At 40.2% G+C, this 144,179-nt stretch overlaps 2 protein-coding genes across 4 annotated transcripts; one reads left to right on the top strand and one right to left on the bottom strand.

Moving 5' to 3' along the window:
* Nucleotides 1–56,436: 56,436 nt before the first annotated feature.
* On the top strand, nt 56,437–107,979 carry USP47 (ubiquitin specific peptidase 47). Of its 3 annotated transcripts, none has more exons than XM_082284482.1 (29): nt 56,497–56,665; nt 71,611–71,670; nt 74,719–74,922; nt 75,779–75,892; nt 77,023–77,161; nt 78,175–78,271; nt 78,764–78,909; nt 79,705–79,784; nt 80,596–80,745; nt 86,838–86,933; nt 87,024–87,176; nt 88,544–88,711; nt 90,478–90,609; nt 91,321–91,397; nt 91,713–91,768; nt 92,293–92,405; nt 93,293–93,397; nt 94,404–94,611; nt 95,015–95,130; nt 96,171–96,290; nt 97,517–98,300; nt 99,981–100,156; nt 100,316–100,396; nt 101,423–101,538; nt 102,246–102,364; nt 103,891–104,021; nt 105,361–105,408; nt 105,500–105,630; nt 106,603–107,979. In XM_082284482.1, the coding sequence occupies exons 1-29, from the start codon at nt 56,627–56,629 to the stop codon at nt 106,775–106,777; spliced, it is 4,134 nt and encodes a 1,377-aa protein (XP_082140608.1). In that variant the 5' UTR covers nt 56,497–56,626; the 3' UTR covers nt 106,778–107,979. The 3 variants fall into 3 exon arrangements, with proteins under 3 accessions (XP_082140606.1, XP_082140608.1, XP_082140607.1); XM_082284481.1 differs by having other exon boundaries at nt 75,776–75,892; XM_082284480.1 differs by lacking the exon at nt 71,611–71,670 and having other exon boundaries at nt 56,437–56,665.
* A 1,480-nt stretch (nt 107,980–109,459) lies between these two features.
* DKK3 (dickkopf WNT signaling pathway inhibitor 3) lies at nt 109,460–132,649 on the bottom strand (the record flags this gene model as incomplete). The annotated part of the gene is made up of 7 exons (XM_082283664.1): nt 109,460–110,097; nt 111,260–111,416; nt 113,503–113,647; nt 115,082–115,174; nt 130,143–130,226; nt 130,729–130,866; nt 132,479–132,649. 7 exons carry the CDS (start codon nt 132,647–132,649, stop codon nt 109,854–109,856), a joined length of 1,032 nt encoding a protein of 343 aa, XP_082139790.1. The 3' UTR covers nt 109,460–109,853.
* Nucleotides 132,650–144,179: the final 11,530 nt, after the last annotated feature.

Here is a 144,179-nt window from a genome sequence, read left to right as displayed (position 1 = left end):
AACACTGCACAATTATGTTGCCTTTAAATTTATCATCTTTACTGAGATTCTGAGCTCTCCTTAGACCTTATGACCACATTGTATATTTAGTTACCCCAGCAGCCTGCACAGTTGCAAAAGTAAAAATGTTCTTTCTTAAAAAGCTTCTTTCCCAGTTTTGGGAAATGTAATTTCTAAGTCCCAAGGAGGAAATACCCAAGATCCAAGAACACAGAGTTCTTACTGTCCATATATGTGAAGTCACCTTCAGTCTCTGCTTCAGGTTCACCATCCCTTTTGCCCATCCCCTGTGCTTCCTGTTACGTGTGCAATAACAAAGGTTTGGAAAGAAGCAGGCAAGGGTCTGCACTTTAATACCCTGGGAGGTTGGGTGGACAACTGTGTGTAGGAAGGACAGTCCCAACAGCCCCACAAAGGAATTGCTTTCCTTCCTGCATTACACACCCTCCCCACTCCTGCACACGCCACAGGCCTTTCATACACACCCACTTCTGTCTCCAGCCACCCTTCCAGCTGCTTTGCTGCCTCCTGCATAGGGGACACGTGCACTAAAATTCCTCTGCTGTCTGTCTGTGACCACCCAGCCCTTGCTCACCACAGCAGCTTTGAGTCCCTGGTGTAGTAGCCACAGGCACCTTGGGCCAATTCAAGTGGCTGGTAAACTCAGATTTCTCTTATTTCTCATATTTCTCCAGTTCTGATGGAGATCTTTTTCTCCAACAGTTTATCTACATGTTCAGTGATCTTAATCTTCATTGCCAGGTTTATCACCTCTTGAAGGATGCCAGTCAGACTCATGGTCCATCATTTCCAGCATCCTTTCTAGAGCCATTTCTATGGATGGGACAGACTTCAGCAATATTCTTGCTTTTCTCTTGTTGAAATAACTTTTACCTTTTTAAATTTTTTTTTCTTCCTCATCCTGTGCAAGGTGCTCCTCAAACTCTCTCTTAACCCTCCTAATGTCCTGGTTACGTTTGGTCTGCCACATGGAGTTTCGTGGTCTATTCTGAAGGACAAAATTCCCGTGACAAATGCCAGTCCTTCCTACATGGAAATCACCTTTAATTTTCTATTTAATCCTGAAGGGCTTTTGCTGGACCACTCTAATTTCTTTTCAAATTTCAGCACAGTTTGTCTTGAATGCTAATACAGGATTTCTCAGAAGTGTCTAGGCTACCTCTAGGCTTCTTGCTTTTTAGTCTGCTCCTTCCTTAATCCTTTTCCTTCCTTTTAACCATTTGCCATATTAGTATGCAGTTCCCTTTCTTTAAACTGAACACTTGTGTCCTGGATTTATTTGTTTAGTCTCTCCTGCTGCAGGGTTAAGCCTAATCATCCTGCAATTGCTATTAGATCGTCTCTCCCACATGCTTCTTGAGCTGGTCCTGTGCACCACTCAGGACCAAAGCCAGGACAGAGCTTTTCTGGGATTGTAGACTACTTGTTCTGGAAAGCAGCTCCAAAAATTGTATTTCTATATCCTGTCATAGGTGACGAGGCATTTATTCTGTTGGTAGCTGATACATCCCAATATTAATACCTGTCCTGACTTTGCAGGTGCTCTAAACTCTATCCTCTATCTAAATCCTGGCTGAGAGTAGGGGTAATTATACAATCATTACATTTTTATTATTACAGTAGGATACTTCCAACCAGAGGGATTTCAGACTGGGTTTTTTTTTTCCAACAACAATCATTTGTTTTGGTTACACTGTATTTTAGACTCCAAAACCGCTGCCAGCCCTCTGCATGCACATCCTGTTCTGTCAATTTGTATAAAGTTGATAGGCTGGGAACATCACATCCACCAATTGCTCCCTTCCTGCAAGGTCTCTGAGGTGCCTCTCTCATCGTATGAAGCCAAGCACCCTGGTTCTCCCCATTTCATTTTCCATGCTTCCAGCCCTGGCAAGGTTTGCCCTTGGTCTGTTGCCCCCCTCATTGGGCACATTGTCAGCTGACAGGGGAAGGAGCCTGATGTGCCTTCCCTACTCACTGCACTTGTGGTGCTTTCCTTGCAGCTCTTTAGACACGCCCTGAACATTATCCATGGGCATTTTGGGGATCACAGCCCTCTGACATCTGTGCTCCTCTACATCTGTCAGCTTCCTCACAGTTTATAGCACTTTCTTATGTTTTCAGGGCCACCAGCCTGGCTCTCTTCTAGCCAAGGTTTCAACCCTTCCTTCCTGTTCCCCGTCTTCTGAAATATTCCCCATTTCCTGATGTATGTCAATCTCTTATGCCAGTATATAAACTAAATAATTTCTAACTGAATATTATGTTAATTTCAGCTCATGAACAGCAACTGATCATCATCTTTTTAAGAACTTCGAGTCTATTACAGATTAGACTGCTACTAGAGCACAGAATTTCTAAAGTGTTGTTGTTTTATGAAAGGTTATTAACAGGCAGCTGCCAGATTATTAGGAGACATCTTATGCATCATATTTATCCAGGCAAGAACAGCATCAACACTGTAGTGCAATCTTCTCCCATGCAGTTCTACTTGTTTATTGTCATCATGACCAGGAGAAATTCCAACAGGGAAAAGGGATGGTAATGAGTTTCATGAAGCCTCATTCATGCCAAGCTGCTACAGATAATGATTCAGAGAGGGAGAAAAGGATATGGGGCAGCATCCAGAAGCTGGGGATGTTAAACCACCAGTGCCTGTTTGCAAAGTTCAGATAAAAAAACATTCCCTAGCACTTCAGCTTCACCTTGCAGGGCACCAAACTCACTCCAGCACGTGTGTACAGGGGGGAGTTCAGCTCTGCTCTGCACTGGGGCAGCCTCACCTCGACTCCTGGGGGCAGTTTTGGGTGCCACAGTATAGAAAAGACATCAATGTATTAGAGATGTCCGAAGGAGGCCATGAGGATGGTGAAGGGTCTGGAGGGGAAGCCTTGTGAGGAGAAGCTGAGGTCTCTGAGTTTGTTCAGCCTGGAGAAGAGAAGACTGAGGGGAGACCTCATTGTGGTCTTCAATATCCTCACAAAAGGAAGAGGAAGGACAGACACTGATCTCTTCACCAGTGACAGGACTTGAGGAAATAGTCTGAAGAGAAAAAAAGAGTATCCTATCCCAGAAATGGTTTGTTAAGAGCAGAGCAGATACATTTTAACCTGCTGTGCATTTGCATTCTCATTTGGACCCTAAATTCTGAACTCAGGCACGTTCAGCAGAGGGAAGCCTGTTAAGGTATAGCATCTACACAAAGGCAAGCAGTAATGACTGGTAGCCAGTAGCAAATTGACTTTAAAACAAAAATCCTATCCCTGCACCTCTTGAAAGAATTATCCCTCCTGTGGTGTACTAGTTTGAAAACAAACCAGTGGGAGGCACCACGTCTGAATAACAATTTAATGGGGAAATCAAAAAAATAAAGGCAGAAAACACTGGGTTAAACTGACAGTCAGGATACAACCTGACACCCTGTTAGTCAGGGTGGTGGTGGCAGTCCTCCTGAAGTGGTGGATGTGGTTCTGTTGAAGCAGTGATCCTGTAGAAAGGGGTTGCTCTTCCTCAGAAGGTCCAGTGGTGGCTGTGTAGCTCCTGTCCTCTGGAAATCCAGTGGGAAGGTTGTTTCTGGTGTTGGAATCTCAGATTATATCCACGATGGGATGCTTGGTTCCTCCCTCTGGGTGGAGCATCTCACAATGGGGTAATGAGTCATTAAGCAAGGCATTGATGGGCTCATTAACAGAAGATAGTCCAGAGGGAGGAGGCAAGGAAACACTGCCCCACCTGGTTTCAACAGCTCATGAGGTTGGTAACAGAATATCCTGCAACCCAGGACATATGGCTAGAACAGGCAAGTTGTTTTGCCTCTCTTCCTTTTGTTTTGTGGAGTTTTTCACCAAACCATGTACAGTGGCATATTTATGGTGTGAAACATATCTGGCAAAAATCATCTTTTCAACAGAAAGTACAGCATTCTAAAATGTCCAGGTACTTCCCAGAGCTGCTGTCACATGGTAACTGCCATGGGCTGGATGAACACTAGGAATGAATAAATTCATGATCCAGATCTGTAACATTTGTGGTTTTGAGTATGTGTTGCAATATAAAAAGGGTTTTCATAGCAGTCAGACAGAATCAATGAAAACAGGTAAGGCAGAGATGCAGAAAATGTTCTGAAAGAGGGGTCAGAGTTAATGGTCTCAGCTTCACGTCAGAGAAATGTCATAAAGCCTCCACCACACCTGCAGCTGGCACTGCTATAAACTGAGAACCAGAATGGGGAAAGGGTAAACAAAACATGGATTCTACTGTCTGGTGTGACAAGCACAATACTCCTCACAGGATTATGCCACAGATTCTATGACAACAATAAGAAGTAAGCTATTTATAACTTTGAAAAGAAGCCTTTGTCTTAGTGCCACAGTTTGCATTCATGGGCCAAGGACAAATTCAGAAAGATTTGCAAGTAGGTACCTCAGGTGTTTAAGGGATTGGGTGTGCTTTGTTTCATGTAGGAGCTGCAATGTGACAATGGCTGTGAAAAGTGGCCTTTTCCAGGATGGGAATGCCAGCAGTGCTGGGTGCACTGAGCAGTGCTGGATGTGAAGCCTGGAGCACAGGAAGAATGATCAGTTTTGAAGTGCTTGTTGTGCAGCAGGGAAACACTTACTGATCCAGAACATTAAAATAGTCATAGCCTGTGCCCCTTCCCTTCAAGCACCACACAAATTTAATAAAGAAGGAGCTTGGTGAGTCTGTCATTTCTCACTTTCTGTATGGCCTGCAGACAGCAGGTGCGCTTTGACATTAGCATCACACCCATCCATCAGAAAGGAAGGATTTCCTTGGATGTACACACATTGATTCAAAGAATGAAATTAATGTCTTAGACTTTAACAAGCTGGAAGTTTCAGTGCCGTCTTCAGTCCTTCACAATATCCATTTTATCCTCAATAAGCAACTCTCACTCTCTCAAAATTATGTCTGTCTACCCTGGTTTAGAGCTCTTGCATATCCCTCAAAATCCAAGCATGGTTTGCAAGCTGTCTGACCTGAAACTGTTAGTGGCATTAAGAACCACTGATATTCACTCCCCTGGGCATTTTCACATATTTCTTCCCAACATCTTTCTTTGCCCAGCCAAACACGATAGTTTTTTATCCACAGTGACACAATTTCCAGCAGCAAGACCCCATCACTTGCCCTTTGCCTTGGTCCCATCACCTTCTCTGTGTAAGCTCCCACATTCCCACAGCTGGGAGGTGACCTTAAGCCAATTAAACATCCAAATCTCTCAACTGATTTTTCAAATTTTTCATTACTCTGCACAGTATACATAGCACATAAGCTGAGGCCAGCACAAGGAAAGCAACAGAAATGAAGTAGTTGAGACTAAACTCTTTCAGCCCAGAGAAATTACAACAAAGACGTGGGACAGCATGGCCTAAATATTTAATGTCAGCAAATAATATATAAATTGAGGTCTTGTGATTGGACAATGTTAAGTTCTCACCTGTGGAAATGGTATCTCCAATAACATCAGGAAAGTAAAAGATCTTTGCCTTAGTAATAGAATAGATGGCAAAAGATGCAGCTCTTCACACACCGTGGTCTTCTGACAGTTTCACTGGTGATGTCTTTGCAAAGGCACAAGAGAATCTGGCAGATTTTTTAAATATAGTAGAATAGGGCTTCTTATGTTTGATATTCAGTGAAAAGGAACAATTATATTATTCACAGTGTACAGTCAGCTTAGGACAGACAGAGCAGTCGAGTGAAGAGGCAGAACAGAAGAGGGTTTAAAAACAACTCTCTCTAAAGATGCATTTTGATGTAGTGAAATGAGACACATTCAGAATTCATAATCATTGAATCACAGAATACTTTGTGCTGGAAGGGACCTTTAAAGCTCATCCAGCCTGACACCCCTGCAATGAGCAGGGACATCTTCAATTGGATCAGGTTGCTCAGAGCCCCATCCAACCTGGCCTTGAATGTTTCCAGGGATGGGGCATCCACCACCTCCCTGTGCCACCTGTGGCAGTGTTTCTCCACCCTCCTTGTTCAAAACTTCCCTTGTTCTGTCACTACAGGCCCTAATTAAAAGTCTGTCCCCATTGTCCTTATAAGCCCCCTTTAAGTACTGAAAGCTGCAATAAGGTCTCCCAAGAGCCTTCTCTTCTCCAGGCTGAACAACCCCAACCCTCTCAGCCTTTCCTCACAGAAGAGGTGCTCCAGCCCTCTGATCATTTTTGTGGCCCTCCTCTGGACCTACTCCAACAGGTCCATGTCTTTCCCGTGCTGAGGAGCTTGTCCAGCTCCCTCTGGATGGCATCCTGTCCCTCAGGTGTTCCAACTTCAGCTTGGTGTTGTCTCCACACCTGCTGAGGGTGCACTGGATCCCACTGGCTGTGTCCTTGGCAAAGACAGCAAACATACTGGTGCCAAAACAGACCCCTGTGGACACTTGTTGTCATTTATCTCCCTCTAGATGCACTCACCCAACCAATTCCTCCTCCCCTCAGCAGTCCATCCATCAAATCCCTATCTCTCCAATTGAGAGACAGAAGTCCAGAGAATCAATACTTCAGATATTTTGACACAGTACATATTGTTGTATTGTTCACAGCTGGCTACTTAAAGTTAGACAAAATTTTATTTACGTTTTATGTATTTTCAAGAGCACAGGGAATTCAGGCTATCCCTGAGAGAGTTTCTCTAAGTAAGGACAAGACTGAACCGGATCTGAAAGGCAAGCAAGGCTTCTTAACAAGTGTAGCAGAACAAAACATCACTTTATTGCACCCAGACTTGAGTTTTCCTCCTTGAGGTGCTTTTCTTCTCTTCCACCTTCCTCATTCATCAGTGTGTACATGCAGAATGCATCTTGAAACACCTAAATTTTTGTCAGAATCTGCTTTCATAATGCAAAGAGCAAACAGGCACCATCCCAGTGTCTTGAATGGCTCCCTAGACAAGGAAACTGCAGCTGCTAAGCTCAGTGCTCCAAGCAGCCTCACGTGCTTTACAACCCACAGTCCTGACACAGCCCAACCTGCCAGGAGGCCTGGAGATGGTCCTGCTTGCCCTCTGCAGTATCACAGCTGCCCTGCTGAGAACAGCACTCACCTGAAGATGCAGGTTTGTCTAATGCTGAACACCAGGAGAATGGCACAGGGAAATATTAGGGAAGAGAATTATATGTCAAATGCAAACAAAAGACCAACAACTAAGTCTCTCACTGCAAAAACAGGAAAATAATCATGCACATTATGTTCATTTGTTCCCTTCAGTGCTACTGCAGAAGTTACACAAAAGTTCTTACTAATTTTATTTAAATCCTATGTAGGCATGAAAGGATTCATCCTGGCATTATGATAAATGATGAAACGTAAAATTAGCATAAACTTACTCATATGAGAAACCCTGCTGACAGAGTACATGCTTCTTCATTTTATTTTTTCACATTCCCTCTTTCCAAGACACTCAGCCAGTTCTCCCATCAATTACACCCATACAAAAGAACAATAACTTCAATAAAGCTTGTATAAATTCATCATCCTAACAAAGAGGCAATATGTATTAATAAGCTGATTTTGACAAAACCACTAGCTCAGAATAATAAAATTTAACCCCAAACTTATCTATATTGCCTAAGGAGAAGACTACCAGTCTTCAAACAGATAGCACAGTGTGTATGATTCTTTCTACTTGACTGTGCAAAATCACTTGTGTTAACAGAAGGGATCTGGCTGTGGTTGTTCAGTTGAAGACAACAAAAAAGGATCTTTGTTCTGCTGTACCTGGGCAGTCCCCTGTTCGAAACCAAGCTCCAACAAGAACTCTGCTTTCACACCCTCTTTCTCAGACCCTGGCACTGTTCTGCAGCTCATAACTAAAGGCTGGAACTCTCCTGCATGGTACAGTGAACTCTACCTACAGGATCCAGGTAACCTCACTACTGTCTGGTGTAGGAGGGAAAAAAAGGTCTACCACTGCTTAAACCAATGGTCACATAATAGAGCAACTTATGCACCACAGACAGAAGTCTCAACACCATTCTGAAAATAATTGCCTTGACACTTTTGTTTCAGAAGTAAGCATGCACTCAAGGGAAGATGAGCAAATCCCAGAGTACAGCTGTCAGACAATTTAAACACTGGTAAAAATACTCTGTGTAGCTCCCCAAAATGTTTGTTTTCTGTTTTCTTTCCTTCTGGTAATTACAGTTTTAAAAGCCTAAGGTGGTCATTTTTTAGAAAAATGTCTTTTACATCTTGAACAATACTGCAGCTATTTTGTTATACAGCAATGTAAAAAAAAAAAACCAAGTTAAATATTGGATTAGCAAGTGACAGCTCTTCAAAAATATTCTCATTGAAGTTGCTCAGAGCACCAGAATCAGGTTTCATGCTTTAAAAATTAAGTTACAGGGAAAGCTTCCTCCCTCTTACCATATCCTTGAGGACCTTGTGAATGCTGTTGTGGGTGGCAGTGTGTTGGCAAAGCAAATGTCAGCAAACTGCCTCCCTTCACACAAGTGATTGATTTATCAGTTTAATAGAGCTGTAAATCGAGAAAAATGTTCCTCAAGCCTGAACAGTGAACCACAAGGAAATAATAGGCAACAAGCTGTGATGCAGAATTGAAAATATAAGTACTTGTGAAATACAGCATATGTTACATTTTCCTGTCAGCAGCCCATGGAAAATCTGACCACTCTGATTTCCAGCTGCAGTGACACTGCCCTTGGATTCTGGTGGCAGAGCCTTATAGCATTAATGTTGGATGCCCTTGCTGTCATCTGTAAAAACACCCACGTGGGTTTTATTACATTTTGGTCAATTTAAAACAGAAAGAAGCCAGTACAAAGGAGCTAAAAACAGCACTACAATCCACTAAACCAAGCAAGGAACCTCCAGCCATAAACCAAAACCAAAATTCTTTGCAATCACTTAGTGCTTCTATATTTACAAAGTTAAGGAAGTTTCTAATGTCTGTAATTGTTTGTAGAAGATGTAAAGTGCTGGCAATGTGTCTGATTCCCAAAAGATTCCTTAAGTACTTTTCTCACTCCATCTAGGTACAACACTGTTCTACCACCTGCCTTTTTTTTTTAATTTGCAAAACACTGTTTCTGGCACATCCTGCCATTTCTCTCTAGAATTTCTCCTTCCTTCTTCCCATTTTTACAAATTTAAGAGGATGTTTGCTAGTCACCTCTTTTGTACTGTGAAATGGAGAAAGCAAGCTGTGTTGGGAGAGGAGAGATGTTATCCAGCAGCCTGCAGCAGGATAACTGCCAGCTGCACACAGCCCTGAGCCTGGAAACATCTGTAGGGCAGGAAAGGTTTCCTCACCAGAAATTCAATTCTCACTCATGATTAATCATATGTTTGTAACACAAAAAGCAGTTTATAAGAAAAACCTCAAAACCTCAGCCATGACTTAAGTATCTGAGATTCTGTTTTTAAGAGGTATTAAAATTGGGTAATTGAAGCATTTTGAAGATAGAAGCTGAGGTGGGAAGAGTTCAATTTTAGACCAGCATTCTCTTCCAATTACCTGAAAACATTAATCTTGGTTTTGATGCATTTTTTTTCCTCCAGGTTTGCTTCAACACTGAGACAAATATGGGGTTTTTATTGCAAATAGCAGTAGGTTTTCATTCAAGAAGGTAGGGGCTGGATTTCAAGACAAAGACTGTTAAAAATAAGAACTTTTTTTTTTTTTGGTTGAAACTATTTCTGTTGTGTAAAAAGCTTAGTCTTTATTTGAGAACAAAAAGCATTTAGCTGAAAAATCTCCCATTGTTTCTAAGTCTGACACAACTGGAACAGCAGACATCTATTCCATCGTTCACTAAATACTGGCAAATGCAGCCAGCAAAAGACCAGATACTCTCAGAGATTCAGCAATGTCTCTGTAGGCCCTCAAATCCTTCCCAGGGAGCTGTGCCTTTGCAAACAACTCAGGCATTTCTGCAACCTTCTCTGCAGCCCAGGGGAAATAAAAAGACACCAATCACATGGGACTGGCCTCTAACACTGGTCTTTTGTTCTTCTGCCTGCTTATGTTTTAAAAGCAGCTCCCTGTACCTGTTGTGAGCGTCAGAGGCAGTGAGCCTCTGCCCCATCTCCTGCTGCAAGGCAGGACAAGGAGACAAAAAACCCCGGGGGAATGTTGTGAGGGGAAAGTGGCTTCCCCCTGCCAGCACATCCCATCCAACAGCTTGTTTGAATTCCACAGTGCCTTTTCCATCTTGGCCTTCATTAGCTTTGGCGTGTCCCCTGAACCCCTTGGAGGTCTTTAATACACTCAGCTGTGCCACTCAGCTGTGGCAACCTTTTCACTGGGATTCCAACCCCCTGTCCCTCCTACCACAATCTGCAGATATTTTTAGATGATATTTAATTAGAAGTCTGAGCTCTGTGCTCACCAGAAATACAAGTCAAATAATACTGATCTGCTTCACAGGAACTTCTTTTCACTACTGAACAAAATCAAACGCGAGAGCTTCCCAAGTCCCTGTTACACCCATGGAAGTCAGCAGCCTTCTGTAGTTAAAAGCAATCCAACATATTTCAGGGGTGATAAAGTGCTTCTTTCTTTCTTGTTCTGATAGTCTAGGAGCATATCCATGTGCAATATCTGCCTATTGGATTAAATGTTTAACATGCATTAAATATTACTGAAGGAGCAAACACTGCACTCTGGCACTTGCTGACTTTTCCTCAGTGTTTTTCTTGCCTTGCCTTTCTTTGTTAGAGTTCAATCAGCAGGCTGTACCCTCAGCCTTTCTTTTCTAGAAAATAATCAGCCAAAAATTAGTTTTTACACAGTGGAGATAAACAGGATCAACCTCAGTGAGAAGACTACATCCCATGAAATTAAACTTGCTTCAGGCTTTTAAGGTATTGTAGCAGCAAATTTTTAAGTGTTGGTAAAGCAAATGATCTGCCAAGCAGGGAGCTGCTGACACACAGGGCCACTTGGAAGCAGCATCTCAATGCAGCTTGTATTAAATTCCCTACTTTCTCAGATTTTTGTCTCAGGAGCACATTTTAAAGTAATTAGTTAATGAACTTGAACGGAAAGAGAAACCCAGGTAATTCTAGAATAATATTTACCATTAAATTTAGCATTTCTTCAGAAAAATGTAATTTTCCTGAATCGACTTACACCCTGGTTAGCTCATTACAGACTTAGAATCTCATTTTAGCTTGAAAAATCAAACTTACTGAGCCAAGCCAATAAATAATGCTGTTCCATACGGGCAATAAATAACCAATTTAGCTGCTTTCCAAATCCATTTACAAGTAATCATGCAGACATTAAGCAGCTTTATAACTGATACCTAATGGCTACATAATAATATATTTATTAGAGCTAATAATTCCTGTTCTGCTGGTAAATGGACGAGCATGGTTCATCACCATTGCTAATGGGCTCTTTATGAAGTGAGAGGGAGGCTGTCAGGGAGTGACTGGCACACCCCATGAACAAGGCTGCTTTCATGCACTCTGATTCCTGGAGAGTAATGCTCAGACACAGATGGCAGGTGCCTGTCATGTCATGTTGTGACAGATTCATTCTCCCAAGTTTTGTCTGAAGAGTGCAGTGACTGCAGCAGGCTGGAACATGGAGGAAACTGGAAACCTTAAAAAAAAAGAGTACAAAAATAAAGTATTTATCCATCTTGAAAACCCTTTATGCCGCTAGAAATGTGCAAAATTAGCTTTCAGCTGTCAATTAAAGCAATTCAGCTTGCTGTTACTATTGGCTAAGAAATTGTTTGTGTTCCAGCACTGACACCAAGCAGGAGAAAAGAGATTCTGAAACTCCCTTTGTGTTCCTCAGGCTGTGTTTCCCCCTAGACTCTGCAGAGGCTTAGTTAGCCCCAGCTCATACTTTGCTCCTCAGAACCCCTTTCCAAGCCCTGGGAAACAGCTGCAGCACAGTGCATTCCAGCTACAACCCCATCTCACCCTTAATCTATTATTTTTCCTACACTGCCATATGTTCCTCATGTCAGGGCTAGAATTAGGGCTGGTGTGGGCCATCACATGAGTTATCCTCCTCAGTCTTTGAAAAACGGCCAAGGGCAAAGATACATCTTAAGCTGTTTCCTCTCTCTAAGGTCCCTTTCAAACTGCTAGAGCCAGGGATTTTGCATACAAGTCTTTCTGTTTAATTTCTAGAGAATGTTCCTTGGTATTGATTGTGTCAAGATCTCATTTTCCCCTTACTGCTTCCTAAAACTCCCTAAAAATGCTAAAAAACTGCCCCCACTTAAGTTTCTCTTCATTTATCACGAAGTGAAATAAGCATTTTTAAAACAAAATTCACAGGCTTGTGGGCATTTGACTAATACATTGAATGTAAAGAATACAGATGGGAAGATGGATTTTTGCCTGCTATCCTCTGCTGTTTCAGCTGTGTGCACCCCAAGCAAAGCCTGTGACAGCCCTCCATGACATCAGTACATGACTGATACCCTGGTCCCAGGCTTGCTGAGCCACCAGCCTGAGAGCAAGAAAAATGACTCAGCATCCTCTGATGCCTCATGGAACCACCTCTGGTGACTGTGAAGGGAATGATCACAGTTTCTACTGACAAGGCATAGAGAAGATATGAGAAAGAAACAATCCTGCATCAGTGCCAATAGCAACAGAGATGGCTTGCTTAATCTGCCAGTAGCCTGGGGTAGGGAATGTCACTGAAAGCTCACCTTAATAACATTGCATTTGGAGGCAAAGCCCTGTCATTCAGCAGTCTCATTTATGGTGTCATATCTCTAATCTAACGCTGAAGAAAAGCTTTATTAAAAGTAACTGACAATATCATTCTCCTCCTTGTCACCATCCTAGCCTGAGTCCCTGCCTGTTACAAACACGCTGACATCATCTCACTTGGGACACCGTTTCCTAAGGAAGAAAACTGCACCAGTGCTGCCCACACCTCTCCTTCCCCTGACTGTCTCTGAGCAACGACTCATAAGAACAACAGCATCAAGCCAAAATGTAGAATTTAAGTCCTGTTTATCCATTGCTCAAATAACCCCCAGGGAGGGGCTATAGCTCAGGGGTTAGCTCAGGCTCGTACCCTCCCTGCACCCAGGCTGGGCTCTCTGGCTGTTGCCCAGATGGATTTTGATATGGAGCTGACCTATGTCCTCCTGTCCTCATTGGCTTGGGGCACAAATCTAAGAAATTCAGTGAAGAAAGATATCCTCGATATTCCTTCCTGCCTTGGGAAGGCAAGTAGGAGGAAATGTTCCCTGTCCCTTCTTTTTCCCAGATAAAAGAAAAATAGGATTTTGGCTTCACAGTCTTTACTAGTCAATGCCATTATGGATCAGGAAAGCAGCTTTCCTAGGGCAGGACATGGGTTTGCCCTCACTGCTCAAGCTAACCTGATTTTGAGCTGAGCATGGCACAACTGAGCTGGTTTTGGTGGGAGATCTGCCCAAGTGAAGAAGCTGTCTAAGCTAAAGTAGAATGAGGCCTTGGTTTACACATTCAATTTATTTGAAGCTACTTTTTAATTAACAGTGATTAAAAATTAACAGTGATTGAAATATCAGAAGCTTTTAAATAAAAAATACACTTACATTAGCAGTAATAAATATAGCTGACAGATGAACAAGGAAGAATATGAGCTGCATGGCAGACAAGGACCTCTCCAAGTCCAAAATTTCTGTGATGTGATAGTAAGATGGTGGTTTGTGACTAGCTCATATTTTAAATAAAAGACTCCCTTTTTGTTTTAAAGAACAGTGCTTCTTTAAAGGTGATTCCAGAGTCTCTCACCAGAAATGTGTTTCTTACGAGCTGAATTAATTTTTGCTGACCTTAACAAATAGCCATCAGTCACCCAAAACTTGTCCCCCAGAGAATCAAACAGCCAGCAAAACTTCACATAGCTCTAGAATTTATGTGTTTGAAGGATGCATTAAGTATTTCAAACAATTTCTAGGATGTTTTAGACCATAAACTCTGCTTTCAACTATCATAGATCATTGGCTCTGCTTTACAAGAAACATTGTTTTACAGGTTTATAACTTGCCTATAACAATGTGCTCCAGGCTAAAGCTCAGTAGAAAAAGGTCTCAGCTAAAGGGTAATTTTTTTTCATTACAACTTTTTCCTACTTTGTTTAGCTTTTAAGATTAGAGCTTCCTCCAAAACTCCCCTTTCACTGTAGAATTATCACCAATACTGGGGGTTGATTTATACTCTAAACTGCAGGGAAGGGAAAGGTATTCCATATTTAGAAAAAACACCACAAAACCATCAGCAAATGAACACCCCAAAAATGCTGGAATTAATTTACATGGTCAAGGTTTTAGGTTTTTAAGGTAATGTACTGGAACGCATTCTTAAAAGAGCTGTGACTTAGTGTGCACTTCAGAGCATACAAAAGGATGTAACATAATCAGTGTATTACCATTCCAGACTGTGACATCCATAACAGAGTGCTCCATCAATGCACCTCTGCATTGTTGACAGTTTGCAGTTCCTCAAGACCTGGAAAGCAACCAGCTAAAGCTGTTTGGTCTGTTCATTTCATCCAATGCAAAGTTTCGGGGTCATCCCAGTGAGCGCCGCTTGGGCAAGCTCAGAACTAATTTAACATTCTGAGAAGCAGGAGCCATTGAGCCTAATGATAATCAGTGACCAGGGCAAGCAAAGTTCAGCAACTTGAGCTCAGTTTCATATTCAATTATTTGGCTCATAAAAGCCAAACAGGTGTTAATGCCTAGGGAACTATAGCAATTATTAATATAAAATTATATGAAACTACCATAAAAAGACAACATTGGGATTTGTTGGGTTTTTTCCCTAGCAACTGCAGAAGGGATATCGTTGGGAAAAGTAGACATAAGCTTTTTCCCCAGTCTTGTACAGAGTGAGTGAAATTGCTGTATTTTTGCTCAGTTTCTGGACAAGATGAAGCACCACTGTTGGTTAGAGGGTACTACAGGGGAAGAACACTCAGTGGAGAACATTTGTGTCAGGGGCCCTGGGCAGCCCTAGCTCATACCCTGGTTATAACACCACATCCATATCCATTTACATGAGAGGCCTTTGGGGTTTACTGTTCTTTTACTGCCTGGTTGTTCTAGGCGTACAGGGTAGAGCTGCACTTCCTAGGAACATCAGAGATGTTGCTTCTACATTTAAGACACCCAAAGAAAACAATTCTGTTTCTAATGGTTATATAAATACTTCAAATACTGGAAGTACTTGGACTTTCTGCCCTAAAAGCCTTACAAGGTTATTTTATGCTTCTTTCAGAATCATGTGGTCACAGGTGCTACACGTACAAGCTGCTGTTTATATCCCCTACAGTAGTATTTCCCTGATGTTTACTACTGGCCCTGAAAGGCTTGGCAGCCCATCATACACCACCACCATGAGCTGGGGGTGTTCAGCCTGGAGAAGAACACACTCCAGGGAAACCTTGCAACACCTTCCAGTGCTAAAAGGGGCTACAAGGGAGCTGGAGGGGCACTTCTGAAAAGGGCAGGTAGTGGTAGAACTAGGAGGGATGGCTTCAAACTGAGAGGGCAGGGTTAGTTTGGATATTAGGAAGAAATTCTTCCCTGTGAGGGTGGTGAGGCACTGGCACAGGTTGTCCAGAGAAATTGCGGATGCCCCATTCCTGGAAGTATTCACGGCCAGGTTGGAGTGGGCTCTGAGCAATCTGGTCTACTGAAAAGTGTCCCTGCCCACAGCAGTGTGTTGGAACTAGATGAGATTTAAGGTCCCTTCCAACCCAAACCATTCCATGAAACAATTCTGTGATCATTTAAGTATTAGCTAGAGATACAGAACAGCAATATGTTCCCATGCATCAGTGACAGAGTACTTATGCCTTGTCGGATCAGCAATATTATGGAGACCATCGTGTACATCTAATTTTGCCCAGTACAGTCCAAAAAACCCACAATCAAAACAGAATATGCCACAAAATCCTGTGGATAGTGTGCTAATAAAAGACATAACTTTATTTAAAACTTTCTGCAGATTCATGTGATATTAACCTGCAAAACAGCACTGGTGATGCTCCTTTTACTTTTTATATAGCCATCAAGCTTTAAGTTAATAATTATTAAAATGAACATGTCAACTAAACCAATGTATTTATTGTCTATTAGTTGCTATCCACACATGAAGGACAACATGAAGAGGTCAACTTTGTCTTGAGGTGGTCAAGAATTATAGAAAAAATATTAGAAGTTGAAGACTACTGAAGTAAGGAAGAAGTTAGGATTTTCAGTGGCAATCCAACTTCACTCAGAAGAGTGAAATTCACTGGTGATTAAGCCTTGTTCTGCTTAGTGGGGAGGACATAATTCTAATCACTGGGATGAAGTCAAGCCAAAACAGCTCAGCCCCACCATGGGTGAGAAGCACTTATTTGATGGTCTGTCAGAGGGAGTTCTACAGAACCACTGCTCCCCCAACTGCAGGGCTGAGAGGATGAAGGTGCCCAGAGTGAAATACACCCTTTGTGCCTAATTCAATTTCTAAATCTCATCAGGAATGGGATACAAGCACAGGCTCTATTCGTACCACCGTGAGCTGAAACAGACACTAAAAGAAATGACTCATAGCAGAGACTCAAGGACCTGGGAGAGGTTGTAATACCGTACCTAATTTTGGAAACAGTTCATGATTTGTATCCTCTTTCAATGCCAATGGAAATAATGAAAGTTAATACCAGGTGCACCAGTGAGTCCTGGCAGTTCTGACCTTTAGGAGAGCGAACTTGGATTTACAGATGACAAGATTCATTGCAAGCACATCACACCACACTGAGCTGCTGACTTTCAGACTTGCTAAGATTTACTGTAATACCCCAGCCCATACACCAATATTTCAGCACCCACAGGAAGGGAAGTTATACTAGCAAATACCCTTGTCTGCAATTTTCACCAGTAATTCCTGAGACCTATCATGTTAACCAACTTGATGTAAACTTGTAATATTTTTCCTCATAGGACTCGTTAGCATTACACATTGCAAATCTAATACTGAGGCTTTTTCATTGCACACAAACATAGAAGAAATATGAACATAAGGCAAAAGTGGACCACCTGATTATAAAGTCCAGTGCAATTAAAGACTTCTGAAAAGCAAAATTAATTTAAGCACTAATTGAGGAACATGGTTTTTGGTGCTTCTTTTTGAAGGCACTTACCTAACTCACCTGTCCACATCTCTTGTAATTCTTCTTTCCTCATAAAAGTTAAAAATAAATCCTGGAGGCATTCCATTTGTGAGTTGAGACATCAGCTTTCACCACACACCTAAAGTGTATTTGTGTACCTGCAGGTGTACATAAAGCAAGCCTTCATTTAGGAATTAGTTATTATGTGCACATAGACATAGAGGATTCTGATTGACTTCTGCAATCAATATGAACAATAAATTAGCTCTGGGCTGGATAAGCAATGCAGCACATTGAACCAGACTTCTCTGAGGCAGTTTGAGAACTTTACCTCTCTCCATTCTATTTTAAAAGCTGTTGTTCTAGCTCTCCTAGCTTCATCTCTGGCCTTTCTGGGACCTGGAGATGGAGAGATGCTTCAATTTCTGGGATTTTGTTTTTCTTAGTCCCATAAAATACTGTGTTTTTCTTGACATGTGTGGACATGATGGAAAGAAGATAGATTACAAAAGAGAAATGACCCCTTTCTGCCTGCCCTCAAAACCCCTTTCAGGTTCCTGAAAACAAAACAGTTGGACAATTACACCCAAGTCAATACACTGTGCTGCTGTTCCTCTGTGTTTACCACGCATTTGATGCAGTAAATCCTGGCCACTGGCTCCTGACACCCACAGAGGTTAACTGAGAAGCCTTCCTTGCTTGCCTGTACACAGAATGTTTTTTCCAGCATTCGGTATCCAGAGAATCCTTCACTGCCTGTACTCTGTGATCCAATGGGAAGTTCTTCACACATTTCCTGAGTAGAGAGAAAACCCATTTCAGCAAAAAAAAAAAAAAAAAAAAGACTGTTTAAGTTTCAGTAGTGCAGTGCCACAGCAAAAAGTTTTTCTGCCTTCATAATATATCACTGTAATGTTTTATTTTCAGATCTCACCCAATGAGTTTTAAGATGTTAAGTACATTAAATTTTTAATTGAAAAGTAACTCAACTGCAATGTCGTAACTTGAAAAGTCCAGAAACCTTATGGAGTCCAGCCTGCATTCACTTACACTAAAAACTGAGCACTACCTGTTTCTATACATGTCTGAATTTGCCTCCAGCTACTCTCACACTTCTCTTTTCTTCCAGTTAGGTAAATTCACTCTCAGATTAAACCTGAAAGAAGTCCCAGAACAGCATGTAGCCTCTGAACTCCCAGGGCCAGGGGCCTCCCACTGCCTTTAACACCCTTTGAATCAGATCCTGGAAGAGCCTGTGTTCATAGATAACTTCATTTGCCACAGAGTGGCCCATAGGCCTCTAGAACCAAAGCTCCATTAAACAATCAAACCCCCCACCCCCAACTTAATTGTCACATTTATAAGGGATATGTTTTTTCATATATTAAGACCTTTAAAAATAATTCCTAAATTTCTTTTTTAAAGCCGATTTATATCACTTCCAATACTGAGTCAATATACATGTAACAATAACATACACTGGCTTTTAATCAACGAAATATTTAATAAGCATGGTCCTAACTTTATCCAAGAAGCCTGAAACTGTTTTAATGAATCAAATCTAGAATTAGTCTGAGCCAAACTTTATTCAAGGATTTACCATAATGATAGTGCTATGAACAATCTTTGGGTATATAAGATGCAGAAAAATTTTTGTTACCTTTAACTGATATTTGCCTGGTTTTGCGCTGTAAAAATATTCTCACAATGCCATGGCCCCTCAGCTCTAGAACAGTGAGGAAACATTCCTGTAACAATGCCTCCAGAAGGGAATGAATAATGCTCAGCATTTAATAACTTCCACCATTTAATAAATAATGGATAACACTTAATCCCAATTTGAATGCATGACAGAAAAATCTCATGGGAGCCCCAGTTTGATCCTGTTCTTTAAGGAGCAGAACCTGCTCCTTGGAGATGAGTTTGTTCCTTGATATGTCTCTCTGACTACAGGTGGCCAGGAATAGTCTCTGTACTAACTGTACTGTGCTGTTTGCACTCAGGTACAAAAATAACACTGCTTAGTCTAGGCCAGCATACAGCTCATTTGTATTTTACCTCAAATCAAGCCCATGAAAAATAAAGAATGCTGTTCTCACAAGCCACTCCACCTCCCTTTGTCTTGTTCCATGAGATCAGTTGGCAAGTAGAAGTTGCTACAAATATAGGCCACAGCACAACCTTATTTTCTCCCCTTCATAGTAACTTAGAGAAAAAAAAAGCAATGGCCCACAGAGGTCTTATTAATTTCCTTTATTGATTGAAACATAAGATACAAGGCGCCTCACAGAGGCCCCTGAGCCACACAACAAAGATGCAAGGACCAGCAATGAGAAACTCTAAGTAATGAAACAAAAGAAATTATGAAAAGTAAAGCTAAAGATCAATATGCTGTTTTTCTGAAAGACTGTGCTCAGCTTTAAAAACAGAGTCATTTGTGCTGAATGTTTAATTAGCTATAGATTGCTAAAGAAGGATTCCAGACCATCTGGAGTCTATTCTGTAAGTTGATCTGGAAACCTCTAGCTCAAAAATAGTCCCTGTGGGAAGGCACAAACATACATACCACAACCTCATCAGCAAGTTTCTGGAATATATTTTAGATAAAAATATGCCATCTTTATGTCCTGGGAAACGTGAGATGAAAAATAAAAGAACCCCAATACCAAAGTACTAGAAACAATTGGAGAAGCAAGGTATCATTTCTTAAAGGAGCAACAAGACAGAGGTTAATACCAAAAAGCCTGATGAGCAGCTTTAGCTTCTAAACATTAAAAGATGCAATTATTCAACAATGTTAGATAATCACCCAGATGACAAATATACACCTGCTTACAGGGAACTTAAAAATCTAGCAGAGGAGCAGGAGACCCCATTGCACTGGGAGGATAGGGAAACTGGAGCATCACACAGAAACTGAACAAAAGTTGTCTTAAAATAGAACTTGGAATGATGCCATAGTTAATAGCTATAAATACAGAACATGCTGATGTTTTAAACATGGTTTTTAAATACAGCTTTAACCAGAATGGAAAGGCAAGCCTTGACAAAGACTTCAGTCACCATCAGCAGTACAAAGAAAACTGAAATAATTCTAGACAGTGCCTAGTGAAACATTTTTATTTTGCTATTTAAATCAGGTTGGATCAGACCAAAAGGCTTCCTCCCTGTTTCTGTACCAAGAACAGAAAAATTAGCAGGTGTGTCTTGGAATGAGAAACCAGTCTATATACAATACTTGAATTACAGTCCAATGGTGCAGCATCTCCAAGGGCAAACAGCAAATAATGTTCTGGAGATAGCGGGAGAGGTCCTTACTAAGCAGTTGACAATCAGCCTGCATAACAGATCTTTGCCCCTAAGAATCAGAGCAAACCTTTCCAGAGTGTATTTCCTGGTTTTTAACAAAGATGGTATCCTAGGAATCTAAAGAATGGGACTAGAATCAGAATTTGGTTCCTTTTTGACATCGGGAAGGGTTTCCACAAAGAAAGTTCATTAAAAAGAAAAGCTATAGAATATGAACTGCCTGACTATTTAAAAAACAAGATGCAGTCTGGAAGTCATAAATGTATCTCCAAACTGGCCATGACTGAGCAATACAATCAGGGAGGAATTGCCAGAGGCAGTTCTAGGCAAACTTTCCATCCTCTCTTTCCCATCAAACACAGCCTGTGCTCACAGCATAAGATCCAGGTGTGGGGACATATTTTCCCATTCAGACAGGGACTCCATCTGGCTCTGCACATGGTGACAAAGAGTATGTCAAGCATGAAAAACATTTCCTGATAACCCCAGGTATGTTGTGAAGTACAAATGTGATATTTGGAGCTCTTCAAGAACTAGGAGAACTGCTTCTAGTGAAACCTCAAACAAAAATGTCAGGAAAACAAAAAAAAACCTACCAAAAAAAAAAAAAAAAAGGAGCCTTAGGTCATTGGCTTCATGACTCACTTTTGAATCTCGGGAGAAATGGTTTGATGATTTTAGAATTTATGCATCTCTCTATACATATTACCATTTTAGCAAGCTAAATTGATATAATCATATGGCTTAAAGCTAAAGTGGCACTAGCAAAACCTGCTAAGACAGTAAAATAGAAACCCCCAAACATTTATCTCAGACTGTTCCCAGACATTTTCTCCAGCCATATAATTTTTTTCTCTAAACATTTTTTAATAGATTTCCTGTGCTTACAATGGATCTGCTTTTGAAAAACCTCAGACTCTGCAAATACATGTTCTTTTCCAAAAGAAAGAAAAATAGACACCAAAACTCATCACCCAAGTAACAGAATGTAAAATGTAGATGCAAAAGTATGAGATAAACAATACTATTTCACTTGTTTACCCTCATCTCTCTAGTTTGTTTTTTCATTATACAAATCACAAACAAGCAAAGACACTGTGACAAATCCAGCAACTGGGAACAACTTCCAAACACCCCGTGCTCGGAAACAGTCAATCACTTGACAGAGACCAGGCATAGGATATTTACTTTTTATTCCTACCAGATGAAACTGAGCTTCTACCTAAAACTGTGTCCATGCTTAGGAAGCTGGGTGAAAATATCCCTGCTTTAAAAAGGTGAATGAAATTTACTGCTGCCACTTGTGAATTCAAACACTTAAAATCGTCCATTAAGGTGTATTTGAGCATACAAAAATGTCCTCAGCCTTCATTAGGTTCTATTAAATTTTATCTGTTTGCAAATGCATCTCTGTGGCTTCTGCAGCTCTGACATGCCCTGGAAGGGGTGGCAACACTCCCATGATCCAAGCTCACGCTCCCTTTTGCTGTAATAAAAACAATGGACAGGCAGCCACAAAATGCAGATATCATCCTGCCATAGCTTCCAGTGATTTAGAGCACAAGAACAAAGCTCTGGGAGCATCCTTACAGCTCAGAGTATCTCGGTACTTCTGTGATAAACTCTGAGCTACATTGGCAATGCAAAACTGCCAGGGGTTTCAGCTTCCTCTGCAGGACAGGCTGGATGTAACTTCTTACACACCGTGGGAGAGCCTCAAATAAACCAAGCTGTTTGAATCTGACCATTAAGAAAGAACATACAGATATTTCTAGGACATGGGCTTTGGAGGGAGAAGCTGCTCCCTTCAGCTGCAAGCATCCTGCAAACTAAGGTGCTTTTATAAAAAATGAAACGACAGTTGTTCTGTGCAATTATGTCCACACATGTCCTCAGCAGATGGCCAAGGCCTCTGTACTGGTTTAAACCTGCTACTGAATCCTCCCAGGTTCCCGTGATGGATGTGCATTCTTCCCTCTCCTTTGGCACGCTAATTTCATCACTCCCAGCAAAGGTTTTACTCAGCACTTATGGACGTGCCACAACTTGACAGCTATACAATTTACTCTCACTAACAGCAAAACAAAAGGCACTTATGTCCCATTATCCTTACCAAAGCCTGTCCTGGCCTAAGATTGTAGGAGCATTGACATTTCTATTTTGCTGCAGAGGAGCAAACTCAAAACTGACCATTTTTCCTTCTTCTCTTTTGTAAGGCAGCTGATGCAAACCAGCATTAATGACTGGTGCAGGGCATTTCCTCACAGACATCTCACACTGGTTTCTGTATGGCAAACAGCCCAAATCCTGAGTGGGACCTTTACAACTACACAGAAGCAGCAGAGAAAACCAGACCAAGTTCTTTGCACAACGTGATGATGTGGCTCAAAGTGTCAGTGGAGCAGCTCTCATTTTCATCAGCAGAAAAGGTAATCTTGTGCTTTTAGCCAGAGGACAGCTACAGGATTGTGTATTCAATGGACTAAATAATTCCAACAGTACTTCTGGTTCATTCTGTACTGAGAAGGACATTTTTGCAGGAGACATCTTCCCAAATCTACTATTCACCTGGATCACTGAGGCAAAGGTGCATTTCCATTTACTGTATAACAGCAGGTAGTGAATAATCCCCCTCTTCACTCACTAGGCTCACTGTATTTTGAAATAAATTAAAATGGAACTGTGAGAACCTATCAGTCTTATAAACAGGCTTTTTCCTGTTTCAATGATAGGTAGATGAAAAGTGCATTTATCCTGGGAAAATTTACTTCTCTCACTTAATCTTAGCAGTCTCTCAATACACTTTTTTTCTTTAAGATATGATCCAAACCCTACTAAACTTAATAGAAGAGGTTTTCATTGACCTCAGCAAGCTTTGAATCAGACCTATAAATTAGAGCCTGACCCCTTTCATAGAATTTATGATCTTTACAGCCTATCACTGCAAAATTAGGACATTGTGGACTCTGTGCTTTATGCACCTTAAAATAACTGCCAACAGATAGTGCAAACTGTGCAGTTCATTTAAGCATATCCTTGAACCCTGGTTATTTGTCTAATTTTACTCCAACTGACCCCTTGCCTCTGATTAAGCTTCCTTCATCACAGTCATTCTAGGCCACCTGTCTTGCTGTCAGGTTAGGAAGCTCAGGCATGAGAGAAAAGGAGGAACTGTTTGGCCATGTAATCTCATATTAATAATTTAAAATAGAGCTTTAGCAAGTTTTTCTTGTACCATATGAAAGGAAGTTTAAGATGAATGGTTATCAGCAGTCATCCTTGACTATTATAATATGGAGCATAGTTAATATTTAAAGAATATACACATCCATATGCAGAGAGAAAAAATGTTTGAAGTAGAACTGAATTTTTCCCTAACTCACTGCAGTTCATCCATAACCTCAATTTATGCCAGACTCAGTGATTCCATCCTCACTTCAAACTGAAGTGACCAGTCAAACATGACATACCAGCCCCTCAGCTTCACCATTCAAATACTGATTAAAGCAAATACCCCAACAGCAACTATTTTCTCAGAGTTAAAGTTCTTGCTTTATCATCAGTTTCTAAAGAACAGAAGTCTAAAGGAAAGAGACAAATCATTAGCCTGGAAGTTCAAACTATCAGGAGAAGAATGCTGCAATCCCAGGCTAGGTCCACCTTGAGCAGGAGCAGATGGTTCAGTACTCTAACCCTAGAATCCTAGAATATCCTGAGTTGGAAGGGACCCACAAGGATCATCAAATTCCAACTCCTGGCCCTGCACAGGACACCTCAAAAATCACCGTATGTGCATGAAAGCATTGTCCAAAGGCTTCTTGAGCTGTGTCAGGCTGGTGCTGTGACCACTGCCCTGAGGAGCCTGTTCCAGTGCCCAGCCACCCTCTGGGTGAAAAGCTTTCTCCTGATATCCAACCTAAACCTCCCCTAACACAGATTTATGCCCTTCCCTCAGGTCCTGTCACTTGTCACTACACTGAAAAGACCAATGCCGGCCCCTCCTCTTCCCCTTGTGAGGAAGCTGGAGGCAGCAATGAGGTCTCCCTTCAATCTCCTCCAGGCTGAACAGAACAAGTGCCTGCAGCTGTTCCTCCTATGGATTCCCCTCCAGACCCTTCACCATCCTCATGACCCTCCTTTGGACACTCTCTAACGGCTTCATGTCTTTTTTTTCTTGTGACACCCAAAACTGCCCCCAGCACTGGAGGTGAGGCCGCCCCAGCTCAGAGCAGAGCAGGACAATCCCTCCCTTGCCTGGACAATGATGCTGTGCCTGATGCCCCCAGGACAGGGGACACCCCTGTGCCCTCACATGACCCTGGCAGCCCTTTATGGGAAACAAGCTAACAAAACCAAAACAACCCCCCTGTGAATCACCTAGCTCAGCCTTTTCCCCTTTGCAGCTCCCTCTGGCAATAAGCAAATTCCTCTTCCACCTGCACCTCCCAGCTATAGGGTTCAGCGCCAAGAGAAAAGGTGTGTGGCTGAGGAAACACCATGTCCTGTTTACAGACAACCAGTCAGTGCCAGATGTCTGACTCCAAACTAGAAGAGAGAATGTTAAACCACATTCCAGTAACTCACAGGCAACTCTACAATGGAATATCCTTACTGAATAAAAGGATTACAGCCCATTGTCACAGCTGTAAAGACACTCAGAAAGAGGTGTTCTGATTTAGCAGCATTTTAAACACTCTGTATGGAGGCTTAAGTGAATCCGCAAACATCGAGGTGGTGAGAAAAAGGCAGCACACTCCTATCAGCATTTCTGCAGTTACAGAGATTGGTACATTAGCAGGAAGCCTGTGTGGCACTCATACTATATCCTCAGACAGTTTGGTAGCACTGTCATCCAACCAAGCTTTGTACCATTAATATCATGTCATTCTTGGGGGAAAATATGGACAAAATTTTTCAAAAGTCACAGCTACTGAAAGAGACAAAGAATAGTTAAGTATTTCTTATTTAAGAAGCTGTTTGACTGGTATATTTAATCAGTCACCCTATAGGATAAATTTCTATTTGGAAAATAAAATGCTTTACTGGACCCCAGTTGACACAATAAGAGAATTCAGGTTTTATTTATAGCTACTTGCAAATTACTGACAAATCAGGGTGACTTTGTTGTTCTTTGATACTCTGCTTCACCACAACTGCAGAGGTTTTCACTGTTTTGAACCTCAAAGTTTCCAGAGGGTTGCAGAGAGTTTCTGTATTGGAGGCTCCCTTTTGGTGCCTCTAGGTTTTCCACAATGTTTCCTAACAAATAGATCTGATTTTAATTAAGGGAGGTAAAGAAACAGACCAGATGCTCTATAGTTACACAGGTCCCTGGTCAAATCCTGTGTCAGAGGAAACCCAGTGGCAACAAAACTTTGGTTTAACGTTGAGCAGCGCACAAGCAGAGGGGGCAAAACACTCCTGGTTCACAGGGGTTTGTGATGCATTTTGATTCTCCTACATCTCCTTCAGGTAAAAATACACATTTACTAAAACTCAGGGGATACCCTGAATGAATCTTCTTTCAAATATGGTTTATTATGCCTACTCTTTTGTAAGGCTCTAGTTAAGAAAGTCAGAAGTGACCTAGAAGCTGATGCACCTATTTAGCACCTGAATAACTTGTGGTTAATTACAAATATATATATGAATAACACAAGCATTGTGATAAACTGATGTACTGCTGGAATTCACACAAAAGTAATTACTTAAAGCTTTCCTAGAAGTAGAACAAGAGCAGGAGAATGATCACATTGAACATAAATGTAGCCAAGTTTTCTAGGCAGTCTTGACAGCTGTCTACTAGTGGGGATTTACTGCAATGTATGTATGAAATTAATCCATAATTTAACATTTATGCTAGTTTACATCTGTTTACAAGTCCTACTTCCTATTTGATTGAGTAGCACAACCCTTTCTTCACATCAGCTGGGGACATCATTATTAACTGATAACAACCTCAATTTGCAAATTACTTAAATCTAATGGGGCTTTATTTCATTACCATACTGGCTGTAATTCCAGGTCAACATTCATTACTGACATAGTTCCATTTTAATGCAGACAACTATGCATTGCTGAGAAGTTATTTATAATATCCTAAATATTTTACTAGGAAAGAAATGCGCCCTTTTGCCTAGGAAAAAAGTAAGAAAAAACCCAACACCATTTTGTATTATGTAAAGAGATGAAAACCTGAATCAGGACTTCCTTGCCTACAATCATGTAGAACATACAATTAAAGAGCTGTGTGTCCAGACAAGGTTCTATACAGCAAGGACGTATTACTTCACTTACATATCTGCTTCCTCAGCTTATCAGGAGCATACTTAGCCAAAACACGTTCTTTTCTTCCCACTTTCAAGCCCTAAAGAGCCAATTACTGCAGCACGTTGTTAATCCATTCCCAAGCTGTGCCACACAAACATTTGAGTCAGAACTCATTTTTTCCACACTGCCACGGAGTGACCAGGCAAAAGGAGCACAGCACATCCTTCCACAGATCTGTCACAAATTCTGTGATTCACCAAGTCCAAGTGACACAATATCCTGTGTAAGGAGCAGAATGACATACAAATTGTTCCTGCATCTGGAAAGACAGCAGAAAATCCACCAACAATAAACCAAAACAGAACAGCTCCCTGAAGTTCACTACTATTTGCAACTCCAGTGCATTTACAGACTGGATAGCTGCCTTCAGGACTAACTTCTGTATTTCTCTTAGGGATTAAAGTCTGTGCCTTAACCGAGAATCTGAGATGTGTCCAGCTGTTTTCCAAATTGGATTTTTGTCTGTCAGCCTGCTTCCAGCCCTAGAACAGATCAACATTACAGTTCATTGCTTCCATTTTTTTTTTCTTCCCTTGTATGGACAGCTCCTGTTTTCTACCTTTAATTGCGTCTTTGTGGATTAAGGCTCTCCAGCTCAGATCCTGGTTCCTCTCTCCAAAAAGAGAAGCTCAAACCTTATCTGGTTAGTCTCTCCCACCCCAGTTATCTGAAAGCAAGAAGGCAGCAAATATAAATACAATGTGCATAAAAATCTGTTTCTAGCAGGCCCTTTTCCAAAAATTCTTTTAGGTAAGTAAAGCAAGTGGAGTCGCAGAAGTTTTTCTTATATGGGTCACTGCCCATGAACTATTAGGAAGTAACCCTTCCAAATTACTTTGAATGAGCCTTGGCAAACAGTCAGGAACACTCAAAAATCTCACGGAATGCCAGAGGCTCTTTTCCATTTCCTGTATTTGGTACATTTCACACCTTCCAGAGGATGCTTATTTAAGCATAAGACTTCACTTCAAACTGATTTATCAGGAGCCAGCCATTCAGAGACTGAGACTTTAGTCCCAGAATTCTGCAACCAACAAATTATAAGCCAGGAATACTGAACTAAATAATTCACTCAGTAACAGCGTTAACTTCAGCAAATGCACAAACCCACCAGAATCCAGAGAGGAATTGTTTGCAACTCACCATGGTAACAGTGCACCGAGGCCAGTTATCAAAATTCACCCTCCTCCACTAAATGACTTCTCCTGCAGGAATAAACAGAGTATCAACAACCCCTTCCCCAGCCCCCTTTTAATTCTAATACAGATGTCATTACCATACACTTTGGAAACAGTGTGTAGGTTGTTTGTGGTATTTTGTTGGGTTTTTGTTTAGCTGGGTTTGGTGGTTTTTTTTTTTTGGGGGGGGGGGGAAGGGGGTGTTGTTTGTTTGTTTGTTTGGTTTTGGTGGGGGGATTGTTTGTTGGGGTTTTTTGTTTAGTTGGTTGATTGGGTTTTTTTGGTTTTTTTCCTTTTTTTTTTTTAATTTAAAAATTTCTATTTCTGTACTTAAAACCCTGAAGAGCTCCTTGTGCAGCCCCTCTACAGATCATGAACAGGCCAAGCCTTCCCCCATTAATGCCAATAGAAGCCTTGCAATTGACTTTCAGGAGGAAGAGCAGTTTGTTGTTAAGTACAGTCATATTTGTTTCACCTTCACCCATCTTCACCTCTTAAAAGGTTTATATTTATGGGCAACAGTGTCTGCTCCTCTCACAGGGGTTTTGCAAATGCATAGCATTAACCTGTCATTTGATTTTCCACTTGAGCTGGTGTGCACAGTGAGGTAAAGAGCAGCACTGAGGTATGTTGATAATGACTCCCACAGATAAATCCATACATATTTTACATTGGAGTGTGACCCTTACAGGTCTGGCTCTTATTTTCCCACAAATGGTTGTTTGCACCTCGTTGGCTTCCTTCCAGGGGGTGACCAGGAAGTGCAAGGGAGGCTTACACAGGACACCCTCAACATTCTAATGGCCTCAGTATGGCTTCTGGATTTATGGCCAAACCATCCCATTAGTACACAGCTCCATTGTAATACAACTTTAAGTGTAATTATGTGAGACAAAGGCCATCCTTCAGCAAGGACAGCTGCACAGCATTAGCACTTTATTCTTACCTGATTCAGAGTATGATTTTTAGTTCATTTAGTTTGAAATAAGAAGCAAGAAAAACATCTGTGTCCCATCATAGTATGCACTACACATCTGCTATGCATTTTTCTGAGTCTTCTTGCTCTGAATCCTCATGTTATCTCCCAGCTTTACCTTATACTGTGGATGTAGTCATTTATTATAAAAGCATTTCTACACAACCCAATTTCTTTCTAATGTAACATCACAGATAAAAGCAATAAACAGGCTCAAGAATTGAATCCTTTTCTGCATCTCCACAGAGATTGCCACAAGCTGTGTATGTTCAAAATGTATTGCAGTGATGCAGTTGAAACACGTTTAAAGTAACACATCTATTCATTCTCAGGTATGGGGTTTCGGTACGTAAGTCAAATAATACCACTTCTCTGGTTCGCCAGGGAAATGGCTGAGAAATATCTGACTCCTTCCTGCCCATAATCCATCTCTTCTGATGGCACTGAAGGAAGCAACTTCTGTCTCCCTGTGCTCTCTCTCAGGTGGGCAACAGGTTTTCCACACTGATTTCTGTGTTCTCACACCCCACACCTGTGCACTCCCACAGGACGCAGGAATTTGGCCCCAAGCTTTTGTCAGTGCAGGTGTTAATTTATGCAACTGCTTCATGTACAAGTGGGCTCTTTCCTTTGGCTGCTCATCAGTTCCTCAGGTCCTGAGTATCCCTAGTTCCTTTCTTCCCTGCTGGTGCCCACCAATGGATCTGACCCACCTAATAGATATGTGATGTAAGAGTTTTCTCTTGCAAATGCATCACTGCTCTGAAGTGAGCAGTGTAGACACTGTGTAGCCATATTTCACATGAAGATGGCCCCTCTGGGCCACCTCCCTGCTCGCCAGTGACAGCAGTTATCTCCACACTCTGCCATCAGTCATATTTTTAGTTCCCTCCTTATATCTGACAGTCCTTTAGAGAGGAGCTTGCTACTCCTCAGATTCCAGGTACCCCTTTCAACAGCAATTACTCTGACTTAATTACAGAGAAATCATCTGATTACACCTGATCTGCAACATAGGTTCTTTCTGCTCATTTTGTCCTGTGTCCTCAGCCTGGAAACATACCAGTATTTATGCTTTTAGTGAACAAATCACTAAAGACCCCATTTTACTGAGCACCAGGTTCATATTCACTGGTGGTCAGCTGAGCCTCATCTTCTCACTTAAGTTTTGGAACTGAGACATTTTTGGTGCTGCACCACAGGTTCTCCTCAGGCTCCAGGTCACACATGGTGGCTGCAGGAAGCCAGAGCAGTGTTAGGATTTCATGTCATGCATGAATAAATCCACCCTTGTGTCCTGTTTCGAGCTGCATGACAGAGGTGGTCTCTCCTGCTCACACTCAGCACACACCCTGTGTGAGCACAGCTGCACATTAGAAGTTTGTCAGATCATACCATTTATGACTTTTATAAAGAGAATGAAAGCAAAGTATAAAAACAGAAATAGAACTGATGAATGGAGAGCACAAAAAATCATTGCTTTCCCCCATCTCTGCCTAAATTACACTGCACATGAAGGTAGCAACACTGGCAGAGCTGCTATTGCCCTATCAGTGTTCTGCCACCTCCTATCCAACACACAAATACCACCTTACACCTCCCAAAGTAACTCTGTACTGACAGATATCATTGACAAATTAATATGACTTCAAGTCATTCATCACCAATCACACAAACTCTGTTTTAACTAATGAGCCATTCTTATCAATTACGTAATGTTCACTGTCCTTAATGTTCAAACATCTCAATAGGAGCATATTTCAAAAGTAATTAATATTCAAGTAGCTCAAAGCTTTCACATTTGCATATTAATCTAAATCACATGGAAAGGTATTTGAAAGGCTGGGAGTGCTCTGATCTTGTTGAAAAATAAAAGTGTTAGAATTACTCGATTTTCAACACCTTTTGGGCAATGGTTCCAAGATCACAGATCCTCTTTATTTTTTTCCCCCCTGAAAACTCTAAATCATGGAGAGATCAGACTTTAAACAGTTTGATTCTACTACTGGTGCAGTCCTATGAACCAGATTGAGGGTGTACAGCCTACAGAGTTGCATAGCAAAGAAATAGTCTAAAATGATAGAGGTTTTCAAAGCAAAATTTTAAATACATTCAGGGTTAAAGCACAATATTGATTTTGTTGCTTGTGTGACTGTAGCAGAGACATTTCCTAGCAGAATTGGGGTGTAAATGATGGGATGGGACTACCCTGATCACCCTGAAGTCCTAAACTATGTAGTATTTGTTAAATTAAAACAGAAAAATCACACCCATGCTATCCACACATACATACAAAGCAGCTGAAATACACTCATAGCCTGTAATGTATATCTTTAGTATAAAGGATAGAAAAACCCTTCAGACATCCCACAGAAATAAAGAGCAAATATATTTAGCAGCACTACAGGTCTCATACTGCCAGGGAACCACAGTGAAGCAGTTGAACTAAGCTAAGCAAGTGAACTTTCCTCCATAAAACAGAAGAGCATGGAAAAATAAAGATCCCAACAGCCTCTGCCAGTGTAAACAAGGATGAGAGGGTGGGAGAGAATTCCTTACTCCCCTCAAATCTGGCCACTGCACGCCAGATGGCATTGCCAAGCATGGGTGGAAAACACAAACAGGATCATTAAGATTTCCCATAGGAATAACAGTATGGCATGTTCAGACTCCCATCTTTAGCTCCTAGCAAAGAAAAACAAATAAACAAACAAAACCCACAAAAACTGTAATGATGAAAAAAAAAGAACGCATGACAGAGAGACAGGGGAAAAAAATTCTTCGATCCTTCAGGTAATTAGTGGCAATCCTCAACTAAGATAATTGATTAAAACCAAAACTTTAACAACTCTTCCTAATCCACTTAAAATATGCAAGAACATCCTAGCCAGTCATATAACTCCTTCCTCGAATTTGTCAATATCCATTTTCAAATCCTGTGTTCTTTAGGCTTTTACTCTACTTCGAAGTTAATTTCATAACTTCAGTTGTCCTGTTTACAAATTCAGTAGCAGTGCTGAACTAGCCATGAAAACATTGCATAGAGCACAGAATCCCAGCTCTGTCATCCTTACTAATGACTTAGTTCAAGAACATTCAATAGCACAGAATAGTGGAAATCAGTAAGCTTCATTATCACTGTTTTTCAAATTAACAGGAGGCATTTCATTACTATCAAAAATTTCACACATGGCTTCCAAACACAAGATAACAGGACAAAAAATGTTATCTGGAAAAATGCTCTAAAAAGGGACCTCAGAAAGCACAAAATGTTATATAGGAAATATATGTAAGAGTTAAACAAAACTCCCCCCTTCCTCCTCAAGAACTTCACTGGTCACCTTTTTCAGACCTCAGTCCAACCCAAATAACCCCAAACTTGCTCATCATGTCTTCTTTACCACACCAGCCAGACACATCTATCAGCCTCTTCCCCTGAAGAGGTCAGTTTTATCTTAGTTTTTCATCCCCATTGTTTTATGCTAGCTTTATCCTCAGCTGTAATGTTGCTTCTCATTTCCTGTTCCCTAAATAAAAGAGAAAATTAGGTTCTCAGTGCACATCCCAAGTCCTATCTTCTTTCTTTCCTGCCAAAAATAACTCATTTCAGCGAGCCCGCTGGAATCATCACACTGCTCAGATTTAGCAAGGCTGTTTTTATAGCCTGTTTAAACAATGTATTTGATGGTGTCCCATCTGCAGCTGGTCTGAATCAAACCAGAAATACTCACACAATCTTTGTTAAGCTACTGTCTCCACAGCTAGAAACAAACTCTGTAATACACAGGGCATTTCCTTCAAAGCACCTCCCTGCTCATTTCAAACACTTAACAAATACCATCCTACTCAACTACAGTCAGACAACATTTGCAAAAGGCAAGGTTTGCCATGAAGGCAGAATGCAGTCTGCAAAGTCTTTGAAACAAGTTTCAAAGAACTAAGTTGAATTTTTGGTTCTACCACTGCATTTCTGGTCAGTTAGAAGGTGTATTTCTTCACCTGCAAAGGAACACATCAGAACATAGTTCAATGCCATCAAGCAGCATATTTCAGAACTGAACTAAGTAACATGGAAAACACATAGAAACTATCTCCAGAAGTGTTAAATTCTTAAAAAACTCCACTTTATATTCCATATAAATATCAAGTACCTTGTGTCAGGACCCTGCTAGTAACTCTTAACTCAGTACGTCAGCAATAAGACAGAATTTCACGTTATTATATGCAAATACTGTTGCAAAAGGTACTGGGGATTTCCTCCAGCAATCTCTGAGCTAATACCATCCAAACCTTTCACCACTGCATGTTACTCATGCAAGAGAAATCATAAATGTCTTCTAATACCAATTCATTTCTTAGCAAGGGACTAGCACGTTACAAAGATGGTTACAAGCCTACATTGTGTCTTGCACATAATGCTCTGCAGCAATGTCTCAGAACTGTGAAGTCAGTTTGTAAATGAGAGGTATCTGCTTACCCTGTGCTATTACACTGGAAGTTATTTCAGGTACTGGATGGTTTGGGGAGCTTTTAGTCTATCAGAAAAACACAGTTAAAGGCTTTAGGCTCACAGCAGCTGTTAGTGCTTGTTTTTAAAACACAGTCAAGGTTTCTGTTTCCCAGTTGATTGTTCTTCCAATCTTACCTCAAATATTCTCCACAAAACCTGCTGCCTGCTAACTTTTGCTGCTGGCAGTGCCATCAATACACATCGCTTGTACACGTCTCCCTTCCCCTCTGAGACTGGAATTACAAAAGCTCTTCCTGCATATGTAGCACAGCTCTGTGTCTTGCAGAGAAGTTTTCTGAGCCTACACCTCGTTTTAGTTTCAATAACTTTGAATAACATCTGACCACATAAGCTTGCTGTTGATAATGGTGGAAGCTAACACAGCCTTCCACACTCAGTGCAGGACACACACATCCTTTTCTCTTCTGGCTGCTCCTTCTACTGCAAACACTCCAAGTCAGTTCTGCTTTTCAGTGCACAGGGCTTTGAGAAGGAAACAAAGAAATAACTGCCCCCAGAAGATTGTAATGCACATTCTTTTTTTAGCCTACTTACATGAAGTGTTAGGATACTGTCAGGTGTTTTATCTCAATTTTGTTACCTGTGAGAAAATTCATGGTAAGTAACTTTCCCTGACAGGTATATTTATAATCTTGGATTTCTGTAACAGCCCAGCTATAAACAACAAAACCATTGCATTCAAAAGTGCAGCTCCTATTCCTGCTCCGAGCCTGCTGAGAGCCCTCCTGCAATTCCTTACTGTGTGGTTTGTACAGAGGCCTGCACACAATGGAACAAAATAATCTGCTCTTCCCCAGGACTGTATGGAGTCCTAAACAGCCTGTATAGATTAGGGAATGTTAAGACTTGTCCCAGTTAAGTTTACATTTTAAAGACTGAAAGCTTCTTAAATATCCAATCACATATTTTCATATATTCTGTCCACTCCTTCCATTACTTGGGATTCATGCAGACTCTTCACTCAGCCTTTCTCCTGGTTTCATTTTTATCTGCAAATCCTTTACAACTTTTAATTTACCTTCCTTTTTATTCTAAGACCCATCAGCTTCTTCTCCAGTACCTCCCAATTTACTGTAATTCATAATCTTTTATTTTCTTTCCTGCATCTTCTTCAACCATGCAACTGAATGTGTGCACCTACAACCTTTCACCCGTCAAGCATGATGAACTCTCAATAAATATTTAATATATAATTTTGCATAAAATACATCACTTGTAACCTTAAATGATGTCTGTTCTTACAGCTCTGATACAGCAAGGCATGTCCCATAAAGAAGTTGGTCTGTTAGCAAGGCTTAGAGCTGCTGTATCAAGTAACAGCTCACATTTCCTGAGAAGCTCTTCCACAGCCTACAAACCTCTGTTTTGCTTAATTCGTTATGAATTATTCCTGAATTAGCACCCCAAAGATCTGAGGACTTACAAAGAGAATTAACTTACATCATTTTCTACATTAACAGCTGAACATTTTACCTTAACACCCCTGCTTTTGGGCTTTATTTAATCCTCCCCCATCTGCAAAATGGTAGAATATTACCAAATTTCTTCTTTGCAGTACTGTGTAAAGCATGAAATTTATTTACTCTACTACTTTCCAGGCAATATAATAGACAATGCTTGGGACTCAGTAATATGTATTGTAGTTACCACATATATTACCACTTAAAAATTCATATACAGCAAATGGAACAGACACTAATCTCAAACATGCCAGTAGAAAATCTTTGCAAACAATAGCTTGTGTTTTTCTGGTATTTTTCAGCTTTACATTTATTCCACATCTGTTATAGCAGAAAGTGGAATCTGGCCCAAGGACTACTTCTAATAAAACCTTTGCTTTATTAGCACAAACAGTGTTATTCACAATACAACATATGTTCCTCTAACTACATTTTTGAGCAAAAGTATTAATGACATTTTGACCATATGTCTACTTACCCTTCTCAGAGTAAGCCTGGGGTCTTTTTGACACATTTGCATTATATAATGGTCAGAAACTTTTAATGAAAGTTGGGGATTTCAATATCTCTTATTTGCAGTAAAACAGGAGCCAAATGCAGACCCATCCAACAATTTTGACCAGTATTCAGCTACTCAAAAGCATTTTAATGAACATTCCAACATTATGTATGCTTTTGAAGAATCTATTTTCCAATGGTGCACCTTTATCAGGATATGAACCAAATATGAAATTTAAATGTTTATCTCTGTCTGTCCTTGTAATGCCAATATAAATCCTTAAAGCATGGAGAAGTAAAATGGGATGGGAGTTTGAAACAGAACATTTCATTGTTTCTGAGGGAGAAGTAAATTCTGTAATCTGGTCATTTTCAACAGTGTCTTTGCAAATTCTTTCATGACTGAAGGGAAGTATTGAAAAAGGAAATGTTCCCAATTATTTCTATGTTTCTTCTAATAATTTCTAGTCAATTATATGGTTTCAAGAGTCAAACAACTACCACGATATTCAATGGAAACTGCACACATGGATCATAATATGACCTTGGACTAGTATTATTCTAGCAATGAAAATAAATAGGCCATACTAAAAACAAGTATAAAGCCAAAATTCAGCATTTCCTTAAACCATCTGAGATCTGTATCATCCTTGTTACCTACTTTCCTATTCCATTCTCTGAGTAATCAGAGAGAGTAATGTTACCTCTCTTCTTTCTTTTAGTGCTTTGTATTTAGAATGTGAAGGTACTGACTTTCGAGTCCTTGAAAATGAAATCTATTTGTTTGTGGGTCAGGTAGGCATAAATGTTTCTGGAATTAACACACGTGATAAAAGCTGCATCATGAAAGTTTTGCTTTTGTCTTACAAGTGCTACTGTAATGGTTAGAAGCACCTCATTCCCCTCTGTCTTTCAAGTGTGCTTCCAAGCAGCCCTGAAAAACACAGTAAAAGCCAAACCCATTTTAAATGCTTTCTGAAAAAATGCATAGCTTAAACATGAACATTAAACACTTCTAGATTAAAGGACCACAAATAAAGGACCACAAAAGGATCACTGCTGATTAAACCAGTGAGACCCACTTATAACCAGAATTCTCATGCACTAGGAAGAGAAGAAATTAATTTCATGCAGCCTAGTAAAAAAATAGCTTCTGAATTTTAACAGTGTGGGTTGGATTTGAATGTGATCAATAGCACATTTCATCACCAATAACTTCAATTATTCCATTTCCTTAAACAATCTCTCCATTTTCTGCTAGAGGCTAGCCCTTGAATTATCCTCCTCTTTAAAGCAGAATGCTTTTCAATTTTCTTTGAAAGCCAGACTTATCCTACTGGCAGGATGAGTGAGGGAAGAGGCTCATGGAGAATATCACAGGCTTTGTGTGACCAGGAGGTTATGTTTGTGCTCTCTCTCTTTTTTAACCAAAGAGAGGTGGAATGATGGAGGTGTGCTGACCTGCAGCAGCCAAAACAACCTGCAGTGTTTGAACCTGCCTTTCTGAAGCTCTCACACACTGCTGTCTGTGTGTTCCAGTTCAGTTCTTACAACATCTCAGAATAGATGTGGAAGTGGAGGCACCAGGCTCTACGAATGAAGATATCAGGTGCATTTCTTCTGTTTCCTTAGAATCTACGCTGGGTAGGAAGGCAAGAGCAGAATTCAGCAATCATTATCACCCAAGGACCTGACTTCATTCTCCCAATATCATTTATATCCATGGCTTTCTTCCTTCAGCAATTTTAGAAAATGTGTACAAAGCCACAAAAGTAAACAATGCAAATATAAGTTTGTGTTTGGGAGGCTGTACTGTGAATTGCTGAAGATGAGAACTGCACCAATAAAAATCCCCAGGTTACATCAAAGAAGAAATTAAATACTCAGTTCATGCATTCCAGTTTGGTAAAGTTTAAATATAAGAATTTTGAAATCTCTGAACATTAAGTCCCACACCTTGAGCTGTTAGTAGAAAGTTATACTTGCAGACTAAACCTGCCTTAATCCTAGAAGTGCAAAAAAAGTGACCACTTGTCAGTAAAACCATATCTTAAGCATGTTGGATTTTGAAAAACTGAAAGAAAAAGAATTTTTTTTGTGCTCAGCATAAAAATTTTCAAGAAAATGAAAATACAAGACTTTAAATATTTTCATGTTAAATTATTATTGCACACCAGCCAATAATTCCATTAAACAATAACAGCAGCTACCCAGGATAGCAAAGTACATCTCCTTCATTACTGTAAGTATAAAAGAGATATTTCTCCAGGCAGTCATGAAAAATGCTTTTCTGATTTAAAAATGAAAATGGTCATATTAGCGGAATATCTGAAGAAAGTTATAAAACAACCATATGAATTAGAAAGTATTATTCTTCAGCTCACAACTCATGCTGTAAAATCAAAATCACAGGCAAAATGGTAATAAAACAAAAAAAAAATGTGTCTATATTCTTGGGAAGCTCAACTTCATCCAAAAACCACAGCGAGGATTCCAATATTTCCAAGCTTTTTATTCCTAGTGGGTAAGGCCAAATTGGTAAGACCTGTTTTTAGAATCAGAAATAAACTTGACGTAATTCCTTTAGAAGTTGATCAGTGCTGCCCTAAAATAAAATAAAGGTGTTGCCCAGAATTAACTGAAGGTCGATGCTTCCAATGGTTCAAACAGCAGCTCTTTCATCATTCCTGATTATTTATATAGGGGGCAAAAGACATTAAAAACCCCATTAAAACCCCCACTTTAATGACCTTTCTTTTCTGCTGTTTCTATCTCTTTACAGGACTTAACCTAAAATTCTGACTCAGCCATTAACTTCAGGGAGAGTGGGATCAAGCCTTGAATGAATAAAAACACTCACTGGACATGGAGGGAAATGTGTGAATCTGAAATTAAATTTCTGTATGGTATTTCTGCTTAGTGCATTTGGAACAACCCAATGCTGCTGCTGAAATCTCAGGAATGCAACTACAGTATTAACTAGAGTCACAATAATAATGACACCATTTCAGTACAATTCACAATTTCAATACAATTCATCATTTTCATCGTAAACATAGAAGCAATTGAATGAAACCCGTCCAGTCCCGTGCCTGATGCTGATATGTAAATTCAGATAACACAAATGAGCACAGCTATCAGAGTTTCTTTCACATACTGGATAAAATGGAAATACTCAAATGTCCAAGGCCTCCTGACTGGTGCAGGTGGTGGTATTCCCTGAAGTGATGCTGCCATCTTGTGAGAGAAAGGCTTAAATCCACGTTTTCATTCCAGAGATGTATCCACAGTGACGGAAGGTCTATGGGACACCCAGGTCAGGAACTGCCAGGGATGGGAGCTGGACACTTGCTCTCCCTCCACAAACCCAGCCCTTTGGACACAGAGTGGAGAGGATAAGCAATACTGCCCAGGAACTAAGAATTCTTCAAAGCAAGCTCACCTTGGGTGCCAGGAGAACACTCACAGTGCAGTAGTAAATTCAAAACTAAGGGAACTTGCATTTCAGGTGGAAATTAAAGCAAAGGATCCACAGGCAGTTCATGCTAAAAGTTGATGATCCACTTTCTTTCTTTTAAATTCCACTATGCAGCTGGTGCTTTGTGCTGCTAGACTGGAAAACCCAAGCAATTTAAAAAAAAAATGTATTTTCCACAGATATTACATCCATCCATCCGTCCTTGACATTAGGGATCAAGGGACAGAGTACAGCTAAAGGGAACAAAGTAATTTCTTGAGTTGTTGACCAAATAACAGACCATTGTCATTCTAATTCTAATATCTTACATTTTTCTAAATCTCTATATTCTACTCTCTGTACTCTCATTCAAGACAAGAACTAGGACCACCTACAGTTGGATTGAATTTAATACCATGAGCTAAAGAAACACTGACTGCTATTAAACCTAGAGTGAAATTTTCCAACAGTGCTTTTACAGCTGAAAGTGCCACTTCAAGTGTTGCAGACACTCAGCAGGAATCTATTTGGTAAAAGAAATAGAGTAGCTTTAATATGATCAAAATATTCTGACTTCATATTTGTGAATGGAATACTTAAATCTTCTATTTACATATTTATAATATATAATGCAGAAAATACAATATTACAATGTTTCATTTTTGAAAGTAATGCAAAAATCTCTAGTATTCTAATGACCATACACCACAGAGTCTATATGCACATTCAGTTTTCACATGGGGATACTGAGAAATGTCCTAAAATTAATTTTATTATCATGCCTAAAGATTTCCTATTGCTAGAAAAAAAAATTTAAAAATCACCTGCTCCTCCTGGCTGCAAAATCCATGTCTTCCTGCAAGCTCTTTACATCAGAAACAGCTTTACACCACTTAGGTTTAGAGTTGTAGCTATAAACAGACCTCTCTGCTCTCTGAATAGGCAAATTTGTTATGTTACAAGAGGTTATTTTAATAATCACTCACAGGTGTTACTGAAATGAATCTGTTACTTTGCAGCTGAAGCAGCTGGTGAGGAGACAGTGTTGACCATTGCTGCATACTGTTAGATTTTATTCTTGCTCTGTTGCAGTCTGTTACAGCTCTGGCTCTTCATTTATTCCTTGGGAGAAAAAGAGTATAAACCACCATCGTGCTCTGTCTTTGAATAACACAGCTATTTACACAAAAATAAAATGTTTTGGTATTTCTGAAGGAAAGGACTGCAGCCTCAATTATCAGACATTTTGGCACTTGCTAGTTGCAAACTGTGTGTAATGTAAGTATTAGCTTGCATCACCACCGCAGCATGCATTGCATGAGCCAAGAACACCTTTTCCTCTTTCCCTGCTCCTTCAAAAGGACTGGCAGAAGAGGGGAAGTTCTACCCTAGGCTTTCCAAAGCACAGTTCTTCACTGGGAAACTGTAAACCAGACAATCTGGCCCTATATAATTATAAAATCTTTTTGTTGTTTGAATTACCAGCCAGATCTGCCCTTTGTAATTACTTGGAAGTTCACTGAATCAACAGATACATTCTACCCCCTTCTCTGTAAAACACATTGCCTTCTATTCACTACAACAATGGCCTTCAAATTTATTTTTAATTCAATATACTTAGGGAGTCTGGAATCTCTAAACTCTATATTCAGTTATTTAATCTGAAACCACAGCCCAAAATAAACTGTGTTTAAGCAGAGATCTGAATATGTTGTACTTCTCCTCCAGCTGCAAAGCTGCTGTGGATTTGTAGGCAACAGCCTCTGAATCCTTTGATGCTCCACATCCCCATGTTAATTCCTGTAAATATTAGTGTTTCTGGCCTAAGAGAGGAGCAGGTAAGGGATGATGTGACCCACATTTACAGGCAAAACCCACTCGTATTTCCCGGTACTGGTTACTCAGCTGACAAATTGAGCTTTGTAATTTGCTGGAGTCTGAGAACTCTTTAAAAAATGGACTCAGGAGATGTACCTACTTCACTTGGAAAGCAACCTTACATTGCCAGCATTCAAATGCCCCTTCAAAGTTAAGGGGCTTTGGTTTTAATGGGATTTATCTCTATATCTCACCTCAGAACATCAATCTGCCCTCAGGTATTTTGCCTCTCCTACACATCTGAGCTTACTTTGCTGTCTTGAACCTCTTAAAAAAAAATGCATTAGAACTGTGGAATACAGAGGACATGTTTGCAAGGATGGTGTGTGCACACTGTTCTTCCTTCAAAACATGAAATGCCATAAAACCCATCCAACTGACCAAGTAAGAACATCCCCCAAGTCAGAAAATGCCCAGTGGGGGACTCAGTAACAGAGTCTGGGGGTCACTGTGTCCCCACACCACCTCTGCAGCCCTGGGTTCCTGGTCAGCCACACCCAGCAGCCTCCTACAAGGGCCAGGAACAGCTCTGACAATGTGGACAACCCAAATTCTGCTCCAAACAATTCCAGAAGTCTGGGCACCAGAACAAGAACCAAGAGGTCTGAATTGCTGAGCTTCCCTGAGCTTCCTACAAGAATTCCCATGTCAGAACAACATTTTCTTGGCAAGCAGTGAACATTCACAACTCTATTTGAAGTGCAAAGGGGCTGAAAAGACAGAGCTACTTCCAGAGTTACAAAATTCTACTTCAATTTTTTTTTTTCTTCAAAGCCTTTTCTTCCTTTCTTCTTTCGAAGGGGTGTCAGTCATGGCTACATGTTCATAGGGAAGATCTACAAAAGTATCTACAGACAGTTGAGCCAAGTATCCAACACACCTGCAGTGAGATGATCATTATCAGCATCTGAACCCATCATGAATATTCAGATTTTAACTGCCTGGGTCATATTCTAACTGGACTTCTTTATGCAAAAGTTCTGTCAGCAAAATGAAAGATCACTTTCTGAAACTGGAGGAGTTCTTACCAAAGAAATGTTTGGAATGAGAATATTTCTAAGCATTTTGTAATGCAATCAGCAACTTAAAATATCCATGTAACTTAAGATATAGCTCCCTGCTCAACCAAACCATGACTAAATATGAGACATCTTGTTCCATCTGATTCACAGAGTACATCTTGAGAATACTGTGATAAAAACTTTCTATACATCTATTATCTGATGTATTATACATGCTGAAACTATTTTTAGCTGTTTATACAAGTATGGTAAGGGATGCAGAATTCAAAGAATCTCCATGACAGATTCTGGAAAAAAAATTATTTCCTGAATCAACAGCTAGGATTCTGACCTATTCAGGGTACAGTTGGCCTCCCTCAAAAAATTAATTTAAAATACTAAGTGCTTCACCTTGCAGGTAGAGTTTAATGTATTGCAAACATCAATTAAAGAATGACTACTTACCTACACTGAGGTTTTAAAAGAGCTATTTTCTTTGATAATGTCCACAATTGTCAATGCTACACACAACCAAAATCACTGCTTAAAAGAACATTATTGTCCAAAATGAGATTTAAGAAAAGCAACAGACATTAAAGAAAACAAAATAAAAAGAAAAAAAAAGACAATTTTTTTAACCACTAGGCTGTTCAAACCAATAATTTCTAGAATAAATGACCTTCACTTGAACTATTCATCATACTTAAGCTTGCACTGAATATTAAACTACTTTCTCTTTATTCATTTCTTCTTTGGTTACCATTCCTGGCTGCAGTAATTATTTCTGCACAGCAAGTAAACACAACAATACACATGGTGAAATAATCACAGAGGAGCCAAAAGTTAATGAAACCTTTCACCAGAGAAGTAAAGGAAAAAAGAACCCCATATTACTTGGAATTTTGGGGACTGCAGGGTATCACTTGCAGAACTTCTCTGTAACAGCAGGAAACCTTCAGAAAGTGCAACCCATCCAGCAGGTCTGGAGACCAAACCATTGGTGCTGAGGTCTTTGCATCCACTGATTATAGGATTTGAAGAGACAGCTTGAGAAAGTGACAAGCAACAGTAAATAGTAATAACAACGAGATTTGCTCCAAAAGCACATTCCTGAGCTAAACAAAAACCTTGCATACTAAACATGCACCTTGCATATTTTTAAAATTTAGAAATCAGGTTGCAGGAATGGATGATTGAAGAAAATGTCTTTATAACACCCTTGTTCAGTGCCTTTATGTAACTGCTCTGTTGTTTATAATCCCGTGGTTCAGTCCCACCAGAACCAGGCTGTGAAAACACTTTGTGCACACTACACATAAATCAGCCCAACAAACAGGTGACTTGCCTCAGTGCTGTGAGTCCAACAGGCACACAAATCTGATTGAGCCCACAAAACCAGAGCTGTGGAACTGCACTCCCCATCAATCCTTCCTCTGGAACCCCATGCTGCCATCCCATCTATTCTCCCCATTGGAAAGCACACGCTCTCCCTTTCCCAGCAACGTTGGATCTGACAGATCTATAGAAACAGGAATATGAAACCACTGCATTTCACACAAATGCATTTCACACAAAGTGCATTCAATACCTTATTTCTTGAATATTCACTTGCACTTTCAACAGCACTAGAAGTCAATAAGGCACTTGTGTTTTCTAGAATATCTGAATAACCAGTTCTTCAGCGGGAAGCAAAGCACTCTGAGTGTTTCACTAAGACCTAGAAAAGAGAGGGCAAAGTTAAGAGAAGAGCAGCCTACCACTTCTGTTGGAGCTATGCCTTAAATATTTAAGAAGGTTACATCTGAAGGTTTAAAAAAGAATATATGGGTGGTGCAGATTGCTAGATGAAGGAGAAGGATCATGTTCCCTGCATACAAATGAAATACTGAATTTTAAATTAATATAGGGCTTTCTAGAAAATATACAAGTAGCACTAAAGAATTTCATTTAAGTAACTGCATTATTTAAATCAAAACCTAGTAGGAATTCTTTTGATGAAAAAGAAACGAATTTGCTATAAAAGATTAAAAAGACAAAATATTTTCATAACACATGTTATTTTTGGACTTATTTTTTTTAATAGCCAGAACACACAGCATTTCTTTGAGATACTCTAAACTCCTTTCAATTTAATAGACCCAAATCCAACATTCAGTTCAACCTTCTGCCTCTCTTTTTCTCCTTTCCCAACACAACCAACTGCACTAAAAGATTTGCTAGGTGTTCCTTAAAAATAAATACATTTTTAAAACAGTCTAAATATAACCTACAGTAAGTTCTTGTAGGACTTCAAAGATGCCCAAGATGAACACATGTCATGGTACCAGGGACAATTCCTACAGTATCAGGAAAGAACAGCACAAAGGTTTTTCTGTAATGCTGACAAAATCCTTCCCTATTTAGCTGACTGACCTTTCTTTCCAATTACAGAACCTAACATTAACATTGAAACATGGTTGTTGAGCTTGAGTAATGCAGCTAGAACCTAATTAAACTATTCCCAGCTCAGAAATTAGAAAAAAGTATATTCTTATAAGACATCTTAACTGGCTGATGTTGTACAATTGAGCACAGAGGTCTCTGGATGTTATTGCACACGAGGCTTAGGGAGAATACAGACCTCAGTAAGATAAATCAGGCATTCTTTATCTCTGCTAGAGGTGTAATAATTTCAATATAAGGGCACACTTCTTTAAAATGTGCTCACTACATTCTACTATACTGAAATAAATCAGCCTTAACAATTGCCAGTGAATCCATGTAAATACATTCATTTTGGTTTGCTCAGCAGTGGAACAACAAAGATGTTTTAGTCTTACTAAATTCCTGGTGGGTTTGGCTTTTTTTCCACCCTGTTTTCTGGCACTGGATTCATGTCTGGTGTTGGGGAAAACTCAGTATCTGAATCACTTTTGACTGTAAAGAAACAAGATTAATGAAGCAGTATCTGATCATGGTTTACACCTCATTACATACTTGTGACTTGGTGAAATCACGATTTTCCCTTTCCTGTGAAAATAGTACACCTGCAGGAAGATGTTTAGTTGATCCAAGTATTTACATATGCTTAGAAAATACGTGAAAATGTCACCAGTAGCTTTGAGTGAGGAAAGCACTCATTATCATCACTTCTTCTAATGCTGCAAGGCAAACTGAGGTCTGGTCACTGAGTCAGTCTGCAGATACTCCCCTGCTTAATGAAGAGGTGGCTGAGGCTGAAGAGCTGTGAATGGTCTCTGTTTGCATTGCTCACTCTCTTGCTAGGAATTTCTCTTCCCCATCTCACTGTCACGCTGCAGTGAGAAACCTGACTCTTCGCCACAGATTTCTCTGTTCAAAGAATCTTAAGAAAAATGTAAAATACCTCTACATCATAGGGGAAGGGAGAGGTAAGGACAGGGGGCAAAGGTTTCAACTTCTATGTGTGTCTGTTAAAGTTTGCTTCCTGAGCAATACTGGCAAAAACAACTTCTGGATTTAAAAAGCTCTGGTGTCTGATCAAAACTACCACATATTACCCAGTTTCCACGGTCTATGACAAGCTCCCTTATCCCATAGGCTTCCCTCGCTGAATTCAAGGCCCGAGCTCCAAGTTTCCATTCCCAGTCCTGTCAGGCTGGATGACAAAAGGGACACTGTACTGCTGCACAGCTGTTTATTCCAGTGGCACTGGCTCCCAGTAAACAACCAACAGAGCTGTCCTTATGCAATTTCCTGTTCTCCTCAAACCTCGCTCTAGTTCTACTGCCAGAACAGCTCCCAGCAGAGCCACAAAGCTCCTGGCTGCAAGGTGGCTCACACCTAGAGCTGCCTCTGTGATTCCATGCATTCGGCTCAGTTTTCTCAGCAACAAGACTGTTGTGGGAAAGAAAGAAGGCAGAGATGGATTGGTTCATTTAATATTAATGTTTTAGTGTTTTTATAAAAGATTTTTTAAATCAAACTTTCTCAATTATCACTGTACTGCAGTACCAGGAAGTAGCTTTATTGCTTTTGCCTTCTGTCCTACAAAAGCACCTGGGGAAATGTTTTGGTTCTTCCCAGAATGTCTTTGGGTGCAGAAACAAAAAAAAAAGCAGCCAGACAGTGTCATGCTTGTTCTTTTAAAGGTCTTTATTCCTTCTATGAGCAGCATCATGGTTATCCATGCATTTTCCCAGGCACACAGATTTTCTTTTATTTGTAGAGATTACATTTCATTTTCTCTTTTTCTCACTTTGTCTCTCATTATTTTCCAAACCTTTTGGATCCTTCACCTTGCCATGTCCTTTCCTGAGAAGTTCTTTATCATCATGCTAACCTTCAAATTTACATAACTTAAGCAAGTTTAGTTCCTTCTTCCAGGTTCAACTGGGAGAGCTTAGGAGAAGAGAGGAGTCTTGAAATTATGGTGAAAAAAATTTAGTATATACAGTAATTTGCAAAATTTGAAGTGTCACAAATTGCATCATGCATGGTAAAGACTAATGTTCACATGCATCTATGTCATGCTGTTCCCACACTTCCCACACTTGAAATTTCCATATTCTTTTCACGTGCTTTCTGACTATATGATCACTGAGCACAAAGAAACATTGCTAATATGCTGCTAGAGCATAGTATAAAAGTAGTCTCTCTGCAGACCCTAAGAGATGTGAATCTGTTCACATCAACCCTCTTAGCACAGTGATAGAGAAAGGTCTAATTGTACTCTCAAGAAAACTTTTAAGTTACTGGGTTTTTTAAGTTAAATTGAGGCATGTTATAAATTCGAAGAAGAAAGAACATCAAGCTGCAGTTAACATTTCACAAAAGGATTCTTGTATCTAACTTCTTCTAATGTACAGATACACCCAGTTTACAGTAGAAGACACTGGCTGGGTTTTGAAAACCACAAATTTCCATCTCTGGGTTCAAAATAGAAGCACTCAACAATACTCTAATTATCTCAGGATTTGCATACTTGATTCAAAACTAAGCTCAACTATTTCATCTGTGACAGTGTAGACTTAGATGTTTGCTAAATAGAAGTAAATGCAAATAAGTAAAGGCACTTCCCTTTTAGAAATGTAAGAAAATGCAAAATTGTTAATGAAATGTAAGTGGAGAGTTCTAAATCCTAAACCTCAGGTACTTCCAAGTTCAAAGTTGCAGCAACACTCAGATACACTGAACACCTCATGTATCTAAACAACAAAATACAGACTGCTCGGATGTACTGAAGCAAATGGTCAAGGGAACAACAGGACCAAACATAACCGTGCATTCAAAATCAAACTTTTCACACCTCAAGACTTCAGACAGATGAGGTGAGTACTGCAGAAGAAAGTGCCTTGGGTTTGTACTTCATATCTACCTCTTTAGTTCTGCCTGTGAATGTCCCCCAGGTATGATGGTTTTAACCACATTTCTTCACACTGCTTATTAGCACCAAACTAACTCTGTGCTTGAAACAACACCTCACCCAACTACTGTTTTACAGCACAACACTGCCCAGAAAAAAGGCATTATGCAGTCCAAGTGCACTGAGTGGCACCATTCTCAGTCACATGATGGATTTTAAATAGCCAGTGCAGCACTAGTAACTACTCTGAAATGTCCATAAATAATCACTTTCATTGGAGCTTTTAAAAAACTGCATGTCCACTTTATTTCTTAGTGCTTTCAGTTTTTCCCGTTCCTCAATTAAAAAGAAAAAAAATCAGCTAGTCACTTCATCCTGAGGTAGTGCCATGGTTTAAGCAGCCAAAAGACCAGAATCAGACTAGCAGTGAGGCTTTGAGAATTGTTTCTTATGCCACAAATTTATTTCCAAAAATAAAATCACAAAGGCATCTTCAAAACACCTTTGCATGAACATTATTTTTATTCATTCCAACATAGGAATTCTTGGTTTCATTACTTGTTTACTAAAAGCTGCCCTTTCAATTTTCAAGAGGCATTATAAAAGTGCTGTTACAGCCAAGGAACATACAAAAGGATTCCCCCTAAAGAACTGGTTAAATCTACTTTGGCTGTATAGAAATGTGGCAATCAAAGAGGATAAAACTCCTTGTATATGGCTGCAGGCAAGAACTACCATCCCAAGGCTGCCAAGAACATGGATGTTATTATGAGGCAGTCAGTTAAAGCTTCATTAACCTCTTCATGCCTGAAACATGTATACTACATTAGCGCCATCCTGGGTAAATTCAAATACATGAAAATAAAGAGTATGGGAATACAAAAAGCAGATTAACAGAAGACAAACTACAGTTTCAGCCTGTCTCTGAAGGAAGAGGCTGAGGGAATAGCATAAAATAAGGAAGAACAGACTGAGGAATGGTCAGGATAACAGCAGAAAATTTGCAGTTAGAAAAGTCTGTTATCATCATACTTTCAGTTTTCCTAGAATTCAGAGGTCAGAACAGACAAAAACCCTAAAAGTCAAATACAACTGCTTTGATTATCTTTGTTTATAACTTCTTAGGCAGTATGGACAATAAGCCTCTGATGATCTGAGGCTTGCATTTTCCCCATTTCAGAAACCCTCCTAGATTTAAAAAGGAGAAATCTGCCATACAGCCTGGATCTGGGATGCAGAGCAGGACAGGAGCTTAACTGTATATGCAAGTTTTCCTGTAGGTAGAAACAAACCTAGAACATCAACAAATTTATGGGTGGCTCTTATCCTAGTAGAGCACATTGCCATCAGCAACTCTGGAATTTGGTTTCCTGTAAGTATTTCCATTGCTGGTGGTATCAAAAGCACAGCTCTATGTGCCTGTAAGAATTTAAAATTGGTCTGGGCTGCTTAATATAAATCTTTTGTTCCCGTAAGGAACACAAACCCAGCATCTATGCAAAGGCACACATTTCCAGCACAAGGAAGGGCAGAGATTAATTCCATATGTAAAACACTGTGGTAAATCCTACAGTACCCAGCCTATGATTATATCTCTGAGCCTGGCATTGAGATCCTTCTAATTCATGCACTCCTGCATTCCATGGATGCACCCCACATTAGTAACCAGCCAACCCCAAACACCCCAAAGAGCCCTCTTACTTTAACAACTGTATACAAAAGAATGCTCTGCTGAAGAGTTAAGCCTCAGGAAAGGATTTGGATTCAGTCCAAATGATCTGGAATTTGTCTCTACCTATCTGGACACCTCTGGTGGATGTGCTTACATCTAACAGGCCCAATGAACAAGCCTGGTTTACATCACAGGTGAGACGTAAATGGGCATGCATCTAACTTAAAACAGCTGGTACAATTCATTGCAAAGAAGTAACAGTATTAAAAGAAATCTACTTCCCATACTAACAGCAAATAGAAGATTCAAATTAGCACAAATGTCTGCAGCCAAGCCCTCTAATCCAAATGCTGAAGAAACAACTGCTCTCCAGACACATCTATTCACAAAGGCAATAATGACAAGCAAGGACAGTAGTTACAATTTTTTTTTATTTTTTATCCCATGTTAATTCAGTTCAATCAACAGATAAATTCCAAACACTTAAAAGAAAAAGTCCATTAAAAAGAATTAAAATTGAGACACATGTGACCAAAATTATTGCTTTTAAAAACTACATTCTCTCAACACTCTTGAGTAGTGCTTTGCTCTACTCTTTCACTCGGAAGAGAGACTCCCAACACCACAGGATTACTTTATCAGTGTATCCCCCACACTCTGACAACTACTTACAGTCGGGTCTGAATACAAACCACAACAGCCAGGAGCCAGCAGCATTTCCTTATATATGACCCAAGCAACACAGGTGCCAGCTTGCTGAGATTTCAAAGGGCATTTTACCAACGTCAGGATACTCTGTACACAAGTCCCTGCCCTGACTGACTGGCGCTGTGTCCACACTGACATGTCCTGTGACAACATTCCCCCTGCCAGAGCTCCAGCGCTGGCAGCTGCTCTAGACTGGCAGCTGACATTTTAAATGCTACGTAAGACCTCTGGCAGCTCCCTTTGCTGCTGCCAAAAGTAAAGCTACATTAATTAATGCAAGAAAGAGCTCAGCAACCCCCACAGCAGAGTAGCCCTTAAAGCCCCAGAAGGCTGCAGATGTTTAGGACACAGCACATTGCAAAACAAGGACAAGGTTGAGCTCGGAGAACCATGGAGCCAGCAGCTGGTTTTAGACCAAGCCTCCCATCAGCACTGCACAGACTGCCTAAAAGCTGCTTTAGAAAGTCTCAGCACAGCCTGCTCTGAGCCCTGGCCCGAGGAATGACAGCAGATGAAGAGCAACTCCCCTCCCCTCAGCGATCCTGAACCAGCTATAAAATAACCAGGTCCAGCCCAGTACTCCTCAAAACACAAAGTTTCTCTCATCACCAGTGGAAGAAAATTATCTGAGAGGACAGAGCAAAGCAGAGAGTGGTGTCAAGCACCGAGAGTAAGCACCATTCAAGCAGAAATGAGGAGATGGTGCCAGCCCCCTCCTGCTTTCTAGCCTTGCCCAGTGAAGAGGCTGGCAGGTCTCCACGGCTGGGCACTGCAGAGGCCAAAGGCAGATCACATCACAGATCCTGCTGCAGCTACTGCCCTGGTACTCCATGCCATGAGACTTGAGACATTCAAAAGATGCCTTTTCTTCCCTCCTCTCAGTGAGGGGATGGGGTGGAGCCCAGGCAGCTTCGACCTACCTCTTTACACTGATTATCATGACACCTTACAAAGAAAAGGTGAAGAAAACATACTTAATCCAGGGGAAGGCCACCTAGGAAGTTAAATCTGGGAGGATGGAATGTTCTCTATGTGTTAGGGCATGCTGAGGATGGGAAACCACTTCCTGCTTGCCCAAAGAGCTGCAAGCAGCATAATTAGCACTCACTCAGAATACTGAACGTCACCAGGTGTAACCTGAAGGGTCACTGGGAACCCCTAATGCAAACCTGAACTATTAAACTCCCCAGGACCCAAGGGCAGCTATAAATACCTTGACTGTCCATCTGAGAGCTCCTGAATACTGAGGGCATACTGAATGCAGGCTACTCTTGCACATTATAGACTTGTTTACTGCTGCCTTTGTGCTCCCAGGCTGACTATGCAACAGCAATTCCTCACATGCAGGAAGTGTTAATTCAGTGTTTTTAAATACACGGGCCATGTCACTGCTGAGCTCTTTTGAAACTCTAAAGTAACTGAACCATGTTGGTGACTTAATGACTGTCATGGTATGCATTCAAGGCAACTCTGCTTCCTTCTTGCTTTCCCACAGGCAAGCCTTTCCTGTGTTGCTTTGCAAAGAGATTCCTTGCACCCCTGCCACCTCCCAGCCTTAGAGGGTTGGTTAACATGGGAGCCCACACGCCAGAAGGGATGCACACACTCCACCAGTTGCACATTTAAAAGGACAGCAGATTTCCAAGCTGCTGCACACATTTTAGATCCATCAGTGAGAGCCTGGCCACATGACCAAGCCAGCAAACTCCACGTGAGATTTGCTTGGAACTCACAAACTCTACAGGATACCAGCCCATATCTCCTTCCAACTCCCACCACACAAAGTGGAAGTTGGCCTGCTACCACACGTGTTACTTGCAGTGACACCAGGAAGGTTTTGACAAGTGCATCAAGAGGTCAAACACCCTGGAACTGTGTTTTGTTTAGGCTGCTAATGCCAGAAACTGCTCTGTAGTTGCAAGCACACAAAGCTGAAAACTGTAAGTCAAGCTGGTAAAAGAATTCAGTGTTAATAAAGGAATCCATGGTCCAGCAAAACTCTCTGCAGTATTTCTACTTCTCTTTAAAACTGTAATTTGAGCTCCAAACTCTTTTGGGAATTTATACATAAGATTAATGCCCTCATGGAAAAGAAAACTAACTTCCTAAGCTAGTATCTGAACACTCGGTATCTTGAAACTAGAGTAATAAGATAATCTTTAACAAAAATGTTAATGAATCTTGGCTGCTGATTTATAATTAATTAAAATAATCCCCTACTGGTTTTGATTAAAAAGATCTTGTCATGAAACACCATATCAGAGGAGAGAAAAGCACTTGCCTGTTCATAAAGATTATGGCAGAAAACACTGCTTAACTGCAGAACACAATGCTTTGCACTAAACCTAAGTAATTTTTTCCTTAATCTCATTTAGTTTATCTTCAGAGGGCAGCTTACCTAGCTGTTACAACCACAAGACCTGCTACACTGGCCCCTCTAAAACAAAAGAATATGTTTTCCATACTGTACCTCCCATTTAATGTTTCAATTTTCCACACCATTCTCAACTCTTTGAAATTAATTTTTTTACTTTCTAAAACTCTGCTTTGAAATACACTTCTTTAGAGAAGAAAGTCTATATGGGGGTTTTAAAATACATATAATAGAAAATAATTTTAAAATTTCTTATTTTTAAATTAGTATCTTGATTCCAGTGCTTAACACATTCAAGAAACAGTCTAAAAAAATAAAATATAAAAGCCTCTTAACAGGTGTAGAAGACTTCAAAATAATCACTGTTCTTTTTTTAAAGATCTTAATTTGCTCTTTAGCCTTTTATTGATTTGTTTCATACTTAAGGAGCTAAGATCAAAGATATTATCTAGAAAAAAGGACATTTAAAGATGCAGAATTCTGTAATTTTCTCCTTTTTACTTTTACTAAATCTATTTGTTCTTCCTTTTAGTTCTCCCCTCTTCTTCCCTCCATCCATATAAGGGCAGAATTTACAGATTTTTTTTTTTAACTTTCCTTGTTTAAAGTCTGGATGGTGCAGGTAGATTTTCAGAGAAAGGCTTCAAAACTTGCTGTGCCATTGGGGAAAAGTTACTTGAGGCTCAAACAGCAAAGTAACCAGCAGTGCAATGAACTGCTGGACTGTGATATCCTGAACTTTCACACATCTCCTTCAATCAGTACATGTGGAATTGCCAACGACTGAAAAGGGAAGAGGCCTTGAGCTGTGTCTTAAAGTGCTGACGAGCTCTGAATGAACACTGCATCAGCACTGGCTACATTGCCCCTGCTGGCAAACACAGAATGCCTGGGATATTTTCATGATTTGTCAGCAGCTTGTTGCCAAGGACTGCAAACTTCATGTTTAGGGGTTTTTGAGGGCTTGGTTTTGGGGTTTTTTTGGGTTTTTTTTTTAGTTGGTTGGTGCGAGGGGATTTTTTTGTGGTTTTGTTTGGTTGGGTGTTTTTAACAGGACAATACAGAAAAAAACTAGCACTACAATGTTGGCTCTACCTCTGAAAACAGGACATGGATCTCCCACCAACAGCCTATTTGAAAAATCAAAAGTTTCAGAGAAGACATCCCAAATCAATGGCATTAGTCTACACAATCCTCTTTCCACAGGCCTTGCATTTCAAACAGGTAGGATAATACTACTTTGGGAAAGACATCAGTTTATATGAAAGAGCTAGATGGCAGCACTCCATTTCATTCTTAGAGCTTTTTTCAAAACTTGTAAAATTATTTGTCAAATCTTGTGACAAGATTCAGTGACTTCTTACAGAGAAGGAGGAATGATTAGAGCACAACCTTTAAAGAGGTAACCCATTTCTACAGACTAATTTACAAGTGCATCATCCTTTAAAATAGAGATCTGCTATTTACTTCAGCACACTGTCATTGCATAACAATACTTCCATTAACCCAATGCATACATCAGCGTGACAAGCACTGTACTGACTGAAAACTGACACACTGCAGCTCTGGTGACTCTTCTTCAGGTGGAAACTCTGAGCAGGTTTGACAATTAACAGCCTAGCAAATTTACCTGTACCTGCAAATCCACCATCAATTGTAGTCTGAGATATGAATTTTTCTCCTTCACACTAATAACAAGTTACACCTGTGCTATGCTAAATCAGCCTTTAAATAAGGCCAGGATTCCCTTTATCAAAGTCAAATACTGAATATTCCTCTTTAAGAAGGCTCACATAAAGAGATTAAATACTGTAGCATCCACATATTACAAAAGCTCCTGAAGATTTAATTATTAACTAGAGATTATTACTCCATTAAAGATGTTTCATGCACACATGCTACACTGGATGTTTGCACAGTTTTAAAGGTTGGCAGGAGGATCTAACGAATTATTTCTTTAAAAAACAAACTCCTGATTCTTATCTAGTAGGTACATATTTGTGGTAGCTACCTCCTTATTCTAACACAACAATATATTTCAAATAAAGTCATTGAGTTCTGTAACTTTTTCCCTTGTTAAGCACAAATGGCAGCAAAAAAATAACCTGTAAGAACATAACATTTTAGAGAGCCAAAAGAGCTTTCCAAAGTAACATCTCTGAAAGCTTCTTATCTGCGAATTCTGGATTCCTTTCAACACAGAGGAAGAAGCCTCCAAGTCTGAGAGGTTATGTGGGATGTGTCCCCAAAGTGTGGGGGAGAGGGGAAGTTACAGCAGACCAGTCAGTCACATACCAACGTGCTTTGATGGTTGGATCCCCTATATTGGAAGCTTGGCTCTGTTCTGGCTCTTCAACTCAAGCACCTGCTCGCTAATCTCATGCATCTTGGGACACCACTGGACAACTGGAGATCACCAGGCAGCTGTGGTCCTCCAAATATCTACAAATGTCGACATCATTTTTCACTTCTTCTGCAATTATACCTTTTCTCACACCTAGATGCTTACAGAAGTCCCCCTCAAAAAAAAAAAAAACCCAACTAAATCCCAAACCTTTTAATGCAAAACACAGACGATAAGCATTAGTAAAACACCTCTTTTCAGAAAGCCACAAGTTCATTAATTTCATACTGCCTTTCCTATTAAAAACCCCACTATTTTAGGTATTTTTTTTCCTCTGATAGAGGGGTAGCTCTACACAACCCCATGCTTAACATAAAGTAACGTTAACAGCAAGGGACTCACAGGTTCCTGTCTCCATACTTGGTTTTATCATATTAAAGCTCAAAGGTCTAAGATGAGGGGCTTTCAGGTGCAACATATTTTAAACATCCAGGGCAAGAGCTCCTGTCCCAAAGAACCCTCTGACCTTTGCGAGATAAAAAACTTGAACCCAGAAGGTTATATCATGGAAAACAGGCTAGAAATATACTTAAAAACTGCTTTAAGTTTTTCAGTGAGACGATTTCTGTGCTTAATTCAAGGAGTAAAAAATTTTTTTAAAACCCTCAAAAATAAACAAAACACAACAAAAAACCCAAGCCAGAAACAGCATTTACCATAGCATATTTGAAGGATGAAAATAAACCACTGATGTTGTTTACAGAAATGACCATTCTGAAGCATTTTTAAAGCATTAATACACTATACTAATAGAAACACTAATAACATATCCTGATTGCAAAAGCTTCCACTTATCTCTGAGAAAGCAGATAAGAACCTGAGAAGTTACGTACTTTAAACATGAAAAGGGAGAAGAGATCATTCAATTTTATCAAATCTTCAATAGCCTCTAGTACAATGGGTTTCAAAAATTATCCCCAAACACAAAACTTCATGGACACAAAGCCAAAACCTATCCTCAGTACTTCATTTTTCCACAAGAGGACACTAAAATAGTAACAAAAATAGTTGTGCAGGAACCTACAGCTACCATACAGCGTCGTTCATTAGCCGAGTAAAAAGTTTTTCACTTACAAACTATTTTGCAGTGAAGTAGATATTAACTACTTTTCTTCTAATGTGCATTTTAGTCATTCTAGTGATTTGGCTTTTAGTGAGGCACAAAAACTAGATATATTTTAGCTTGCTGTGGGCAAAAATCAACAATTAAGCAATGCCACAGAAATAGCCTTGCACTCCGCTTGAAAATGAGCTATTAACCTCGGCTTTACAGCGAGCACACGCTAAACTTCATCGCATGACTTCAAGGAACAACTTCTGCGCACCCAAAAGGGCTCACATGGCAGCGAGACCAGGCTGCGCTTACGCACCCGCTCCAGCCTGGCACCAACAACGCAAAAGAGCGAGTGAAACACACGAAATAGCCTCCCGTGTCCCTGCAGCCCGGCCTCCGGGAAGGGCCGCCCGGGGAGCGGTGCGAGGGGACGGAGCCCGTGTGGCGGGCCTGGCGCTCCGAAGCGCCGCTCCGAGCACGCCCACGGCCGGGCCGGCTCCGGGGCCGCGCTGCCGAACAGCCGCGGCCGCTCCTACCGAGCTCCGAGCCGCACCTGCGGCGGTGGCCCGGGCGCGCTCCCCGCCCGCTCGCCTCCTGCCGCTCCATTCCCACGGCCTCAATTAGCTTAGAAAACACCCCTGAGATCATCCACTCCACCCCATGACCGAACACCAGCGCGGCACGTCCAGTCTTTCCCTAAACACCTCCGCAGACGGTGGCTCCACCGCCTCCCTGGGCAGCCCGTTCCATTTATTCACTCCCTGCTCCCCCGCGCCCGCCGCAGGCCCGGGCGCCCCACGCTGTTCCCCGGGGCAGGATAACGTGAGCGGGGAGCGGCGGCGGCCCAGCGCCACGGGCGGCTCCGTGCGCGGGGCGGCTCTGGCCCTGCCGCGGGCACAGGTTCCGCGCTGAGCCTCCGACACCGCCCCTCGTGCTCGGTCAACACCGCGCGGCTCGGCCGGGCCAGGCAGCGGCACCGGGCCCGGGTCGGGCTCCAGGACGCGCCGCGGCCGCGCCGACAGCGATGAGAGCTGCGGGACGCGGCGGGCCCGGGGTGGGGCGGCTCTCGCGAGAACCGCGCCGGCGGCCATTTTGCCATGGATTGGCGGCGGGGCGGGGCCGCGGCGCTGCCCGCGGGAGCGGAGGAGGTGGAAGAGGAGGAAGAGGAGGAGGACGAAGAAGAAGAGGAGGAGAAGGAGGAGGAGGAGGAGGAAGAAAAGGAAAAGAAGGGGGAGGATGAGCCGCGGGCGTCCCCCCGCCTCCCGCTGCTGCTGACGACGGCTCTCGGTTCAGCCTGCTGCGGGCTCCGCGCCGCGCCACCGGCCATGGTGCCCAGCGAGGAGAACCAGCTCGTCCCCAAAGAGGTGAGGTGGGAGGCGGAGGCGGCGGCCCCCGCGGCGGGCGAGAGGCCCGGGACGCCGGCGCCGACCGAGGAGGGGGTGGAGGAGGAGGCCCGGCCTGGCCTGGCTCGGCTCGGCTCTGCTCCGCTCCCTCCCTGCGCGGCCCGGCGGGCGGGGGCCCGTCTTTGTGCGGGGCTGGGGGTGATGATGGTGCGCGGGGGAAGGGGCTGGCCGGGGGAGGAGGAGGAGGCGGCCGGGGCCGAGCCCGGGCTGCGCAGGGCCCCGGGCTGCCCGAAGGCTGCACCTGTCCGTGCCGCGGCATGCGGGGAGCCGGCCTGCGCGGCGGCGGGGCCGGGCCGGGCCGCTCGGGTGTCACGGGGCTGGAGGCAGCGCGGCCGCTCACGCTGGCCAGCGGGGACTGCGGGCGAGGGGCAGATTGGGCAGCCGGCCCCGGCGGCCAGGCGGGTCTCGGCCGAGGGGCAGCGGCCGGGGCCGGGTGCGGGGCGGCTCCGCGCCTCCCGGAGCGCCGCAGAACGGGCGGCAGTGCTCGCGGTGGGTGCCGGAGGGAACGGGTTGAGCAGCGGGTTGTTTCCTTTATTCTGGGCCCCTCATCTCTCCCCTGCTGTAGTGAGAAGGGGGAAGGCTTGGTTTTGGCCATAGGCTAGAGATAAGTGCCCGAGTGAAGGAGGAAGGCGAAGCCTCTGTCCTGCAGCGATAGGCGAATGACACGTGTCAACTTGGAGCGATACTGTGCAGGGGAAGGAGTTCGAGTGATGGCATGAAATGTTTGGAAACAGCTACTGGTAGAGTAGTATCAGCAGAAACTTTGTTTCCTGAGCAGGTACACTTGCATATTTTGCCAACTTTTCTGATAGTTTTGTTCTGATAAATTACTCAAACCCTTCCCGTTGTTTTTCGTCAAACGTCAGTGTTTGTTACGTTTACCTGTTCCGTTTGCGTATTCTTACGGGAAGCTTTGTCAGGCAAGGGCTTCATTTTTGTGGAGCTTAGCGAAATGAGATGCTGATCCTTAAATGGTATTCTTGAGTAGATCTTGAAAGCAAATAACAACACTGAATATTAGAAACAATTTTTTGTGCAGGCAGTTGTACGTATAAGCACAGGATATATGTAGGACAACGGTAACTTTACCTTTTCTTTCCTTTCTTAAAATACTAAGGTTTAAAGGACTACATCTAATCTTTTTACAGGAAACTGAAATCTCCAGAAACTTTAAAAAGAGATGGAGTGTAGTAGCTAGTATGCTTAAATATCAGCTGTGAACCAAAATCTTCAAAAATATAAAATCAGAGATGGAAGGTAGAGTAGCCGATACACTTAAATATTTCATTTTAAAACCAAAGAAATATATAGATAAGGGAGAGTGGTAGGAGAAACATTGTGGCAGTAGCTGTGGTTAAGTGGAGTAGACAAGGCGGTTAATAAAAGCAGCTAGCCAAGGCCATGATTTTAGTTATATGTATTAATAGTATCCCCCTTGGCTTTAGAGTTGTATTCAGAATATACTTATGATTCAGATGTGTATTTTTAACTGACTCATTGGATGAGGATTTTGAATGCACTTTCATCTGTGGGGGGGAAGTATGGGCAGAGGAAGATGAATATATGTGATTATAGATATGGATATCTTAAACAAACAGTGTGAAATCTATAAACTTTGTACATTGATAATGCTAGCAGGAGTTGCTTTTTCTCAGCAAGTTTTTTCAGGTTCTTTATTGTGTCTCTATGCATTTTTAAAGTAAATGAAACTGAACAGAATATTAGTGAAATCAAATTGAGAAAGAAAACAGATGAACTACTTGTGTTAAGCCCATCTGGTTATATCTATATATGTATATATGTATGTGTTATAACAGAAGTTTATCTTCAACTTTTCCAGTGTTTTTCAGTATATCCTCATTTTTATTTTAGTGGTAGGGAGTTTTAATGAATGTTACACTGCAGCATTCCCATTAAGTCCTTTTGAGATTCATTAATAGTCCCATTGCAGAGAGCACTGAGTTATGGGTAAACAGAATTCTCCAGGTCTCTGAGTTCTCAACAGCCTGCTCCTAAATATTCCTATTATGCCCCTAACAGCAGTTGGAGGCAAAGCAGATCGTTTGGAGTTTCAGCTCTGCCCTTTAGGGATGGATAAAGGATCACAGTTCATGGGTTTTGGCCCTTCCCAGTGGGCTGGGTGGTATCACTTGTACAGCTCACTGTCTAGTGCTGCTTCAGAGGTTTAACCTGGGCTGTGAACCAGTATCTGCTGAGATGACTGCGCAACCAGATTTTCCTTGGCATTCCAGTGTAAAAGAACAAGAAGAAATGTAACGTTGTTTGCTTTAGGCTGGTTTAGGGAATGACTAATCATCCAAAGGAGTGGATGGGAAAAGGATTTTGGTTCTTGTCTACATGATGCCTTGGTAGATAAGTGGTAGGAGGTGTCTATAACACTACCAGCCTGTGTGTGCTGGAGTGGAAAGATGGGTATTAAGTTGATTATGAGTCTTCAGTTTGTGTTTGTCTCCATATTTTTGTATATGCTAACAGGAGCTCAGATTGCTGTTTTCAAAGTTAAATTGCTTGGATTTTTTTGGTTAGCTTTTGTAAGGAGTAAGATTATGTTTTCATAGATACAAAGTGGATACAAAGTTTCGTTGCTGCACTTCAAATATCTTTTATTAGTCTCTTGTGAAAAGTTTTCTTTTGTTCGTTCCATAGCTTCAGCTGCATTTCTGAAGTCCAGGTAATCGGTGCCTTGTTATTTTCTCTTGCTCATAACTTCGGGATAAAGTTCTTTTTCCTTTGGAAGAGATGTATTAAAGCAGTTTCTAATAAACCGGTGTAGGGATTTCGTTTTGCATAAAGATTTTTGCCTGGGCTATTCAGGCATTTACTAAGTTCATTATTGCATCCCTACTGCTGCCTAATGCTTTCCCAACTGTTCCTGTAAGAGTGTAACCAATAATTCCTTTGGGGGGGAGGGGGCAGTGAGAGACCCCGTTCACTGGATCTGGGGTGCAGTGTGAACTGGTCCCTGTTTCTTTTCCTTCTAATTCTCAATTACTTTGCTTTCTTCATCTAAAAGATGAAAAGATTCAATTTAGTTTTCTTTCATAGCCATTAAACAGAAGGCATTGAGTAAAATACAGCTCACTGCTGCACCCTGATAGCAAAATTTGAGCATATTCTTTAAAAATTGCTGTATTAGTAAGTGTAGATTTTTACCTCATTAGTCTAGTAAAGCAGTAACCCTGGGAAGGGAGGGTGAATAGTATGAGCAAGATAATTATGGAAATTAGAAGAAAATTATGCTATCAGAAGGGAAAACCTGTTTATAACTTTCAGTTTTTCTTACAGGAAAAGTTGACTTCAAACTTATTTTGGGAAAATCTACCTCAAACAGAAAATAATGAAATATTCTTTTCAACACAGTTGATGAGGGAGATGCTGGTGTGTGTTTATAAGTTTATAAGTGTTTAATATAAGTGAACTTTACAAAGACTTATCTTGAAAATCAAGATGTATCAGAACTTAGTGAGTATTGGTCAGAATATGAGAAGTATGTTCTGCTCTGAGATTTTTGAAGTGTTTGTGCTACTGATCAAGTAAATACTGTGCAGATCCTTTTTCAACATGTTTCAGCATGAACTATCCAAAGTACACCTGTCAGTATATATATACACACATATATACTTTGTACTTGCTGCTATTAAATCAAGCAAGGCGGTGTGAGTTCCCTCTCAGCTCACTAATGTGAGTCTTTTCATCCCCACACTAATGAGTCCATTTTAATCTTCTGCACTGAACAAATCAAATGTGTCTCTTGATGGATATCATTCTGACTTCCTCATTAGAAGAGCAGGAATCTGATTAAGATATTTTGCAATTCTGTTAAGTAAAGGGATGCTGTTCTTTTCTATGCTGATGACATCCTTGTTTTTTCCTTCCCATGTATTAAAGGATTCTGCAAGTGGTTACAGCTTGCATAATTTATCAGTTTTTCCTGCTTTCCTTCTCATGTGCTCCATTAGAAAACATAAAGGTATGATTGTGACAACTAGAGAAACTGACTAATTCATTGACAGAGAGAGTATTTTGGAAATCAAATTTAGGAAACAAACAGAAAATCCACATGGAATTCCACCAAGTAATTTGTTCCTTGCAGACGGACACTTTCTGAATGATGTTCACGTGGTTACTGAGTTTGGTGAATAAGGCTTAGGAGTAGAATTCAAGAGCTTTCCCTGCATTTTCCCAGCCAGTGGGCTTTCCAGTCACCATTTACTTTCCCTTGCTATCATCTGGGTATTTAATCTGCAGCGTAGAAAGATGATCAGGGTAAGGAACTATCAGCACCTCCAGATCATCTGATGAAATGTTTTTCCCTGAGAGGTACCAGCTGCCTGATGGGCAGTACTTGGTACTGGAGCCTCAGGCTGTAAATGCTGCTTGCTGAAGTTACTACTCAGTAGAATAATCTGACACCCAAATAACGAAATACTCTTTTTTTTCCTGCAGTAATACATCTTGAACATCACCACAAACAATAAATGCCATTTTCTCTACTGTTTTGTGCGTCACTGGTGATTAAAATTTCGGAATCAAAAGCATCAGTAGTAAAATTATAATCCTTGATTAATTTTTTTTGTGCAGCTGCACACTCTTTTCTCAGACCAGTAATGAACTTTTTCGTAAACTGTGGAGCAGTTACCAGGCGGCAGAGATTTGTCAGTGTTACATTCTGCACTCTTTTGAGCTCAGAGTATCAGTATACAACAAAAAAGTTTTCAGTGCTTTGTTCGTTGCCATTATGAAATAAAGCCCACAAATACTATTTTCTGTTCTTTTTAAAACTGATTGTGGTTATAATCAATGCAGCCTTGCATCATAGTTTTAAAATGTTAGTTGTCCAAACACAAATACTGATGAAAATTACTATTGTGCAGCCTCTTTTTGCTGATAGAATGTATTGATATCAATACAACATTAAAACTTGTGGTGATTTACTGAAATAAACCAGTACCTTGAATTTGTATTACCTTTGAATTACATGTTTTAGTCTTGTCAGAATTAAATGGGAGTGGGGTGGGGTATTATTTTAAACCTTTCCCCTCCTGTGCATTACAGTTGGTACTGTAATACACTATATGATGTACAAATGTTCATATATCCAGTCACAGCTTCACCCTTTTTGTTGTGTTTGAAAATATGTTAGGTTTTATGTAAGAAAATAAGGGTGAAAGTTATGTCTGAAGAAAATGGAGAGATTGAGTTACATGTACATATTCAGCCTTTTTATTCAGTTTGAAGAAGTTTTTCATTCCTTTGTGAACACTTAAAGCTGCCATTTTACAATTTGCCCTTTGAGATTTAATGTGGTGTACCTTCGGGTGAGCTGTCTATTTAGCATTTTGTTTTTTGTTTTTGTTTCAATTTCTTCTCTTGAATGAAATATTCTCAAAAGAATGCCACTAGTTACTGAAGAACTGATAATTGTGAATACTAGTAAGTCACAGAATTTTTTTGTGAAGTTCTGATAAAATAACAATGAACTTGACCACAGTTTCAGGCACTATGAAATGCCAGGTTTTTTATTTTCTTTGGTTTTTGCAATGTTTGGCATGTAGTCAGCTTGCAGTGAGCAAACGCTCTTGCACAGCATTGGCAGATGAAATAATTTCTAAAAAGGATGTTGTGCATGTTCTAAAAATACTAAGGGGTGAAATTGGTACAGATCACTTGATTCAATATAATTGTTGAGATTGTGATCACAAGGATGCTTTAGGTGCTTCTGAAAAATGGCAACAGATTATTTTTAGATTGGCATTTCTGTGAATAGCTTAGAGCTGGTTATCCTGCTGCAGTTCAGGTGTAGCTTCTCAATAAGCACATGTGATGAAAGCTGCCTCAGTAACATGAGCAAGTCTGCTTGAATTCCTGAGGATTGGTGAATGCTCTAGTTTTGAAGCTGTATGAGAAATATATTTGATATAGTGTGAAAGTTTTCAAGTAAATAATGTCTGAATGTGTAAGTAGCGTTTTCTGAAGAAGTTTGGCAGCATACTACAGGAGCTGAAGGAATGGAAGGCAGCCATGCTCATTGATTTGTGTAGGTATTGGGTTGAGACCAGTAACAGTGAAGGAAAAGAAAAAATAGCAGATACAGAAACTCTTAAGTAGTACCTGGTGTTTGTAAATAAAATGCTTTCATCAGTTCGTATATGGAAAAATTGTCTAAATCCTTTCTCACATACACATTGTCATCCTTTTTCCTTCCGTGGAGGCATTGCTCCAGAGTTCCATGTTCTCCCCTTTGTGGCAGTGGCAGCAGGCAGAGTTTCTGCCCAGGTGCTTCCATTCTGAACCGTACCCTTCATCCTGTGCAGAATTGCTAGAGAGCTGCACAAAGAATCCCTGCTAACAAGCCTCGCTATTCAGCTTCTATTTTTCCTTCCCCAGCAGCAGCTGGACAGCTTAAAATTTGAAAGTTGTTAAAGAACTAAAAACTACGCCTGTGGTCATGTTTTAATGTCTAAACTGTACAGGATTTTAATTTTTTAGCATAGATGTCTGTTGGTGATTTCGTAGGGAAGCAAACCTTCATTTCAGAATTGTCCGTGAAGAGAAAACTCTTCTGACTACTGGTTTTGCTCAGACTCTTAATTTGTTTTTATGCTAATGTTGTATTTGTAATTGAATCCAGCAGAAAGTTCTTTGGAATAGGAGCAGCATAGGAAAATGTTACCCTAAAATTCGTACTTGAAGAAATGGAGGGCAGGTCCATCCACTACTCCTGTGATTCTCCATAGGAAACAAATGTTGCAAGTACTGATTAACTTATGAAAGTGTAGTAAGTGTCTCGTGGTGTTCTCATATCCACCTTTTTCAGCTTTTTTGGGCTTTTTTTTTTGAAGGAAAAACAAGGAGCATGCTGATTAGGAAGGTAGAGACAAATTACAAGCAGGGAAAGCTGTATAAAGATGAGACTGTTTTAGATCTGAATGTGAAGGTTATTCTGTAATGAGTGTAGAGAGTCTGGCAGACAGTTTGCAAATGTAGAGAGCTTCATTGACATTTAATTCTCACAATTAGTGTAGTTACAAAACCTTCTGCAAGTTCAACAGCTTTGGGTCAGAGGAGGAAAGGAAATAGGATCAGCTGAAATTATAACCTTTAAGAGAGTGAAATACTCAAGATGTCCAGTGGTTAAGAGAAAACTACAGATTTTTAAACTAGTCTTTGTTACCCCTTAAGGAAACTTCGTTAGAGTTCTTGTGTGATCTGCAGGCATGACCAGGAAATATTTGCACTCTTTTGTTATTGATGGCTGCTTTGTTTGACTTTTTTTAAGGGAAGTAATTAATCTTGAATCACCTTAATTTACCATATTTAAAAGGCCATGAGGAGATAAGTGTAAGAAGACTGGTTCTTCAGGATGTCCTTAGTAAGGCATATTTAAAGTCTCTTAAAATAAGAAAAATACCTTCTGTAAAACTGAAAAGTGGATATTTTGGTCTCTAGTTCAGCTCTCCCCAGACATGTATCCCCTCACACTATATCTTTTTCTATAGTCTTTGGAACAACTTCCAGGCTTGAACTTATTTCTGGCCCCACCCCGGCTTTTTTTGCCTTTCCTATTCTTTTGTGTTTTTTACAAATGACCCAGTAATACACAACAGTAGGAACAAACTCTCAAAAGTAAACACTAGCCTCATAACACACTCTTTATTTCTGAGGCATAGGGTTATTTTTGGACACATTTAGAAAGTTAGAAGTATTAGACTTTGAAGTGTCTATGTATTATAAAAATAATTTGTCCCTATGCATTTTCTAGGAGTGACAGTTGACAGCTGGCATGCAGCTGGTTCAGTGAGGTGGCACTTTGGATTCTTTTTAACTAAATTTTGTTACTAAGGAAGTGTTTCTGAGAAGGTGCCTTTGAAAGTAAGAATAATCTACACGAGGCAGAGAAGAGAGTAAAACATACACCCCATTTTCTGAAGAGAACAAGATCACAGGGGCTCTGCTGCAGGACTGATTTTGTATCTCCTCTCTGAATCGGGTTATCCCCTGTAGGAAAGCATTTGTAGGGTTCACTTGGGCAGGGCCATGCGTGTCAGTATGGCCCACCTGCCTTTTGGGATCTGCAGCAGTTATCCTGTTCCTATAGCGGCTGTCAAGCACAGGGAGAGTGGCATGAGGGTGGAAGCAGTGGCATTGCCACAGCAGTGACACTTTTTGCTCTTCTAGGCCTTTCAGAATAGGAGGGGGAGTTACTCCTCTTGTCCTGTGAGCAGCACTGCCATTTATAGACTCATACCCTACCTAAGGATGGAGGGTCTCATTTCAGTCTCTTAGGATACCACAGAAAGTTGCAGTTATGTCCAGGTGGTGTTGGTATTTAGTGATGTAAGCGCTACTACATATAATACATGCATTTAAGATACTCCTATTACTCCTCTGCTGGTCCTGTTAACTCTCCTGAAAACCCCCCAACAAACCAGGGAGGGGGCAAAGGTTCAATAATTAGGAAAATGGTCAGAGTCAGGATATCTATTCCTGAATTTTGATGATATTTTATGCTTGTTATGAAGCAATTTTCTTCCTTACTTGTAAAGGGACAGAAGAACTCTAGTTTCACTGGCTTTAAAACGTTGTTGGATTTTGCCTGAAGTCTCCCCAGGTATAATGAAGAATTTGAAGGGTGGGGATAAAGTATGTTATTGAGGTACTCAAAAACCCAATACTTTAAAGTCAGTCAGATTTAAAATTAAATGATTGTGTCTAAAGGTTGTTAAGAATTTTTTTTGCTTCAGGAAACATTCCAACACAAGATATACCAAGTTAACAGCTGAAAATTACTCTGTTTAAGACCTCCTGGGATCTGTGTTTAAAAAAAGTGTATTCAGTTTGCTACAAGTGTGCTATAAAATACATCTTTGTAAGTGTGTTTTGGTTCAGGCATTTGTAACAGGATTCTAAGTGCACTGTTCTGTCAATTAACTCAGACTAGGCTGCAGCAAAGCACCTGTGTTGAGTAACACCTAAGTGCTCTGACAGGATTCGTTTAGTAAACTGTATTTTAAAAAGAAGTTGCTTCTTTCCTCTAAAATAAAGCCATATGTTAGTCTGAGACCACCTGCTCAATGCTCCCCTCATTCTGAATCACCCTGTAATCACCCTGTGTTTACTTCCTGGGGAGTGACCCTGCTCACCTGGCTGTACCAGGGAAGTTTGCCTCTAAAAAGAGCTTTGTTGGGCTTTAAAAAAACATGGAGCATGAGTAGCTCTGGTGAGGGTAGGAGGGGATCGTGGGTTGTAAGGACTCTCTGAGTCCGTGGTTAAAAATCACAGGGTAAAAAGAGGGGAAATGGTGGGAACAGGTGGAAATGGTATCCCGGTGCTCACTGGCTGTTCTCCCCTTATTTGCTGTCTATTGGAAAGATCTCTGACCTTCACATTTTCTGCAGAAAGCAGTGCTGTCAACATGTATCCAGTGTGGTGGTTAATGGATTGGACCTCTTGGAATAGGTGAAGGAATTCCTAAATTATGATTGTGGGTTCTCAAGGAGCTGATTTGTCATTCCTGAGAGAGAAAGTTGAAATAGGCTTCTGTTCAGTTGAACTGATGTTAATGTCTGAATGTTTCTATGTGATTATGTTTTAGAAGTGAAAGGTGCAGACCACTTTTGTGTCATTGAAGCTCCCAGATTTCACTTATCCTTGTAATTGTTGGAAACATGCATCCAGTCAGTTACACAGACCTGGAATGTGCATCCCAAAGTTTGCCCAGCAGTGACATGACAGGCAGTAGTCACTTGTGGGCACTTCATATGGGAGTCTTAAGTTGCTGAAGCTACATTAGATTTGAGAATTGCTGTCTTAGGCTTAATGATCCAAGTAATTCTGTGAGTATAAGCTTGATGTCTGCCGTTGCTGCTTGCTACTGATCTCCTTGACTTTCATCTATATTGCAGTGATTGGTGAGAATTATTTACGGGGTGTGGACATGTAGAATCTTCTCTAGTGGTGATCCTTTTAAGTCTCAATAGGCTGTTAACTTCACTTGGCAGTCAAACTTCACACAGTTGTTGGTTCAACTCTTGACCTGAAACTTGTGATTTTTACTTACTGTCTATTTTTAACTGTTGGAAATATTGGGATTTGGAAATATTGAGTAGAATCTGTATGAAGTTTGACCTTAGCTTTAGGTTTCACTTTCCATCTCTGAAAATAATTCTATAAAAATTAAGCAGGAGTTAAAATAGTGAATTGCTGCTATAGAATTTTAATTAACTCAGTGATTCAAGGCTGAAAAATAGCAAGCCACATCTAAATGCGGTGTTAAAACCACTGCAGTTCTACATTTGAATATTGTTGTGACAGATCTAGTAACACTCTACTTTTTTTGTTCCTGTACTTTCAACAAATACAGAACCTATATGGTCAAAGCAAATGTCTGTCTTGCAGATGGCACTAATAACAATGCTGCCTTTGTTGGTATGTACAGAAATACAGCTTGAATTGCTTCAGTGCAACAACGTGCTTTGTGCTCTGCAACTTGCAGGTGCAGATCTTTAATGGAAGAAAGATGAAATATTTTTTAGAAAGGTACATGGGGTGTAAATGCTTGTGTAGCACAGCCCTCTAGAAAGTCCACCCAGGTCAGACTTGTGTGCTGATTGCATGCTTGTATTGTAAAGAGTCTTTGGTAAGTCTGCTCTGATAGTCAGAAATCTTCCACATGCAGGTTTAACATCATCACCTTTCTAGGAATGGAAAAATGTCAAGGGCCATAGGATGGTTCGGGTTGGAAGGAACCTTAAAGATCATCTAGTTCCACCCCCCTGCTGTGGGTAGGGACACCTTCCACTAGATCAGTTGCTCAGAGCCCCATGCAGCCTGGCCGTGAATACTTCCAGGGATGGGGCATTCCACAACTTCCCTGCACAACATGTGCCAGTGCTTCAGCACCCTCACGATAAAGAATCTCTTCCATATATCTAATCTAAGTTTTCCCTTTCAGTGTGAACCCATTACTCCTTGTCTTATCACTACAGTTCCTGATGAGCAGTTGCTCTCTGGCTTCCTTGTAGGCCCTTCAGATACTGCTGCTATGAGGTCTCTGCTGCTATGAGGTTTCTCTTCTCTGGGCTGAACAGCCGCAACTCTGTCAGCCTGTCTTTGTAGGGCAGGTACCCCAGTCCCCCTGTCAGCTTCATGTGCCTGCTCTGGACTTGCTCCAACAGTTCCATGTCCTCCTTGTGCTGTGGGCTCCAGAAATGTACCCAGCACTTGGAGTGGGGACTCACAAGGGCAGAGTAGAGGAGCAGAATCCCTGCCCCTGACCTGCTGGTCACACTCTGCTTGATGCACCCCAGGATACATTTGGCTTTCTGGGCTGCCAGCTCACGCTGTGGGCTCACTTTAAGTTTTTCATCAACCATCACCCCCAAGTCCTTCTCCTCAGGCCTGCTCTCAATCACTTTCCTGCCCAGCCTGTAGGTGTTTGGCATTGTCCCAACTCAGGTGTAGAACCTTGCACTTCGCTTTGTTGAGCTTCGTGGAGGTCACACAGCCCCACCTCTCAAGCTGTCAGTGTCCCTCGGGATGGCATCTCTTCCATCCAGCATGTTGGCACCACCACCACACGGCTTACTGTCAACAGCAAACTTGCTGAGGGTGCTCTCCATCCCGCTGGATTCCCACCCTCAGCCAGATGGAGTGGCTTGGGATGAAAGTGTCAGTGTTTTCAATATTTTTTAAAATTGCAGTTAACAGTTGAAATTACAGTTTCAACTGTTGACCAAAATATTAGCCTGAGAAAACTTCTATGCTTAAATAATCATAGGATGATTCTGTTAATTGTAGCCTTAAGCAGCAGTCTGCATTTGTCTTTTAGGTGCTGATGCAGTTGGGGGTCTGCAACTTGTTTTTCTAAGCCACTGGTGTACTATGTCACACTTTGGCAAAGTAGCAGCATGGACCTTTGAGGACTTCTCCCAAGTACTGGATACATTGCTTGCTAGCTGAGTAGTTGCTCTTATTTCTTCTGAGGAAAAGGCAGTAAGGTATTTTTGCATTTGCCTGTGAGTACAGTGTGTATGTTAATTTGAAATCCTTGAACTGTGTAGTTAATATGCTTATTGATTTTTGTGAGGTGTAATAAATAATCGGCTTGGTGCATTCCAGAATAACTTTTATCAGGGTAAAATTAAGCAAGTTTATAGGATGACCTTTGGTCTTGTAATTGTACTTTAAAGACATTTCCATGCTGAGAGAAGATTTTTGTAAAATGCAGAATTGCACTAGTGGTTATTATAAAGTTTATTCAGTGTTGGAGTGAGTGCTTTAATTGACAAGTAGAGAATGCTGCATTTCAGAGATGGACACATCCGTGTGATTTCAACAAGGCCAGGTGCTGTATCCTGCACTTGGGTCACAACAACCCCATGTATTGCTACAGGCTTTGGGACCAGTGGCTGGAAAGCTGTCCAGTGGAAAAGGACCTGACTGACAGCAGCTGTAAGTGGCCAAGAAGGCCCATGACGTCCTGGTCTGGATAGGAATAGTGTGGCCAGCAGGAGCAGGGCAGTGACTGTCCCCCTCTACTGGGCACTGGTGAGGCCACACGTCAAGTGCTGTCTCCAGTTCTGGGCCCCTCAGTTCAGGAAGGACATTGAGGGGCTGGAGCGTGTCCAGAGAAGGGCAATGGAGCTGGGAGGGTCTAGGGAGTACATCCTATGAGGAGCAGCTGAGGGAGCTTGGGGTGTTTAGCCTGGAGAAAAGGAGTCTGTGTATTACAACTTAATTGACACTGTAACACTGCTCCTATGATAATTTAAATATTAAAATGGACTATTCTTTCTTAAGTTATTCTGTGAATGGTGTTTCCAAACTCAGTAATAATGTTGTTTTATACTGTAAAGGTGACTTTATATAAAATAAAAGTGATTTTACAACTTTCAATTATGACTTGTTAATTTTGTTTTCATATACTTTATCCCTCTCTACAACTGCCTGAAAGAGGGTGTAGCCAGGTGGGGATCGGCCTCTTCTTGCAGGAAGCAGGAAACAGGACAAGGGGATACAGCCTGAAGCTGCAATGGGGGAAGTTCAGGTTAGATATCAGGAGGAATTTCTTCACAGAAAGGATTGTTAATCATTGGAAGGGACTGCTCAGGGAGGTGGTGGAGTCCCCATCCCTGGAGGTGTTCAGGAAACAACTGGATGTGGCACTTAATGCCATGGTCTGGTTGACATGGTAATCATCAGTTAAAGGTTGGACTCGATGATCTAGGAGGTCTTTTCTAACCTAAATGGTTTCGTGATTCTGTGGCTTGTGATTTGTCTTGTCAGAGCAGCTGAAAGCTCTCTGTTACTTCTAAAATTTCTGAACATCATATAAACAGTATAATTTGTAAATCTGATTTGTTTGATTTGTTATGTGGAATTTGTTTAGTGAAGTAGCTCTTGAAAATCTTCCAGCAGTCCTTAACTGAAAAAACAAGAGCTGAGAAGCCAGCACAAGAACATTTTTGTAAGAGATGCAACCTGTAGATAGTTCTGTGCAGGTGATACCTGGAGCCTGTCCTCCCCTTCCACCCTCCACTGTGTGCACCAAGTCACATAGCACGCTACAGAATTACACATGCCCCTTGTGTACCAGACTTGGCTTGCCTGTCTGTGGAGAGAAGGAATTCAGGCTGAAGTCAAGGTTCTCTGGAGTCCCTGATTAGGAGGAAAACTGGAAGTCTTAATTAAATTTTTGACACAGGGCAATGTATTTGATAATGATAATATTACAAATCAGCAGTTTCAGATTTGTGGTTCTGGGACTCCATTAACCTTTGGGTCATTTTAACAAAATGTATGTGACTTTCAATTGAGAGCAGGTAAAACCAGTAAGCAGCAAAAGATTTAAATTGTGTGATTTAAATCTGAAATCTCTCAAATCTGAAATTACAAACTGGTATGTAAAGGAAACTGGTAGACACAGTCTTGACATACTAAAACTTCCAAACAGGATCTTCAGTTTTCAGTATGTGAAGAAAAACGTCTTGCCTTATGTGTCATTCTGCTGAGAAGTTAAATGCAGTAGTCTAATTTGGGCTGTTTTTGTAGGTCCTTTGGTGGGGCAAATAGGGCACGTCAGTAAAGATCATGTCAGTGGTTTTGGTTTTTATAATCTTCACTGAGGGCACAGTTGAAGAAATTTGGAAAAGAGCAGTGATATGAGCATCTTCATTCCCACTTCCTGTTTTTCCTTTCTGGAAAAATACACAGTGCACCACTTGAGAGTCAGAAACTGGTTAATTTGATGTTTAGTTAGAAAACAATTTTGTGCAGTTAATATTTGTTGTTGAATTTTTGATGGTAGGTAAGCGATACCAAGGCAGGCTTTACTTTAAGAGTGTTAGGAATAAAGCCAGTAACTTCATCTCTTTACTGCCTTCAGCTGCATACTTCAAAATGGGCTCATATTAATAAAACTTCCCTACAGGAAATAATTCAGGCATGAAAGAACAGTTTCATATGAAACTGGACAGCTTCATAATTTATAAATATAATAATAAACTGAATTACAGGGTTGTATGCTAATCCTACCTTTGAACCATTTGAGGTAAAACATTTACTTATGTCTGTGGTGTGTTTTAAAGATAATCAAGGGAAGTGTTAGTATGAATTTATATCTTGAATTATTGTTTACATTTTCTTATCCATTCACTTCTTTATGAAATGTAGTCTGTGTATTACAACTTAACTGACACTGTAACACTGCTCCTATGATAATTTAAATATTAAAATGGACTATTCTTTCTTAAGTTATTCTGTGAATGGTGTTTTCAAACTCAGTAATAATATTTTTTTATACTGTAAAGGTGACTTTATATAAAATAAAAGTAATTTTACAGCTTTCAATTATGACTTGTTAATTTTGTTTTCATATGCTGTAGGATATGTTTTGGAGTTGCAGACAGAGTATCTTTGCTGAAATGAAGAAGAAATTTTCACAGGTAGACAGATGAAATCAACTTTATAAAATGATAACCAAGAAACACAATAACAGCATGATGCTGTAGCTTCTGTTTATTTTAACATGAGCATGAGCTATTGACATTAAACACTCTGTGCATGTTCTTGAATACAAAGATGATGTCCAATTAAATTCAGTCTTAATGGTAGCTTCAAATTGGAGTATGTGCTTATATGATTTTACACTGGCGTGTGAGGCTTTGGCTCTCTCTCTGCATTAAAAAAAAGGAAATGTTTTGCTCTCAAAATGTATCAGATTATGTAATGGTTATAGTTAATTTTTGTGTTTCTGTTGTGGATTTGGTTTGATAACAGCCTGTCAGAATAGTTGAGGGATCTATCTCTGGCCAGTATTGCTTTTCACACTATTTTTGTAGTAAAGTCTCAAAACAAGGTGTTGCATTGTTGTCTCCTAGTTCAGCTGGTATGTGTGAATGCTCTCCATGCATAGAGTTGGGCTGAGGTTATTTTTGCTCTATCTATTTACTGCTAACAACTTGAAGCGGGTGGCAGTGTGAATGAATGACGGCTTAATACCCTTTGCTATACTAACCCTGAGTTAAACCAGTTCAGTCTGTCAGAATTACATCTGTGAACAAGGAGGAGAGGATTTGTGTGACGTGCAACTTCCACCAACCCAACCAGCAAATCTTCTGTAATCTTCTGTAATTTGTTCCCTTAGTGTTACTTCCATCCCTCAGATACTTTGTGTCTAATTATTTTCAGTAGCAACTCTAATGCAGGAGGCAGCAGGGAAAGTGGGAGTGGGAGGAGGGCAGTTTCAGAGGTGGTTATGTAAGGGCAGTAGCACAAGGAATGAAGTCTCCAGTGGAGAGCTGCTCATGATATGATCATACGCAGTGGCCCATCAAGTTATAGGATCAATATGAAATCAGTGTGGGGACAATTAAATCCAAATTAACTTCTGTTTTCCAAGATGAATCTGTATGAATAGTAGCAAATGCCTCTTAACCTCCCTGCGCTGTTCTATAGAGGAGGGTGGGCTTCCACTCAGAGCAAGCCTTTACCATTGCTGAGGGACCTGCATGTAAGTATAGGCTGATCTTACAAGTTTGTTGGGTCTTAGCTGCTGCTCATCTTCTTAAAAAAAAATCAAGAAAGACCACTGAACAAGCTTTACCTTCTCTTTCCTAACCACGCAGGGAAAGAGGGAAATTGCTTCTTCAGCAAAAAAGGAAAAAAAACAAAACAAAACAAAAAGATGCTGTGCTGGGAAATTTCAAGGAAAGAGCCCAGGAGAAGTAATCACTGGTGAAATTTAATTTTAGTCTACTTAAGTACAGCCCTGTGCATCTCTGTGGGTGCTGTAGATGAAAGTGAGGATATAATACGTCAAAATTAGTTTGACTTCCAAATTGTGTTTTCTTCTTAATGTGTGGTTAATGTTTCAAAAATAGTTTTGCATGTCTTCTTGGAAAGTAGTTGATAAATGTAAAATTCTCCCATAAAGATGAAATGTATGAAGATGAAGTGTTACAGATTTGCTGCAAATAGTGCCTTGAGTCTTTCTGAGCATGCAGTTAATGAAGGCTTCCACACAGGACATTACATTTGATAAACCTAAAGAAACTGGACTCCAAAGTCTTAAGAAAAATCATAGTCGAAAGCAAACTAACATCATACAGATTGGGTTGAGGGTGGTTTTATTGGCCTTTCTCTAACAACTTTTTTGTGACAATGATAGGAATAGATGCTGCAGTCAGCTAACATTTTATTCTATCCTTGCATGAACACTGCCAGCAGATCTTGGAATACTGTGTAATAAAGGCATGCAGCATCAGCTGCAATGTCCATGGTCCTTTTCAAAGGGTTTGGTGATGTAAGAGCTCTCAAAAGGGACCATACCACTCTGATAGAGCTCATATGTGTTGTGAGGCTGGTTGTGTAGAACTACAAGGGATTCTGAAGTTGTTCAGATCTTCTTAATAGTTCTGTATTCTCTAGAAGATGCTTGTGATGTGGCTGAGAGCTTTAGCAGGAACATAATTATTGCCATTTATTGTTCTTATCCACTGAGAATCACGATAGCACTGCATGTGTTTTTTTGCCTTTTTAGATGCCGTGGCTGTTAGCCATGGACTACAATTTGGGCACCCTGACAACACATTACTAATGCTTTCTGTGTGTTACAACTTGAAAAGGCTGAGTCCCTGAAGGACTAATTCCTTTTACTTACCTGATCCTTTCTTATGAGATGTGTATTTAAGTATCAGTTATTCCTTGCTGTTCTACAATTTTGGATAACCACGATAATTAATTGATTTTGCTTAGATCTTTTGCTGGGTTTTCAGTGTTGGAAAGATGCCACTTTTCTTGGCTTACCTGGGTCCAGAAAATTTTATTATTATTCCATTGCCACTTTCATTCAAGATCATTATTGTTCTGATTTTAGGTACATTGAAGTTTCTGTTTAAACTCTTTTTACTTTGTCCAGTAGCCATTTGTCAATGCTAATTTTCTTGCTTTGTTCAGGCAGAAGAATATCTCCTGCAACTCAGACAGCAGTGGAGTTAGTAGGAAGTTGGTGGCTTCATTATAAAACCTTGTTTAGTGGTCAGCTTCTAAGGTTACTTGGAAGCTTGCAAATTTTCTGGGTTGCATTTCTTAAAGTCACAAAAGGTATATTCTGCCTCAGCAGGATTTATGATTGTGTCAAAGCAAAATATGATCTGGAAGTGATGACTTGGAAGTCTGTTCCTGATTTTGAAGCAGTCTTCTATCTGCTTGCTGTCTGAAATTCTGTGCAGAACCTGAGCAGTTTCTCTGTCCCCACACCTGTACAAATTCCTTCTTGTTCTATAAAAATGGAGCTTGTTTTTATATGTTTTTCAGAACTGGAAGGTTCTTAATTTTCTAATGCTTACTTTGAAAAATAAAGTCGAGTTCCTAGGAACCTTAGGTTTTAAAAGTGTACTTCATTTTACTGGTGAAGTTGTGTTTTGATTTTTCAATTAAATTCCAAAGTATTCTTAATTTTCCTCATGAACTGTTGTCTGCTGTCATTCCAGGCAGAGAGTGCTGCTGAGGAGCCCAGGGTGCTGTGTATAATACAGGACACCACGAATTCCAAGACAGTGAATGAGCGTATTACCTTGAACCTGCCGGCTTCCACCCCACTTAAACGGCTCTTTGAAGACGTGGCTTCCAAAGTGGGCTACGTGAATGGATCTTTTGATTTGATGTGGGGCAATGGAGATAACGTCACTGACACGGTATGGCAGGGATGCTTTTTGTTTCCTCGTGGTAGCAAACACTTCAGTTTTCAGAATAGAAAACCTCCTCTGTGTTGCACAGTCTCATTTCATTCCTGTAACATTTTGTGGTGGGTGTGCCACAGCAGACTGACACCACTGTGTTGATTTGGCTGAATTTTAGTCTCCAAGTATGCTCTTTAATGATAGATCTGTTTAATGATTAAACAAAAACTAATATGATCATTCAGATGTAATATTAGTTTTCGTTATCAGTATGTCTTTTTAATAATAATACCCATGATAAATAATCTCAGTTTCCTGTGGTCTTGTTTGAGAAATGTTTTCTTAGCAGCAGCAGCAGCGTGTTGTGTAGTGACTCCCCATGTTTCTTAGACCTCTTTAAATGTGTTATCACTCCTATGCTTTATTGTAAATCAGTGTTGGTTTTAGTTAATATTTCTTTAGATGCACCTAGAAAATTTTACAAGATTTGTTAAGAAATAGAAATCAGTTTATTTCAGGTCATGTTTATGCCTGCTGAAAGTAACTGTTTTTTTCTTTTAAAGAAAAAAGTGTCTGTATGCTGTAGAGGACACTGGGTAATGTGATGTTCACTAGAAACTTACAGACCAGTGTCTGACTCCTCAATAAATTAACCAACATCTAAGCATTATACTGTAATGTTTCCTAAACTGTTCCCAAGTTATTTCAGTACTAATAATGTGTGTTTTGTTTACTGGATAATTATTTATTTTCTTGTGGTCTTACTGTGTCAGCAACCACATCAAGCAATGTACTTGGATGGAATGTGTTAATTGCATATGGATCTGTTATAAAAAAGTGATGTTTCTGTTGTTTTACTCATCTTTAGCAGACTCCAATAGATCAGAACAGTGACAAAACCATTCTTGATGCTGGTTTTGAGCCAGGGAAGAAGAACTTTCTGCATTTGACAGACAAGGATGGTGAGCAGCCTCACGTAATGCCGGTGAGTAAAATCTTCACTCAGCTACATAAGCCATAGTGTTGGGGGAGAGAGGTGTGTGTTTTTTGTAGTGCTTGTGTAAGGTCAGAAAATGAAATAAAACTGGGCTGAGTATTTCATAGTAAGCTTCTCTGGGGACCTTCTCAACAGACTTTGACTATATTTACATCTATATTTACATTTGTTCTGAGTGGGACCAATTTCATTAGTAATGATTTGCTGTTACTCTCTTCATGCTTGTCAAATATTTGTGATATTTGCTGCAAGTAATTTTCTAAGGTATATGATTACTTAATCTTTGATACATTCAGAGATAAGTCTTAACAATACATATTTAATCATATATCCAATCCCTTTCCTCTGGGTGTTTGAAAGCAGCTTAGGACCTTCTGGCAGAATTCTCAGAAACAGCAGCACTGCATCAACAGCAGCTACCTGCTTCCACATTTACATTTATGGAAAAATAAATGTATCTGTGTATAGATACATCTAAAAGAAGTGTTGGCAGTGTTGCTAGAAGCTGCTGTTTGCCATAACAAATTTTTTTGAAATTTTCTATTTCTCAACTATATGATACACACAGCTGCAATATATTTAAATCAATGATTGGATAGATTAGTGATGTATTAAGATTTATTACTCAGCTCTTGTATCAGTGTAATGCTGGCCTACTTAGCCTTTGTTGTGGAGTTTAATTATCTGGAAAAGGGAAAAAACCCCACTTGTAAATATTTGTGCTCAAGATCAGAATTTAAGGATGATTCTGAAAGAGTAATGGACTGAAATTTAGGTTTCTGGAAAAAATCTTATTCTGTATTTCAGTGCAGAAAACTGAGACACAGGAGATGCTAAACTGCAAACTTGCTTGTTGTGTGGATTGTAATACTGTGTTTGGTTATGCCATATTCCAAAGGACCTTTCCTTCTGCCAGTGCTAAGAACAATGTGTCAAGGGGTTGAGAATTTGGAGGGCAGAACTGAAGTTACACTTTGAATCTGCAGTTTTGAAAAAATTGTGTGGTGTGCCTAGCAAAATTGATTTCTTAGCCATGAGAGAAGGGTGAAACTCATAGGTACTTCAGTAAAAATGTATTGTCTAACTTTTGCACGAAATGGGTGTGTTTTTGTTTTCAGGAGGAGTCAGGTACAACAGATGACAGTGCACAGGAGAGATTCATAGGCCCCCTTCCAAGAGAAGGCTCTATTGGATGTACCAATGACTATGTCAGTCAAAGCTACTCTTATTCTTCAGTCCTGAGCAAATCAGAGACAGGTATCGTGTTCTCTCTTGTAAAGGCAATGCTTATTTGTAATTATTTTAGCACATTTTCAAATAGTGGCACCTCGGGATTTTTTTTTTTTTTTAATAAATTGCAGTTTATTTTAAAAATACCCACATCACTGCTACATTTTTTGTCATGTTTTTTATGATATTATCACATCACTTTAGAAATGGAAGAACTGTATTCTATCCTTTTCTGACTCAGTCTCTTCACAGAAGAGTGTGGAGTATCTGCCTTTTCATTATTAGTATGGTACTGAGATTATGGTTTTTCAATAGTTTTCAGAGTATAAATAGGCATATTTAATTTCTTTATTATATTATGCTTTAGTATATGCTTCTTGCTTATCAGTTGTTGCTAATATTACATATTTTGGAGAAAATCTTAAAATTACAGCTTAGATTAATATAAATAAATAATTTCATTTTTAGCTAGTAAAAATGACACCGAGTTATAGTAGTTTAATTAGTTTCTTTAATTAGTTATTTAAGGGGGAAGGGTTTAGAATAGTAGTATTGTATGGGCACTTGAGATTTATTTTATTTCTAATTCTAAGACAATAGTAAAATCAGTGCAGATACAAATTATATTAACATTATTACTGGGATACTTTTAGCTGACATTAGGCAATAAGTAAGCTGATACACAATTGTTCCCTAGAAAATTCTAGTTTATTCTGTAAAATATTTAAATCTGCTATTAAAATATTTATAGTTACCTATATCCCCATTGGTGTAGCATTCAGCATTAAATATTACGTGTTACTGTCATCAAAAAACCAGCTTCATATCATTCAGGAGAATTATTTCTGTTATGTAAACTATTATTCTCTATAGCTCTCAGAAATGGTAACATTCCCTCCATTTTTAAAGTGTAAATAACAACAGATGAATGCAGTTCTTAAACACTGTCACAGAATTGTTTTCTTGTCAAATGTTTTAACTCTTGAAGTGCTTTGCCATTTTTTTGCATTATTTCCATTTCATTATTCTCTTATTTTTAGGTTATGTGGGGCTGGTAAATCAGGCAATGACTTGCTACTTGAACAGCCTTCTGCAAACACTTTTCATGACTCCTGAATTTAGAAATGCATTATATAAGTGAGTATATAGAATCAAAAACTTCTTAAATTGTGCTAGTACATATTGGTAGGAGACCCTCTGGAATTTCTCCTGTCAAAATTTCCTTGTTTGGATACTAGAAAGCATAATTGAAATCAAGCTGGACAGACTTATAAATGATATCTGCTTAAAAGCGTCAGATTTTCAGTAAAATATAAATTACTGGTTGTGGCATGGACGAGCTTTTTAAAGAATCTTGAAAACATCAAACTTAAATTTGATGCTAAGTGCAGTTCATGTCTGTGCAGTGAATGGCTTCAAAATTTTCCTTCGTTTTTATGTTTCTACATTTAAAGAGTATCATTGCCCTTTACTGCAGAAATGGAAAGCAACTGCATTTGACTTCTCTCAAGAAACAGAGCTGCAGTGACAGGGCAGATGACCTGAAATGAAGTAAATATTGATTTAATGCCCTCTTCAGTAATGTTTTCAAAGCATTTTTAATTGTCAAAAATCTTGTGTTGCAAATAGGTGGGAATTTGAAGAATCTGAAGAGGATCCTGAGAGGAGTATCCCTTACCAGCTTCAAAGGCTGTTTGTTTTACTGCAGACCAGCAAAAAAAGGGCAATTGAAACAACAGATGTCACACGGAGTTTTGGATGGGATAGTAGTGAAGGTAATGTGCAGCTATTAAACTGGCCTGATTTGCTTCAGCTGCTGCCTGCTAGGGGCTAAACTGCTGTTCATGGGAGAAAATACCAGAATAATTATAAGTAATTAATGAATCAACTTTTTCAATCAAAACAAAATAGCCTGCGTGGATACTTTGTTGTGGGGTGTGTCTGATCTTTCAAGAAATGGCGTCTATGAGTTTTAGGCTGTCGAAGTAAAAAGTGTTAAATTTTTGTAATTAAATTGTCATTACACACGTTAATTGTTTCTAAAAAAGTAATTGTTTATAGGAAATTTGCTTCTGTTTTGAATCACAAATGTCAAGTTGTTGTATTTATGGAATTGCCCATATTATTGTCAACTTCAAATTAAACACTGTATATGTCTTTTTTACACTTGTGTGGTAATTTTGCCCCATAACCTGTTGATTTTTCCATTACCACGTGATGATAAGGAATTGGAAGTTGGGTTTTGGAGAATCAGCACGAAGTGGGACAGAAATCAGAAGCAGTTTATTTGATAACAGTGTACATTAGCAGTTCTGTATTTTTCACATATTCTTGCTTATGTACACAGTTCTTGTTTTTACATAAACATTGTGAGCAAGCTGGCTGCTTATTTTTTTGACTTACGTTGAGAGGCAGCTGCCTGTGGAATTGAACACTGGCCCAGTAGTGAATAATGTAGGTATAGACTTAAACAAATGAGTAGTTTTTCAGGAAACATTCTCAGGCTACAGTCAGTATTTGGACTAATAACATCTCTTGTTTTAATTAATAATAATTTCAATTTCTAACAGCATGGCAGCAGCATGATGTACAGGAGCTTTGTAGAGTCATGTTTGATGCTTTGGAGCAGAAATGGAAGCAAACGGAGCAGGTAATGCTGGAAAAACTGTCTTCTTTCAGTGGTGTAGTATTGTGGGGGTTTGTTGGTTTTTCTAAAGATGATTATGAAAATAATTTACTAAATTTTAAATACCAGCTTATTGAAAATCTGTGGTAGTTTTCTTATTTGATGCAATAGTTAAGCTAATCACACTGTGGTGTATGACTTTCAAGAGCGTGTTGGATCTGTTTTTCTCCCCCAATTAAAAGTGGAATATTCTGTACTCTGGATACTCAGTCTTTATCTGAAGCACAGAAAGGGATTGTATAACTCCCACAGTAGCTTCTTTGCTGTCTATATTTATTAGGCTTTGTTGTGGCCTCTTGAAGCTCAAGCTCTCCCTTCTTAATGCGGGAGAAAGTCAGGAATATATTCATGGCACATGATACATTCTGATAAATGGCCACCTTGCAGGCTAGTTTTGAGGTTTGTAGTTTGGTAAATAGGAGGAATTGGTAAATTGTCTCTGGAGACACAGGAAAGGACTGCAGGGTCAGTCTGTTAACAACGTCTGCAAGATCAGCCTTGTTTCAATTTGGTGCTTTTGTAGTCACTCTTAAGATGTGACTGTAAAGAACACTGAAGCTTATGTAACGTGATTCGAGAAGCTCGTTTGATACACGTGTTGGGCAGGGAAAAATTAGAAATCAGGAGGTGGATGTCCTGCTGGGGAATGGTATTTTAAACGTGTGGCCATGCAATTTAGACTTAATTAACAAAAAGGTATTTTCTAATAAAACTAAAGAAATATGGTGTTGGTCATTTTTTTTTTAATCTGTGTTGCTGAATCTGTTTGTTTCAGGCTGATCTTATAAATCAACTGTATCAAGGCAAACTGAAGGACTATGTGAGATGTCTAGAGTGTGGCTATGAAGGCTGGAGAATCGACACTTACCTGGATATCCCTTTGGTCATCCGGCCCTATGGCTCCAGCCAGGCGTTTGCTAGCGTGGTGTGTACTATTATGCTGCCTAATAGTGCATCCATACACACATAGAATACATAATGGCACAGTGGTTTAATTGGTTCCGTGGTAAGTATCATCCTAGATACTCCATCTTGGGGTGTTCGTCTTTGTGCAGTGAACCAGCTAGCAAGTTCTAGAAGATTTTTCTTTTTTTTTTGGCTTTTTGGTTTATTTTTTGTTTTGGTTTTTTTTTTTCTTTTGCCCTTCAATGAGTCCTACTGGTGCATGTATAAGGGGAGGGGAAATGCAACTTTATTGCCTTAGGGCTGCAGTAATCAATTATTTTCTTCCTGATAAAATCTTCAGCATTTACTTGAGGGATTTTTATGAGATCACAAAGTTTTATTTGGGTTGTTCTTTTTATTGGCACATCTGCTAAATTTTCATAGCGTTGTTGACAGTCTTAGTGAAAGAACAGAACATTGACATAAAATTTTTATTTTAATTGCCATGTTGTTGCTGTGCTTTTTAAAGTTCACTTCTTAAATACCATATCCTTTTAATAAGCAATTTGATGATGATTCAAAAATCCTGTTACACATCCATGTTCATGGTCACTTTTGCTCCAGCTTTACTGCTGCTGGCAACCATATCTATTGCTTAGTAAAGCTGTGGAAGTTCTTTTGTTTTATTTTTTCCACCTTCCCGAAAAAAAAATATTACAAACTCTGAAATTCTACAGTTGTGGCTTAGGATGCCTGTACTGTGGATGGAATTGTGAGAAGAAATAAGATTAAATCAAACAACTCTTTCAGTAAAGGTTGTTCTAAACAAGCACTTGTGTAATTGGCTTATTATATATTAAGTATTTTTCCTTCTATATTTACTGTGCTGGCAATATTTTTAAAGCACTAATAGTCCATAATTCTTAACAGTAATTCTGTTAAGCATTGTTAGAATTAATTTAAACTGCAGTGTAGCTTCAAAGTACTTCATACTTTGAAACTTTAAATACCAATCTTGAGAAGTAGTAAAAGTGAGGGACATTGATCTTGGAAAAAGGATCCAAGTTAGTAAAGTCCTTTGAATTCTTTCTAAGATTGCATTGAAATTTTCTGGAACTATCCAGCTAATTGAAGCTGTCTTAATACAGATTGATATTTTATACAGATGGCTTCCCTTTTCACTCTTTAACGCTAATTTCTAGCAATATTCCCTGAACCAAATTTTATTTGTTGGAATTTTTATTCAGTAATTAGATTTTTATGATCTGTTAAAAGTAATGAAAACTATTCAGTTCATGTAGTTTAATTCTGCATTTAACAATGCATTTTACATATGTCTCAAATTGAAGATTTTTTTTCTTTAGTGGACAAGTCTGTAGCAATGCTAAAAAAAGACTTTGTCTATTTGTAAAAACAGAAAACTTGAACAAATAAGGACTTAAATATCAGATTACTTTTAATAGTATTTGATATTTTTCCTTTCAGTCAGCATTTACAGGGTTAACTACATTGAGGAAAATAGTTTTAAGATTTTTGTTACACAAACTTACATGGTTGCAACTTGTATTGATGCTTCAATTTTTGAGCTTTTTCAATTCATACTCTGATTACATTCAGTTGATTCTCCTCCCTGCATTTGTATGATCGATAGCAGATGTAATTCTTAGTTTCGTAGTCTTCAGCAGTGGGGAGATATGGAGGATACTTGCTTTTGGAGAAGGGAAAAATCGCCTGTTTCTAAATGGAATTCTCTGAAGGTAGTATCCTCCATTGATCCATAGATGATGGTGATTTAGTAGGTGTAGGTAAAGGGGTCTGAGTGAGAGATCAAAAACTTCACACATGCGCTAATAGGGCTTATAGAAGGGAATGTAAAACTTTTTAGACCTTGCTAGTCAGCTCCTGAGGGAACTTGCAGCAGGCGACACAACCCAAGATAGGGGATCTAAGGAGGATACTACCTTCAAAGAACTCTAGTTAGAGGTAAGTGATTTTCCATTACTTTCTAATGAGAGAGAATGGATGGATGAGCCTTAAGTAAGGTTAATCTGTAGAATGCCGTTTAAAGAGTATTATCCCACTGTTTGACATTGTGTACTACCAAAGAAATGTAGATACTTGAAATGTTGCATTAATGTATATGTGTATTACTTCTCAATACATGGGGACATTGAAGAACTGGGAAGGATAATGTCGTGCTTGCTTTATTTCCTAATATGAGCTAATTCTGAAATTCTTCAGTGTGGTCTTAAGGTTTGCAGTTGGAATTTTTCTTTCTGATTCCCCACTCTATCCTCCAACTTCGTGTAGTAAGACAGCTTAGCTACAACCTCTGGGGCAGTGATATGTTGTCAGTGTGTAACTCAAGATGGTTTCTGAAATAGTACTTATGCAATCTGCATTGTTCAAGGGTATGGTGTCAAAAACCCCCTGAATCAGGCTTTTCTTGAGGTCAGTAGAAATCTGGGCGTAGAAGCATCTAGCTTATTTCAGGGAGGTAAACAGGAGCAACAATTCACATTCTGATTTTTGTAGGTACTAGTGACTTTTGTAGAGATGCCCGAATTTAACAGCATTAGGCATAAGCTGAAATGTTTTGCAGTAAAAAACAATATTTTGCAGGATGAACAGCTGAGAGAAAGGTAGATGCAACTAGAAACTCGTAGGGATGCTGAAATTATATTACTAGAAAACAGGGAGAGTTGATTTGTAATACCAGAAAACTAGTAATGATACAAGTATTCCAGAGGTGTAGCAAATGCAGTTGTGTTTTGTTAAGTGTTGTTCGTTTTCAAGATCTTTTGTACTATAGCTTTTCTTTTGGGAGTGTAAGTATGTGTACAAGTAGTTCTTTTTTAGGGCAGAAATTAGTTTGGACTGTATGTGAACTTTGTGGTGTCCTTGCCAAACCGTTGAAGGCAGAATATGGATGATGTGATAATTCCTTTTTTCTTCAAGCTAGATTAGTAACAACGAGGTCTTGTATTTTTCATTGAACGTACTCTTTGAACACAGGGAAACTGATGAGCTCTGAAAATCTGAGATGGCAGTTAGTTTCCAGTTTTTTCCAAGAGCAGTTTTGCCTAAATGCCATTTGTTGTGTAAGTTTTCATAAAGGTTCTACTGCTCCTACTCACATGTTCTACAAATTTACACATTTACGAATGCTTGCAGTAAGGTACCTGTCAAACTACTGACTAGATCATAATGCATTTTTATGGAGGGAAAGTTGTCTGAAGTGCCTCTCTTGAGCCAGACAATAATTAGGTTTAATTGTTTCAGCATTTTACTGTGCTAAGTGATAGAAATCTCAGAATATTAAAAACTGGATACACTCAGAACTTGGCTGGACAAGGCTCTGAGCAATGTGCTGAAAGTTGGACCTGATTTGAGCAAGGGATTAGGATCAGATGATCTCCAGAAATTTCTTTCAGCCTGTATTGTTCTTTTGATTCTTTGAACTAGAAAGAAGTTTAAATAGCTTTTGTCATCCTGATCTGTAGCTTGATAATTTATGGTTTATTTTGAAGTGTGTGTGTAGGGAGTGCTGGAAGTGCTTAGTAACTTCAAGGCTAGATAACAGTTGCCACTTTGAAGGTTACTTCTAAGGTAAGGCTGGCTTCTGGTGGTGCTGCAGGGCAGGGGGTGTGTGGTGTGATAGGTTGTGCAGCTTAGCAGCTTTGTCACTGGTTTTGCTGAGTAAACTGTCAGAGTAGAGAGTAGTGAACTGCACTAGAATAGGAATTGTATTAAGAAACATCCTAATCAGCAGAACTAGCCTGGGTATAAAGGTTGTGTAAGAGGCAAAAGAGTAAGCCTGGGGAACAGCAATGGTCATTGTCCAAGGATTGAAAAATACGTGGCTATTTATATAGCTCAAAAGTAATGGAGGTCCCAGGAGTTTTAATCAGGCCTTTCAAAGCACAGCTCACTATGTGTGGTAAGCAGTGAAACCTCAAGAATGATGTCATAATACTTCATTACCTTCTCGGGGGTCTAAAGCATCATCACTTCTTGCCTTATGTAAAAATTTATAGGGTGTTTCCTTGTTAAATTGCACATCACATGAGGCTCCATAAGCATTACACAATCATTTATTTATGTCCTATCCTTCATATATTCCCGTTTATATTCATGTTGATACATGAGCTGCAACTTGTTTCTTACACTTGAAATATATTTTTCTTGCCTTAACTGCCATTTGGCTCATAAGAGAGAGCTCTATCACTGTGATTGTTATGTCATTATGTGATGTTTTCTGATTCATGTTTTCTGTGTTGGCTATTAACTTTTTGCTTTCACTGAAATAGTTCTGAATAGTAGTCAAAATACAGTAATGCATTTCTTCTGCTTTGTTTTAAAGCAGGTCCTAACTTGTTTAGTCTTTTTTCTTATATTTTAGAATGAGATTCCGCACATCTCAGTACATAATCTTACAAAACATTAGCTGTTTGTGGCCCTGGAGTAAAAAGCAACTCAGCCTCTGTAGCATTTAGGAAATAAAGACTTAGACAGCAGTTCGATTCAGACTCTGAAAGGTTTTCACACATCTAGAGAGTCTTTGCCCGCGAGCTGTGATTTCAGGGCTGTTCAAAGGCCTTTCTGGCTGGGTCAAAAAATGGGAAATTGAGATGACTGCCTTCATTGTACAGTTGTTCTATGGAGGTTGGCAGGCTTTTTGTTTGTGAAAAGTTGTCACCTGGAATAGGGTCCTTTTTTAAAAGTCCTTTCTCCTAGAACAGCAACAGAGCTTTTGTAAAATATTTGCTTTGTAGTTCTTGCTGCTTGCCTCCGTTCTTGAAAAGAAAGGAGAGGGGAAGAACTGGGGGCTTTTGTGAAGAACTTGGCAAATCCTTCATTTGTTCCCAAAGTGGGACTTGCCAAACAACATGATTTAGATACCTGTCTTAAGTTCTTTGCCAGCCGTGTTATGCCTGGTGAGTTTACTCTGCCTTGTCAAGCCCCTTCCTACTTAAGGGGAGCAGCCACAGCCCTTCATTAAGAGGCCATGATTTTAAAAACATTGTTTCTGTGCAAGTTGTGTTTGTTTTCACCTCCTTGGTGAACAGAGAACTTTGGCTTCCCCTTGGAGTTCAGAAACCCAGAGCCTGTTGGAGTGCAAGCTGACTGGGTTACAGGTTTTAACTTTCAAAATCTCTGGGTAAAATTCTTCAGTGAACCCATCTCAATATTCTTAGTCAATTCTGTTTGAACAAGTTTGTTCTCACATATTTACACCTTAATGTGCAGTGTCATTGCAGCAATTTGTGTTAGGGAGAGAAGTAATGATCAATTTGGTTGTATTTTGAATATTGTTTGCTGTAGTGAGGAGCAAAGTAGAAGTCATTGAAGTCCTGGATATAAGCATTAATGACAGAACTTCTGGGGTTTTTTGAACTACTCCAAACTAGGTAGCTGTCAGAAGACAAAATTCCAGTTATTGCTTAGTTGCCTCATAAGGTTTAGCGAGGAAACTACTTTTGTCTTTATAGGAGATGGCCATATCTGATTCTCACTCCTTTGGGAGCAAAATTCAAGTACTCTTCCCTCCGCCCTTTCCCCAGTTTTCACTTAAAAATAGGATCTTCAAATGTAGTTTCCTAAGACCCTTTGTAAAATAGGACTAAGGATGTCTTCATGCCTTCATTGAGGAACTGAGCAACTTTTTTTTTTCTGCCACTTTACCCATGTAAATATTGGATTGGCTCTCTTAGAACAACTCCTTTAGGAATGCAGAAGAACTATCTCAAAACTCTGGGAGAGCAGGGCCAAAGCAGTGTTAAAAAATATGCTCATTTTCACGACAGATGACTCTACAGACATGACAAAATGTGATGTGCAAGATAACAGGGGTAAATGTAATTTAAATTTAAAACAAAGACAATTGGGACTCATCAAATACTGAACGAGATACAGTTAACAGTAATTGTGGTTTTACTGTTTACCTTGGGCTGGGTAGAAAGCTTGATTTCTGGTCATGTTTATGTGAATATTGTGTCTGTACAAAAGTTTGTCCATCAACTTTTGGTGGTAGATTTAATTGAAGTATTTGTATGTGTCTGCAATCTCATTGTAAATTTATACCTGCATAGTAAACACTCTAAAAATGGGGTTACATGTTTTTATTCTTAGGAAGAAGCACTGCATGCTTTTATTCAGCCTGAGATCCTTGATGGCCCAAATCAGTACTTTTGTGAGAGATGTAAGAAGAAATGTGATGCAAGGAAGGTAAAGACTGGTCAAATGATTTGCAAAAATTACTTCTAATAAATTCCAGTCCTGATAACAGGAGCATAATCTTATCCTTGTTTCATTTAGGGTCTGCGGTTCTTGCATTTTCCATACCTGCTGACATTACAGCTGAAGAGATTTGACTTTGATTATACCACTATGCACAGAATTAAACTCAATGATCGCATGACTTTTCCAGAGGAGCTGGACATGAGTGTCTTTATTGATGTTGAAGATGAGGTAAAGTGTTTGGTTTCAGAGAAAAGCATTTAACTTCCTTGAAGTTTCTCATTAAGAAAATCAAAATTCCAGTCTTACAAACCCATTTTAACAACTTTATTTGTCTACATGAAATGTTCTTTAGCCATGTTACTGTTAAAATTTGAAGATTTTTAAGTCTGTCCATGTGGATTTCTTTTTTTTTGATATTGCAAAGGAAGCATGTTCTCTCTACTTGGGGTTCCTGCTTCCATAAAGAAGCTGTTTCAGATTTCTTACATCTCCACTCGACTGATTTAAAGACATGAGTTTCAGGGCTTCTACATATATACTTAGCAATTCCAGAATGGAAGATTCTTCTGAAACTTGTGTCTGAATCTGTGTTGGTCATAAGAGGTGATGTAAAGTTTCAGAACTCTGAATACTGGAGTTAGTCCAGAAATCATTAGTGATGAATTCCTCCCTTCTGAATCGACATGTAGTGTATACTGTAGTAATAAGATATTTAAATTTTTATTTTTTCCCATCCATCTTCCACCTTTTTACTTTTCTGGTTTTGACCAAAATTCATGTTGTGCAGTTACATTCATCAAGAAGTGTTTACTGTGCATTTTGCATTGAAGACCAAAGCTATTCCTCTAATTTCATTCTTGGAAACATTTGTTGGCTTGCACTAGTATAAGAGAAATACAGCCTGGATGTGCATATGGAGAGGCTTTTCTGGCTCTGTACAAACCTTTGTCTTAGGAAGGATGCCATGTAGACAACTTGATACCTCTCAAAGTGTCACTGAGTGAGTGGGATAGATGACAATGAAGATTGATCTGGCAGAATAGAACTCAGATAAAATTAACAACTGTCAGAAAATCAAAACAATTATCCAGAGGCAAGAGAATCAGGTAAGAGATGAATATACTGAGTGAGCTGCATTCATAGTAATCAGTCTTACTGTAATACCTTGGCTCGGTCCAGTGAGTTGAAATGGAAAAAAAGGAATCTTTGATTGTGATTGAAAATATTTTCAGTCAGTTCTGATTAACAGGGCCATGTTACAACAGGTTTGTTATTTGATGTTACACTTCCAGGGACTGAATTGAGTTAACTAGTGCATGGAATAGGTTAGTAATAAATACAACCTTGCCAAGTCTGAAAGCTGCTAATTCCCATTCAGTTGTACCCAAAACCCAGGGATACTGGTTGAAGAGGTGGACCGAAGACACCAGCAGAAGCAAGTCTGTTCTTGTTGCTGAATTGCAGAGGTCTCTAGTTTTTTGAGGAATTTAATTGTTTCATAGAGTGAATTTTTTTCATTTCACAAACACAGTTATTTCTTACTCCATGTAACTTTCAGTGTTGTATAATGTTAGTATGTATGTCTTATTTTGAAGAAGTCTCCTCAGACTGAGAGTTGCACTGATAGTGGAGCTGAAAATGAAGGCAGTTGTCACAGTGACCAGATGAGCAATGATTTTTCTAATGATGATGGAGTTGATGAAGGAATCTGCCTTGAAAGCAACAGTGCAGCAGAGAGGATCTCTAAAGCTGGCAGTGAAAAGGTGTGTTTAACACTGGGGTGTTAAAGGGGTGGCAGGAGGCTGGGAGGAGGGACATAGCTGGCAAGGCTGACCTGGATTCACCAGAAGGATATTCCCTGCCATATTCCCTGCTGGGCAGCATCATGCTCAGCAGTAAAAACTGGGGGCTTTCCAAAGTAGCTGTTGCTCAGAGACTGGCTGGGCATTGGTCTGCTGGTGGGGGGTGCTGAGTGATGCCTTTGCATCACTGCACTATTAATGTTTTTGTGTGTGTTTCCTTTATTTATTGAACTGTCATTGTCTCTAACCACAAGTGGTCCCACTTTTGCTCTTCTGATTTTCTCCACCATCCCACTTGAGGGGGGTAGTGATTGACTGGCTGGAGGGGTGCTTTGTTCTTGGCCAGGGTCAACCCACCACAAAAGTAGATGATAAAAGTATAATTAATTCTGACATTGGAGGTGGGGTTAGAAGTTGGGAGTGTGTGAGTTTATTTAAATTTTCAAAAATTAACACTACAACAAAGGAAAGAATTCAACTGGTTTGGAGGTCACCTGAGAGTAAAGGTCTTCCCAGCTTGTCAGAGAATTTCCAGATAACTTGTTTTGGCAGCAGACCCTCCAATTGAAGACCTGTTTTGTCTTGTGAGCAGTGTTTTTACTTTGTGGCCAGCTATCAAAGGCCTACCAGATTTAGCTGCAAAAGCATCTTGCAGCTTAGTAAGAGAACATTAGAAAGTTTTTATCAGTGGTATAGATGAGACCAAGGGTCTAAATGTTAAATATTCCTTCAGTCATCTTAAAATAGAGGAATTAGCAGAAAGTCAGTCCAGGATAGCAGTCATCCTGCTGTGAGACATAAAGGTTGGTAGAGATCGCTGATAAACTTGGTTGAGTTTTCTTGACAGTATAAAATTCATCAAAAATCTTGACTTTTATGGTGATGTCTACAATATGTACTTCATGTATTGTTCAGTGACCTCATCTGAAATTAGGCCAATAGCCTTTATTCAGCCTTGTTAGGAAGCTGTTTGTCTTCAGCTGGTACTTTCGTAAAGTAAGAGTTTTAAAGGCTGACTTACATGTTAATCTCCACATCTGGCCCTGTTTCTATTTATCTTGAACCATCTGAGAGGGTTTTTTTGGTATATGTTCTGAATACTGTCAGTCTTAGTTGGAAGTCATGAAAAAATTAATTCCAGTCACTTGACTGGAACAAGACCAGAATATTTTAATGTGTCTGTAGTGCAAGTGGGACTCCAAGTATTGACAGTAGCTTTGGCCAATTATTTCATACTACTTGTTCTCAAGGCAAATAAGCTGTCAAGCCAAGCTTTTTGGTTTGGATATCTTAATAAGGGATGTAGGATATGCTGAGAATATAAAGTGTTTCTCCCACATAGTCTAAAAATATCCTTGTAACACTTGTGAGTCAGTATGGTTCAGTTTTATTTTTTAATTTATATGCAACACTGAAGGCATGTCCTTAGTGCCCTGTATTTCCATCCATTTATCTATGAAGCAAAAGTGTATGACAGCAAGTGTGGAGAAGGGTGATTGCAAATAGGCCTAAGCTTTGCAGCTACAAATTCCTGTATAAAGTTTAGCATATCAGAGCTCTAGGTTTGTTCAGTCCCTATTAATTAACTTCTATTACACAGATCTACTCTTTGCATCCAACTATTTACATATCTGGATTTGTGTCCTTGTTTTAAAACTTTTTTAAATGACCATTTGCTTAGCTTTTCTTTACTGGATACGTACCACAACGTTTTCTTCTCTCCACAGAGTTCTTTACTGTATGAGCTCTTTTCTGTCATGGTTCATTCTGGAAGTGCTGCTGGTGGCCATTATTATGCCTGTATAAAATCTTTTAGTGATGATCAGTGGTACAGCTTTAATGATCAGCATGTTAGCAAGGTAAAAATAGTATTTTTAGTTATCTTTTCTACTCACAAATGAGCCAGTAAGTTTCTGTTTTGTGGTTTTCCACTTAGCTGCACATAAAACCAGTTTCATTATATGTATTTCAAGTATTTACTTGATTTCATCCTCTCATCCTAATCTCCTGCCATATACATATGTTTCACTCATTAGCTTAACTGATTTCTGGGGGGTTGGAGTTTTTTTATTATTTATCTATGTATTTTTGGGTGGTGGGGGAAGGAGTGTTTCTCCTTGGCAATGAAGGTGGGATGGTTCCTAAAGAAGCCTTTATTCATGAATGGGCCAGGCTGGATTTAGAATTTTGCCTTCTGTACATGTGAAGAACATTTTTTGCTTAGAGAAGGGTATTTGTAGATCTGTTACAGCTCAGACTGTGCTACTGAACCTGTCCAGCTGATGCAGGTGTTCCAGGTGTCATCCATAGATGTTATTGCAATCAAGAGCCTGTATATTTTTCTCTAAGAAGATCCTACTCTAAAAAATAAAAAAGTATGTTTGCATTCATTGTAAAATGGAGAAGATCACTTTGAAATTGTTTTTGGAAGTTAGCAAATAAGCAGAAATATTTTAAAAATTGGAATTATTAATATAGTGTGTTGTGTAATGCCATGTTTCCTAGTGAGAATAAATGCATCTCGATTAGTGCAAGTTTCTCAAATAATCATTACATTGATTTTCTGTTAGATAACTCAGGAAGATATTAAGAAAACATATGGAGGATCTTCTGGAAGCAGAGGCTATTATTCCAGTGCTTTTGCTAGGTTAGTAGTACTGTAATGTTACTTTTCTTTCTGGTAGTGTTCTAGTGTAATCAAATGAATGGCTGAGGTGCATGTGCTTAATATGTTACCTTAAAATTAATACCAGGTGCTTCAGATGGTTGTAAGAACTACCCTGACTGCTGTTTCAGATCATTAAAATAATGTGATATTTTTTTTTAGAATCCTTCTTGATTAGTGTATTAGTAAGATAGATATGACATAGCTCCTTACTGAAAGATAAAAACACCAAAGCAGCTTCTGAAGCCAGTATTGTCTCCTGAGTGATAAATTCAGCTGTCTATTCTCTTCCCCCAGCTCCACAAATGCTTACATGCTGATATATAGACTGAAAGATCCAACAAGAAATGCAAGTAAGTTAGACAGCTGTATTTGCAAAAGTTGGGTTTTTTTAAACTTAAGTGTTGCATGTTATGATTTTGTTTCTTGTTACAAAACAATGTCATGAAGAATGCTAATCTGCATGAGGTGCAATATTTATTTTATCACAATATAGATGATATCTTGAGACTTTTGTTATCAACTAATTCTCTTTCTAGAGGAGTATTTACATTTATTGTAAAAACAGGATCAAGTGCAGTCATCAGTCTTAGTGTATTTCTTTACAACATCAAAGCTTTCCGTACTGGTACTGGAATCTTTTGCTACCATCACTTTCTTGTGTTGCTGATAACATAAGTAAGGGGAATAAGAGGCAGATTTCCATTTAATTTAAATAATGAAAAAGAGAACAGGGTGTAGTATAGTGGGAAATTCGTGTGGAAAAAAGAAAGGTGTGAAAAGCCAAGATAACTCAAATATAGGTATGATGCCTAAGGTGTTGCCTGCTGTGGGAAAACTGTATTTTTTTAAACTATTGCTTTGTTTTTACTGGCAGAGTTTCTTGAGGCACATGAATATCCAGAGCACATTAAACAATTGGTACAGAAAGAAAGAGAATTAGAAGAACAAGAAAAGAGGCAACGTGAAATTGAACGCAACACGTGCAAGGTTAGAATTTCTGCTGGACTGAGTAACAATACATTGCTAGTGGGAAATATTTCTACAGTAAACAATGGTTTTTACTACAATACAGGGACTTCTTTATGATAAATGTTTGTACTAACAATTCTTTTAAATGAATTGCACACCTGTTGTAAACCTGTATGTAGAGCAGGCATCTGCTAGAGATATTCACCAGACATTTTTGTTGAGTTCATGTATTGCATGTGGATTTGAATTGGTATCAAAACCAAAACAAAACTAGTTAATCTGGCATCACTTATTTTCAGCAAAATTACTTCCAAAGAATGTGTAATGCTGCATGCTGGGTGTGTTAAATCTTTTCATATTGCGCCCCTTGACTTTATGCAATGGTGCTTCTTAAACTAATTTTAAATAGTTACTTAGCAGAAAGAGCAGAATGTTTCCCAAGCCTAGATTCAGTAGGAGCAAACAAAATAGGTCCTCAGTGACTTACAAGCATGGCAGTCAGCTGGTCTATCTATGAATCAAGTGATTGTTTTATGAGGAAGTTCTCTCACTGCAAAATGTGTAACTCTCTATGTGAAAAAGGAATTTCACATTAATTGTTCATGTGCATTTTGCTTTGGAGCATTTGCTCACTGCCTGTGGCTACATCATGGTCTGGTTATAGAAGCTGTATCCTAGCTTGGAGAAAGATTCAGATATACACATACACCTCCTGTGCCTTTGACATTTTCTATCTGCAGTTGTATAACCAGCTGAAAGGGAGCCATCCCATAGCTGAAGTAGAGCTAAAGGTGTATTTCATATTAGATTGTTTGAATTTGGGGTTTTCAACTTAAATGTACTCTAATAGGAAAGACATTTGAAAATGCCTTTGTGGTCATTTTTGTTCCTCCTGTATTTCATAGATTAAATTATTCTGCATGCATCCTACAAAGCAAATAATGATGGAGAACAAACTGGAAGTTCATAAGGACAGAACACTGAAGGAAGCTGTGGAAATAGCTTACAAGGTATGCTGTGCATAACAGGGTAGTTTAATTGTTAGATGTAGTTTTTTCTGCTGTGTCTTCAGATTTTAAATTTCTAATGTTGAGGGAGTGTTTGAGAGTTTGCTGTGGGTTTTTTTGGAGGGTTGGTTTTGGGGGCTGGATCTTGGGAAGTTCTGTATGATGGGGTTGTTTTGTTTTGGTTTTTTTTTAAAGGTGTTCTAGTTGGCCATTATTGGCCAAGTTTTCTGCCAGTAGCCATCAGCTGATTGCTGATTGGAATGATACAGCCTGCCCTTTAAAAAGGCAGTATGATCTTCCATACCCTTATTTTAAAATCTGACAGTGAGAGCAGCTGTTAGACTCACCATGACCTCAGCAAGTTGAAAGAATTGTGAACACTTTCATTTGTATTGCAGTCAAAATGTTGTATTAGATAGTTAATAACAGAGTTCTTGAGAATCTTCCTGGGTAGCTAGTTCAATAGCATGAGTGCACACCAAGGCATCTGTTGATCTCTGCCTTCCACAAACAGCTAGAAGTTCAAGACATCAATTCTTGCTCACCTACTTGTACTCTTTGGTTCTTGCCATATATGTTTTTGGCTGTCAGAGTACCAGCAAGGCAGATTCAGATTAGGGATGTGTTAACATCTTGAGATGCACCGAGGATAATTAGTGGCTATGACTTCCTCAGGCCTCTAGGATGCCATTTGGTATAAGTGATAGGCAAAGTAGCCCTCTGAATATACTTCTGGGACCTGTCTTCCTGTGCTTGGGTACATACTTTTCGAAAGTCCCTCTTTTCTGCATTTTGATTTAGGCTTGTATTTGAATTTGGAAACATCTATATTTATTGCATGTCTATATAATATCTATGATGTGTTTTCTAAAACCAAATTGACTGTTGTGAATTCAAGAGATTCCTGGATGTATACACAGTGAGGTATTTCTAGCTTGCAAGGTAAAAACTAAACTCACAAATGAGCTGTTACTAAGTGTTTGGGGGGTTTTGTGTGTGCATGTTGTAGTTAATGGATTTGGAAGAGGCTGTTCCCTTGGACTGCTGTCGCCTTGTCAAATACGATGAGTTTCATGACTACTTGGAGCGCTCCTATGAAGGAGAGGAGGATACTCCAATGGGTTTGTTACTTGGAGGGGTCAAGTCAACGTACATGTTTGATTTACTGTTGGAAACAAGAAGGCCTGACCAAATTTTCCAGTGCTATAAGCCTGGTGGTAAGACATGTAATTACATATATGATTTTAGTCTATCCTTGTCTATACTGTGTGATGGCACAAGCCCAAAGCTGTAAAACAGCCTCAGTATGAGGTGCTGGAAGAAAAAAACCTAAATTTTACAAAGTTGCTATTCAGAACTACATAGTGTGCTGTGCTGCTCGTTTCTAGTTGAAGTAGGTCTAAGGTATATTAAAATTTGTCAAATTGGAAGGTTTTTTCTTTTTTGGCTTGAAATTTAATGGGAAAATGTAATTCTGAAATTGGACTGCTTTTCAAGTTCTTACTGTTTGTATTTAATGCAAGTCCTTAATCATTACATCAGACAAGCATATATGTGTTTTCTTTGCCTGTTGAATTCTCTGTGTGTGTGACTTTGTTTTCTTTTTTCTTCTGCCTGCAGAGGTTATGGTAAAGGTTCATGTAGTTGACCTGAAGACTGAATCTGTTGCTCCTCCAATAAGTGTGCGAGCTTATTTGAATCAAACAGTTTCAGAGTTTAAACAGCTAATTTCAAAGGTAATATACAGTCCTCAAGGACTTGCAGTAAAGAGTTTTCATTCATCGTCACTGTGAAAATACATCATCATTTACATACCTAAAATGAGAGCCTGCACCTTTTGCAGGTCATGCTGCGAGTTCTGTCCAGCAGGGTTCAGTTAGATGTTAGAGTTGAGCATGTCCATCTGCTCATGCCTGCTGAAAGCAGCAGTCTGCTTCTTGCTTCCATCCAGAGTTCTATCCCAGCTTCTGCACAAGCTTAGCCACTCTCTGGCCATATTACTTACTAGCTTACTGAACAAAAACTTCTATGGGAAAGCTGAAGAGTCAAAATAATGTTCTTTTTGCCTCATAGTTTGAACAACCTTACTGAGAGTCCACCTGGTGACAGAGCTAGTGAACTGTTACCATACAACTGAACCAAAGTGTAACTTCCCCCACTGGCTTCAGTATTTGAAACCTAACATCCAAAACTGTCCACATTGTTTGTGCAATCTCTCCTTTCCATCCCAGCAGCCACTTGTTACTAAGATGCAAGTTGATTTTTACATGGTTTTAAACCAAGGGATGCTACTGCTTCCATTGCATTGGAAGACAGATTGCATTTGCTCATTTCTGGGTAAAATAATTCAGTGGTTGGTGTAATTTCATAATATTTGTTATAAAATATGATTACAGAAATTTGAGTTTAGTCTAATTAAGAATTAAGTGAACACTGCGCAAAACCTGTTGCTTGAGAATATTTTTTTATTTTCATTTGATTCCTACATTAAAGATAAGACCATTGTCATTAACAATTTTCCAGTTCTCTGCAAAACCAGGCCATTTTGTGCATCTGACCTTTTGGAAAAATTGACACTTGCTACATATCAAATGGTGGAGGAAAGGCACTGGGACTGAACAGGTTTGGGAGGTTTCCCCCTATGTTGTCTTTTGCAATTTCAAAGTTGACAAACCAACCTCCTTTCCCTGTGAATAATCTCAGAAGTGAAGTACATGTTTCAGTATTTGAAGGTGTGTATAATGCACGTTATCTTCCTGTCCATGTCTTGTTTTAGGCCACGCACCTGCCTGCTGAAACCATGCGGGTCGTGTTGGAACGGTGCTACAATGACCTGCGTCTTCTGAACGTCTCCAGCAAAACACTGAAAGCTGAAGGCTTTTTTAGAAGCAACAAGGTACATGCTCTGGTTTTTAAATTGTTCACTCATTGTATTTGTAGACTTACCCGTTGTGTTGTAAAAGGCATGGCTATGTGTATAGAATTGATAATGGATAAGTGTCACGCATTTTGCTGTAGTGTGTGGGGTTTATGTGCCCAGTATGGTGGTGCTGATGAATACTCCAGGCTGTATATGAAACCAAGCATCTCATAAGAGAGAGTGGATTGAGAATCAGACATCTGGCTGTTACTGGTACAAATGATGCTGAGGTTAACAGCCTTATGATAAAGACTGTTAAAAGTCAAGCATTCTCAGGAAACAAAGATAGATGTATTGCTATGGAGCCTGCCTGGGTGTGTTTCCTAACCCACCTGAACAACTGTACCTGCTCTCAGTATTAAACTTCTTAAAAAACAAGCATCAAAACTAAAAGCAAGGTTTTGTTTCCATCTTAAATTCAGTAGTTTTCACTATGAAGGTTCCCCCTGGACAATTTATATTATTTTTTCAGGAAAGACTTCTAATAAGTATTTCCAGTAATAATTGTGTGATGCAGTCAGAAAAAGAGTAACTTAGTACTCAAATAATTTTAACATTTTAAATGTATACATTGACCTTTTTTACTAGAGTAGAAATAGCACATCTTTTAGCACATTTTGCACATCCTCTATCTCTGAAGTTTAAGCTCAATGTTAAATCTTCTCGATGAAGAAAGATTAGGGAAGGTTTTGATGGCTCATAGCTGAGCAAAACAACGGCATTGAGTTGTTATTCAGTTCCTTAGAGCCCTTTGACAAAGGGAAGAGAGACATTTAAATTGCACTACTGCTCGCACATGTATACATTTAAAACTTTCTTATGATACTGTACTAGAAAATAAAGATACAGTCTGCTGCAGTGGTGGGGCTCATTGCTACCCATAACTGGTGCTATGCACAGCTGAAGGGTGCACGTGGAGTGATTTATGAGTCCACTTCTGAACATAAGTGTTTACTGCAGCTGGTCAGTCTGCTTACAGTTCACTCCAGTCTGACGAAAATAAGGAAAAGTGAAATCATTATCTGTAGTCTGTATACTACAGACTCCTTGGTCCATCTTTTTCTCAGCATGTATTTTAACATTTTGATAAAAGGTGGTGTTTCTTGATGGCATTATTTCTAATGTGTGCTCAATCCTGTGTTTGCTGTTGTTGCATTTATTTAAAATAACACCACATGATACAACACGTATTTTCTGTTCAGGTATTTATTGAAAGCTCCGAGTCTTTAGACCGTCACGTGACATACACAGACTCTCAGTTGTGGAAGCTTTTGGATCGCCATGCAAACACAATCAGAGTGTATGTTTCATTGCCAGAGCAAGCTCCTGCCTCTCAGCTTAGACGAGCGCTTTATCAGAAGTCTAGTGGAGGTGCAGGCAACTTGGATGAACCTTGTGAGAGAGTAAAAGGACCTGTAGGTAATATGAAATCTGTAGAGGCAATTTTGGAAGAAAGCACTGAAAAACTTAAAAGCTTGTCCCTGCAGCAACAGCAGCAGCAGGAGGGAGATAATGGAGACAGCAGCAAAAGCACAGAAGCCAGTGATTTTGAAAACATTGAGTCACCTTTAAATGAAATAGACTCTTCAGCATCGGCAGAAAACAGAGAACTTGAAAACCAAATTCAGATTTCTGATCCAGAAAATCTGCAGTCCGAGGAGCGGTCAGACTCAGATGTCAATAACGACAGGAGTACGAGCTCAGTGGACAGTGACATCCTCAGCTCCAGCCACAGCAGTGACACTTTGTGCAACGTGGACAATGCCCCCCTCCCCCTGGCTAATGGACTTGACTCTCACAGCATCACAAGTAGTAGGAGATCAAAAGCCAATCAGGGCAAGAAGGAAACCTGGGACACAGCAGAAGAAGATTCTGGAACAGACAGTGAATATGATGAGAGTGGCAAGAGCAGAGGAGAAGCACAGTATATGTACTTTAAATCAGAACCCTACACTGCAGAGGAGGGTTCAGGAGAAGGGCAAAAATGTATGTATTCTTTTTTAAGTGCCGTAAAAGAATTCTGTGTGTTTTATTACTTAATTCATATGCTGTGTTAAAAAAGTCTAATGACAGTATTGAAAACCTTGTTTATAATGTCAAATTAAAACTAATGAAAGAGCAAAGACAGGATGTGATGCTCAGCAAAATCTAGCCTAATTCTGATCTTGTAATAAGTGATTACGTATTTGAAAAGTGTCTTGCTTTTTTGTTTGAAAGAAAATGAATATCTATTTACATGTATTGATAGTGTTCCCTGGAGAGCAAGCTAAGTTGTCTTCCAGTGAAAGGAACATAGTTGCATCTGCTGCTGCTGATGCACCTGTTTCACAATGCACTTATTTAATGTGGTTAAAACAGCATATTTCTGTTACCATTTAGACTAACAAACCTGAAAAGCCCTGGTCATTTGACTGTAAAGAAAATTCAAATATACTTGATATTGACAATTTAATTCACCAGCTGAAATACAGTGGGTACAGTGAGACACACGGCTGACATGAAAATGTCCGAACAATTTCAGTATAAGAGCCTAAGTGGTATAAAATTGTCATAAAAATAAGTAATTTCAACAATGCTTTGTACCCTCCTGTGCTTTATAGCTAACAGAATAATAATTAAAGAATAGCAGGATGTAAGATAAATATTTTGAAAGGCAAAGGTTTTCATGTCAATCCAGAAACTCTGATTGTAATAGTAGTAGATAAAGAATTTCTTACAGAGAAACTGATTTGCATCTACTAAAGTTTTGATAAAATTACTCCTTTAGCTTGGAATAGTCTTTCTTTGGGGCTAGTTTTGAACTACTTTCATTTTTCCCTGGTTTGTTTTGGTAGGTCTAGTTGGATTCAGGAATGATTTGTTTGCAGTAATTTTGATGTTATCATAGTACGCTGCATAAACAATTATCCTGAGGGGAAAGCTTTTATGTATTTTTAGTATAATTCAAATAATTTATTTGTTCAGTTAAATATTCTGAATAGTTTATTCTAGAGTGTCATGACATTATATAATCATGGCAAACTGAACCTGCTACAGTAGCGCAGTACAAATTGCATGTATTAAGAAATACAATTTCTAAAGATAAACTATTCCCTTTACTTTGCAGAATTTCATATTACTGCATCTTTTCCTTAATTACAACATTATTCCATGAAAACGTCCCTTAGTCTGGACTTGAGCTTGCCTTGTGATATCCTGTGGCCTTCCAGAACACAGAATTAACCTAACTTTTTAATGCTGAAAGCCAGGAAGGAAAATGAAAGGGATTGGGTAGCCTGTGCCTGGCCAGTCCCAACACCAGAGCGGTTCCCTCTCCCTTGAGGCAGGGCAAAGCTGTAGGAGGATTATCTGCAGTTGCTCCATGGGATTCTGTTTGTTGTCTTTCTGCTCCACTATGTCACTGAATGCAAACCAGGGTGGTTTGGCACTGCTGTGTCCCCCCCCGAAATATCTGCCCATAAACACTTAAAATGCAGCAAAGCTGTTAAAGGTTATAATAACATCATTAGATAAAATGTCCATGTAGCCATGAACCATAATTCAGGCTTTTCAGTACTGTTTTGCTGCAAGTGGTAACTTTGAATATATAGAAATTGTGTGTGAGAAAGCTTTTTTTTTTTTGGTAGCAAGGTGTTTCATACCATTTTTATCTTTGTTTTTGCTTAGGGCTGATGGTGCATGTTGATAAAAGAATTACACTGTCTGCCTTCAAGCAACACTTGGAGCCTTTTGTTGGAGTTCCATCTTCTCACTTCAAAGTCTTCAGAGTCTATGCCAGCAATCAAGAGTTTGAGAGTGTTCGGCTGAATGAGACCCTTTCGTCATTTTCTGATGACAATAAGGTTATTCAGAAGTTATTTTGCATCATTAAAAATATACTGGTGCAATATAGATAAACTTAATTTACAACAAGTGAAATAATTATTGTGGTCTTCGTAGCGTGTTACAAAATGTAATTCTGATTTTGATACTAGTTCTAACATATTCCTTTTGTCTTCTAGATAACTATTAGACTTGGAAGAGCCCTTAAGAAGGGTGAATACAGAGTCAAAGTCTATCAGCTTTTGGTAAATGAGCCTGAGGTAAGGCATTGAATGTTTCAAGACTGATTCATGAAAATATTAATATGTGGCCTGGCCAAGGTTTTGCTTTGAAATCTTGGGAAAAAATGAAACTCCTTCTTTTCTTTACATTTCCCTGCAAGTTTTTCTGGACTTAGAAAGGGATTTTGAGGTGATTTCTGTTCCAAGTAAGCAACTGGAATGTGATTTACAGTGTCTCTAAAGTGTCTTTATTTCTGTGGTGTAAATGGAGGACAAGTGAATTGTTTCTTTGTTTCCCTTAAATGCATGACAGTCATGTAGCATTCTCTCCAAAGAAGAAAGTGTGTTTGCTCGTGGTTGTGGTTTTCAGTGATGTTGAACTGATCTAATTCATTGCATTCCTGTGCTGCAGACAGTGCTTATCAGGGTGGTTTTCTGGGTAATGGCCCTCTCTGCATCAGGCAAGCCTGAAGCCAAAGTGCCTCTCTTGGAATAGTGCAGCTCATAAGCTTGTTACATCTTTTGGGGCATGAAGAATATAGAGGTGATGTCACTATATAGATTGCAGTCTTCAGAAGCTGACTTTGTATGCACTTTATTTTTTGGACAAAACTGCAGGATATGTATTAATTATGAGGAAAGACTAACTGAACTGCTAAAGCAGGGAATAATAAAAGTTTTAAAGTAACTCCCATGGAGTCATGGAGTTCTGTCTGATCCATGAAACGCAAGAAAGTGGCATTTTTATTATCATGTGGCTTATTTAATATGAAAGCTCCTTTCCCAGTGTTTGGAATGTGAATGTAATGGTAGCAGTTAGCAGCACAGCACAGGCAGTATTTCTGCACAGGCATTCAGAGGGTTTGAGTGCTCTGCCGAAGGGCAGCTGCAACACAAATTAGTTACACCCCATTTTAATGAATTCATTGCCTACCTTGTTAATGAGAAGCCTTTGCTGGTCTTTTTGCCAGGTGGATGGGGCTGGTCATAAGGTATAAACAGAGGTAAATTACAGTTCTGTGTTCAAAAGAACTCTCTTTAATCTCTTTCTGTTTATGTTGACAGCCATGCAAGTTTCTTCTAGATGCAGTTTTTGCTAAAGGAATGACTGTCCGACAGTCCAAAGAGGAGCTGCTTCCTCAGCTTCGAGAACAGTGTGGCCTAGACTTGACAATTGACAGGTAAACCTGATTAAATATCACTCTAAAATGTGTTTGGGGATTTCTTTCCTCTTGTGGAGAAGGAAAATCATGAAAGAAGCAGAAATAAATTGCTGTGGTCTTTGAATCAGTTTGTGAATACAAACACTAATTCAGCAATTCTTCGCTTTCATCTCATGCAGAATGACTTCTATAGGGGATAATATTTACCTAGAATTGCCTGTGTGCAACATGTCTGCAGCTTTAAATCTCTCTAATGATGGTTTCCTTCAGAAAGGGGAACATTAAGTAAATCAATTCATAAAAGCCACCTGCTCTCTACATGCAGGCCTAGCATAGATCACTGCAGCAAATTACTTGTGCAGCATCATCATGTGTATGTACAGCACTGATTTGTGCTGTCTTCCCTTTACCATAATTGGGTAATCCCTAATTAGGAAACTGTTTTCTTCCCTTAAATCCCTGCATATTTCTTGCATTGAACAAATGGAACACAGACTTGTTTTCCTTGTGTTTATGAATGATTCAACACTAAGCCAGTAGTGGCACCCTGCTGTCAGGACTGTTTCAGAACATTAAACTTGTTCCTGCTAAACCTCACCAAACCTTGCATTAATGAGCTGTAGTATTTCAGTTTTGTCAGAAAATACTCAGTTTTTATCTCTGGCAGTGCTAAGTGTTCATGAGCAGATAGAAGCTCACTGGGGTTTTTGGTGATGTATTTATAGGTTTCGCCTACGAAAGAAAACATGGAAGAATCCAGGCACTGTGTTTCTGGATTATCATATCTATGAAGAAGATATCAATATTTCCAGCAATTGGGAGGTCTTCTTAGAAATACTTGATGGTAATGACTTATTTTTGAATTGGTCCTGGTGATGACTAGTTAGCTGAAATATATGTGTGCATATACATAATACATTTGTATCATTTGTTTTAAGTCAGCACAGCAGTTCAGGCCTTTAGTAGTTTTCAGACAGGATTGCAAAACCACTTCTGTCATGAAGAGCTAATTTTGGAACAGAACTTTTGTTCATCAAAACAATTTTGGAATCAAATATTAGAGAGCAGATTGTTTCTGAAATTCTGCTTAAATATCATTTAAAATCTGCCATTTCTTAAGCAATCCTTGGCATATACACTTAGAATTTTGATTCTGAATGCAAAAGCATAATTTAAGGGTAAGAAAAGAAGGCCATGCTATTTGTCCTCCAGATTAACAGATGCTGCTGTTAATGTATAGATGAAGAATGTGAATTCCATTCACTCAGGAATTTTTTTCCCAAGCATACCTGATTTAAGAAGTCTCACTTAGCAGTTAGTCACAGCTGTGTTCAATTCTGGTATTTTCAGTTCTAACAGAATTGTGCCAATGCAAGTATCAAAATATGAAATGAACCTGGGAGGTTCAGGAGGCCCACAGATTCCTATGGACATACATGTCAGCTCACACTGCAGTTAAAACTTTACAGTTTAAATTCTTTGTTATTAGATTTAGATAATTACTGTAGTGTTTCTGTAGTGAGTTGGTCTTGGAGATACAGCTTTAGACACTGCAGCCCACCTAACTCACAGAGAGATTACAGAACGCTTGGAAGCCCTGTAATCTGTAACGGGTTCATGCAAAACAAGCATGTAATATTTGCCATAAAACTCTAAGCCACGTGTTCTGCATGTGCTAGGTTATAAAATTGTAGACTAAGTAAAAGTAAAAATAAAATCAACCATTGGAGATATCACTTATGCTTATCTCATTGTAATATAAACAATATTGCTCCGTCAGCCAGAGACGGCTCTGGAACCTGAAACAAGATATAAAAAGGCTGGAGGCAGCACATACTAAAGCTCTTGAAGGTGGTGGGTGGAAAGATTTCAATAACAAGTGTGGAGTTGGTGAGGGAGATCTAGAAGTTGAATGGGGAAATCTAGAGATCTAGAAGTTAAATGGGGAAAGCTTATTTTGGTAAAGGAAGTGAAGCACATGATAGGAAGGCCTCATGCAAATGCCAGATCTGGAGTCGGGCTCTGGTTAGGTGGAGAGATACTGTGTGGATAACTGAGCTGGATGTTATGGAAAACTGTGCCCTAAAGAAGAACAAATGGCATGGCTTCAAGGAGATCCTTCCCATGAAAAATTCCTTTAAAGGAGCTGATAACACAAAACTTCAGCTAAGTCCTATTCCTTTCCTCTTCCCCTTTTTTACAAGTGAACTGCTTGCAGCACACTGGGTTACTTAATTTGTGTATGTATCTGTAGGACAGTCTTCCATATTAGAGTATGGTTAAACTATGGACAAACCCTAATTTAAAATAATATTTTTTGTGATATTAATACAATAATACAATTGATAAAATAATCTATTTCTTTGCTAGGAGTAGAAAAGATGAAATCCATGTCACAACTTGCTGTTTTATCGAGACGATGGAGGCCGTCAGAAATGAAATTAGATTCTTTCCAGGAAGTAGTACTAGAAAGCAGCAGTGTCGAAGAACTAAAAGAGAAGGTAAAATGTGTAACATGATGCAAGTTTCTTGTGATGACCAAGAGCCTTATTGATGTTCTGTGCTGGGAAGCACAAAGATGTCATAGCTCCAAAAATCTTGTTGCATGGTGATAATTTTTCTCCAGGAATGGATAACCTATCCCATCCCATTACCGAAGCCACATGAATTATCAACTTTACTTCTTAGTTTCACATAATGGTCTGGTATGAAAGTATTCAGGTGAATACATGTTTAAAAAGTCACATCTTGATGTTTAAGCAGCTTAATAGTACCTGTTTCCCTTATCCTCAAAAAACACACATGAAAGAAAAGCTAAGCCATTGCCACTTTGTGTTTTTCAAGCTAATGTTTTGTTATTCCAAAATACCAAACCTTTCAGCCTCCTCATACTTGAATTTGAGAACTGTTGGTGAGGGGTGGTGTTGCTGTATCAAGTAGGTTGAACTCTGTTTTGGTTGGAAACAATGGCTGTGGTATGGTTTGGTTTTGCTTAAGGCCAGGACCCTCTAACAGCTAAGCAGACCGGTGTCATCCCAGCAGAAATCTGGAGCAGGAGTGTCTCCTACTGAGACTGTTTCCTTAATCCAGTGTATCACAGGGTTCCACTCTTGGAGAAATGTTTATTTATGTGTGGCAATGCCCAGTTGTTAGGGGGCCACCTTGGATGTTGAGGCCAGCAAAAATGCTGTTGTCAGTGACCCTGAGAATTGTTAAATTAGGGGGGTTAGTTCACAGGCTGGGTATGTGTTTTACACGGATTAAGCTATGGGCTGCTTTCTTGTATTCTTCAGATAGAAATGAAGTTGTGACTACAGGTTCTTGCATGCAGTCAAGAATTCCTCCTCACTTGTATCTGAAGAAAAGAGTTGGCTGCCCTTGTTTTCTTAAGAATTGATATGCAGGGAGCAATTTTAAAGTGCTGGTAGGAAGTGCAGGTGTGTGGAGGTGGGTCTTAGTCATGCGTATTTTACAGCTGTGCCTGCTCCCAGGCTGAGTGGATAACAGCTTCCTGTCACACAAGGAAACTGCTGAGGGTTTAACTTGAGGCAGTCAGTCTCTTTGTATCCTGGAACTTGCATGTTACTAATTGTTTTTATGAACGTTTGTATCTCCCCTTCAGTGTTAAGAGAAGTGTGATGAAATACTGTCACAGCAAGGGTCACTTGTGACACACACTGGTAACTTGAGAAATGTTAAGAATGTGTACTTGTCACTGTTGTTTTGTACATTGGAGGACTTGCAGATAATTCACTTCTAGATTTGGCAACTATTGACTTTATGTAGACATTGTGTAATGGTGCTTTGGAATAGTATTAAATCCACCATTTCTCTTCACAGCTAAGTGAAATAAGTGGAATACCCTTGGAAAACATAGAATTTGCAAAGGTAAGTAAGATTTTGTGTATTTTTAGGTTTTAATGGCACCGATGTATGAATGTGAGTTTTATTGTATTAACTAAGTAATCGGTTTTTTCAGGGTAGAGGAACCTTTCCATGTGACATTTCCATACTAGAGATTCATCAAGACTTGGACTGGAATCCAAAAGTATCTACATTGAATGTCTGGCCTCTGTACATTTGTGATGATGGTGCAGTAATATTTTATAGGTATGTCTTTCATTACAGTATAATAAACCATGCAAAAAAAAAGCTGTAGTTAACATTTAAGGGGTGATGTAATGGACAGGAACATAAAATACTCTTCTGTTATCTTAAAGAAAAGAAGGTTTAAAATATTCAGCTGAAATATTTGTGCTCCTCAGCTTCCTAAAAGTCTGAATATTAATTAAGTTTAAGAAAACAAGCACTGCACCCTTTTACTCAATCCTCCCTTCCAAACCACTGAAATTAAAGCTAATGCTTGAGTGTGTATCTGGATTTAATTTCTTAAAATAGAACCATATCCCACGTGGAGTTTGTGAGTGTCTTGCTGTAGGTTTTGGAGAGCAAGGATTTTATTTTCTGAGTTTATTCCTTTGAGAAATTAGTATGGCTTCTTTCTAAAAAGCCTGTTATGATAAAAATTCTATTAATATGAAAAGTGTTGATCAGCTGGTGGCAGGAACCCAGGGCAGGAGTTGAGGACTGAGAGCTGGAATATTTTCATTTCTCCTAAACTCGGTGGGTGAGGCAACCTCATGGACACATTGTTTCTGTGGTATTTTTCATAATTGCATGCAAGCTGGGGAGAAACAGCTGGTTAATAATGTGCTGGTCTTGATGAAAATTACTTGTGAGAACATCTGGCAGGGACTGGCTAACACACTGCTTCCAGCTGTTGGCACTATGACCAAAAAGAGCAGAGCTGTAGCTGTCTATACAGAATAGGAGTAAGAGAGATGGAGGAGTATGGGCTTGTTTCTTCCCCTGGTCTGTAGTCAGTCAGAATGCTGAGTGTTCCTGCTGGAAAAGCAGGTTTAGACACATTGCCTGTTTCTGCAGAACAGAGCAATCCCTGAGAAGTGTTGTGCTTAGTTGTGGTTTCTACTAAGTTGCTTCAAGTGAAAAAAAAAAAAAAAAGCAGAAATCTACTTATGGTTACTGTATTGATCTGAATTTGAACATATGTTTACATTTTAGGGATAAAACTGAAGAATTAATGGAATTAACAGATGAGCAAAGAAATGAACTGATGAAAAAAGAAAGCAGCAGACTCCAGAAAACTGGACACCGGGTAACCTACTCTCCCCGTAAAGAAAAAGCACTAAAAATTTATCTGGATGGAGCACCAAATAAAGATTTGACTCAAGACTGATACTTGCTATAGCATTTTCCCTGGGGAATTTTTTTTGTTTCCAATCAAAAGGTTCACTACTACTGTGTAGTGCCATTACGGCAGGACATTCATTAGGTGTAAAGCGCTGACACCAGCACCGGCCGGGCGGGGGCCGGCCCAGCGCGGGGCCCCGCTGGGCACTGTTTGACTTGGAATCATGTTGTGCACTATAGTCAAATGTACTGTAAAGCTAAAAGGGATGTGCAAATAAAAGATTAGAACTCAAAAGTGGGCGGGGAGGGAAATGAGTGGAAATTGTTGAGGACAGTGTGCACATAGTAGCTAGTGAAACTAGCCTCCAACAGGATACTCATAGCTTAATAATAAAAGCTGTGCAAAGGCCATGAAAGAATCCTTTTCTCTGTTTGTTTCACTGATACACGCATTACCTCATCAGAGAGTCTGGAGTAAATGTTAACACATTGGTTCTAGGAAAGCAGCGGGAAAGGGCCGGACATGGGAGTGCTGCCAGTGTCAGGTTTTAGAATATTCTTCCATAAAACAGGGGGTCTGAGAGGTGTCTGCAGGAAGCTGCCAGCAGGCGTCGTTTGTTTGCAGAAGTGCTGTTGTAAGGTAAAGTGGTTTTCTAATAGGTTACTGAAGCCAGTGAGCAGCTCTAGTATATTGCGTTCGATGTGTAAATAAAATCTGCCCTATCCATTTACCAGAACTGCAGCTCAGCTATTTACCATGGTATTTCTTTACACATATCAACATTCATTGTGTACATTTGGAAGTATAGTTGCCTATTTAAATTTGTATTCATTTTATGTTTGACTATGCTGGGTACTTTAGGGTTGTTCTTCCCCTTGTTGCTAAGTTTTTGTTCTGTTCCGCTACTTTTTGTACATTTTGTTTTTAAGACTATTACAACTTTGCATCTTCTCCACCTGCTGAAAGTCAATTTATTTTTCCCAGAGTTGATTCCATAGCTATATGTAGTTAAGTATTGGGGCAACCTCTTAACACCTCAACGTACAAACTTGGTAGTTCAGGCTGTGGTGCAAAGACTGATGCAGTCAACATGATTTCATTGCAAAGCCTAGGAACAGCAATTTTTTGCTTTGGTCCATAAAGATCAATAGAGAACAATTCTCCATAGTTTTTGGAAAAACCACCTAATTTATAACAATCAAAAGATTTTGGTAAACTTTTTCATGCCAGATGCTGTTTACAACAATGAACATGCCAATAAAACATTTGTTCATTCTGTTGTGTTATTTTAATCATTAAATGCTGTGTTTTTTATTTAAAAAATTATGGGAGTGTTTCATGGAAATACAGACTTTCCCAAGGCAGTGCTGGAATTGCAAGGCTGTGTGTTTGTGTGTATGTGCACACCCCCTCCATGTACAGAGTGTTACAGGAACTGCTTTAAAGCCTGGCTGCTGCTCCTCTTTACATTCACACCAAATTTTTCTTCAACTGTGAGTTTCCTTTCCCAGAACTGAATTTCTCACCAGTGAAACTTCCAAGTATAATTGGCAGCTAAATTCCGCTCCAGAGGGAAAGGGGTGTTCAATAACAGAACCTTCAGCTCTTCCTTGCGTGCTGGCCCACAACAAAAATGCTGAGGAATCTGTCAGCTAGAGAACCAGGCATTGCACAGAGGCATTCCCTCATTATTCCTCTTCTGACTGCCCTGTGCTGCCTCTTGGCCAACATAGGGGAGGTGGAAGTGGGGGCAAAGGAGCAGAGCGGGAGTACCATCCCCTAGGTAGGGTACTTCATTAAACTACCATTTACCATAGATAGAGACTGCTAAAGCATCCTTAAGAGCTTTTGGAAGAGAGAAAAAAACTACTTATCAAATGTATTGTGAATTTTCTTCAAACAGACATTGGGGAAGGCAAAAATGTAGAGATGAAATTCAGGGACTGCAGCATCAAGAACTTGAAGGGAGAACACTGTCCTTAAGAGGGCAGTATTTACAGACAGTTACCACTCTCATGGATATTTTTTACACAGGAAAATTGCAGGGACATTTAATTCCTTCTCTTTGTATAGATGGGGCTGTCTCTAAAGCACAGTAATTTTATTAGGGGTAGAAAAGGTAAATTCAGTGACCTCTCAGAGCCGGTGTCTGTGTGTGTGTGGTGGTGTGAGAATTGGTTGTAGAGTCCTTAAACCAAAAGTCAAGACAGTTCTGATGAGATATCCTCCCTGTGTATAATGATGATGGTACCCTAGGAGTTTGTTGAAAAGCCTTCATGCACCAGAAATGGTGCAAGATGTGCAGATTGGTAGCACAGTCATACACCTGTTCCAGTTATTGGTGCTCTGCTGTTCCAAACTAGACATGAGCAGTAGGGATGTTCTGGGAAGAAGTGCCATGAAAAGTTACTTGGCTGGAACCTCTTGTCGTGTTTTACCATGTGCAACAACAGATGGTGAAATCTATACCCCAGAAAACCATCAATAGTGGAGGAGCTATGGTAGCAAACTGGTGAGACAGCTGGGAGCTGGGGAGTTTGGTGGGTCAGATTTTACTCTTGGCTTGCTGTTGATTTTTTAAATCCATGACCTTTTAAGGTGGTAAAAATAATCACATCGTGTAACATGCACAGATTTATGCCTATGAGGTGTATTAAAAGCATAAACCAATTCTAAAGAAAAAATAAAAAATTCCTTTAAATATTCCTTAAAATCAATGGCTGCAACAGTGTCAAAGTAGATGGTTCTTGCCCTAGAGAAATAAAACAATTCTAAACATCCATATTCAGAAGTCACTTCTACAGTTGCTAGTAACTTAAAATTATTTATGCTGGTGTGTATTTTTTAATGAGTACAAGTACTAAGAAGTTTATTTCTGACATACAAGGGGAAAGTACAAATCCAGAACACTCATATGGTTCCCATTTGACAGAAAGTTTGGTCCAGGGATTGAATGAATTCTGCAGTAGCTGGGACATGCAGGTTTGGTGCACAGAGAAGGATGCTCGTTGAAGACCTCATTTATTGCACTTCTATCCAGCAGTGTGTGTTTAGGGGTCATACAGGCAAGACACTAGACAAAAAAAATCTAGAAATAACTAACTAAACTGGTGCTTGGGCTTTAGATTTCATCTTCCAAAACCAGGTCCTGAGCTGAGTCAGGCTCAGGCTTGAAACCTGCCTGGTCCTGCAGACTTTCTAATTCTCTCCGCACTTCCTGAATGACGCTGCTTTCCTCATAATCAGAGAGAAGATCCTGGGGGATCAAGCTGAGAAAGGGCATCTCATCCACGACTAAGGGATCTTCTTTTTCAGTGTTCTGGGTTTCATTGGCAGACAGCTGACACACAGATGTAGACCTGTGGCTGTTGGAAAAAGGCACATCTGGTCATACAGTACATCATTTCGTGTTCTTCTTCTAGTTCATGGAATTCTCCATTGCCTCCTCACATAAAAACATGTTAAATGCACAACGGATGTACCCCAGCTGGCTTCACAAGCATCTGATTCTTACATGCTTGACAGCTGGAGAGTTATAAATGTGATTTCCACATACAGAGATCCTAACAGCACAAAATGTTTGATCCTGGCACACAAGATGTCGGTGGCTCTCAAAAAAAACAGGTAACAAACAAGTGTTACTTGAATCTTTAAATTCGGATAGAAAATTCTGGGCAGTTCAGCTATATTCACACCCTAATTAATTTCTGTGTTTCTACATCCTCATCTGAAACATTGTTCTGACTAGACCTGACATTTGCTGACAGATCTTCCCTGAGGTTAATGGTGCATTAACAAAAATTTTGGTGATGAAAGGATGGGATCAGCTCTGCTTGCTTCCTTTGATGACATTTATGAAACAAAATGTTACCCAATTCCTTTTCAAGCATGAAAAAATGTAGAAAGAGTTGGACACAGAAGAGAGAAATAATAATCTACATCTCTATCCCAGCTATGATGTCTTGTTGGAAATTAATATGATGCTGGTAGCATAGGAGCAAACTTGGAGAGTTTATTTCATAGAAAATGTAGGTTTTCTAAAAATGCTTTTAGCAAAACTGAAATGATCTCACTTTCTGCCAGTGAAACTGCTGACAATGCAAAGAACTCATTTTAAGAAATATTAAAAGCATGAGCTATGAAAAGTTTGTGTTAAAATACCTTTAACATGTCTCACATTGTAAAGCAAGCAAAACATCTGACAGAAGCCCAGTCTCACACAGGAAGTTGGTGGACAGGGACTGCGTGCGGAGGATTGGAATGATGCATCTCAACAGCTGTTAGTACTGCCTGATTAAAAAGCAGTACCAGCCCCATCAAATCACACACTTAATTCACACCGGATTCATGTGTTGCCAAACTTAGTTGGGCACATCTGTGTGGGACAAAGCAGAAGGTTTCAGTGCTACAGATGAGAGAAGTTGTCAAAACCTTTTCTAGTGAGGAAGAATCTGTGTTCTCTATTTACCATAGAAATAGACCCCTCAAAAATTTCAAGCAGCTTGTTTGCCCAGCTTTGGTCCTTACCTGTGGGGCTGGCAGCTCAAGCCACTTGCACAGGGGCAGTGCTCCAGCACTCCATCGGGCTCCAGGTCCCAGGTGATCAGGTTGAGAAGCCTGTTTGAAGGATCATGGCAGGGTTCACCTTCCTCAGGTAAGGGCGTGCACACAGGAAACAGCAGCTCTGCAGGCCCAGAGTAAAGTCATTTTAGGAGAGGTTGTTATCTGTCTGCTAAACTGGGATGACCCTATGTTCAATTCTTTATGCAAGATATAAAAAGACAGGCTTGATCTCTTTTTAAGTCCACTTACATGTTAGGGAGCTATAACCATGTTTTTTCCACTAGGTGGGAGTAAGACATTTGAAGTTCATCCTTAATGAGCACAATCAGCTTGACTCAGAGGCCAATGTCAAGACAGTACAGCACAACTCCAGCCCTTGGAGATTCCAAACTCTTCTAATCCCAAGAAAACTAACATTACAGTGAATCCTTTGCAATGAGTAGCATAAATAGTTCAAAATCTGAATAGAAAAATACCTCTCTCCTTTAGAACTCTGTTATTTTGCTGCAAATACAGAGCAATTGTTCAGAGACTAAATAATGAAGTTACAAGAACTGCTACTCAGACATTTAATTTATTTTAGTAATTCTGCTGTAGGCAAAGCTGTCTGATGGCATTTGGGACTTGGCACCTTTGTTCCTACACAGGGCTGAATTTCAGCCTGTGTAAGAAATTATTTTAAAAGGCTGTGTCCTTTGGGTTTCCTCATGTCAGTAACTCACTGTCTCAGTCTGGAATTCAGCTCTTCCAGATGTTCCTATAAAATCTCCCTTCCTCCTCTTGTCTTCAGTCACCTCATATGGCAGGATAAAATATGAGAAGAATTCAAAATCTGAAGTTTTTAAACCAGGCTTGGTCAAAAGACACATATATGTGTGTGTGTGCACAGACACATGTGCTTCAATGTATCTGACCTATCAGTTCCCAGTTTCAAAACATTATATACTGAGCAGCGAATACTCCACAGTTTACTGAAGTTTTACATGAAAAATATGCATTGTTATTAGGACAATCTTTTGCAATACTCTAGTGATGAAGAAAGGCCTTGAGGTTGGGCCTAACCTGAAAAACCCTATAGCCCTGCTAAAGCAGACAGCCACAGAGAATAAAAATTCATTGCTACTAATCAATAGAAAAATTTAAGTTCTAATAAGAGTATTCTATCAATGTTCATCAATGTTCTTACCTATTGATTTATTTATATATATATATATATATATAGATATAATTTTCTCAATAACTATATATCTATTGTTCCTTCCTAACCAAACTTAATACTGAAGGTCCACTATGTAATGCTCCACATTAACATGGGAAAGCTGAGCAGATCCTCTTTACTTTTAAATGGTGTTGGAGCTTTCTCCTTTTATTTCCTGGAATGTCCTGGTGGCCTGATCCACCAGCAGGCTGAGAGTGGGACAGGCCCAACCATCAGTACAAGGCCTCCTCTGGTTCATAGCAAGGAAAAAAGCTAGGGAAGTATCTACCTGCTGTAGGGAGATGGCTGGAATTGTGTCCTGTCACTACTAAAATAAGGTGAGCTGTGATAAAGGCAGTGAGGAACTGGTGTGTATAAACCACCAGAAGAAACTGGACCTCAACCAGACAGGACTGGGGATTGATTTCAGGCCCGAGACCTTCTGCTCTCCCTTCTGTAAATCAAGTTTCACATTCCCATGTGGACTGACAACATAACCTGGGATGTCATTCCTCTGTCTCTCTTGGCTGCCTGGTGTGATGCCCTGGAAGGCTCACATAAAACTTGGAGTATGAAATGTATCTGCACTGTGATTCTGATGCTCTGCTTGCTGAGAGGAAGGAGAAGCCACTTTCACACAGCTCATTAATTTCTTCTGCACATTTTTAATTCTCTTATTTTTGCTTTATTGTGTGTAAATTTGACATAGAGCTCTGCTGCTTTTAAATGCCTAAGACTCCCCTTTAGAAATGTAAATTTTTGTGCTTCTGCTGCTGGTCTCACCTCTAGTGTGCAATGGGCTTTGCTTTCACCAGTGTGCACCCCATCAGGCTGTTTCTCACTCCTAATTCTATCGAAGTTTTATGATGGAGTTAACACAGCGCATTCCACAGGCCAAGGGAAAACAACCTGTTGATTCTGTAGAGATTTAATAATTTTCCCTGGGCTGAAAAGAGCCAAATAGCAACGCCCCTGCATGATGAGATGAACAGGATTAACCCCTGAGTACCTTTCTGGAAAGCACAGCACGTTCCAGGGTTGCAGTCATGCTGGTTCTCACAAATGGTGCCGTTCTCCCCTTTGGCAGTGGCTCTCGTGCACTCACCCCACACACAGAGCTGCTCTCCACAGCACTCCACATCCCGTGAGCAGGGCTGCCAAAGGCAAAAGCTCCTGAGAAAACTGGCACTGTAGCACTCATTGCATGTATCACACACAGCTACACACAGAATTAAACCCTGAGCCTGAAGACAACAGTATGTACTTTAAATATACGTGTCATGTTCCCGCTGCTCAATAGAACTGCGTCATTTCTCAGGTTGAGCACACATAGAATTCTTGCCAGACAGGAACCTCCACAGCAGAGCAGCAGCACTTCATCCAACCTGGCCTTGGACACTTCCAGGGATGGAGCATCCACAGCAGAGCAGCAGCACTTCATCCAACCTGGCCTTGGACACTTCCAGGGATGGAGCATCCACAGCTTCTCTGGGCAACCTGAGCCAGGGCCTCCCCACCCTCACAGGGAAGAATTTTTTTCCAATATCTAATCTAACCTGCTCTCAGTATGAAGCCATTCCCCCTTGTCCTGTCACTACATGCACTTGCAAAATGTCCCTCTCCAGCTCTGTTGTAGCCCCTTTAGGTACTGAAATGCTGCTCTAAGTTCTCCCGGGAGCCCTCTTTCTGCAATCAAGGGAAACTAAAATTAATAAATGAACCATCATCAATGGAGAACATTACTGGTTTTTTTCCATTGTTAGATGCAGTCGGGAATTTACAGTTTGTTCAGAAGAATTGTTTTCAAAGAGCAAAGCAAAAAAAAAAAAAGTCTTACTAAAATTCTTATTTTAGTTGTAATAAGAACCAGACCTCATTGGTAACTAAGAATCTTTGAAAAAATCTGTCTGAAAAAAATCTCTTTGCAAAACAGAAATGCAAATCTCTAGCTAGAGGTACCTTTGTATGACAAGTGCCCCAGTGTTTCAACTACACACACCTAAGAAATCAACCTAATAAAAACCATGTGAGTCACTTTGTTTCCTTTTTTAGGTCGTCTGATTAACAATCTTAAGGAGTCATAGCAGGTCAGTGTTTCAGCAGCTTTTTCCTGTCTGTGTAAAGCCCTGTCTGGGCAGCCATAAAAAAATCTGTATTTCTTCTTCAGTGGATCCCACAGGCAGTGCTTAACAGAGGGCAAGGTGTAGGACTACACTGGCACTATGAAGACCTGCTAATTAAGTTAAAAAATGCTCTGTAATTGTGGAGCTTCCAGGTTGGGGAATTGATCCCACCTCCTTCAGCCTGAGTTCACTTTACAACAGAAGTGTAGCTAGGATCCAGTTTTTACTTTCTTTATCCTACAAGTGTTCTACTGAGAACTGCAAAGAAAAGGTAGGGAGAGGGGTAGGTGTTGGGTCATCCCAATCTTGTGTTTTAATTACTCCATGTTAACATAAAAACTTTTTTACCCTCATGCAGAAAGCTTTGCAGCTTCTTTTCCATCAATTTTGACTTGCTGACATTAGCAACAATAACTTACTGGGTTTCTAAAAATCACATTAAATCCCATCTCATTCAGGACTTACTGTGTGCTGGGGCTTGCAGAGCTGACATTTGTATTCAAAGGTGGAGAACTGGCAATACTTCCCTGTTTCACAGTCTTCATCGATGATACACTCCTGAAGGAAAGGATAAAAGCGTGACTTGCTGAAAATTCATCCCTCTCCTTGAAATACCAGAAACTCTTCATTAATTACATTTCTTACTTGGGGCTCCTTGTACAACCATAGTTCTGTAACAGACCAGTGTCCTCTCCCTGGCTTATCTGAATCCTCTGGCCTCAAATTGCTGGGTGGCTTCACTTCTTGAGTGCATGGCAGTGGGGAGAACACAGGGAGCAAGTGGATATATTTGTGTCTGGTTCGGGGGGTGGGGGGGCTGTTTTCCCATCTTAAAAATTGTGTGATTAACCCTCTTCTCTAAAATGTCCTTTTTTTTTCCCCTCCAGGCTGGAAACAATGTAGTCAACACCATTCTGAGTCCCCTGTACTCCAGCATTGGTTTGGACCATTGTTAGTGGGAAGGGAAAGGAAAAAGCAAAAGGAATTACACAAAAATCCTTGAATTCTCTGAAGTAAGAACTTGGCTGCTCTTCAGCAGACACTAATCTCACTTGCTGGAGCAGATTATCTGTGCAACCTCTATGGAAAGTTTCCACTAAGCATCTCATTTTCTTCAGATCTTCTCCAGATTCAGCCTTTTGGAGGGTTCTTGCCATGTGTGAGGCAAGGCTGCTCTGCCTGAATCAGCCCTGTCTGAATTACCCACTTTGGCCACCTCAGATGTTTCCAAGCAGTTTGATTACCCAGAACATAGAACACAAGCTGAACACGGTCTAGGGCCTGACTCTTTCCAAGTCAATGACTCGACATTCAAGTTACATGTTTATAATTCAGAAGAAGTCATTTTAGCTGTTTTAAGGAATTAGTATCACCAGGTCTAGGCTGCTATAAATTACCACAACGTTTTTCAACTTCATTATCCCAGTAGTGTGTGTGTTCCACTTTTTTTTTTTTTTTGCTTTCCTGTTATGATAAAAATTCTGTTAATGTGAAAAATGTTGATCAGCTGGTGGCAGTAGACTGGGGCAGGAGTGGAGGACTGAGAGCTACATAAGCAGGTGGATCAAAATCCAAATATCCAAATGTTATAGAGTATGTTGGAGGTTTTGTGGTTCCCAGTGAGCAGGCAGCCACATCTCTTCAGCAGCTGTGCTCTTCTAGGCCAACTTGTGTAGCTGTTGGTAGCTTTGTTGGCTGCTTTGATGAATCCCCTGTATAAACCATACCCAGAATAGACCCCACTGTTTCACTCCTGTTCCATCCACTCTCAGGCAAACAGCCAGGTCTCGCTGTACTCAGGTTTTCCAACTGTCCTTCTCCATAAAGGAGAAATCTTGCCATAATAGTTTTTAAGCTCATGGAATAACTCTCTCTCTAGCTCTAAAACCACCTAACACCAAAGTTGCAATTCTCCAGTTGCTGCTTTCTCCTGAATTAATGAGTCCCACACCAAAAAACTTTTTCCTCTTACTGAATTGTGTCCCACCAGTTCAGACATTCAGTTTTATGAGGGTTTCCAGTCAGGGAAAAAAAAAATCCCTTTGTGGGTTTCTTTCCTGGCCTGTAAAAGGCTTCCTTTCACATGATCTCTGGGAAATAGTGTGCCACACTCCAAACCAATTTACTTCACCCAGATATCCATAGTCAATGCAGAACTCAGTAATGCTTACATGCAGATGTGTAACCATATACATTTTTATTATTATTTATTTTTCTTTCTTTAATCAGGCAACAGACCTTTTATAATTCAGCTACCTTAACACAGAATAGTTGCTGGACAAGGAGCAAATCTGAACATCTTCATCAGCTGCAACAGATTCTGAACAATCCATTTTTTCCTGGAACTGTGCAAACTAAGTTATTTCTCAGAATATTTTGTCTTTGCAGGAGCTGCTGCATAAACTGAGGAGAGGGAGTGTTGGGTTCTGATGTGCAGCAGGGCATACAAGTTGGGCAGATAACTTAAAGGCAGAATCAGCCAGCCACAGTGATAATGATGTACATCCCCCTGAAATCCATTTTTGTGTTACACCAGTTAATTTAATGTTGTGGAAAAGGAATATGCTGCTTGGGAAGTGCTAAAGAATAATACAGAGTGAAAGCAGCATTGCCTATTTATTAATGGGAGTACTGGAAGCCATAAACAACAGAGGCCAGGATGGAGAATCCCATGCTATGTACCTGTAAGGACTTGCTCAGCATCCTGTGGACTCTTATTATAATATTGTGCTCTGCAGTGAATATCCTGCAACACCTGGAAGCAATTTGGGCATTAGGATCTCTTCCAAAACCAACAGGGAAAAAAAAAAAAAGGAAAAAACCAATGAAAAACCCACTCAACAAGAGAATGAAAATCATGGAAAAGATTCCTAAGTCTGCTGAAACAACTGCTGCTGAAAGAAACTTCAGGTTTCTTGTCTTTGGTAGATTATGCCAAAGATTCTTGCTTTCCTAAAGAATGCTTAGTGTCCATTTTATTTGAGAATAAAACAGTGAGTGATGCTGGTGATAGTCAAATACAGCAGCTCCCAGACCACCGAAACAGCTGGTGCAGGACTGTGCAGGTCAGAGCTGCTGGGACAAGCTTTCACAGGAGTGCTTTCCCTCAGGCCTTTGCACACATGGAAAGGCACAAAAGAAAAGAGTTTTCTTCCAGTGTGATGTGTCAATCTGCAGCCCCCAGGGCCTGGCAGGTGCCACAGGCTGTTCTGGCAGACTGCACTGGCTGGTGGGATGTATCCCACTGTGCTGGGCACCACGTCAGCCTCTGCCCATACAGCACACCAAGGAGGATAGAGGGACAAGCAAAGGATTTCTCATTTCAAGTTATGAAAGCAGAGCAACATGGCCAGAGTTAACCTAATTTCACACAGAACCCACTTTCTTTGGCAGTGTTCACCTGGTTTCTGTACCTCACTATGGCAGTATTTTTAATACTCTGTTTTGCTGATGATACAGTATGTACTGAAATAACACTCACTTTCTTTGCTCTTCTTCCCCTTAATCCTTAATTAAAACCCTAAGAGTAGACTAAAAAATACTCTGATCATGTCTAACCTTCAAAATGGACTCACTGATTTTCATAACTGGCATTTGATTTGTCTGTTCCCTCTCCCCACTCACACTCACCCTGCCTCCATTCTCAGAAAGTTCTTCTTCAAAGATAACTTTAAACAAAACTCTCTCTTCACTACTCATATCTTCAGCCAATACTTGTCAGGGACTGTCTTAAGTGAGACTTTCTCTCCTTCTTTAGAATACAAGAAAGCAGAGGAAGGCACTGCCATGACTTAATATACAACTTTTCTGTGGTTCTCTGGCATGAGAACAGTGGGATTCAAGCAGGAGAACCCCTTCTCCCCTCCTTGTGTGATGGCCCAGTTTGCTGGCTTACTGTGATCCAGTTACAGTTTGTGCCTACAAACTTCTGAAGGAGCTGAAGGGAGAGGCAGGATTGTTTTCTGCACAGCTGGTAAGCCAGAACAGCCCTTCCAAAGTGTTCATTCCTAACCCTCTATGGATTTCAGGTTTCCAAGCCATGAAGTAGAGAGGAAAAAATCAATTATTCTGGAGAGGTAAGGAAGTTCTGCCAGCAGAAACACAGCACAGGAAGCAATGCTACTAAAGCAAGTCGTGTGACAATTAGAAAATGAGTTTTAGTAACAACCTTGGAAATGCATGGGGGCATCTCGGCAGTATTCAGGGATAACTGTGCTCCAAAAGCTTCTCTGAACAAAAGCCCCTTTACATGTCTATTAAAAACTCCCCAGACAATGAAATTCCCATTTCAAAAACCTTTAACTCAGGTAGAACTCAGTGTTAACCTCCATGAACCATAGCTACAGATCCTTCCCAAACAGTGCCAGAGCTCACCTGATAGCACCCATGAGACAACAACAATTCCAGCCATGGCTGAAGTGCCATGTTCACATTGGAACTGACATCTCTTAGCAAATAGTCCTTCTAAGAGTTAACATTTCTGTGTTTACAAATCCCCTTCTACGTTTTGTTTCAATTTCTGCAAGTTGTTTCACGTAGGACTGGTCTCTGTCACTGCAGCAGATGGCAAAAACTGCTGAGTAGTAAGGAAAAAAAAGAAGCACAAAACCTGTTTTATATCCTACATGTATTTAAAAAAAAGGCAGAATTACATAGCAAGGAATATTGTTTTATGGAAACTACTACTTTAATTTGAAATGCAGTAGCATTCCAGTTCCTAATCTCTCAGTTGTCTAGACAGGGCATGTAACGCAGTTGTCTTTAATGAGATATGAATTAATTTGCCTTGAAATACCTCAAAACCTCTGTAATACTTTCCAGCAGTGCAAACCTCTCACTGCTGTCCTGCCAAGTACACAGTACTTGTAAAATTAGGAACTTCTGTTAAAAAAAGACGTCCTGAAAAGAGCAGACATGAGCTGCAAACCGTGGTAGGGGTCACATCCCAGTGCTATGAGGGAAAGCCAGCTCTTTGGGTGGCTCTTCAACAGGAATGTGACTTCTGAGCTCAAAACTAACAAACAACAAAACACAAGTCCTTTGGTTTTGTCATGAACTTCTCCATGGAGCTAATCTCATCTGATTCCTTTCCCCTGTTTCCCAGAAGCATTTTAATTGGGAAAATTTCATTTCTGGTTCTCCACATGACACAATATAAATGGATGCAAAATATGTCTTCATGACATAACTGAAGGTGGCCTAAAGGCAGTTCAGCTTGGCTTTAGGTACCCAAAGAAACACAGCTATATTAGCTTTAAAATGCTGTTAAAAAGCTGAGAGAATTGAGGCAGTCTGTGGCCCCCAATAAACTGCTCACCACCAAAGCATCCCTTTCTACACCACCTGCTTATTCCCACCACACAAACAGTGATCCTGTCACTGATCAGACCCTTATGCAGTCAATGCTCAGTGTCAAAAGAGGAAATAAAGAAAATATCATCTTATCCACAGCTTCAAGGAGCTGACTCCAATGAAAGAAGAAACTACACCCAAAAAAACAAAACTGAAAAAAATTCCTCACAAATGCCTCAGAATAATGAGGAAAATGGTGCCCGGATGCTCTCTCAGAACATGCTCTGTTCACTCTTGGTCAAAATCTCTCTGTAAGCCTTGCAATAATTTAATAGCAGGTCATTCTGCAGAAGCAACCACTTCATTTTCTTCCCTCACCCTTTTTTTCTCAGTAATAATAACCTGATCCTGGCAGGACTACAGCTTCTGCAAATGCTCCCATGTAGGAAACACAGTGCCAAGTACTCATTTCAATCTATTTTGCAATGGTATCAAAGTGGGCACATGAGAAGAACTATTCTAATTTGGTAGAAAACCCCCATAAATTATATATCTGACAGGTAATTAACTTAGTCTGGAAACTAAGAGCTATCCAGCTAAGAAAGAATAAAAGAACTGTGTCTATGTGTGCGTATATGTGTGTATATATATATATATGTGTGTGTGTGTGTGTGTATATGTGAGGTCAAAATACTGATGCATGTTTATAAACAAAGTTTTCCTAATAAGTTTGCAATTAATGGTCTTAACAGAGAAATGCATCTACCTGTGGATCTGTTAACTGGAGAACAACAATTCTTTAATCTTTGATAAGCAGAAGCTGTGTCTAAACACTCATGGTCTGAGAGATCCTGGGTTTTATTCCAAATGTCCTGAGCTCCAGTAGCAGTTGTGGAGTCACTGCAGAGCAGTGCCACAAAGCTCCAAAGTGCCATTATTTGTAAGTAGCAGTAAACACACAAAGACACAGCTTTGATGCAATGAAGTTCCCTGGGAGCTGAATTTTAATGCCGGCCGCTCTTGTCTCTACAATTGGCAGCTACAAACTTTCCATGATTCACTACTGAACTATGTCAATTTTGCAAATTTGTACAAGCAAAACAACACAGAGTAGCTGTACACAGTGAGGATGTGAAACAGCTGGGTGAAAAGGAAAGCCTTTGAAAACAAGATTTCTGTACTTAGTAGCTGCTGGCTAATCTTAATCACTAAACTAAGAGTAGCACACTGAGAGTAAGATGCTGACCTGTGCCCCATCCCTCACAGAACTGATTTCAAACCCTGAATTTTATGGGATTTGTTCCTATATAATATACTTTTTTTGGTAGTCTACAGTTGGAACAGACTTATTAATTGTGCTTAAGGTGCCAGCCAAGGATAATAATACTGGAACAGAAGTACACTGGTAAGGATTCACATTCAGTGGATTTTACCCATGGCAGAGTTGACAGCATAAGACACTGCTGTTACTGTAGAAGAAATCGAATAGTTTATTTTCCATGAGCTGTAGGTGGAAGAAGAAGGGGTTTGAATTAAAGCAATAGCATTGGAATAAATCATCTCCAGCACTCAAGGATTTTGGGAACACGGAATCCATGTCTGCCTAAGGATGGAGCAGGCATCTGGTTCATAGATGTTGACTCTTTGAAGCTTCTTCAAGACCTCCTCTGTGGGGCATTTCTTGGGATTACAAAAGCCTTTTTTATTCCCTTAATTTAATTTTCCAACTGAAATCATGTGCTTAGAGGATATCAACAACATGAGATGACAACTATCATGAATATTCATTCCATTTCCTAAAAAAACACCAATGAGGAAGAAGGGGAAAAGGGTCTTCAGCACACTCCTTTTCCAAAAGGGACATAAGAGTATGAGCGTGTTACAGATTTCCACCACGTATGAAGTCCAAGACAAACACCTACCAGGGGACCAAAACTTTCCCTTGCTGACAGCTGTGAGCTCTCTTGGACCCAGAAAACCCACTGAGGCTCCCCTTTGCCTGACACCATGATGTCAAACTCTCTGTGTGCTGTAAGATCCTGCTTCTCCCCCTGGACTTCCTAAGGGAAGAAGTTTGAGGGATTCCTCATATTATATAAATTCACAAGCCGGCTCTGAGTCATTTCCAGACAGAATAATGAGTAAACAGATCCAGAATTCCCACCCCACCCTGTATATCTTTTGTACAACCATGCTGCATTACAATATATTACTAACTGGAAGGGAGAGTGGACTTGTTAGGAAGGAAAGAACCAGGACAGGTGGGACAGGTGGAGGGGGGTTCTCTGTAAGCTGCAGAGGTGAAGAACCACGAGTTGGCAGCTGAGGCACTCACCAGTGGTGCCCCTCAGTGACCCAGCCCCTGCAAAGGCCAGGCAGACACTCACTGCACAAAAGATGCCAAAATGCTCTTTTGTGAATCACATGGGAGGAAGAACAAAGTTCAGACTCACTCAGCTGACACAGAAATGCATTTCTCAAGGCATTGCATTTGAAGCCACCATTCTACAGTCCTTCCTTCCTTCCTTCCTTCCTTCCTTCCTTCCTTCCTTCCTTCCTTCCTTCCTTCCTTCCTTCCTTCCTTCCTTCCTTCCTTCCTTCCTTCCTTCCTTCCTTCCTTCCTTCCTTCCTTCCTTCCTTCCTCTCTTTCTCTTTCTTTTCTTTCTTTCTTTCTCTTTCTCGTTCTCTTTCTTTTCTTTCTTTCTTTTTCTCTCTTTCTCTCTCTTTCTTTCTCTTTCTGTCCTTTCTTTCGCCAAACCTTTGATGAAACAGAACTAAACAGAAACAACTTCACCACTTTCCTTCAATTTCCATGGTTTAGCTTAATAAATCATAGTACAAAACACCATCAAGCTGGACTGGTAGCATCTCACACCTCTTCCTGACTCCAAACAACTGCACAGAAGGCCGAGGAATCACCGATCACACTCATTCTCTCTCCTCCTACTCACTGGTATAAAATCAGTCCCATCCTACAGATTTTGTAGAATCTAACCCTCCTAAAGTCCAGGTGAAGGTTAGATAAGACTTAGGCTCATCATATATGTGTCACAGGGCCAACCTCCCGGCCACTGCAAATTCTGCCACCTTACCTGTGACAACACAGATGTAACCAGCTGCAGATTTCACCCATTTATTTGCATCCTTTGTATCTATCTCAACCAATCTAAGATTATAACAGATGCAAATAAAAGATAAAAAGACAAAATACCTATGCTATACATCCAGTGCTGTAGCCTGTATTTCCTGTAGCTTTAGCTACTGTTGTTACCCTGCCAGCTAAGGCTTGCTGTTTCATTAGATAATATGGTTTCAGCTAAAATCTCAAATAAGCAGCTGCTGGAGCCAATGGATTAAGTCATGTAATCAAAACCAGTGGAAAAAAATTCTCATTTGCCTTAAAGCCTTTCCTCTCATGAGTAATTTGCTACATGTGTATGGCAAGAGGAAAGAAACACTGCTGATGGACCTTCAATAAAGATAATCCATACTGTGATCTCTTAACAGATGTCACAAAATGGCCACCAGCCCACACGAAAGAGTCACTCTCCTGACTGTATGTTACCTTAAAGAGAAGACTAAAAAGCCCCATTTCTCTGAGAATAAATATGTTGATCTAGGAGAGGCAGAAAGTAAAATCATTCATGGTGGTTTGTTTTTGTATCTCCCTACAACTCGGACATGATCTGTAAAAGACAATCACACAGGCTTGGATACCCAAACCCAGCATGTTATGAGCAGGAAAACTGAACCAAAACCAGGGAAAAGGAAAACAACCTCCCTTTGACTCTCACTAATCCCTTATCACGGCTTGTTGGCAGAAGAGATGTGGCAACCAATGTGCAAACAAGGGAGAAGCGGGAAGCTTCATTCCTCCCTGCCCATGGAAAACTTCAGACAAGGCAGGATTTGTACCCACAGCTAACAAGAATGCTGTGAGCTTTAGAAGTGGTGCATGGACACTGGTGAAGCACTGGCTAGAAGAGAAAGTTTTGGACCCTTCAGAGGAACTCACTGGTTTACCAGTCTGTTCTTACTAACCATGCTGAGAACATTGAATCAGTTCTAGGCACTGTCACTGTGTTACAGCAATACCTTATTTTTGGCCAGGAGAAATTCAGCACAAGAAAAGCTTTCCCTCTTCAATATTTAGCTACTCAAAGGGCAATAGTGCAGAGAGATAAAAACGGTGAGGTGGCTCTTCAGCCGACTTGATTTTGCATTAAAATATTCTTTTTCTTTGGCGTTTAGCTGGAACAGAAATACCACATTATAGCACAGGAGGATGTGGCAAATTTTTTAACAATTCTAAATACAGGCATAGACTGGAATTGCTAATGAAGACTTTTGGAATATTTGTTAGTACTACACAGTTTTGTTTCCCTAACTTGACAGAAAAAAAACAACTTACACTAAACTAGACTAATAGGAAATATTAAAGGAATCCTTGTCACTCTCTTAATAGGTTTTTTCAGTACTAACAAAGTAAACTTACTAAAGCTATCTGAGCTGCTTCAGACTCCCACTGATACAAATGAGAGCAGGATTTGATACCTTTAATTAGGAGTAACCCTTTTGCTGTTGCATCAGTTACTTGCCTGGAAATCTAAGCCGCCATTTAAGAGCAAAAAAAACCAGTGATACTGATCTGTGTTCTCAGACCTTTGCTGGTTGTGTTTTCAGCCAAAACACCTGCCTGGCTTGCCTCACCTCTCAGCAAAAGGCACCTTGCTTCTCCTGCCTCTGATAAGGTGTAGCAGCTGCTCCCAGCTGCTTGTTTGCTCAGAGCCATCGAGCCCGAGAGCCGAGTGAGTGCATGGAAACCGCAGCCTCACTTCTCACACCGTGGCCACTGCACCTCCACAGCGTTACAAAAGCACTGATGTTTGTGCCCACTGGCCACTCCTGCTCCTCTGTGTGCACCCATGACTTTCCACACAGCGTTGTCTGAGAGAAAACCAGCTCAGGATGGACTGAGTTTAGCAAGCAAAGATGTGGACACTGAGGAGTGTGTCAGGCAGCTGGCAATTACAGAGATTTCCCACCTTCCTCTTTGTACAGGATCAGACTTGACACTTGTATTTCAAACTCCTTCTGGCAGGTCTTTCCATTCACTGAGGCTAACATTCAGATATTTTTTTTGGCCATGGCCCAGTGAACATCAGATGATTGTCAAAAACACTGGGTTTAGATACACTGTGACTGACAATAAGGCCATCCTATCATCATGACCTAAATTAAATCTCTTAATATCTTTTGCATAACTAAGGAGCATTTGCTGCTTATGGAGTCAGCTATGAAGTCTCACATATGCACACAGTCCATCACACCTTTCATACAAGAAGAATATGTCCCTCTCTACAAAAAGATTCACAGCCTGAAAATACTCCAGATTAACTAGAGCAACTCAAAATGCTAATTGAGCGATTCTTCTCATCTTTGGCTAAATCCTGTTTCCCTTTGCACCCTTCTCCACGTCATTTTCTACTCTAACAAACACAAGCTACTTGTCCTCAAGAGCTATTCACACTTGCCCCAAAGCTTTGTGTTCTACATTGTCAAGACTGAAACTGAAAAGGGAACAAAAAAAGGGGGTTCAGTAAAATGGTAAGAATTGGTTAAGGATGTCTAACCCAGCCTGTCTGAGGAGCCATGGCTCTCTAAAACAAGTACAATTTGCCTTATCTACTCCTACACCAAGGATTACCTAAAGAGGGGGTGTTGTGCAAAGAACTGCACTGGTCCAGTGATTATTGGAGCACAGCAGGCTGGACAGCTAACAGAAAAGCAAACTTAGAGTACCAAGGAATTAAATTATTAAACACACAAAACCTACCAGATTTAGATATTATGTGATTTTTGGCTAGACAGAGACCAGGATTCCAACTCAGGAATGCACTTACTGTGTCTATTGATAGTTTGAGGTTGCTGAGTGCAAGTCACCAGGGACTAAAAGTGCTGTGAAAAATTAAACAAAAAAATTGGACCCAAATATAAGACTGCCCAAAACAAGAGTCCTCCCTGAGACATAAGGGAGCAGAAATCAACACCAAGATGCTGCATTTTCAAATTTCTGCCATTGACTCCTCTCCTGCAGTGATGCTGATGGAAAAATTGCAATTTCCATTGATTGTTCCTTCTCAATTTCCAAAGCTTCCTTTCTCTACAGCACTGGTAGGAACTCCTCTCCTGGAGCAGTATGGGCCTCGAGGAGAGCAACTCCAGTACGTGTGGCTGAGAACGTTTGGTGAAATCATATACAAGTTGCCCCAACAGGAACCAAGTGGTTACTTTGGCAGTTCTGGACATCAGCAGAGAAGTGGGAGCTTGAAGACCTGCAGCTTAACCATTTAAACCACTATTTTTCTCTAGAAAAGGGGGAAATTGAGCTATTTTCTTTCTTTTTACTGCTGGAATAAAGATAAAGGCAGAGAAAAGGTTTAAATGAGGCTGTTATAAAAGGGATGCCACCCATTCTGTCTGTACAGATAAACCAGGACCTGCCAGCTCAGCTTGTAAACCCAGTTTCACAGTGATACCTCCTTGCCCAGAGCTCCAGGGGTGCCAGCAGCAGCCTTTCTTATGGAGATAAAGGCCAGGGCATCACAGGGTCTCCTCCTAAGGACGTGCTGGTGTTTGAAGTCCCTCTCTGAGCAGCTGCTGTGTTTGCAGAAGGTGTGTCCCAAATAACAAGTGTGCACACAGGCACACACCCACATGGTGGAGGAAGGGCAGGCACCTCGCACAGAATCGCACCCAGGGCAGCTCTCCTCACCCTCCCACAAAGGAACTTTGACCTGTGCTGCACAACTAAAGAGAAGGCACAGCCATGCCCTCAACAGCCTCTGCCACCAGGGACAAGCAAAAGAAAGGAATCTGCTCCACAGTGCCAAAGTGAAATGAGAAATGCATTATATCCTTCCAGTTGCCTGGTTCACTCGCCCTAGATACCAGCATCCTTAAAAATCTCTTTCAAAAAAGAGAATTGAAACCAATCAGATATACTTCCATTAAACTTTGAAAAAGAAAAACCCAAAACAACACAAAAATCAACCTTGCTAAAAAGAAAATACTGCTTTCTAAAATTATTTCTCAAATTACTAGAGACAAGAAAAAAGCTCAGGTACACTAGCTTTGAATTGGAAGAGAGAGCTTATGTAAAATACCACTCTGAATGGAAGTGAGAAGAAATGCAACTAAATCTTTGTGTAGCAAACCTTACTAGTACCAATTTTGTTTCCTTTTATTTTTCATCCGTGCTTTCCCTTGGTCAGGCTAATGTATCACAACTGAAACAGGTCTAGCCAACAAGCTAGAGAAGGTTTTGATTTTCAGAGGATAATGGGGAATGCTATTATTTTTGCTGTGCTCTGTGCTTGAACTTTTGACTGAAAATACTCTATTAATTTGCAAGCTAACCAGTGCTCCCTGGAGAAGTAAATTACAGAGTATTTGAGCCTTAAATCCAGGAACAAATGGATGTCAGGCCCTCCACAGACTTTATGCCCATCCAGCTACCTCTTGCCTGTGTTTGGCCTCTATAAAAACACGAGTCTGCTGGATTGAAGCCTGACATCAGTAGGGGTGACTGCCAGCGCTCAGTGATATCCGAGAAAGTGAATGTGAGTCTGGGAATGTAAATGGGGCCTCCCAATAATGCAGCACCTCTGAGGAACTGGACTGCATTGCCAGAAGTGGCAAAGAGCCCAACTCCCCTTCTGGAGACTTAAAACACCGATAGCCTCCTGGCCATAAAAGCACTGCCAAACGAGCCATCAGTAACAAAGAGCAGTCTAAGGAGAATGCTTCTGTGAGGCAGAGCCAGGAAGAAATACTCTGAAAGGAAAAGTCTGTGTGTGGAGAGTGTTCCCTGGTGTATCTGCACTTCATGTACCTATTTGTGTGTGTATTGGTACCGGCTTCAGGAGGACAAGCACTGTGATTTAAAAGGCAGGCACAACCTGTTTCCCACAAAGCTGCTTCTCCAGTGCTGGATTTCATTCCAGCCAATAAGTGGATTTACTACTGCAATGCAGACACATCTTTGCCTTCTTGTGACGCTTTTGTGTCATCTCTCAAAGCCCAAAAAGGTCACATGAAAAACTTCCAGTGATTTCAGAGGCTTGTAACTCAGCACAGAAAATAAATGTAAACTGAGGAGGTGTAGGGTTCCAGTTATCACAAATTACTGCAGTAATACATTACATAGAGTTTGAATTTCAAAACAGGTGGTTTAGGAAGGTGCTTGGAAAATTCTTCTTTTTACCACCCAAATTTGTACCTAAAGTGCAGGAGCTGTGGGAATCCTTAACTTTTATAAGGCAAGCCCATAAACTCAACCTATGAAACCAGTGGAATCACTCCTCACCACCTATTGGTCTGTGAAGCCTGTAGCCTGGAGAGTGACTGGCACACGTCACAATGCCACACAAAACTTCAGGTATGAAAATTTGTGTGCATAAAAATGACCTAAGGGCCCAGTGCAAAGTTTTCTGCAGCTCATTTCCCAATTCTTTTACCTTAAGTTTACAGATCTAAGCAACAGTTGCCTTTTAATTTGGGCAAAAATTTTCTTCTACTTCATAGATCTCTCCTCAGCAGCACCTTTTTCCTTGCTGTAACACAAATCTTCCAATTCTTAATTGCATTACTCCTACAACATTTCTGTGCCCTTGCAGTACCAAAAGTGATTCATATTCCTCCTTAATGTTTAATGTCTGCAAGCATCTTCAGATTTACTTCTGTTAGGCATCTCTCAGTCAAATTAATTTCAGGCTCTCCTTAAATAAGGACCAAGTACATCCGTAGGCTGTTTTTCATTTAAGTTGGCAACCTCTAAATAAGGTGTTTGTACCAGGGGCATGCTGAAAGTTCAAAATGAGTGTGTGTGGGGGAAATAAACATTAACAACTGCAGTTCTGTTTCAGCAGCTGCTGCAGTGGGGATGCTGGCGAGGTTAAAAAGTTTGCCTTTGTACACTGGATCTGAAGATGATTATCACATCTGCTTGGAAAAAAACCCATTTGGATTGTCTTCATTGCATATAATGAATGCATATAAAATAATAATAATTATTAAAAAGCACTGTGTAGGATGTTAACACTTTGTATAAAAGCAGATGTAATTTAGAATAGCTACAATTTATTTTATACCTTGACTTTTCACTTAAGCTACAAGCTTTGCCAAACAGTAAAAAAAAGTAAAGTTGCTTGTGTATGCTATATTTTGCTACTTGCCATATTCAAACTTAAACAGCAGTATAAAAATATGAGCTGAAAGAGGGAAAACTTCAGAAAAGAGGCACTAGTTTCAGGTTCTGTGCTCATTAAAACTAGAAACTACTGCCATAATTTTTTCTTTTTTCAGTGTTTTATAAAATAGTTACAGAGCTGCTTCTGTGAAAGATCTGGAGGTAAGTTACTCTAAAAAAAGCCAGGACATGTTAAAGTAAGTCAAACCACAAACTATTAGTCAGATGAAGCCAGCTATCAGAGGAAACCTGGCAAGGCCATTCTTACTAAGAGCACAAAAAAGAGTCCATTTTGGTAAGACTGTAACCAAAGAAAACCCAATTTTTTTAAGTAGTGGTATGTGCTGAATGTCTCATGTGACTACTGATGTTTAGCAAATGGACCTGTGCTTGCAAAACTCAGGTAAAGAATATTCTTGCTTTTTAAACTTCTTTGAGAGTCCTTAAACAACCATATTTTGAGAGCGGAGGGGTTTTATTGTCCCGTCTCTCTCCCTTCTCCTCAAAGTGACATTTCATAATCAGTTGTCCATCACTGTGTTAGGCTAAAAAGCAAATAGAGCCATATGTTGTTCCACAGATTCCCCATAAATAGATGATTTGGGGTTATTTTCAATTGTTAGAAGTCCACAAAGCAATTTTTTTTTGTGGAAGACACGGTCAGTGTTATACTAAGGGTTTATCCACACTCACTGGAAAGGGCAGTGTAACTATCTTTTTATAATTAACATTTATATTTAACAGACAAATTGAATGTTCAAACAGGTCAACTAACCACAACACTGAAACTCTGTTTCCAGTTCATAATATTCCTAAGTTAAACTAATTAAAAAACACAAACTTTTTTGACTGCTTACGCCAATGGTTTTGTGTGTTTTAAAAGATTCCAAAATTTTTTGTTAGGTGAACTCTGTCACAGTCTTCTGAACAAGGAACCCAAAGTATTTGTTTGATTTTCAAAAGGAAAGAAAAGTGCTCACTTACATGATTTCTCTTGTTTTCTCCATCTCTTATAGATGTAATAACTGTCTCAGAAAAAACTGTTGATCCAGTTTTGTTATCTGTAACCTGATACAGGAAAAGAACAAAACATCAAACTACAGTTTTTATGAGTCCTTTGTGACTCTCCGTCCTACATTCTGCAATAATTAACCCGCTCCCATCCCCTCTTTTATTCCCATTTTGCTGTCACTCTTAATATACCCTAATCTGAGGGGGAAAAATAGATGACAGGGCTACCTCCTTTCCTATTTAAAATGACACTGTAAAGAAGCTAACTGAGCAGGAGATGGTTGGGTTTTTATTCCCCATGCCATAGCTGTATCTGTGTCCTATTTTTAGCAGGCACTTTTTCCAAAATAAATTATTATTTCACACTAACCTTTCATGATGTGTCCTAAACACCGTGATTAGGCAAGCACAGGAGATACAATAAAACCCCAAAGTCCTTATCATCAGGGAAGTTTACATTCCAAATTATTGTGTGAATAAACATGTAAAATTGGGGTCTTTTTTTTGAAGAAAAGGTGTGTAAGAATGGAGAGCTCACCACATATAAGTTTTCTCATACCTTATCAATTTCTTGATGAGTCTGAACAGTTCTGTTGCCCACTCTGGTTTCCATGTTGGACTCGTTATGGTAGTTGGGAGGTAAGCTTTCAAAGCTGACTTCTGACAGCTTTTTTGCCCCTTCCTCTTCAGCTTCCATCTGCCAAATTGAGAAAAAAAAACCCCAAACAACTGAAAATTAGCAGAAATGTCACAAAAGAGACCGAGCCATGCCTCCCGTGCAGGCCCCAGTGACGGACGCTGCCTGCTCCAGACCCTGCCTGCAGCAGCTCTTGAATGGGCCAGAAAAGCAGGGCTGAGCTGAGCCCTTGAGCTCTGGGCTGTTTAAGCCCAAGTCAGTCCCTGTGAGGGGAAAAAGAGTGCAGGGTAATGGCAATTTGGTATCTGCAAAGGCTGATGCCAGTCAAGAGCCCAGCTTTTCTGTTCTTCACAGAAAACCACCGAAGACTTCAGACAGACTTTCCGATCTGACAAAGAAGAGAAAATATTCTGGAAAGAGAGAGAAACATCTACAAAGCCCCTTGAAGTCAACAGAAGCAGCCCTATAGATGAGGGTGCACACATCCAGAATTTCATTCTCTGTTTCAGTTCCTACTGTCTTTGTTTGTGGGATGAAGAAGGGCGTGAATCTTGTAAACACACAAGAATAAATCATGCCCTTTTGTTATTTGCAACCACTGTAACAGAGCTAGGAGGCCTCAAGTTCAACCAGCATGAACAACAGGATTTTTCCCAAGACAAAATGTCTCTTGGTGTGTCTGTTTATTTTAAACAACAGTTGCAAATCTCTCTGAGTCCAAACCATTTACCTCCTAAGACTCTGCTCAAACAATTCACACTTTGTGCTGTACACAGACCATTCCTCAATCCAGAGCTGACTATAGAAAGAGTAAAACAGGCAGAAATGTTGATTACATCCTTAAGCATCTTTGCAGCATTGTAAAGAATGGTTTGTCTCAGTGTGTTTGCAGTCTAAATGAAGTGGATGACAGAGGTAGATTTCAGCAACCATCCAGATGACTGTAAAAGTTCAGAAATTCTCTAATTACAGTAAACCAAGGTCTGTTTCTCAAGCAGGCAGTCAGTTAAGGGTTTTTGTAGACTATGTATTTTTGAATGAGGGGAAAAGAGAACTTGAAAGGAAGATCCTTAACAGGAAGGGGAATAAAAAGCACACAAGAAAGGGCAGTGCTGGGACAAGGTGTTTTGACAGCCATATAAAACAATGGCTTGGGGATTGGTCTCAGTTCCTGGCTTTGAAACCTGTGCGATTCTGGGCCAGCAATTTGAGATCAAGACACGCAATTACATCACAAGCAAGATGCTACTCCACACATTTTCAGGACACGTACAGCTCTGAATCCTAGTTTGGGATACCCTCGTGCGCCTTAGCTCCTGCTGCACAGAGACAATCAAGTAACTCTTCCCTTCCCTCCTCCCCTCGCCACGTCCTGTTCCTTTCTCTCGCCGGGATGCAGCCGCACCATCGCCTCGCTGGCCCGGGCCACCCCGGGATGCGCACACAGGGCGAGCCCCGAGGGGCCGGCGGGCACCGAGCCGGGGGGCCCCGCGCTGCCCAGCCCGGAGCGCGGGTCCGGCCGCGGCTGCTCCCGGCGGGGCCGGCCCCGGCTCCTTTGCGGCCGGCGGGGATGCGGAGCGCGGCCGGGATGCTGCCGGCGCTGCCCGCAGGTGCGGCCGGCCCGGGGAATACGTGAGGAGGGAACCCCCCGCGCCCCCCGCCGCCCCCGCACCTCCTGCACGGCGTTGCGCAGCTTGTGCTGCGTGTCCTCCATCAGCGCCTCCACCTCCCGCAGCATCTCGCCCAGGCTGGCCGCCCGCCGCCGCCCGCCGCCCGCCGCGGGCAGGCACAGCGCGGCCGCCAGCGCGGCCCCCAGCGCGGCCACCAGCGCCCATCGCCGCATCCCGCTGCCCCTCCGCTGCCCCTCCGCTGCCCCTCCGCTGCCCCGCTGCCCCTCCGCTGCCCCTCCGCTGCCCCTCCGCTGCCCCTCCGCTGCCGCGGCCCCTCCGCGCTCAGCGCCGGCGGGCGGGACGCGGCCGGGGCGGGGCGGAGCGGAGCGGGCGGACCCTCGGCCCCCGCCGGAGCCCCCGCCCTGGGAGCGGGGAGAGCGGGAGGGGAAGGATGCTGAGAGAGGCGGGGAGGTGCCGAGGCAAAGGAGCAGCGCGAGTTTCCCGTTCAGACCCGAGACCTTTCGCTCTCTCGGTGTTTTGAACGGGTTTGATGGGAAGAGGAAGGTGCGAGCTGCGCGGCACCTCCATTATGAGCTTTGCTTCCCAGCGAAGGTTCTCAAAAGATGCTTTCAGCTCACAGGGGTGACGCGTCCTGCACCCCACTGTGCCTGATTGATTCCCCTCAAACTTCTTCTAAAAAATATTCAGGCAGCATCATAATTTTGTAACTGTGTGTCTCTTCCCCAATTTCCACATTATTTTTCCTCTTTGTGCTGTACCCCAAGAATTTCACGGACGTTTTTTGCTGCAGTCAGCTCGCAGCTCCAGGGCAACACTGTTGTGCCGGGATAGCACTGTCCTATAAGTCTCATTTTATTTTGCAGCCTGGGTGAGAGGTAATGGTGAGTAAACTATTAAAATCCTGAAAATTTCCTGCAAGTGCATTATTACAATAATCATTAGGCTAAACCCAGTGCTCCTGGCAGGCTGAGGCAGCTTCAGGCAGCTCTGAATGCCGGCAGAAATGCAGTAGAAGGCAGCAGAGCTGGGAATGCCTGTTTCTCCATAGGGAAACCCTTCCCTCAGTCTCCCGGCCACCACACATCGTGCTTCTGTTCAGTGCCACAGCAGGTTTCATTCTGGACACACCATGAATCTTAGTTTATTGGTACAACAGTTTGATTTTTCTTTATTTAGATGCAAACCTCTTGGACTACACAATGTATGGAATAAAGAATGTTAGCAGTTGCCAGGAATCAATGAAGAGTTTAACTGTGTTCCCTCACATTGCAGGAGGTATGGCATATGAAACAACCCTGTAGTAGCAGAGAAATGTTTAGACAAGGTACTCCTCTTTTCCACCTCTGCCTTTATGGTTAGGTTTCCAATTCATCCACTGCCTCAAATCAGCTTAATAATATTGGCAGTGTACAGGTGACACTTAGGTAACATCTAGAATTTTAACTTAGCTCTGAGCAGCAACTGAATGTTAGATCAGGTACAATTAAGGCATTAAAAAAAAAATGCCTGAGGCTCAAATTCCCAAAGGTGATCAGACTCCAAGGAAATGGATTAGAATCTAGATACTTCTTTGTAGTATCTTTGTGAATTTGGGCCTCAAACCAATTCTCCCAACAATCTAAACACATGTAAGTGTTAATTGCCTAAATAGTTTAGAAGAGGCAGGTGTAAAGAGCTATGGCCTCCCTCTCTTGTGGTGAGACAAGGACCAGAGTCCCAAACCCTGCCTTCACAAGACCATCCCATACTGCCTTCAATGAATGTGGTTTAAGAAAACCTACTCTGACAGGGGCATGGCTGACAGGATGTGAAGTCGTGCACTGGTTTTGCTCTGACAGCTTTAACGGGTTTGAACTCAGTTTTTCCAACTCCTTCAGATGAGCTTTCTTTGGACAGAAACTCAGTTGAGTGGTGAGGATGCGTTTGTGTCCCAGAGTGGAAGATCTGCCCCTGAAGTCAGTGCAGAGCACCTCTCCTGGCTTTCCTCTCTCACCTTGGTTTGCTTCACAATAACTCCCCTGTGCACACGAGGCTTTAGACCGACTAGGACTGTGTCCAGGTGAGACAAGGGGTGTCTTAAAGCTGAACTTAGAGTGCCTGCCTAGATTTGCACTTCTCCCTGGAGCTGCTGAAGTCCCCTGCACCCAGAACTGCACCAGCGAGGACAGCCATGCCATGGGGGTGACGTGCCTTGCTCAGAGGCTGGTGCTTTTCCCCTCGGTATCACCTGATCTGCTGGGCACAGGGATGTTGCCAGCTGAGAGGGAAAAATTGTTATAGATGGTAGTGCACCCAAAAATTGGGATTTGTAAGGATCAGCCTTTACCTTCCTTCTTGGCTTAGTCCAGAATGCCTCTACAACACCATTTATCTACAATTTCGGTGGTGCACTTTTATGCTAATATTGTTGCATTGCTATAAGCCCCGAAATCTCTGCTCCTATTCAACTACCCAGGCACTTTTAAATTTACATTAAAATTACAGCAAAGCATGCAGCTAGCAGGAGAGTTGCTACAGGTTTATTTTTCTTTCAGCAGAATTTGAATGCTCAGGTAGAAAGTTGCACCACTCTAGCTGTGTGTACAATGGTACAGAAGATAGCTACACTTGTATATTATACTGAGATACAACCTGGATCAGGGCCTTAGGAAATTTAATTGCTTATTTAATTACTTATACTGAAAATATATTATTATTATTATTATTATTGTATATAATAATCTCCTGCTGAGATTAGTGGGAAAATTCCCAAAAATTCCAGAGGGACTTACACTCTATCTTTAAACAGAATAACTGAGGATCAGAAGGAGTTTGTAGTACTGATCACCTCTTCTTGTCATTTGTTCTACTGTTTTTATCTTGTATGATTAAAGCAACAGAGACAATCTATCCAATTAAAAAAAATCATCTGTATTTAATGTAAAGGAACCCTCGTAATCAGGTTCTCTCTGCTGTTTTTTTTTACAGAAGGAAGAAAGTCATGTCTATTGAAAATGCTGCTTCTGTTTAAAAGCAAACTACGAGTTGTATGTTCTTATGTTGGACTGCAGAAAAGCCTTGTCCAAAATGATGTTAGGTAAAGGATGTCAGAGAATATATTTTGGACTATAGCAAATTTTTATAGCTAAGGTTCAGCCCAGAGAGCTGATCTTTTTCTGAGGCAAGCTAACACAGCTAAAAAGCATCTCATATATAGCACAAAAAAGATACATCACCCAAAAACAAGACATAATTTATTCTTAGGCCTTAATTTATTAATTTAGAAAGGACATAATGAGCCAGAATAATCTTAGAATATATACACACATAGTTAGGAAAAGCACATCTCAGAGCTCTTACATAAAAGGAATTCGTAAGACTTAGATCAGTGTCAAAACAAGCCCCTTAAGGTGGATTTGAGGCAAAACCAGCCCCCCGTCACGGGGAATGCACTCTTGTCAAAGGCATCATCTGAATCAGTGATTCTGGAGAATAGAAATCACCTTCTGGTTGGATGAGCTTGGAGACAAAGGACCATGTTCCTGAAAGCAGCAGGGTAGGGAGTTGTGCAACTTTGATTTATTTTTTTCCCACACATTGTTTATTCATTTAGACGCAGTGTATTATATTCTGTTTTCCGTGTTTCAAACATCTGGGTTTTTGCATGTCCATTTACCAATTTAATTAATAGTGTTCTTCCCTCTCCAGCAATTGTACTGTGGGCAATCAATCAATTGGTCAGCTGCAGAAAAACAGACCAGCCAGATGTAATAAGGATACTTTTTTACTCACATGGGGTTTTACAGTATGGAAACTTGTAAATGTTGGGACAAAAAGCTGCTGGATTACTGTAAAATTTTCTAGTCGTTAGGTTATTATATGTCAGGGAGCCATCAAACATTGACCTACCAGCACACAGTATGTCTCTGACAGTTTCCTCAAACCCAGACCTCATGTGGCAGCTGTACTTAGGAAAATGCAAATACAAATATTGTTCACTTTTAATGGCTCGCTATTTAGCCAGATAGCAGCTATACACCTGAAATATGAACATATTTTGATCTCATTTTTATTGCTTTGTAGACTGTATTTTCTTTGTAAGGTACACCAGGTTTTAACTGATGAAGACCTAACTAATCCACAATGCTTTTTTTTAGTGTGCCTTGCATTGTGTCAGCTCCTCATGACCAGAGCAGATGGAGCAGTGAGTCACCTACCTGACCTTATCAGAGCTGTGACAACAGGAAACCAGATGAAACCTCTAAACTGGATCTGCTTTCCAGACCACAGAAATACAGAATATTGTGTTTGCTCTGACTTACACAGACTGCAAAGCCTGGTAAGGACTCTTCTACCATCACAAGTGCAATGTCCACAGGCAAACAGCTGTACTCTAGTACCTGTCCTAGACACTTCAAATGCCTCTCCAAGACTTTGCCTCCTTTTAAAAATAATATCATGTGGCAATAAGGCTCTAAAAGTTATAAGAAAGTATTTATTTATTTTTATTTGTAATGCATAAGCCCATGGCAGTGGATGGGAAACTTTTTGATTCTCAAATGTATTGCCCATGTGCATTTAGATGTGTAGGTGTGGCACCTGGGGACGTGATTCAGTGGTGGGTTTGGCAGCGTTAGGTTAACAGTTAGACCTGATGGCCTTAAAGATCTTTTCCCTTACAAATGATTCTATGATTCCATACAATCAGTTTACACTTTAAAACTCCTGCATGCCATTTTTTTCTAACTTCTCAGGAAGTACAATATTGTCTGATAAATGAAAACATCAGTTCTTTTTACAGAAGTGTGCACACGTTTTTACTGGAGAGGGGGAGACAATCCACAGATACAAACACCCTCATGAGGACTGTGGCAGTATTTCATGCTCTTAAGACTTTGTGGTTAAGAAAACTGGGAGTGAAATACAGAAGCTGCACCTCCTGATGTTTAGCAATATCACAAACATTTATGAAGTTAGGAGGAACACAAAACTGTATATTAAAATATTATCAAAACCATAATTCATTAAGACCTAACAAAATAGATCTTTCTAATTAATACATTGTGAGTGTTATTATTCAAACTTTCTGGTTTATTACATAGTCAAAACTTAGTTTAATATCATCATTTCAAAAGAAAGAAAAATGCAAACAATGTGATAAAACCTTGTAAAAAAGTCCATCATTCATATACTCTGATTTTCCATTTGATATTCCAAATGTTTTGATCATATTTCACCTGTGTATCTAACATCACATTATTAATTTCACAGAAGTCAGAACAGAATCTAAGCCAAAATTAGGCATTGTACTTTCATAGATTTTAGCAGATTTATCATTATTTATACCCATGTAAGAGGAACAGCTCCAACATTTCCAGTTTAAAATTGCCTGCCATTCTGAATTATGGTATTTTGTACATCTTTCTATTGAGGAATTGAAGCTGGCTTGAATTAGCATTCCTTCAAGGATGGGTACTGCTGCCTTTATTTTTTTTACTGTTTCATGCCACACAGTTTTTAGTGGTTGTTATGGTGAAAAAGTTTGTGTCTTAAATCAAAGAGAACAGAAATCCCACAATAAAGGTTAGCCATTCACAGCTGGCTGCTTCCCCGAGGCTACAAAAACACACGAATCCTTCATTTGGAAAGATCTGACTTTTAAAATCCATAAATCAAAGATGCTCTAATCCCTTTGCTCAAGCCAGGACTAGCTGGTGTTCTCAGCTGACTGTGTATCTTCAGAGCTGCAAGAGCCAGTACAAAGTCATTGCCACACTGATATTTAACTTGCACATGGTCTTTGTTAAAGTACACAAGAAAAGTGAATGATTCAGAACAAAGAAAAGCATTTCATTAAGGAAATACAGGTGCCTCCTCCATCTTGACTTTCTTGAGTCTGTGAATCGTTATATAATCCTTCTTTTTTCATTAGTATGGTTTTTTACTTTAGCACTTCACTGTGTATTTGGCTGCCATTTTCCAGCTTTTTTTCCCCAGTATTTTCCTGGCAAGGTGCTTACATAAATTCCTATTGAAATATGGAGGGCAAAGTGCATAATCCATATGGAATATCATCTGCAACAAAAACCCTCAAAGCACATCCCTCTGTAAGTTCACATTATCTGCAACCTGTTGGAACTATTATTCTTCTTTAGCTTTAACACAAGTTTATTCTGCACAAAAAATATTTTTTTAAAAATTTTCTTTTAAATTCAGGATATTTTAAAATTGAAAGTAATGGACTGTGGTATCCTTTGTCATTTCTGAAACTAAACTTATATTGTTTATATAAAAAACTCCATAAATCTACTAAAATAACAAAACTGAGACTGAATCATCTACAGGGGAAGGTTTTCATAAGTATTCTGAATTTTTAAAAAATCAAATATGTCTGCATAGTTCAATACAAGGGAGGATACCACTTTTGATGGAGTCCTGCGTTTAAGAATCAGAAAGGATCTGGGGCAGAGGCAATGAGTGAAAAGATGAAAATTACAGCAAGTACTTTGCTTTGCAAGTTATTTAGAAATACTTGGGTGTGAGTGGGCCAAAGTGCTACTGGGGAGTGAATTTTTGTGGTCACATTAAAGGAACAGGGGCTGCCATCCCCAAGCAAAACAAAATCTGGGTGACACTGACTTCACAAATGGCACAAAGGAGAGATAAAATGCGCTGGATAAAACGTGCTAGAGGTGTGGCATGTGGGCAGCAGTGGCAACAAGAACTGCTGTATTGCTGCACGAGCTGTGAAAACAAACAAGAGACACCATGAAAGCAATCCAGCCAAGCCTCCTGGAACATGGAGGTTGTCATCGACCCTAAAATGCTGTTAAAACTGATCATCAGGAAACTACAAACAAGCACTAATGGGAGAGACTTTAGCAGCAGCAGATGGTGCAGCTCTGCAGCTGGAAGGAGTGACAGTAGTGACACGGGAGAGGCTCGGGCAGGGAAGGAGGGATTTGCCATAAATGTTATCAGAACGTGTGTGGCTGCACGGCAACAGCTGAAGAGGATCACACAGTGTTATTGACAAGCATTTAGCTACAGAGATTGGGCTGGCCAGGAAGCTGCAAGCCCTGAAGATATATTCCTGATGCTGATCTTATGTTTGTGCAAGCATAGGAAAAGGAAGGATAACTGGAAGAAGTTTGCATCATAGCACCAGATTTGTCACATAGAAACAGGCTGTCAGAAAGAATAAAAGAAAGACTGATGATGTGACTAAGCTTTAAACAAAGAAAAACCACTAGAGTCACAATGCCTGCTGAAAAGCAGAATGTTCATTAGCTGTAGGGAATAATTGGGAGGAAAAGTACAAGTTGTGGAGAGAAAGCAATTAATCAGAGAAGAAAATTCATCAAGAAGTTCTCACAAGCATTAATAATGGACACTTTATTATGGGCTTATTCCAGTGAGGAAGAAACACCCATGATTTGCCCAAAATGAAAACAGGGGTAAAAGAAATCACAATTTGTTCAAAAGAGAGAGAACCTGGGGGAACTGAGGGAACATGATGCGTCTGACACAGCCAGACAATCAGTGACTGATTCAAACACAGTCATACTTCGAAATAAACTAATGAATCAACATGGTTGTCAGCCTGCAGCAAAATCAGTCATGGCAACTTTCTGGAGAAGAGATAAGAGGTGCAGATCAGGTGTGAGAACTACTCAGGGACAGTGCAAGGAAGGACTGATCCCACTGTGTGTTTGCCCAGGGTGATTGAGTCATTTTCTGGGCCAGTGACACAAAGCACATTTTTTTTCACCCACGAAGCCTTTCAATTTTTTAATAGTGTGACTTCCCTGGCCTTTGGAGGTATGTTAGTCTTCCAAGAGCCTACTTTTTATTTCAGCATCTTTGAACATCTTTCTGGGCTTCTGAGCATCAACAGGGTACAGGTTCTACCCTCGTCCCTTGTGGAGTGGATCAGCTTCATCTGCTGATGGAACAGTTTCCTGTACTTGTCTTAAACCTTTGCATTCACCACAAGGTTTTGTGCTTGCTGCAGTGAATGCTTCAGGTTTTAGTTGCCCCTGCAATTGCAGCATGGAACACTGACTGTGCAGAGCCTGTCCTGACTCCCAACAAGGAGTCTGGTACCAGCAACAGGGGCTGACAGCACCACAGATCCCTATAAACTGACTGACCTGTAAGGTGGTGGTGGCAGGAAACATTCCTGCAGTGCCATAATAAACAATAAGGGCAAAACATTGTAGAAATGTAAGTTAATTATTTTCTATGTTAAGAACTACTTTTTTTTTTTTTTTTTTTTTTTTTGCTAACATCTCTACTCTGGAACAAAATTGGGGAAGGAAATAAAAAGAAGTTTCATTTGTTCGGGTTTTGGTAATCTTTAAGCTGGACTATATCACTTGACAATTCTGTTGTATCTGTGTCATGAAAACACATCTTGCTGCAGAAATAAATGAATAATAAAGTAAATGCCGCAGCCAGAAGTTTCTGTTTTCTCCTTATCAGAACAAAAAGTACTCTGAGCATGCAAGGAATCTTTGATTTTTACACCCTCCCATATTTGAAGGCTCGTGATTTGCGAGCTGAGTCCTCACTCTCTTTCTAGGCTGACACAGCCTCACGCAGGCAGCCCTGTGCCAGGAGCTGGCTGGGGACATGTCACTGTCACTTAGCTGGAATAAAACATTTAATACTTCAGCTTCTCCGTTTCACGAGACTGCAGCCTTGCTGCTACCTCTCATTGACTGCTTCCAAGCCTCCAGTCAAATACTTTCACCATTACTGATCTGTCAAGTCCTGCAAAAGCAAAGCCCAATTTCTGATCCTGATGTATCCTTCATCCCTCTGGGATGTACGTGTGGTACAGAAGTAGCAAGGGACAGACACATTTGTGTCTCATTTCCCAAAACGCTACAGTATTGTCATCATTTGGGGCAAAAGATAGTTTAATAAGCCATCTATCTCCAGGTTTTATTAGCAAAATTATAAGCTATTCAAAGCACAGGTTTTCCTATGGATTTTTAAGATACACATGTTTCTTTCCAGCATAATTCACAGAAGTGGGTGGATTTGGATGTATTGGCTGCATGCATTGGGTCAGTCATGGAAGAAAAAGGGTATCACCCTAAGTTATCTACTTTTGCAGCTATGTAATGTTTAATCCATTCTGATTTTCTTCCATTTCAGTCACAGCCTCCCTCTTGTTTCTTTGGGGATTTTGGAATTAGGTAGGAGGATTGGGCTGAAGGCTGATCCATGCAACACACCAAGCTCGTTGCTGGGCCTAAGCCTGGTCAGAACTGGGTCAGATTGGTCTGATACATTTGGTATCTCTACAGCTATTCAGCTGGTGAGAATGGCTTTTAAATGACATTCAAAACAGTTGTAGGCTCTGTGGAGTTTGATTAAAACTGTTTCCCTCTCCCATGGTGGGAATGACGTGGAAGCATAAAGATGTGCTTGTGTGATAAGGAGCTGTGAGAATGAGACTTGCTATTGAACAGCACAAACCATGATGCTGGTAGCATTTTTATAAAAAGATAAGAGAGGGTCATACTTGCAGTGTGGAACACAACAAAGCTGTAACAAAAGCATTCTCTAGTGAGTAATATTTTTTTTGTCAATGCCAGTGTTAAAAGTGAACCATTATAAATTACTGTCTTGACTCTCGTCTCTATAATTCATATGCTGCTTTGGGCTAGTTCTCAACTGCTGTGCACCACTCTCTTTTCAGCTCTGCAGGGCTAGAAAACAAAAGTGGTTTTTAATCTGAGGGATTCTGTAACCTCTGTTGAACTGCAGGGCTGAGCTCCCTGATGCCTGAGAATGCCCCAGAGGGTGTCACGGTCCCTGGGAGTCTGCACCATCACAGACTCATCCCTGCTTTAATGCAAAGGCTGCTGAACTATGTCCCTGGTGCTGCTGATGCCTTAGGATTTTAGCTTTTATATTTTTCATATCCTGTAATTCTTTAGTGTATAATTCTAAACTCCATATAGACTGTTAGCTGCTGCTCTCCCATTTTGGTCAGACAAAACAATTCCTCTCTAGGCCTGAAGCTCAAGGACACCTTACTGTCTCAGGCCCTGACAAATGTAAACAAGAGTGAGTTGGGGGGGAGCAAACTTGGGGTAATGACTTCATTACCTGAAGCTGTAATTGGAGGATTAAGCCCCCATATACAAATGGACCAAACTTATAAAAGTATTAAAAACTCGTGACTCGTTGTCCCTTTTGGGTGTAGTCCCTGGGGTCTTTGACTGCCCTGAATGTACCTGAAGGCCCTTCAATAAATATAACCCCTTTTATTCTCTTAATTTTGTCTAGCCTCTGTTTTTAGGTAGCCCCATCAAGGCATCACTGCCATCCTGCCTCTCCCACCGTGCTGACCTTTTTTTCCTTTGGTCACAGCTGCTGGGCTGTGATTATGGTGTTCCCTTCTGTAGTTTGTATCTCATACTCTCTGTCTACTTCATAGCAGGCTTTCACCCATGCTATTTTGGTCTCTGGGAGTCTTTCACTCTACATATTGGAGAAGGGACCTCAGCATTGCACATGCATGAAGTTAATTTAGGTATTTTCTTTTAAAAGAACATGTAAGTATCAAGAAAAGCCTTTAAAACAGAGCTTCTGATTCTTCTCTTCCAATGGTGTGTAGTCAAACTGAGACATAAGATGCTCCCCACAACACTTGTGTTTTTAACTTAATGGGACATTACAGTTTGAAGAAGTAGCAATTTGCTGATAAAAACAAAAAGAGACTGGGCAAATACTTCTCTGAAAATGAGATGTTTCAGAGAGCACCTTGCTTTATAATAAACATTTTATTTGGCTTGTCTTGGACAATGTTTTCTGGCAGTTCCACTGGGTTATATCACTGATGCTGGAAAGTTGTCCAGAATCAAACTTGCATTGTTTACTGACTGATGGTTTATTTCAGAAAAGCTGCAGCCTGTGGATACATGGTCAGATTTCTTACTCTTGCTGTGTACAAGTAAGGAGAGAGGGTTTTAAGTTGGGGTTTTTTTTCCATATATTATACACTCCAGCTTAAATTATGCCTCTAATTTGCCATTTGAAATACTTCTGATTAAACAAATTAGGAGGGGGACAAAAGAAGGCACTTCAGAGAATTTGAACAGCACCTGATCATTAAAGGAAAGCTGGCTGTGTCAAAGAAATACAGCAGAGACCAAGGAGTTAATTTGTTCTGGTGGATCATCCCTACATACTTTTCCCAGCCACCAGCTGAGTTATTTCTCAAATGCCAGCCAAGAACTACTTGCAGCTGGCAAAAATCCACAGTTATCAGTGCAATGGAAAAGAGGTGAGACAAAAAAAAGAGAGCAGTGTGTCCCTGTTGATAGTGAGGTGTGGGTTCCTGTGCTCTTATCCAGGTTTTAGGTGTGAGGGAATAATAAATAGTTAACAAAGATAACATTTAGGGAATAAATAGTTAACAAAGACAACGTTTATGCAGTGATTCAGCTCAGTGGTATTTGTGATGACTTCCTAGGTCTCTGGAATCTGTTTTGTGCTGTGGAGTGTGTGAAGTTCATGCAGGACCTGTGGAGCTCATGTACAACCTGGTTTCCCTGAGGCTCACAGAAAAAAAGATAATTTTAATTGTAAGTGATTTCAAGAAATACATGCATTTTTCAGTTATTTGGGGTATGACACATTAGGAACACAGAGAGGCAGAGAGAGCACAGATTAAATACTTGTAAAGAAGATAGAAATCTTTTAAAATCATGACTGTGTGTTTAAGCTGGAGAAAAGGAGGCT

Source organism: Coloeus monedula (assembly GCF_965178545.1).
Source record: "Coloeus monedula genome assembly, chromosome: 6".
Taxonomy (NCBI): domain Eukaryota; kingdom Metazoa; phylum Chordata; class Aves; order Passeriformes; family Corvidae; genus Coloeus; species Coloeus monedula.
This window is presented reverse-complemented; position numbering and strand designations above follow the sequence as displayed.

Bases quoted from the DNA above. Each gene is read 5' to 3' on its own strand.
- USP47 (XM_082284481.1), top strand. From the start codon at position 56,627: ATGGTGCCCAGCGAGGAGAACCAGCTCGTCCCCAAAGAG. The intron at 78,910-79,704 runs GTAATGTGCAGC...AATTTCTAACAG, and splicing joins TGGATGGGATAGTAGTGAAG to CATGGCAGCAGCATGATGTA. The intron at 98,301-99,980 runs GTATGTATTCTT...GTTTTTGCTTAG, and splicing joins TTCAGGAGAAGGGCAAAAAT to GGCTGATGGTGCATGTTGAT.